At 41.0% G+C, this 102,874-nt stretch overlaps 2 protein-coding genes and 1 long non-coding RNA gene across 6 annotated transcripts; 1 reads left to right on the forward strand and 2 right to left on the reverse strand.

The window, feature by feature from the left end:
• Positions 1 to 7,008: 7,008 nt before the first annotated feature.
• Ppig (peptidylprolyl isomerase G) lies at positions 7,009 to 52,687 on the reverse strand. 2 transcript variants are annotated; one of them, XM_042694109.1, is made up of 14 exons: positions 52,555 to 52,687; positions 42,379 to 42,448; positions 41,533 to 41,609; positions 41,374 to 41,448; positions 40,910 to 41,017; positions 39,813 to 39,857; positions 35,316 to 35,403; positions 24,243 to 24,272; positions 24,005 to 24,144; positions 17,166 to 17,376; positions 14,371 to 14,538; positions 11,896 to 11,983; positions 8,510 to 8,646; positions 7,009 to 8,325 (listed from the first exon to the last, which is right to left on the reverse strand). In XM_042694109.1, the coding sequence occupies exons 3-14, from the start codon at positions 41,591 to 41,593 to the stop codon at positions 7,215 to 7,217; spliced, it is 2,262 nt and encodes a 753-aa protein (XP_042550043.1). In that variant the 5' UTR covers positions 41,594 to 41,609; positions 42,379 to 42,448; positions 52,555 to 52,687; the 3' UTR covers positions 7,009 to 7,214. The 2 variants fall into 2 exon arrangements, with proteins under 2 accessions (XP_042550043.1, XP_042550044.1); XM_042694110.1 differs by lacking the exon at positions 52,555 to 52,687 and adding an exon at positions 52,126 to 52,401.
• Positions 52,688 to 54,235: 1,548 nt separating this feature from the next.
• Positions 54,236 to 59,386, reverse strand: LOC122120038. The gene is made up of 3 exons (XR_006149657.1): positions 59,305 to 59,386; positions 54,721 to 54,807; positions 54,236 to 54,611 (listed from the first exon to the last, which is right to left on the reverse strand). It is a non-coding gene; the product is annotated as an uncharacterized LOC122120038 (long non-coding RNA).
• A 48-nt stretch (positions 59,387 to 59,434) lies between these two features.
• Fastkd1 (FAST kinase domains 1) lies at positions 59,435 to 95,860 on the forward strand. 3 transcript variants are annotated; one of them, XM_042694220.1, is made up of 15 exons: positions 59,435 to 60,017; positions 61,980 to 62,479; positions 66,656 to 66,724; positions 68,540 to 68,665; positions 69,894 to 70,292; positions 74,778 to 74,888; positions 76,097 to 76,228; positions 79,204 to 79,690; positions 81,137 to 81,251; positions 85,655 to 85,783; positions 88,985 to 89,116; positions 89,990 to 90,103; positions 92,672 to 92,810; positions 94,301 to 94,415; positions 95,670 to 95,860. In XM_042694220.1, exons 2-15 carry the CDS (start codon positions 62,145 to 62,147, stop codon positions 95,763 to 95,765), a joined length of 2,499 nt encoding a protein of 832 aa, XP_042550154.1. In that variant the 5' UTR covers positions 59,435 to 60,017; positions 61,980 to 62,144; the 3' UTR covers positions 95,766 to 95,860. The 3 variants fall into 3 exon arrangements, with proteins under 3 accessions (XP_042550154.1, XP_042550155.1, XP_042550157.1); XM_042694221.1 differs by having other exon boundaries at positions 59,435 to 60,013; XM_042694223.1 differs by having other exon boundaries at positions 59,435 to 59,554.
• Positions 95,861 to 102,874: the final 7,014 nt, after the last annotated feature.

Genomic DNA, 102,874 nt, shown 5'->3' on the forward strand with positions numbered 1-102,874 from the left:
GCAAATTACCATCTTTTAAAGTCATTTAAAATAATTCTACATGGCCGGGCACTGGTGGCTCACGCTGTAATCCTAGCTACTCAGGAGGTTGAGATTTGAAGATCACAGTTCAAAGCCAGGGAAGGCAGGAAAGTCCGTGAGACTGGTATCTCCAATTAACCACTAGAAAACAGGAAGTGGCACTGTGGCTCAAGTGGTAGAGCGCTCTCCTTGAGCTGAAGAGCTCAGGGATAGTGCCCAGGCCCAGAGTTGAAGACCCACAACACAACTGAAAAAGCAACAACAACAAAAAAAAACTCTACAGGTATGTAGAGTTTCTTTTTTTCTTCTGGTCCTTGGGCTTGAACTCAGAACCTGGGCCTGTCCCTGAGCTCTCTAGCTTATTTTGGTAGTTTAGTGGAGATGTCTCACAGACTTTCCTGCTCGGACTGGCTTGGAACCTCGATCCTCAGATCCCAAACTCCTAGGATTGCATGCACCTGGCTTGTATATAGTTTTGCAACCTGATACAACTTCAGTGTTTTTATAATTGTGTTCTCCTGCCCCATCTTAAAAAAGATAGTGGCAAAATGCACAGAATAAGTTAACATGCTAACTTCCAAGCTAATTTCTATGTGTACCATTCAGTAGTGTTAAATATGCTCACATTGCTGTGCCAACTATGGGCTTAATCATCTTTCACAACTCAAACTCTGCATCCACTTAACAAGCACTCTATTTTCCCCTCCTCATTAACTGTGGCAAACACCTTTTCTTGTCTCTATTTGACAACTCTGGATACCTTCTAGAGGTAGACTTTGAAATAGAAACTTGCAATGTACTGCAGGCTGGCCTTGGATTTGTGATGGCCTCCACCTCCCAAGTGCTGCTATGCCTGGCTTCAGTCTTTTCGTAACTATTTTGTTTTGCATAAAATCCTCCAGGTTCTTCCCATGTAGCAGGTGCCAGGTTCAAGGCTGAAGAGCCCCTTGTATGTATCTGCCAAATGTGTTTACAGTTCACTCATAAGGCTGCTTCTATCCAGTGGCTATGTGGAATTGATGAATCAGAATTCTAAAATTTGGGGGAACCACTATCTTTCTTCCTCTTTCCTTCTCTCTTCCTCCCTGAAGGTCTATGTAGACCAGGCCAGACGAACTAGTAATCACCACACACAAAAGATTATGCAAATGTTTTGAAATTATTAAAGAAAATTAGTGAAAAGAGCTAGAAGTACAGTACATAGACAAGCAGAAATTTACTCTTCTAATTTGATGACTCGGGCAAAAAAAAAGTGAAAACAATTAACACTTAAAAAGATCATATAAGGAAGTGGAGCTGTGGCTCAAAGCAATCTTGAGCAAGAAAACTCTGAGCCAGCACCCAAGCCCTGAGTTCAAGCCCTATAATTGACAAAAAGAAAAAAGAAAAAAAAAAAAAAAGAGAAAGGAATTAGGATTGTAGGTGACAAAACAAAAACATGTTACCACTAAACCAGACACTGGTGGCTCACATGTCTGTAATCCTACTCAGGAGGCTGAAATTTTAGGATCATAGTTTAAAGCCTGCATAGGCAGGAAAATGGGACTTTCACCTCCAAGTAATGACCAGATAACTGGAAGTGGAGCTGTGGTTCATGTGGTAGAGTTCTAGCCTTGAGCATAAAAGCTCCGGGACAGCACCTGAGTTCAAGTCCCATGACCGATACATAAAAGGTACCTATTAGATAAGGTTATTTACTAGAATCTAAAAAATACTGTGCTTGGTCTGGGAATATGGCTTAGTGGTAGAGTGCTTGCCTAGCATGCACAAAGCCCTGGGTTCAATCCTCAGTACCATATAAACAAACAATACACAACTTGCATAGTTGATAGGTAGCATTCTCCCTACCAAATAAAGGACATAAAAAGTGTAACTTTTGAGTTTCAATATTTGCTAACCCATAAACCACAGGAAAAAAATATATATATTTGTGCTGGTACAGGAGCCTGAACTCAGGACCTCATACCCTTGTTTATAAGCTGATGTTTTACCACTGAACCATGCCTCATTTCAGATTTTTGCTGGTTAATTTTTCTGCCTGGGGGGCTCCAAACCTAGTTCAGCCTCCTGAGAAGCCAAGATTAAGGATAAGCCACTAATGCCTGGCCCAAAATGTTTTATCTCTATCTCTCCAATAACAAAAAGACACATTTCCTCTAAATGTATAAATTAAAAACCAAATAAAACCTAGATCTGGGCCTGAGAAGGTGGCTCAGTGGCAGAGTGCCTGCCTTGCATTCTTGAGGCCCTGGGTTCGATTCCTCAGCACCACATAAGCAGAAAAAACTGGAAGTGGCGCTGTGGCTCAAGTGGAAGAGCACTAGCTTTGAACTGAAGAGCTGAGGGACAGTGCCCAGGCCCAGAGTTCAGGCCCCACAACTGACAAAAAACAAAACAAAAAACCTAGATGTTTTCCAAAACTCATTTTTACATGGCTTTACAACTCTTATTAGAGTTACAGTACAACTGAGAAGTACAAGACATACTGCAGTATTCCTAGTGCTGAGAAATTTGGAGACTAAAAAGCAAATGGTACTATTTTAATATATAGTAATGCATATGCTAGGGCAAAAAACACATAGCAAATTGAAGCACAATACTTAAAAATGTACTTTAATTTCCAAACCCAGAAATCACCAATAGTGAATAAAGTCTTAAGCTCAGTTTTGTTGGACTATTTGGTTTTCTTAACATACAAATATATTTTAGTTTTATTACTTTTAAGTAAAGGTTGAATACTATAATTAAAAGACAACCCCAATATATTTACTATAGTATACTTTATTTAATACAATGTTTAACTATAAAAATTAATACAGTTTTGGAGTTTAAATTTTGTAAAATGCAGTTTGCAGAAAACAGTTCAATAGTTGCTAATGACAAGAAGCAGCATTTTGAAACTAATTTACAATTGAAACAATTTTATTTCTAAGTTTCATTAAAAAAATATACATCACAGTGACTTTTTTAGCTAGGAAGTGTACTTAACTTCATTATGCTTTCCCTTCCACAGAGAGCAGCCTGTTTCACATCCCATGTAGAAATCCCCAGTTCATCTATCCATTTCTCACAATACTAGAAACACAAAGGGGAAAAAATATACAGCATGTACTTTTGCTAACAAGAGATTTGCTTTCAAAATAATTTAAAAAAGTACAAACACAAATCAACCCTACCACACCCTCCACATTGATAAACATCACCATTTTCAACAGCTTTCTCCAACCTTGTTGGTGGAAGTCTTTCCTTTTTGATACACAAACTAGAGTTGCATTTACCTAAATTTCTCCAAGCCAGCCTAAGGCCCACTGCACACACATAGGTGTACCAGGCAACACTGCATTTCTGGGGCTAGCTTTACTATTATTATTTTAAACAAGTATTTATAACAAAACACATCTTTCTACAATAAAAGTCAATTAACCTGCAATCAAAGGAGAGTTAAACTATAAATGTATGAACCCTAAGTGGAATAATTACAGTAAACATAGCCAAAGCAAGACACACACAAAACAACCCCACTGTGTCCATATCTCTTTAAAAGTCTTCCTATGAAGGTAAACCCATCCAGTTTGGACAGAAATTTACTATAAGATCAGTGTGATGAAAACTAGGACCACTGGGCAAAAAGTACAACAAACTAGTAAAACAAATGGTAACTTGCTCCAAATACTAACTAGACAATAAATTAGCATTATTAATACTATTACCCCAAATACCAGAAACCCTGTCTGTCTGTAGCATCAAGAAATCTTGTTTTAGTTTCACATCTTCAATGGTCACTCAGCAAAGCCAACATGTATCAGCTTTACACTTTTACAAACTTAAATCCTTTACATGAGAGCTTCAATTATGTAACTTAAGAACAACTATATAGTTCTATGAACCTACCAACTATAGTATTTTAAAGCAAAGCAGTAGCTTCTTACCATCCACTTCATTAATTTCTCTGTAGTGTGAATTTCTGTATCAGAGAGCTTACCCAGAAAAATAATCTTACTCAGAAAAACAATTCACACAAAGCCGGGTACTGGTGGCTCACACCTGTAATCCTAGCTACTCAGGAGGCTGAGATCTGAGGATCGTGGTTCAAAGCCAGCCCGGGCAGGAAAGACCGTGAGACTCCTATCTCCAATAAACCACCAGAAAACCGGAAGTGACGCTGTAGCTCAAGTGGTAGAGCGCTCGCCTTGAGCTGAAGAGCTAAGGGACAGCACTCAGGCCCAGAGTTCAAGCCCCACGACCGACAAAAAAAAAAAACAAAACAAAACAATTCACACAATCATGAAAATTCTACGTGCTTAAAAAAAAAAAAAAAAAAAAGCTCAGTTACCGCCAATTAAGCAATAAAAATGTTTAAAAAATATTTTTTAAAAAGCCAGACTTACAGCTGGGATTGTGGCTTAGTGTGCTTGCCTAGCATGCATAAAGCCCTGGGTTTGATTCCTCAGAACCACATAAACAGAAAAAGTCAGAAGTGGCATTGTGGCTTACTTGGTAGAGTGCTAGCCTTAAGCAAAAGAAGCTCAGTGTCAGTGACCAAGCCCTGAGTTCAAGCTCCAGGACTGGGGGGGGAGCCAGATTTTTCTTTTAAGTAAAAGTCAAAACTGGGGGCTGGCTGTTCATGCAGATAACTGAGAATCAAGGTCTGGAGTCAGCTTGGGCAAACAAATCTGAGAGACTTTAATCTCCAGCAAAAAGCCAGAACTGGAGGCCTTGCTCAAGTACCAGCTGTAAGTTAACAGGTTGAGCAAAGTACAAGGCTACAAGTTCAAAGCCTCTATACTGGTGCATGCAGGCACACACACACACACACACACACACACACACTTGCAAGTGAACCATCCACACACACACACACACACACACACACACACACACACACACACTTGCAAGTGAACCATAAACTCAGATATTACTCTAAGATCAATTTGATGGGAAAAATTAAATAACTGGCTTTAGAGACAACAATATATAAGAAAAACTAAAAATGGCACAATTACTAAAAATGTAAGGAAAGAAAAGGCCAGTGCCAGCCAGTAAAATGCAATAGTGGGTCTTGATATACAACTAACGGTGCTTAACTTTAACTGTTTTTTTTTAAAATATATATACTCTAAAAATACAATCTAATTGATTGTCTTTCTCATCTCCTATTTCACCACCTCTGTTCTATAAAAACAGCTCCCAAGGCATAAAGGAAAACAGGCCTATAAATAATGCTTACCACACAAAAGAAACAGGCCTATAAAGTTACCATAAAGTTGCTTTCTTCTTAACCCAAACAATTTAAATTTTCCCATTGTGATTACTTTTTGAAAACTTCTAAGATTTGGAAAGTCCTTGCCTATATAATGCTAACCATATAAACCTCTGAGATCAGCAACATCAAATTATTTAACTTAGCATGGTCTTTAAAAATATGTAACTTATTAAAATCCTTTCTTAAGTTTTGCTGAGGCTCAAAGAGTTCACCACATCTTAAAATGCAATTTATTGAACTTATGACAAAAATTTAGGATACATAACAGATGACACAGCTTGGACACTGAGACCTTAATATGGGTCTGTGGTCAGTCTCTTAAGTAATCACTCTGGTTTATAATAAAAAAATCAGAAAGAATCCATTGTGGATATCTGTTTTAATAAATTCCAAACAATCTTATAATCATTACACTATTCAGGAACAGATATAATGCCAAACTTATCATTACTGCATTAATCAACAATGGCAAGTATCATGTTAGGCATCACTTTATTCAGTACAAACAGCATTGGATAGCTACTAGATTTACCAAGAAAGCTACCTTGGTAATAGAGCTGACATTATATTGACAAATATTAAAGTACAAAACTGTAGAGGCTACAATTAACTGAAATTTCCAATTTCTTTTCAAATGAGGCAGGTTTTGTGTTTGATGATCAATGTTTTATTCAGAAGTTATTACAGAATAAAAGGCCGCACATCACAAAAATAGCAAAATACAACACACAAAATTCTGAGTGGACTTTGGATAGGTCTAGTATTTAATTCTGTAAGCTATCAAATTTTGTAACTTTCTATTCTACTTTAAATGGCAGTGTTATACATGCCAGGTTAAAATAATGTTAACAGTAAATGGTATAAACCACCCGAACAAAGAAATCAGTCATAAACATGCTACAGCTTATTATGTTACATATATAGAAAAGATGCATTTTCCTGCCTTTTGAAATGTACACTATGAGAGAAGTTAGCTCAAGTTTAAACAAAAATCATGCAGAGTCAACACTCAATGGTCTTTATGGTGGCCAAGAAAAATCTTAGATGTCAATATTAACAATTTCTAGAACTTTCTAGCTTAAGGATAAGTAGTATAATTTAATGAAAAAATGTTTTTTACATTTTAGAAAAGGGAATAATAAAATAATATCCTCAAAAAGCAAAAATTTCTACTCTTTAGACCAAAAGGAACATAGCACTGAGAATTAGTCTGAGCTTTCAATGTATGGTTCCTATTGAATGCTGTATAACAGCAACTCAAGCTCAATTAGTTCATAAACGGGGCGGGGATGGGGGCCGTGGGGAACGTACTCATCTATTATTATAGACAACTAGTTAACAAGAACTAGATTGAAAAAGTAATAGAAAATAAGCTATGTCTAGAACTATAAAGAAAAAGGCACAAAACACAAGATCAGTATCTACCTTAAAGAGTAAAATCAAGTGATGATTTAAGACTACAAATTGGGATCCTGCTTCTGTGTAATTAAAAGGAATTGCTGCAAGCCTCTATTATAAATGCAACCAGAAAATCTATATATAATGTCTTCTAGTGGCTTCTCAAGTTAATCATAAGAAACAAGCCTTTTTAACAATGAGCTATAACCACCACTTATGCTTGTTTCCAAAGGGCTGATTAAGCAAATCAAGATGTTATTGGCTGAGTGCTGTAACAGAAAAATGCATACATAAAAGTTTAACATAGCACACAGTATAACACCAAGTGTTTTTCTCATTTCAAGTTTATTAAAACTTCAGCAGTACAAATTATCCAGGTTGCAGATTATCAAAAGATCAACTCAATGAAGTCCACATTAAAAAAAAAAAAAAAAGACAAACAGAAAACAACTCAAACAATGAAAACAACATAAAAGATATTCATCAAGTCTCTAAAACTTAAAATTTGAGACATTAAATTTATACAACTCACTCATCCACTTTTGTCTTCATCTGTTCCAGGACTTGATTCATGATCAAATTTTTTATTTTTATCATGTACATGGTCATTTTCTTGACCCTTTGATTTTTGGTTTTCTTTTTCCATTGAGGATCTTGTCTTTTCATCCTCCTTATTTTTCAATGTGGAGGACTTTAATTCATTGTCCTGACTGCTTTGTTTTATTTTTGATAATGGACTTTGATCTCTATCAGCCTTTTTTTCCCTGTTATTATTTGAACTACTGTGATCACGATTTTTAGAGTACATTCTTTTCTCACTCTCAGAATTTTCTTTCCTGTGTGAACTCCTACTTTCTTGGTTTCTGTATTTTTCTTTGTTTCTGCTTTGACTTTCTTCTCTCTCTGAGCTCCTTGAATCTCTCCTCCTCCTTCTCCTATCTTTACTTCTTGATCTTCCTGATGATGTTCTTCTTTCTCGGCTTCGTGACCTTCCTCTTCTTCTGTACTCCTGTTCTCTGTATCTATGGTACTCCTTGCTTCTACTGCGATCTCTTTCATGGCTTCTAGATCGCACTCTTCTGTTCCTGTCTCTACTTCTGCTTCGTTCCCTTGTTCTACTATTATAACTGTGTTTGCTTTTAGTTGCATCTCGTTCTCTACTTCTGGACTGTGCATGTCTATCCTTCTCTTTGCTTTTACTATGATCATGCTCATTACTTTTTGATTCTAACTGTTTAGATTTCTCTTTACTTCTACTCCTTTCCTGATCTTTGCCCTTAGAATCAGACTGCTTTTCTTTTTCTTTAACATTCCCATTATCCCTTTCTTCACTCCTTGACCTCAACCTCTTTTCTTCATGTCTGTTATGTTTTGAATCTCTTTCCTTACTTTTTGATTTCTCTTTGCTCTTACTTCTACTTTTAGATTTGGCTCTTTTCTTCACTTTGTTTTTATATTTATCATCTTTTTCTAAATTTCTTCTAATGTCTCTCTCTTTGCTGTTAGATTTATGCTCTTTAACTTTCTTTTCTTTTTCTGTTTTTCTGTCTGGACTCTCAGATACATGCCTGTGATCAGTTATTTTTCTTTCTTTCACTCTAACTGGGCTCCTTTGATTTTCTTTTACTTCATTTAACTCACTCCTAAAAAAAAAAAAAAAGAAAAAAAAGAAAAAAATTGAAATGTTATAGGAAAAGAATGGGTAGCTATTAGCTAAAAGATACTGTGTTGTCCATAAGGTCTACAGAAATAATTTAAAAGCAAGATAATTGTATAATAGCTTAAAAAATACTTATCACTACATTTGAAATAGTAATTAACTCTTACTTATCGCCTTTGATCCATCTTTCACCACTTGACACTCTCATTCTTTGCGCTCTCTGCATCTCTTGCCTCCAATGTGGAGGAGTTTCACTACGTCGGAAACGATCCCTTGATCTTGATCTGGAAGGAGTTCGGTAACGCTTAAGAAATAAAAAAGGGACAAAATGAACATATAGAAACTTAAAGGCAATACAATAGCTAAAGCATAGATATTCCTAGGTTCAAATAAAATGCTGAATATTTCTGTACTCTCTAAAATTGCAGCTCAACATCAATCAATCAATCAATCAAATTCCTTAGCTTTCAGGTTAGAAATCAATAAGGCAGAACTACTATTGTAAATTCCTATTAAGAAACATTAATTGAAAAAAAAAAAGAACATTAACTGTTTGCAATTGTTAAGACAGAACAAGGAATATCCCTATTGCAAACATTGATTTTTTTTTAAGGGAGAGTTTCAGGGAGTGTAATACAGAGGATAAGCTTGATTGGAATGCAATATAAACATGTGTGGAGATGTAATGATGAACCCTCTCCCACTAAATAAAATAACCCGGGGGGAGGCTGGGAAGGGATGGAAAGGGGAAACAAAGGAGGAGGCTACAATGCTTGATAAGAATTGTACTCATTATCTTGCCTATCTAATTGTAACCCCTCTGTGCAGTATTTTCACAATAATAAATAAATAAAAGAAATAAAATAACCCAATTTAAAAAATAAATATTGCCGGGCCCTGGTGGCTCATGCCTGTAATCCTAGCTACTCAGGGGGCTGAGATCTGAGGATCACAGTTCAAAGCCAGTCTGGGCAGGAAAGTCTATGAGACTCTTATCTCCAATTAACCACCAGAAAACATAAGTGGTGCTGTGGTTCAAGTGGTAGAATGCTCGCCTTGAGTCTAAGAGCTGAGGAACAACACCAGGGCAAAGTTCAAGCCCCACAACAAAAACAAATAAATTAAAAAATTAACGACAGCAGCTTTAGTCATTCATATCTTCCCATAGAAGAATGCTATCCAAGATGACAAGCATACTTGATTTATTAATTCTTACAAGTTGCCAAGTTCTAACTTGAGTGCTATATACTTCATATTTCAAAGCAAAACATTAAGAGAGTAGCAGAGGAAATGCAGATGGTCATTTATTCAACTAATATGTATGTAGCCTATAGGATGGCCAACCATTCTTCCAAGTACTAAGGAAACATTAGTGAGCTAAGATATATCTTATTTTGTTCTCTTGGAACTTGTATTCCATGGAGCTATAAAAATATATGGATAGATGGGTCTGGGAAGTTGGCTCAGTGGTAGAGCGTTTGCCTTGCATGCCAGAGGCCCTGGGTTTGATTCCTCAGCACCACATAAGAAAAAAGCCGGAAGTGGCGCTGTGGCTCAAGTGGTAGAGTGCTAGCCTAGAGCTGAAGAGCTGAGGGACAGCGCCCAGGCCCAGAGTTCAGGCCCCACGACCGGACCCAAAAAAAAAAAATATATATATATGGATAGATATGTAGTCAAAGATATTGAACATTATATGACAAGCATAACAGAATCAGAAAAAAAGTAAGAAATAGATCTAATATGGGAGTGTAACAGAATCAAAAAATGTATAAAAAAAGAGCTCTAACATTGGGACTGGGACTAGATAAAACAGTAAAAGGTGAAAATTGGATGTTTATAATAAATTACCTGGGGAAACGAAAGGAACAGAAAGTGGGTAAGGATAGATGAGTCATATAAGCACAAAAAATACTATGTTGAAGGTTCTGAGACAGAAGATTAGAAGACAGGTCAAATATGGATAAAGATTAAAAATTTCAAGGGCAAAACAGGATTTGATAATACTAGTGAGAGCCTGAGCGCTGTCCCTCAGCTCTTCAGCTCAAGGTGAGCACTCTACCACTTACGCCACAGCACCACTTCTGGTTTTCTGGTAGTTTACTGGAGATAAGTTTCACAGACTTTCCTGCCCGGGCTGGCTTCGAACCGCGATCCTCAGATCTCAGCCTCCTGAATAGCTGGGATTACAGGCATGAGCCACCAGCACCCAGTTCAATCCTACTTTTTAACTATTTCTTTTTATGCTGTTTATTTTGGGATTGATAATGGGCTTGAACTTAGGGCCTCCTGGCTTTGCTTGGCTTTTTGAGTTAAGGCTGGCATCCTACCACTTGAGCCATACTTCCACTCTGGCCTTTTGGCAGGTTAACTGGGAGATAGGAATGTTGTGAACTTTTCTGCTTGGGCTGGCTTCAAATATCAATCCTCATATCTCAGCTTCCTGAGTAGCTAGGATTACAACTATCAGCCACCAGTGTCTGGGTCCCAATCCCATTATATGACATTTACTCATAATCTATTTATAGCTTATAGATTTCCAGTTTAGAAGCATAAGACAGAAATATTTACGATTAAAAACTATACATATATTCACCTTCAGTCACCCTGAATTAATTCATTAGGATGAATATGGTAAAAATACTTTATAAGCACCTATGAAAACAGAACTATGAAACATGTTGAAATTGTTTTAAGAAATGCGGAAAGATGAGATAAATGGACATCTTATGCACATACACCTTGGTACAACTAATATAGGCTAATTAAAAAACTGTTAAGGGATGGATATACAGCATAAAGTCCTGAATTCAAGCCCTGTACTACTGAAAAGGACGGGGATGTATTATTCAATATCCACATATCCCTTAAAACTTAGTAACTTGAATGGTAAAGTATTAACATAAAATAATATTTTAAAAACACTAGAAAGGGGCTGGGAAGGTGGCTCAGTGGTAGAGCGCTTGCCTTGCATGCATGAAGCCCTGGGTTCGATTCCTCAGCACACAAAAGCAAAAAGAAAAAAGCCGGAAGTGGCGCTGTGGCTCAAGTGGTAGAGTGCTAGCCTTGAGCTGAAGAGCTGAGGAACAGCGCCCAGGCCCAGAGTTCAGGCCCCACAACCGGACCCAAAAAAACAAACAAACAAACAAAAAAACACTAGAAAGGTTTTCTTACAACACTTGAGATAAAAGCCAGGGCATTGTGTATATTGAGACAAGCACTATACCATCTAGTTGTAAGCCCAGATCTCTAAAAATCAATCTTTCTTTTCTTTCTTAATTTCCTTGTTTCTTTTCTCTCTTTCAGGAGCATACATTAGTTATACAAGGTTGCTTCATTGTGAGATTTCCAAACATGTGTACAATGTATCCTGGTCAACCACACCCCTATATCACTCACCTTTAACCCTTTTCTCCCTTCTTAAAACTATTTCAACAGATTTCATTGTTCTATTTGCAAATACATGCAAATAGAAGGCCTCTAAAAATCTTTAAGGAAGATGAAGTACAATATTATTAACATTTCTAGCCAAAAAAAAAAAAAAAAAATCACCTACCCTTGGTCCTCTTCCTTTAATTTTCCTGCCAGACCTAGTAACTAAGAGTCGTCTCTGGTATGAAGGAGGCTGAGAATTAGGAAGATTACTAGAAGTAAACAAAGGGAAAGTTAAAACACATTACCTTTATAAAAATGAATCTGAATGATATTGCTTTATTGACTGAAGTTAATAAATTTAAATTCTACACATTATCTATGGTTCTTAGCTTAAAATGCTATCAAGTCCTAGTAAACATTTGGCAATATATAGAAACATTTTTTCAAATGTCAATGGCCAAGAGTAGTGGTAACCCAATCTCAGAAGGCAGAAAATGCTAGTCTATTCAGTATACACAACTAAACAGCCCCAAAATGCCAGTCTTTCTCTCTTCAGAAACACTGTTAAGCTGGGCACTGGTGGCTCATGCCTATAATCCTAGCTACTCAGAAGGCTGAAATCTGAGATTGCAGTTCAAAGCCAGCCCAGGCAGAAAAGTCCCCATGAAACTTTTAACTCCAATTAACCACTCAAAAACCAGAAGTGGAGCTCGGGCTCAAAGTGAAAGAATGCTAGCCTTGAACAAAAAAGAGCTCAGTCGCAGTGCCCAGGCCCTGAATCCAAGCCCCATGACCACCCCCTCCCCCACCAACCCCCCCCCAAAAACACAAAAAAGGAAACACTGTCACTGTTAAAACACATTACTTAAGATGAAGTTAATTTGGTAGTGCTAAAGACAATCAACACAGAAGGAACTTACAAAGAAAAAAATTTAAATTATCTCACACCAAAGTATTTTATTGATCAAGTCATTGTTAGGAGAAATATAGAGAAATGGAAATAATGTGAATTAAGCAGACACAAACTTGTCTGAACTAGCTGAATGTTAATACAATAGTTTATATCAAAAAGTGAAAACTGTCAGGTGCTGGTGGCTCACTCCTGTAACCCTAGCTACTCAGGAGGCTGAGATCTGAGGACTGCAGTTTGGAGCCAGCCCAGGAAAGAAAGACAGTGTGACTCTCATCTCCAATCCACCACCAAAAGCAAGCAGACCTGTGGCTCATATAGTAGAGCACTAGCCTTGAGAAAAAAAAAAAAATTAAGCAAGTGTACAAAAGTTCAAGATGTAGTATTAGCATGCCCATATATTAAGCCCAATAACAACATTCATGTACGTGATATTTGAGAAAGTCTCATCAAAGTCAACTTAATAATTCCATTTCTCTTTAATTGTTTTCCTTAGAAAGATCGGTTTCTGGAAGTGGCACTGTGGCTCAAGTGATAAAGTGCTAGCCTTGAGCTGAAGAGCTGAGGGACAGCACCCAGGCCCAGAGTTCAAGCCCCACAAATGACCAAAAAACCCACAAAAAACGAAAGATCCTTTTCTATCTAATCCAAACCTTCAAAATTATCCCATTTCAAATAACAAAAATAATTATTTTTGTGTTTTTGTTGTAGTGTAAATGCAAAAGACGGTCACTCAGAACACTTGTATGTGATACTAATGTATTTCTGGTCATAAGTAAGAGAATTTATTTTTCACTTTTGGACATAATCTTTATTCTGACTCATAAAGAACCTATAGAATTAGTGATATTTTATGTACAAAAATGTTCAAAGTACTTGAGCATAACTGTTTTCACTATCACAACACTGTAAATCAGAAAATAAGACATTTCCCATTACACAAATTTAAAATATAAGGTTCTTTCTTGCTTAAAAGTTTAATATACACAAATAATATAGAAAAAGCCCAAGCACTGGTAGCTCATGCCTATAATCTACTGTAAACTACTCAGAATTTGAGATATGAGCATTACATTGTGAGGCCAGCCTGAGCAGATGTAAAGACTCTATCTCCAATTTACTATCAACAAGCTAAAAGTAGAGGTGTGGCTCAAATAGCAGAGTGACAACCTTCAGTAGTGCTCAGGCCCTGAGTTCAAGCCTCAGGACTGGCAAAAATATAAATAAATTCTACAAGTGCAAAACATTATATATTATAAACATTGTAAATTAATAATAATTAGATAGTATGAAGCCAAATAAAACAAGATAGTCTTTTAGTATATTATGCCAATACTGGGATTTGAACTTAGGACCTTATATACTTCCTTAGCTTTTATACTGAAGGTTGTCACTCTACTATGGGATAATTTTGAAGCTTCTTTTGCTCAACTCTAGCACTCTACCACTTGAGCCACAGCGGCACTTCTGACTTTTTCCATTTAGGTGGTACTGAGGAATCGAACCCAGGGCTTTATGCATACTAGGCAAGCACTCTACCACTGAGACACCTTCCCAGCCCTAGAATTTATTTCAAAAAGTAACACTTCGTTAATACTTGCTTGTAATATATAAAGTTTACTTGTCTTTCTAGTTTGGGACAAGGCCACTAAATAAGTCAGTCTTTTCTAAAATAATGAAATGTTTAAAAAAGAAGAGTCATATGACAAGTGTACAGGACACTATAAAACATATTCATTCACATACCACTCTCTCTCTCTTTCTCTCTCTCTGTTTTTCCTTTCTTTGTCATCAGCTTTTGGAGGGCTTTTTCTCATTAGGAATCTATTTTCTGGTATAGGAGGGATTTCTTCTGGACGGACAGTAGACTGGGGTTGTGCTTCAGGATTTTCAGCCTCACTTTCACTAGAAGCGCTAACAGAAATGCATAAAATACGTTACATTTAATTATGATGCAGCTATCTGAAATATGCAGTTGTATTTTTCTTTATAACATAAACACACACACACACCAACTTATCCCTCACAAAAATGGGTTCACATTAGGAAAAAAAAAAGTCTCAATTTCTCACAAACCAAATAACTAAAAAACAAATGCCCCAAATCATCAGTCTAAAATATTTTTCTAGCTGGGCACCAGTGGCTCACATGTAATTCTGGCTACTTAAGAGTCTGAGATGTGAGGATAGCAGTTCAAAGCAAGCCCCAGGAGAAAAGTCCATGTAAGACTCTCAGCTCCAATTAACCACTCAAAAACGAAGTGAAAGCCAGGCACCAGTGGCTCACGCCTGTAATCCTGAACATCCCTGAGACTCCTATCTTCAATAAAACCACTAGAAAACAGGAAGTGGCACTGTGGCTCAAGTGGTAGAGCATTTGCCTTGCACTGAAGAGCACAGGGACAGCGCCCAGGCCCAGAGTTCAAGCCCCACGACCAACAAAACAAACAACAAGTATAGCTATGGCTCAAAATGGTAGAGATCGAGTCTTGAGGAAAAGAGCTCAGGGACAGTGCCCAGGCATTGAGTTCAAGCCTCACAAAAGACCAAAAACCAAAACAAAACTTTAAGCCAAGTGCCAGTGGGTCATACCTATAATAATCCTAGCTTCTCCAGGCTGAGATCCAAGGACCTAAGTTCAAAGCCAGTTTATGACTCTTATCTCCAAAAAAGTCAGAATGGAGCTGTGATTCAAGTGGTAGAGCACTACTCTTGAGCTTCAAGAAGCTCAGTAACAGTGCGTAGGCCCCAAATTCAAGCCCTAGAACCAGCATAAAAATATGGGTTGGGATGTAGCTCAGTGGCAAAGCGCTTGCCTAGCAAAAAAGAAAAGACAAAAAAAAATACAGTTTAAAAAAACCCAAAAACAAAAAAAAAAAAAAAAAGTCTTAGCCAGGTACTGGTGGCTCATACTGGCAATCCCTAGCTACTCAGGAGGCTGAGATCTGAGCACCGCAGTTCAAAGCCATCCTGGGCAGGAAAAGTCCATAAGACTCTTATCTCCATTAAACAACCAGAAAACAGGAAGTGGTGCCATGGCTTAAGTGGTAAAGCACAGCCTTGAGCTGAAGAGCTGAGGGACAGTGCCCAGGCCCAGAGTTCAAGCCCACTACCACCACCACCAACCAAAAAAACTCTTCTAAAATATAAATCTATGAATTCGTTTTTTTTTTTTTTGGGGGGTGGGGGGGGTCCGGTCATGGGACCTGAACTCTGGGCCTGGGCCCTGTCCCTCAGCTCTTCAGCTCAAGGCTAGCGCTCTACCACTTGAGACACAGCACCACTGCCGGCTTTTTTCTTTTTGCTTATGTGGTGCTGAGGAATCGAACCCAGGGCCTCAGGTATGCAAGGCAAGCACTCTACCACTGAGCCACCTTCCCAGCCCTAAATCTATGAATTCTTGTGGGTACTATACTGATAAATTTCAAACACAGGTAAAGAAAGTAGTTGCTTTTGAGGTAACAAGGCAAATAAAAGTTAAGTTTTATTATCTCAACAAAATGAAAAACTAAATACAGTCATTATCTGCTTTCTAATGTTACATGATTATATAAGAGCACAGGAAATAAAGGATAAAAAAAGGAAAAAAACTGATATAGAGAGGCTGGGAAGGTGGCTCAGTGGTAGAGTGTTTGCCTTGCATGCATGAAGCCCTGGATTCGATTCCTCAGCACCACATAAGCAGAAAAAAAAAAGCTGGAAGTGGCGCTGTGGCTCAAGTTGTAGAGTGCTAGCCTTGAGCTGAAGGACAGTGGCCAGGCCCAGAGTTCAGAACCCACGACCAGACCCCTCCCCCAAAAAAACAAAACAACAACAACAAAAACTGATATAGAAAATAAAAGACATATGACTGGTTTCCTGTAAATCTGCTTAAACCTTATGCTAATAAAAAATAAACATAAGTCAGGCACCAACGGCTCATGCCTATAATCCTAGCTACTCAGGATGCTGAGAACTGAGGATCATAGTTTTGAGGCCAGCCAGGGCTAGAAGTGGTGTTGTGGCTCAAGTGGTAGAGCCCTAGCTTTGAGCACAGAGAGCATGAGGAACAGAGCCCAGGCCCCAAGTTCAAGCCCCAGGACAGGAAAAAATAAATAAATAACCTTTTAAACATGGCGCAGTGGCATGCACCTGTAATTTCAGATACTTGGGAGGCTAGAAGATCTTGAGTTTGAGAAACTCAGTAAGATCCCTACCTCAGAAAACAAAACACCAAAAGTTAAAACCCTGGAAAACCAAAAACATTAATCACATTGAATGAAAACAAAATTAACTGAGGTACATAGAAGTAGTAAAAAGATAGACTAGGAATTGGGAGGAGGTTAACAGAGGGAAGGGAGAGGGGCAACAGGGTGAAGGAGGCTGAATATGGTTGCCATAGTTTACATGGAAATAGAACAATGAAACCTGTTGAAATTATTTTAAAAAGGGAGGAGATGAGGTAAGGAAGAGTGACAGAAGGGATGACGTTGATGGGAATACACTTTATTCATGTGTGAAACAAGTAATATATACTAATTTCTTTCTTAAAAAAATAAAGACCTTTTCTTGCTTTTCTTTCGCTTCTTCTTTTCCTTCTTATGTTTTCGGGAATTTTTCCTATGTTTCTTCTTTCTTTTTTTTGATTTCTCTTCAGACGCACTTTCAGAATCAGAAGAATCAGAAGAGGACTGAGAATCACTTGAGCTATCTGAATCACTAGATGAGGAGGAGGAAGATGATGATTTATGCCTTTTCTTTTCTTCTTTCTTAACTTTAAAAAAAATAAGATTTTGGTGAACAATCTTTAGGAATGTTATAAAGGAAATGTAATTATCTATAGATCCTTACTAAGTCCAGTATCACCCATTCCTCCAGCTATCTGAACTGAGAGGAATGAAGTAGAAAAGGAGTCAAGACTTACAATTAAAACCCAGTTTTTCAGATGGGTCAAAATTGTATACATTTAGCTAAAGAATTTTTGGTGTTAAGTCTAAAATGCTAAACCATGGGCTGGGAATATGGCTTAATGGTAGAGTGTTTACCTAGCATGCATGAAACCCTAGATTTGATTCCTTAGTACAATATAAGCAGAAGTGGCACTGTGGCTTAAGTGGTAGAGGGCTAGCCTAGAGCAAAAGAAGCTCAGGGATAGTGCCCAGGCACTGAGTTCAAGCCTCAGGACTGGCAATAAATAAATGAATAAATAAATAAATAACTGTTAAACCAAGTTAATTGTTAGTGTGGGGCTTGAAGTCGAGACCTGGGCACTGTCCCTTGCTTTTTTGCTTAAGACTAGCACTCTACCACGTGAGCTAGAGCTCCACTTCCAGTTTTCTGGTGGTTCAATGGAGTTTCACAGACTTTCCTGACTGGGTTGATTTTAATTTCTGAACCACAATCCTAGATCCCAGCTTCCAAAGTAGCTAGGATTACAGGTGTGAGCCAGTGCCCAACAAGTTAATTATTTTAGAATTTACTTTATTGTTATTATAGAAGGGTTACTTTTACATGAGTCAGATAAGTAGATTTCCTTTCGTAAAGTATCATATGTTCTGGCATTCTCTCCCTCCCATCTCCACCCATGAGCTATACAGTTCACTTTCATCTATGTCCAGTGCATTCCACTGCTGCACTTTTTCATACTTTTCCCTCAGATTCTGTGCCTTCCCTTCACCCCCTTCCCCAGATATGCAGTGAATATACCATAATCACCAGAAAAAGAAAAATTTTTTAAAAAAAGTCTTTCAACAAGTTAAAGAAAAAATTAAACAACGAAGTTTTAATGAAGCACAGAGTAAATTTAAGACTCCCAGATTCTAATTCTGTAATTTTCTATTTTATTTCTTGTTATCAAGATTTGAGGTAGAACTAGTATAGGAAATAACAATTTTTTTTGGGGGGGGGGATTGGTCGTGGGGCTTGAACTCTGGGCTTGGGCACTGTCCTTGTGCTCTTTAGCTCAAGGCAAGCACTCCACTGCTTGAGCCATAGCGCCACTTCCGGTTTTCTAGTGGTTTATTAGAGATAAGAGTCTCATGGACTTTCCTGTCCGGGCTGGCTTTGAACATGATCCTCAGGCGCCCGGCTTTGTATAACAATTTTTTTCATGAACATTTTTGAAAGGTAATAAACATGATTTCATTAGAACAAATATATATCTAAGAAATATAGCTTTCTGGGAATAATGGTTCATGTTTGAACACCTGAAATTCAGGAAAACAGATCAGAAGAACTGTGGATACAAGCTGGCTCTGGGTTAAAAAAAAAAAAAAAATTAGACCCACCAGGTACTGGTGGCTCACGCTTGTAATCCCAGCTACTCAGAAGGCTGAGATCTGAGGTTCGTGGTTCAAAGCCAGCCCAGGCATGAAAGTCTGTGAGATTCTTATCTCCAATTAACCACCAAAAGGCCAGAAGTAGAGCTATGGTTCAAATGGAAGAATGCCAGCCTTGAGTGAAAAGTTAAAAGGATGGGACCCAGGCCCTAAATCCAAGCCCCAGTACCAACAGAGGCATGCATGCATGTACATGTGACACATACATACAATTGAGACCAGATCTTAGCTGCAAAATAACAAAAGCAAAAAAGGGCTAGATCAAGCCCAATGTTCAAACCTTATTTGGCCAAAAAGGAAAAAAAGAGAAAGCTTAACTTGATATTCAGACTTTTAATGGAAGAAATTTTGCTGATGGTGAGTAACTATATTTTGGGGTCTTCTAGTAAAAGCCACTTTATTTTCAGCTAAGAAATTTTTGGGGGGGCTGGGAAGGCGGCTCAGTGGTAGAGCGCTTGCCTTGCATGCTGAGGCCCTGGGTTCGATTCCTCAGCACCACATAAGCAAAAAGAAAAAAGCCGGAAGTGGTGCTATGGCTCAAATGGCAGAACGCTAGCCTTGAGCTGAAGAGCTGAGGGACAGCGCCCAGGCCCAGAGTCCAGGCCCCATGACCGGACCCCCCCCAAAAAAAAGAAAGAAAGAAAAAAAGAAATTTTTTTTTGGGGGTGGCAAGGAGGTTGAACTCAGGGCCTGGGCACTGTCCTTGAGGTTTTTTTGCTGAGAGTTAGCACTCTACCACTTGGGCCACAGCTCCATTTCCACCATTTTTCTTTTATGATTAACTAAGTGGGAATGGACTTTCCTGCCAGGTCTGGTTTTGAACTACTATCGTCAGATCTCAGTCTCCTTTGTAGCTAGGATTACAAGCTTGAGACATGAGCACCTGGCTAGAAGTAATTTTAAGAGTCCAAAAATGCAAATGTTTAAAAAAAATCAGGCAACTAACACAAGTGAAGCTCAGCAGGAAGGAGTTGGAGGAAAACTAATGAAGTGGGTAGAGTTTGACCTCTTTATAGTCATACTAATTCAAACTAAGGTGGATATGAAGAGATTTTATCCAAGCCAAAGATGGGACAACATAGTAGTTACAATAAGCTGGAATATAAAAAATATAGTTGATTCCATCACTATATGACAATAGGATTATCAGTAAATGAAATATAAACTACTTGTATTGCCTTTCCTATGTGAACTATATTACTCACTACTCAAGTAGATAAAGTTCCTTTTTATTCTAGCAAAAAGTGAAAAAGAAATTACAGTTCAATTATCCTTTTGCAACTCCTAATTGAGACACTGAACATCAATGGCTACTGCAAAGCACAAAGGAGACATCCTGTCTTACGATTCCTATTCCCATCAGAAAAAATGTTCTATAACTCTGCATCTTTCACCTGATTTTTGTAGCTGTAACCCCTCTGTACATCACCTTTTTAAAAAGAAAATAGAAAAAAAATATTTAAAAAACACTGCATCTGTCAATATTTTTTTTGGTTGGTCATGGGGCTTGAACTGTGGGCCTGGGCGCTGTCCCTATGCTCTTCAGCTCAAGGCGAGTGCTCTACCACTTGAGCCACAGCACCACGTCCAGTTTTCTAGTGGTTTATTGGAGATAAGAGTCTCACAGACTTTCCTGCCTGGGCTGGCTTTAAACTGTAATCCTCAGATCTCAACCTCCTGAGTCACTAGGACTACAGGCCCTGAGCCACCGGCACCCAGCCGCATCTGTTGATTTTTATGTCTGCTTACTAAGTCATATGAAATAGAAGTACAGAAACAAAACAGTAAGAGCCAATATGTAAAATATTTTGTGAAATTATGACAAATGATACCTAGATTTGTCAACAAACAAATTTCAAGGAGACATTGAGAGAAATCTATTAAAAAACAAACAAAGTCTTGCTGTGTTGCCCTGATTGACCTCAAACTCCTCGGCTCAAGTGATCTTCCTGCCACACTCTCTTAAGTAGTCAGGACTACAGTTGTATGATTACAATACCTTGATGAAACAAACAAACAAACAAACAAAAAAACCAACTTACAAGATCAATCTTAATGTTTGAACTTTATTTTTACCCAGATTAAAACAACCACTAACAATCCAATTAGAAAATCTAAACACTCAGTGCTCAGTGGTAGAGCGCTTACCTTGAGCTGAATTGCTGAGGGACAGCGCCCAGGCCCAGAGTTCAGGCCCCACGACTGGACTCCCTCCCCCCCCCCCAAAAAACCTAAACACTGTCAGTATTTTTGTTGTTGTTGTTTGTAGGACTTGAACTCAGGGTTTGGGTATTGTTCCTGAGCTTTTTTGTGCTCAAGGCTAGTGCTCTACCACTTGAGCTACAGTGCCACTTCTATTTTTTGAATGGGTAGTTATAGATAAGAGTCTCATGGTGACTTTTCTGCCCAGGCTGGCTTTGAACTTCAGTTATCAGATCTTGAATAGCTCCTGAATAGCTACGATTACATGTGTGAGCCTGGCACCTGGTTAGGATTTTTTATATCTAAAAATATGTAAGATTATAGGTACTGGTTATCACAGAAAAAAAATGAAATACTCGCTGATAAAATGCTGTCTGGAATTTGGTTTAAAATAAAAGAAAAAGAACTCATACATGCCCAGGAGTTTGAGTCTAGTCCTGACAATATATAGAGAACCCACTAAAACAACAACAAACAAACAAACAAACCAAAAAAAGGGAAGCTGAGCTTCAATGGCTCACACTTGTAATCCTAGTTACTCAGGAAGCTGAGATGTGAGGATCATGGCACAAAGCCAGCCCAGGCAGGAAATGCTGCGAGACCCTAATAAACTACTCAGAAAAAGCTGGAAGTAGTCCTCTGGCTCAAGTGGCCTTGAACACAAAGAGGCTCACAGCGCCCATGCCCTGGGGGTGGGGGGGTGGGGGGCGGAGAGGACAAGGAGAAAAGAAAATGAAAAAAAGGAAAAGGAAAGGGAGTAACTAGAAAGGAACAAAACAAGATTGGCTGTGAATATATCATTGAAATTGGGTAATGAACATATTTTCACTTGTATAAACATTAATATTTCCCATAATGAAAATCAACAGGGATGAAGAAAATATATCCCTGGATTGTTTCTGGGCTACCTGCTTATAGGATCTGAAGAGGAGCTAGTTATGACTTTTCCATCAGTCTATCAGTCTAAGGAACATCCAATGATTTGACATTTGGCCAGTTATCTGTGAACACATAACTTACAGAAGCATACTAAATCCATCACAAATGAGAATTTGGATACATTTCCTGGGCACTTGCCCTATGACTTGTGTTGTATCTTCCTGTTAAGATTGCTTATCAATATTGATGAAATGCTGCTGCACTAAAGAGAAGAACAAGGGCTGGGAAGTTAGCTCAGTGGTAGAGCGCTCGCCTTGCATGCTTAAGGCCCTGGGTTCAATTCCTCAGCACCACATAAGCAAAAAAAAAAAAAGCTAGAAGTGGCGCTGTGGCTCAAGTGGTAGAGTGCTAACCTTGAACTGAAGAGCTGAGGGACAGCACCCAGGCCAAGAGTTCAGGCCCCACGACCGGACCCCAAAAAAAAAAAAAAAAAAAAAAAGAGAGAAGAACAAGGTTTAAAAACTGAAAGATTGCAGATGTAATGGTTTCATTGAACTAAGGTAGTTTTTCCTTATCCACTCATGTTCCTCTGGACCCTAAAGATACGAAGTGTCAAGTGCGTGGGACTTATATGTAACAGCTATGCTGTTTCCTGTTCCATAGCATCTCATAAAGTTAAGTCAACTCAGTGCTGGAGAAATCCTATTTTGTCTCATGAATCAAACTGTTAATAGGAATCCAAAACCCTTGCTATTAATATGGCAGAGTGGGTATACAAATATAAATTAAAAAAAATCTACTTATATATACTTTGTAAATCAAAATCTAAATAAGGGCTATTAAGAGTGAGATATTAAACTTTTAAATATGCCTAAAAGGAAAGAAAGAAATTCACAGTGAATATGAATACATTAAGGTAGGCTGAGATCTAAAATCTGCAGTTCAATGTCAGTCCAGGAAGGAAAGTCTGTGAGACTCATATCCAATTAGCCACCTGAAAAGTGGAAGTGGTGTTGTGGCTCAAAGTGGTAGAGTGCTAGCCTTGAGCAAAAAAGATCAGGGACTGTGCCCAAGCTCTGGGTTCAAGCTCCACGACTGACAAAAAAAAGACAAAAATATCTGAGACCATATCACATGTAAGTGAAATGCATTCCATAGACAAAAATTAAACCTGTTAAAATTGTTCAACTAAACTTAGTAACGTTTTGTTCCACAGGTCCCAAAGCTTTATTTGCCCTCTCAAACTTGTATTCATTTTGTTTATATTTACTTTAGAAGGAAAAGATTATGTAAGCAGCCCCATCTCAAAAACAGCTTAAAAATAACTTCCTATTAAAAACAAAACCGTAAGCCGGGTGCTGGTGGATCATGCCTGTAATCCTAGCTACTCAGGAGGCTGAGATCTGAGGATCGCCGTTCAAAGCCAGCCCGGGCAGGAGAGACCGTGAGACTCCTAGCTCCAATAAACCACCAGAAAACCGGAAGTGGCGCTGTAGCTCAAGTGGTAGAGCGCTCACCTTGAGCTGAAGAGCTGAGGGACAGCGCCCAGGCCCAGAGTTCAAGCCCCACGGCCGACAAAAAAAAAAAAAAAAAAAGAAAACAAATGCACAAAATGTATTTAAAAATACAAACACCTCATACTTACATAAGCTTTATTATGAATTTCATGCCAAATATTTAGAGCATCTCTGCTTATTTCACATGAATAAGAATTCTCACAAATATGCTGGGTGCTGATGACTCAAACATGTAATCCTAGCTACTCAGGAGGCTAGGATCTGAGGATCATGAAGTCAGCCCAGGCAGAAAAGTCCGTGAGACTTTATCTCCAATGAACGATTCAGAAAAAAATAGATGTGCTGTGGCTCAAGTGGTAGAGTGTTAACCTTGAGCACAACTAGGCTCAGGGATAGCACCCAGGCCCTGAGTTCAAGTCCCAGGACTGGCCAAAAAAAAAACAGAAAAGAAAAAGAATTTCCTTACCTTTAGATTTGGGAATTAACTCTCCACAACTGAGTATTCGAACTTCAGCAAATGGTTTGCTAGCTGCATCTGTTTTCTGGTTTTCTATCTCTCTCACAACTTCTTGACCAGAGATCACTTGCCCAAAAACAACATGATGCCTACAGGCAAGTGAGAACCATTAAATAAAAGCTTCTTTTAACAATATTAAATTATTTTTAAAAATGAAAGTAGGTTGTAAAATATTAAAATACTTTACCCATCTAAATGAGGAGTTGGTTTCGTTGTTCTTTTGGAAGTCATCAGATAGGAGAATAAAAACAAAGTCAGAGAAAAACAAAGTTAGCATCTCTAAAAAGGAAAAGAAAATAACTGCATTGGAAACAAAGTTGGAAACTCAGAAATTATATGCTATCTTAACAGAATCATATGGTCTTAATCTTATTTCTATATGTTGACATTATTTTTATCCATTTGTATTTCTTACATGTGACTTCATTTTTTTTTTTTGGGTCCGGTCACGGGGCCTGAACTCTGGGCCTGGGCACTGTCCCTCAGCTCTTCAACTCAAGGCTAGCGCTCTACCACTTGAGCCACAGTGCCACTTCTGGCTTTTTTCTTTTTGCTTATGTGGTGCTGAAGAATTGAACCCAGGGCCTCATACATGCAAGGCAAGCGTTCTACCACTGAGCCACCTTCCCAGCTCACATGTGAATTCTTATATTCATGGCTATTCAATGTTCTACAATATTGACACATCAAAATTTATCCAATTATTTTACAATCTAATCAGTTTATCTGGTCTTAACATACTAGACAGTTAAAGCTAGCAGGGGCTAACAGGTGGGACAGGTGGGAATAGCCATATTCCTGATGGTCCTCAGACATACTTTATTGAACCTGAACAGAAACAGTCCACTTAGCTTTTGTTTTGTTTTTTGGGTCCGGTTGTGGGGCCTGAACTCTGGGCCTGGGCGCTGCTCCTCAGCTCTTCAGCTCAAGGCTAGCGCTCTACCACTTGAGCCACAGCACCACTGCCGACTTTTTTCTTTTTGCTTATTTGGTGCTGAGGAATCGAACCCAGGGCCTCAGGCATGCAAGGCAAGCGCTCTACCACTGAGCCACCTTCCCAGCCCTCCACTTCGTTTTATACAATATTATTTATGTTAGTTGTCTTGGCAAGGCTTCTGAGCTCATTCTTCTTCATACCCAGAAAATTTCATGTTCAAGAAAGAAACGAATTAAAATGTTGGTCAAAACCCAAAGTAAGGGCTTAGGTAGTATATGCTCCTATAGCCAAGCTCAGTACTGGGGAGCTTGAAATGAGAGGACTGCTTGAGCCAAGTTCAAAGAAGCCTTAGCAATATAAGTAGAATGCCTCATAACAAAAAGCAAATCCCCTTCCCCTCCAGATCAAACTTAAAGCCATGTAGTTAAAGGTTGGCATATTGGTGTTCTTCTACCATGTCTGCTACATTAGGAAGTGTAAATAGGAAGACTGAGGTCCAGCATGGCCCAGGTAAAAGACTATCTCAAGAGTACCAGAGCAGCCAGGCACCGGTGGCTCACGCCTGTAATCCTACTCAGGAGGCTGAGCTCCAAGGATCCCTGTTCAAGCTAGCCTGAGTGGGAAAATCTGTGAGACTCTTATCTCCAATTAACCACCAGAAAACTAGAAGTGTCCTTGTGGTTCAAGTGGTAGAGCTCTTGCCCTAAGCTGCAGAGCTGAGGGACAGTGCCCAGGTCCAGAGTTCAAGCCCCACGACCTCAAGCCCCACAAGTGACCAAATAAATAAATAGGGGCTGGGAAGGTGGCTCACTAGTAGAGTGCTTGTCTTGCATGCATGAGGCCCTGGGTTCGATTCCTCAGTACCACATAAGCAGAAAAAGCCGGAAGTGGGGCTGAGGCTCAAGTGGTAGAGCGCTAGCTTTGAGCTGAAGAGTTGAGGGACAGTGCCCAGGCCCAGAGTTCAGGCCCCATGACCGACTAAATTATAAAAAAAAAACCAAAAAACTCCAGTATATTGTGTCATCACTGTAAATTATGCTCATGTGAACTATAAAATCACCTAGAACTATAAAAACCCAGGCGTATACTATGTATTTACATATTACATTCATACATGTATACACACACATATTCACACACATTTTGTATTAGATATAATCTATCCTCAATTCAGATTCTATATTTTGTCACTAAAATTCATTTGTAATCCCAAAACTTTTTTTTTTTTTTCCTTGGTCAGTTGTGGGGCCTGAATTGTGGGCCTGCACACTGTCCCTCAGCTCTTCAACCCAAGGCTAGCGCACTACCACTTGAGCCACAGTGCCACTTCTGGCTTTTTCTGCTTATGTGGTCTGAGGAATCAAACCCAGGGCCTCAGCCATGCAAGGCAAGCACTCTACCAGTGAGCCACCTTCGCAGCCCTTGTAATCCCCAAAATTTTATGTGGTGTTTTCAGTCTTTCACAGATATATGCAGTAGTTAATAATAGTGTTGGCAAGGATATGGGAAAATCAGAACTCCTCTATCTTGCTTGTGGAAATATAACATGGTGTAACTACTATACAGTATAGTCAAAGGTTCCTCAGAAAAACAAAATACAGGATTAATATACAGCCCAACAATTCTGCTCCTAAATATATTTAATCAAAGAATTGAACATCAGGGCTGGGAAGGTGGCTCAGTGGTAGAGTGCTTGCCTTGCATGCATGAGGCCCTGGGTTCGATTCCTTAGCACCACATAAGCAGAAAAAAAAAGCCGGAAGTGGTGCTGTGGCTCAAGTGGTAGAGTACTAGCCTTGAGCTGAAGGGCTGAGGGACAGCGCTCAGGCTCAGAGTTCAGGCCCCACGACCAGACCAAAAAAAAAAAAAGAGTTGAACATCAGAGATTCAGGCACTACATTCACCGCAGTACCACTGAAGTATCAATATTAACAGATGGATAAACAAATATGATAAACAGTGCACTATCATTTAGCCATAAAAAGGAATGTTGTTCTGATCAAGGCAACAGTAGGAAAGAACTGAGAAACATGCTAAGTGAGACAAGCTGGACACAAAAGACAAATATGGAATTACATTGGTAATCCCAGAGGTGCTGGAGGTAGAGGCAGGCAGATCACAAGGTTGAGGCAAGGCTGGGCAAAAAGGATTGACACCATCTCAAAAACAAAAGTGTTGAGGTATATTTCAAGTAGTAAGCACTTGTTTAGCATAGGTGAGACCTTAGGTTCAACCCCCAGTACAGCAGAAAAAAAAGTGTGTGAGGGGGAGAAAATATCCCTATACTTGGGAGGCTGAGGCAAGGAGGACTGTGAGTTTATGGGCAGATTAGGATACAGTAAGGCCCTGTCTTTAAAAAAAAAAGAAAAAAAAAGACAAACAGGTAAAGAATAGGAAAGTTACCTGGAAAATGGAAAAAGGGATTAAAGAAAAAGCAACAGTTGGAAGATTTTGAGAGCATATTAAACTCAACATAGGAGTCTTTTTTGCTTAGCAAAGGAAGAATTATGTTAAAAGAGAAAAATCAATGATAACACTGCCAAAAATATAAAAATAGCACACATAGCTAGGCACCAGTGATCACACCAATAAACTTAGTTACTCAGAATGCTGAGATCTAAGGATCATGGTCTGAAGTCAACCTTATGTAGGAACATTTGTCAAACTCTGACTTCTAATTAAGTACCAGAGGTGGAGTGTAACTCAAGTGGTAGAGCACTATCCTTTAGCTAAAAAGTGAAGGAACAGCTCCCAGACCCTGATTTCAAGCCCTAGTACAAACACTAAAAACCTAACAACAAAAAAAGCAAACACACTGCCGGGCGCTGGTGGCTCACGCCTGTAATCCTAGCTACTCAGGAGGCTGAGATCTGAGGATCGCCGTTCAAAGCCAGCCCGGGCAGGAGAGAAGACCATGAGACTCCTATCTCCAATAAACCACCAGAAAACCGGAAGTGGCGCTGTAGCTCAAGTGGTAGAGCGCTCGCCTTGAGCTGAAGAGCTGAGGGACAGCGCCCAGGCCCAGAGTTCAAGCCCCACGACCGACAAAAAAAAAAAAAGCAAACACATACTATTAATGTTCAAATGTCAATGTAGTAATATACATATATCACATATAAATGCATCAATGTCAAAAATTATTCCAGTAACATATATTTAAAAAAATTTTTGAACAACTCAGGGCCTGGGCATTGTCCCTGAGCCTCTTTGTGCTCAGGGCTAGCGCTCTACGACTTGAGCCACAGTGCCACTTCTGATTTTTCAGTGGTTTATTGGAGATAAACGGGGACTTTTCTGCTTGGGCTGGCTTTTAACTGCTATCCACAGATCTCAGCCTCCTGAGTAGCTAAGATTACAGGTGTGTGCTACAGGGGCCGGGCTAAAAAAATTGTTTTTAAAACATCTAACAGGACAGGCTGGGAAGATGGCTCAGTGATAGAGTGCTTGCCTTGCATGCATGAGGCCCTGGATTCAATTCCTCAACACCACATAAGCAGAAAAAGCCAGAAGTGGCCCTGTGGCTCAAGTGTAGAGCGCTAGCATTGAGCTTAAGAGCCGAGGGACAGTCCAAACCCAGAGTTCAGGCCCCATGACCAACAACAACAACAAAAAATCTAACAGGGCAACAGTAAGGCTCAAATAACAGTGTTTGCCAAACAAATACAAGACCCTTAGTGCAAACCACAGTACTGCTTTAAAACAAAAAACAAAAATCCAAAAACAAGCTGGTGCTTGTGGCTCATTTAACACGGTCTAAGTGCTGTACAGTACAGTATATACTACTCAGGAGGCTGAGATCAGAGGATCGTAGTCTTTTAACCACCAGAGAAATGGAAGTGGAGCTGTGGCACAAAGTGGGAATGTAATAGTCTTGAGCAGTAAAGTTCAGGAGCAGTGCTCAGGCCAGGTTCAAGCCCCATGACAGATCAAAAAACAAAAACGGAAAAAAAAAGCAAGCATCATGCAAAGGACCCCAAAATAACACCAATAACTCAATCAATGGATTCATGCAGTGATAATGCTGTTCTAGTGATTTATAAAGAGATTCATGAGCTGGGTGCCAGTGGCTCATGCCTCTAATCCTAGCTACTCAGGAGGCTAAGATCTGAGGATCGTGGTTCAAAGCCAGCCCAGGCAAGGAAGTCCGTGAAATTCTTATCTCCAATAAACTACTGGAAAACTAGAAGTGGCACAGTAGCTCAAGTGGTAGAGTGGTAGCCTTGAGCTGAAGAGTTCAGGGACAGCGCTCAGGCCCAGAGTTCAAGCCCCATGACCGACAAAAAATAAAAAAATAAAAGAGATTCATGATATATCTAGAAGTTAATCACTGAGGACATGCTGTACTCCAGCAGTATTTTTACTGCCTGTAAAGTTCTGGGGAGCCGGGCGCTGGTGGCTCACACCTGTAATCCTAGCTACTCAGGAGGCTGAGATCTGAGGCTCGAGGTTCAAAGCCAGCCTGGGCAGGAGAGACCATGAGACTCCTATCTCCAATAAACCACCAGAAAACCGGAAGTGGCGCTGTAACTCAAGTGGTAGAGCGCTTGCCTTGAGCTGAAGAGCTGAGGGACAGCGCCCAGGCCCAGAGTTCAAGCCCCACGGCCGACCAAAAAAATAAATAAATAAAAAATAAAAACAAAAATAAAAAAGAAGTTCTGGGGAGTTGGGAGGCAGTGGCTCACAAACTATAATCCCAGCTATTCTGGAGGTTATGATCTGAAGATCACAAATTGAAGTCAGCCCAAATAGAAAACATATGAGATTCTATCTCTGATTAATCAGCCAGGGGGGAGGTGTGGCTCAAGTGGGTAGAGTCCTAACTATAAGCAAAATAGCCAAGATTCAGAGTTTGTCTTGGTACTGGCACACATGTGTATGTGCGTGTGCACACACACATGTATGCACGCACACACACACGCATACACACACGCAAGCAGCAGCTCTGGGAACACTTTATTTCTGCTTGCCAATTTTTAAATTTTAGTCATTTTATTTTTTGAAAGACTAGGCTTGAACTCAGGGACACTGTACAGAACCATGACCTATGCCTCTAGCCCAGTTTTCACTGGTTATTTGTATGATAGGGTCCTGCTTGCCACTTGGGCAAATTGAACCTTCATGTGCCCACTTTAGATTTCTAGTTGTTGCTAGATATACAGGCATATACCACCACACCTAGCTTCTGAAAAAGTCTGGAATATTGCAGACTTTTCTGCTCTGGTGGCCCAGGCTCCATTACAGCTTATTATAACTGGAACATTCAACTAGCTATGGATTAAGAAGGAAATCTCTTGAATTTTTCTGCCACAGCCAGCTTCAAACTTTGGCTTTCCCATTCTCAGAATTACAGGTTTGAGTCACTGGTACCTGGATGCTTTCTAATTTTCAACAACAAAGGAAATAAAAATTTCATTTAAAATATGCACTAAATAAAAATGACAGGAAAGAAAGGCTCTATTGCAGGGTGCCAGCATAAGCTGGATAAGAAATAACAAAGTGAAGCCGGGTGTTGGTGGCTCACGCTTATAATCCTAGCTACTCAGGAGGCTGAGATCTGAGGATCACAGTTCAAAGCCAGCCCAGGCAAGAAAGTCTATGAGACTCTTATCTCCAATACACTACCAGAAAATTGGAAGTGGCGTTGTGGCTCAAGTGGTAGAACGCTAGCCTTGAGCTGAAGAGCTGAGAAACAGAGACCAGGCCCAGAGTTCAAGCCCCACGACTAACCAAAAAAAAAAAAAAAAAGTAAAGTGAGAAAAATGATAAACAGGTTGAAGAAGGGACATAGTGGGTAAGGGAGAATAATAGAGGAGGTTAATCTAACCAGAATACATGTTGGTTAATCTGGTGTAATCTAACCAGAATACACCAGTGGCTCATGACTGTAATCCTAGCTACTCACCAGGCTAAGATCTGAGGACTGAGGCTCAAAGCAAGCCCAATCAGGAAAGTCTGTGAAAATCTTATCTATAATTAACTACCCCCCAAAACCTGGAAATGGAGCCATAGGGTTCAAATGGTAGAGTGCGAACCTTGAGCACAAAAACACAGGGATAGCAGCTAGGCCAAGTTTAAGTCCCAGGACTAGCACCAAAAAAAAAAAACACACACACACACACACACACAAAAAACATCACAATGAAAATCCCATATATTACTAATATAAGCTAATAAGCCCTAAAAAAAAAGACAAAGCTGGCACCGGTGGCTCACGCCTGTAATCCTAGCTACTCAGGAGGCTGAGATCTGAGGATCACAGTTCAAAGCCAGCCCAGGCAGGAAAGTCTGTGAGACTCTTATCTCCAATTAACCACCAGAAAACTGAAGTGGTGAGGTGGCTCAAGTGGGAGAATGTTAGCTTTAAGCTGAAGAGCTGAGGGACAGTGCTCAGGCCGAGTTCAAGCCCCATGACCAACAACAACACAAAAAAGACAAAACAGCAACCGTGTATGACAATTGATATAAGCAAAAAGGAATATTACAAAGCTCTAAAAGTAAAAATCATATATACTGATATGGAGTAATTTTAAGTATATACTGTTAAGGGAAAAGAGCAAAACAGCAGTATATGTAATATAACACCTACTATATAAGAAAAAAAATAAGGAAGAAAACACGTACCTGCCTATGTTCTCAAAAAGGATAGGGATATAAACCAGAAACTAGTGAAGTTGGCTCCTAACATGTATAAGTAGGAATGAGGTGAAAAACATCAGGGAGGAGCTGGGAAGGTGGCTCAGTGGTAGAGCGCTTGTCTTGCATGCATGAGGCCCTGGGTTTGATTCCTCAGCACCACATACGCAGAAAGAAAAAAGCCGGAAGTGGTGCTGTGGCTCAAGTGGTAGAGCGCTAGCCTTGAGCTGAAGAGCTGAGGGACAGTGCCCAGTCCCAGAGTTCAGGCCCCACGACTGGACTCCCCCCCCCCCCAAAAAAAACAAACCATCAGGGAGTCGGAACAAGGGAGTGGGACTGAGCAGGAATGACATTTCAGAGCATTCTTGATTCAGGGCAAGGAAGGTGCTAAGCTCTAATCGCCAGCACCAGAAAGTTTTAACTTTTGAATTCATGATAGTATTTTACAGACGTAAGCTGGAGATATAGCTCTGTTGCAAAAGCACATCCCTACCACGTGCAAATACCCCCAACATCAAAGGAAAAAAATCTGAAAAACAATTAACACAAAAAGAACATACAAAACAAGGAAAACTTTTTTTTGTTTGTTTTTTTTTGCCAGTCATGGGGCCTGAGCTCTGGGCCTGGGTGCTGTCCCTCAGCTCTTCAGCTCAAGGCTAGCACTCTACCACTTGAGCCACAGCGCCACTTCTGGCTTTTTCTGCTTACATGGTGCTGAGGACCGAACCCAGGGCCTCATGCATGCAAGGTAAGCACTCTACACTGAGCCACTTTCCCAGCCCCAAGGAAAACTTTTTTAAGACACAAACAAAGCAGGTGCAGTGGCTGAAGCCTGTAATCATAGCTACTTAGGAGATGGAGATGAGAGATTGACAATGCTAGTAAAAAAGAACTTTGAGATTTGCAAGAAACCTTTTTAACCAATATCGGGGTGTGGCAAGATATACCCATTATCCCAGATACAGGGAAGTTTTAAGTAGGAAGGTCACAGCCTAGAGCTGCCTGGACATAAAATGAAGGCTAACCTTCGAAAAAATTAAAAAGAGGCTGGACATGTAGGTCACCTGGTAAAGCACCAGCCTAGTGGCACAAAGCCCTAAGTTAAATTCCCAGTACCACCAAAAAAGAAGAGAAAAACACATTAAAAATCAGAAAAAAGCCAGGCATTGGTGGCTTACAGCTGTAAACTAGCTACTCAGGAGACTGTGGTCTGAGGATCCTGGAAGCCAACCTAATTAGACCCCCCAAAAGCCAGAGTGGAACTGTGACTCAAGTGACAGAATGCTAGCCTTGAGCACAAAAAGTTCAGGGATAGTAACTAGATCCTGAGTTAAAACCCCAGGGCTAACACAGGGGGGGAAAAAAAAAAATCACACGAAAACACTAATCTTAGAAATAAAATAGGGGCTGGGAAGGTGGCTCAGTGGTAGAGCGCTTGCCTTGCATGCCTGAAGCCCTGGGTTCGATTCCTCAGCACCACATAAGCAAAAAGAAAAAAGCCGGAAGTGGTGCTGTGGTTCAAGTGGTAGAGCACTAGCCTTGAGCTGAAGAGCTGAGGGACAGTGCCCAGGCCCAGAGTTCAGGCCCCACTACCAGACCCCCTCCCCCCCCAAAAAAAAAAATCACACAAAAACACTAATCTTAGAAATGAAATAGGGGCTGGGAAGGTGGCTCAGTGGTAGAGTGCTTGCCTTGCATGCATGCTAGCCTTGAGCTGAAGAGCTGAGGGACAGCACCCAGGCACAGAGTTCAGGCCCCACAACCAGACCCCCCCCCAAAAAAGAAATAAAATATTAGCTTGGGCGTGGCTCAAATGGGAGGGTGCCTGCCCAGTAAGCACAAGGTCAAAGTATTAAAACAAAAAAAGTAATCTATTATACATTTAAATATAGTGTTAAAATGTTCTACCTAAAATAAAAATGATATAAAAATGATAAATAAATGTGAACTCTACTTGAATATAAGCATTAACACTTTACAGCTGATCTAGTAACAAAGGCTTTAAACAACTAATAAAGAGTGTAACATAGATTCATTGTATAAAGGAATGATTCACATCTCAGAAAGATTCAGAAATTTACAAACTGCTGTATTTTGGGAATTTTTTATTGAAGATATTCAGACCATTAGCTAGACACTGGTGGCTCACACCTGTAATCCTAGCTACTCAGGAGGCTGAGAAGCAAGAATCGAGGTTCAATACCAGCTTGAGGAAGACAAATCTAAGACTCCTTTTTTTTTTTCTGGTCGTGGGGCCTGAACACTGGGCCTGGGCACTATCCCTCAGCCCTTCAGCTCAAAGCTAGCATTCTATCACTTGAGTCACAGCGGCACTTCCAGCTTTTTCTGCTTATGTGGTGCTGAGGAATCGAACCCAGGGCCTCGTGCATGCAAGGCAAGCATGCTACCACTGAGCCACCTTCCCAGCCCCAAATCTGAAACTCTTATCTCAAATTAACCACCAAAAAGCCAGAAGTGAGCTATGGATGAAGTAATAAAGCATCAGCTTTGAACAAAAAAGCTCAGACCCATAACTGTAGCAATTTAAGAGGCTGAAATCTGAGAGCTATGATTTAAAGCCAGCCCCAGCAGGAAGCCCATAAAACTCTTAGCTTCAATTAACCACCAAAAGCTGAAGTGCAACAGTACACACCCAAGCCCTGAGTTTAAGTCCCAACACACACACACACACACACACACACACACGCACACCCAAGCCCTGAGTTTAAGTCCCAACACACAGACACACACACAGACACACACACCCAAGCCCTGAGTTTAAGTCCCAACACACACACACATACACATACACACACACACACACAATCAGACCATGGCTGATAATTACAGAAAGTTAAATTAAAAATAAGGTGTGTATGTGACTATTTTTTTTTTTTTGGGGTCCGGTCGTGGGGCCTGAACTCTGTCCCTCCCTCAGCTCTTCAGCTCAAGGCTAGCGCTCTACCACTTGAGCCACAGCGCCACTTCCGGCTTTTTTCTTTTTGCTTATGTGGTGCTGAGGAATTGAACCCAGGGCCTCAGGCATGCAAGGCAAGCGCTCTACCACTGAGCCAACTTCCCAGCCCTATGTGACTATTTTTTATTATAATCTAATAATATATATACATATATGTGTGTGTGTGTGTGTGTGTGTGTGTGTGTGTGTGTGTGTGTATTTTTTGTGGGTCGTGGGGCTTGAACTCTGGGCCTGGGCACTGTCCCTGAGCTCTTCAGCTCAATGCTAGCACTCTACCACTTGAGCCACAGTGCCATTTCTGGCTTTTTCTTTTTCTTTTTTTTTTTTTTTGGGTCCGGTCGTGGGGCCTGAACTCTGGGCCTGGGCGCTGTCCCTAAGCTCTTCAGCTCAAGGCTAGCGCTCTACCACTTGAGCCACAGCGCCACTTCCAGCTTTTTTCTTTTTGCTTATTTGGTGCTAAGGAATCAAACCCAAGACTCATGCATGCAAGGCAAGCACTCTACCACTGAGCCACCTTCCCAGCCCTCTAATAATAATTTTTAAGCTAAAACTGTCAGAATTTGGCCAAGACAAATGCCTTTAATTTGTTCTTAGGTCCTCCTGACAAATCTCTGTAAAACTTCAATAATTCAATTCTTTGCTCCTCCTCATTAAACAATCTCCTTTGTGGAAAAGAATAGGGTATTTAAAACCCTCAGATCACAAATACTTACATGAAGAACTGTGAACCATTTGTATCCTTCCCTCTGTTAGCCATTGACAAGAGAAATTCTTTGTTGTGTTTAACAGCAAAACTCTCATCTATATAGAGAAGCAAAGTTTTCAGTTACATTATTTGAATAAAAAAGATCATGCATTTTATTTAGGTAACACAGGCCTTGAAATCCTAACTTCTCTCAGTTTTCCAAGTGTTAGGATTATAGATATGTAGCACTGTATCAACTGGAAGTATTATTCTTTAGTGTCAAGCACAACTTAAATAAGAAGGTTAGGTCAGAAGGAAGAGAATCAAATTAGTCAACTTCCTCAAGCATATTTATTTATTTACTTATATTTGTGCTGGTATTGGGGTTTGAACTCAGGCCTCATGCTCTTGCTTAACTTTTTCTGCTCAAAGCTGGTGCTCTACCTCTTGGGGGTTTTTTGTTTTTGTTTTTTGTCAGTTGTGAGGCTTGAACTCTGGGCCTGCTATCCCTGAACTCTTCAGCTTGAGTGTTCTACCACTTGAGTCACAGCGCCACTTCTGGTTTTCTGGTGGTTTATTGGAGGTAAGAATCTCATGGATTTTCCTACCTGGTCTGGCTTTGAACTGGGATCCTCAGATCTCAACCTCCTGAGTAGCTAGGATTACAAGCTTAAGTCACCAGCGCCCAATGGTGCTCCACCTCTTGGACCATACCTCCACTTCTAATTTTGCTAATTAATTGGCGATAAGTTCCAAGGATTTCCAGCTTGGAACCAGAATTCTCAGATCTCAGCCTCCTGAATAGCTAGGATTACAAGTATGATCTGATCCACTTGCTCCTGGGTTCTACCTTCATTTTAGATTAAATATTTTTACCTTATTCTTTTGAGTGCTGAAGTTTGAACCTATTGCTTTACATATACTATACCAATGAGCTATATTCACATTCCAAAACATTTAACAATTTCTATTTCTTCCTTCACTACAATGTATACAATGTATAAGGTATTGGGTTCAATTCCCAGCACTGTATAAAAACAAGAGGAAATGGAAACAAGGAGGAGGTTTTTCTTTATTGTTTTTGTTTTCTTTTTGGTCGTTTATTTATCTGTCTTTGGGAGGGCAAAGGGGGGATCACAGAGGTGGAGGGACAAAGAGTAAACAAATGCAGCAGTGGTACTCAAAATTAGACAATATGTTTAGAATGAACTGTACAATTTGAAGGTAGATATGGGAGGAAAAACTAGGAGAACACAAAGGAAGGGGTAACATTGTTCAAAAAGAAATATACTCTTTACCTGACTTACGTAACTGTTACCCTGCTGTAATCACCTTTCTAGTAACAATTAAACAACAACAATGAATAAAACCAAAAGGGCAAAACAGGGGCCTGGTGCCTCACATCTGTAATCCTAGCTACTGAGGATTGAGGTTTATAGGCTGGGCAGGAAAATCCACCAGACTTTTATTTCCGTTTAACCACCAGAAAACTGGAAGTGGAGCTGTGACTCCAAAGTGTGCTAGCCTTGAGCAAAAAACGTTAAGCAAGAATATGAGGTCTTGCCAGGCACTGGTGGCTCAGGCCTACAATCCTAGCTACTCAGAAAGCTGAGATCTGAGGATCCTGTTTCAATGCCAGCTTGGGCAGAAAAGTCAGTAAGACTCTTACATCCTAATTAGTGAAAATAAGCTGGGAGTAGAGGTATGGCTCAAGTGGAAGAGCATCATGCACCCTTGGACTGAAAAAGCCAAGTGACAGAACAAGGACCTGAATTCAAGTCCCAATACTGTATGCATGCACTCGTGTGCATACACAAAGCCACACCCTTCCAAAATGTGTTGTTTTGGGGCTGGGAAGGTGGCTCAGTGGTAGAGAGCTTGCCTTGCATGCCTGAGGCCCTGGGTTCGATTCATCAGCACCACATAAGCAAAAAGAAAAAAGCCAGAAGTGGCGCTGTGGCTCAAGTGGTAGAGCACTAGCCTTGAGCTGAAGAGCTGAGGGACAGCACTCAGGCCCAGAGTTCAGGCCCCACGACTGGACCCCCCCCCCCCCAAAAAAAAAAAGTGTTGTTTTTTTTACTAAGAAATACTGTTAAATTTCTTTCCTTCTCTCTTCTCTTTTCTTCTTTCTCTTTCCCTCTCCCTTTCTCTCTCTACTGGTCCTGGGGCTTGAACTCAGAGGGCCTGGGCACTGTCTCTGAGCTTCTTTTGCTCAAGGCTAGCACTCTACCACTTGAGCCATGGGGTCATTTCTGGCCTTTTCTGTTTATGTGGTGCTGAGGAATCAAACCCAGGGCTTCATGCACTCTAGGCAAACACTCTATCACTAAGCTACATTCCAGCCCTAAATTTCTTTAATAAAGAATAAGATTGAGCACTTCTGAGAGTTTAGAACAGAGCAGGAACTTTTCAAATACTAATCAATACAATGTATAATTTCCTAAAACCCAATTTTTTATTGTAAGTTTTTTTATTGTGAAAATACGGTAGAGGGGTTATAATTACATGAGCAAGTTAATGAGTTCATTTCTTATCAAGCATTGTTGCCTCCTCCTTTGTTTATCCCTTAACATCCCTGCCCTCCCATCTCCACTACACTCTTCCCACTCCTAGTCAAAGTTGTAAAGTTCAGTTTTCGACATAGTATCTTGTACATTTCATTGTTTCAATGGGTCCACCTGTACTCCTATGTAAACAATTTGTTGTTGTTTTTTGTTGGTCATGGGGCCTAAATTCAGGGCCTGGGCGCTGTCCCTCAGCTTTTCAGCTCAAGGCTAGCACTCTACCACTTGGGCCACAGCACCACTTCCGGCTTTTTTTCTGCTTAGGTGATGCTGAGGGCCTCAGGAATGCAAGGCAGAGCCACTTTTCCAACTATGTAAACAATTTGGTTTTTCCTTTCCCCTCCCCAAATTATACCAACATCAAATAGAGTGAAAACAGGGTATGTTATACTGTGGGGGAGGGACATACAAACCAACAGAAAAATCACCTTATAAATATGTTAGAAACAATAGCAAGAAAGAAAAACCACTTGAGTCTTTATCTTGGGTTTCATTTCACTTAACATCAACTTATCTGACCTTTTCTGCTTGTCTCAGACATATACTAGTTATTGCAAATAAGGGAAACCATGGGACCTATGTTTCTTTGGGCCTGGCTTACTTCACTTAATATAATTTTTTCCAAGTCTTTCCATTTCCTAACAAATGGGGCAATGTCATTCTTTCTGATGGGGCACAGAATTCCATTGTGTGTATATGTATATATATCTATATGTCTATATAGATATATATACTCACATTTTCTCGATCTATTCATCTACTAAAGGACATCTAGGTTGGTTCCATATCTTAGCTATGATAAATAATGCTGCAATCAACATAGTTGTGCTGGTAGCTTTAGTATGGTCTTGTTTGTGATCATTTAGGTAAATGCCCAAAAGTGGGATTGCTGGGTCACAGGGGAGCTCTATGTGAAGCCTATGTGGGGGGAGGACGGGTGTCTTGAACTCTAGGTTTGGGCGCTGTCCCTCAGCTCTTCAGCTCAAGGCGAGCGCTCTACCACTTAAGCCACAGCACCACTTCCGGTTTTCTAGTGGTTTATTGGAGATAAGAGTCTCATGGACTTCCCTGCCCTGGCTGGCTTTGAACCAGGATCCTCAGATCTCAGCCTCCTCAGTAGCCAGGATTGTAGGCATGCGCCACCAGTGCCCGGCTTCTATGTGGAATCTTTTGAGGGACCTCCATACTGCTTTCCAAAGTGGCTGAACAAGTTTACACTCCCACCAACAATGCAGTAGGGTTCCCTTCTGTCCACATCCCCTCCAACATCTGTTGTTATTAGAGTTCTTGATTATAGCCATTCTAAATGGGGCAAGGTAAACCCAATTTTATATTAATAAAAAAAAAAATCTAACACAAGCCAGGTACCAGTGGCTCACTCCTGTAATCCTTGCTACTCAGGAGACTGAGATCTGAGGATCGCAGTTCAAAGCTGGCCTCGGCAGGAAAGTTTGTGAGACTCTTATATCCAGAAAACTGGAAGTGGTGCTATGGATCAAAGGAGTAGAGTGCTAACCTTAAGCAAAAAAGCTCAAGGACAGTGCCCAGGCAAAAGGTTCAAGCCCCACTAACACCACCACCAACAAAAACGTAATATAGGCTGGGCCCAATAGCTCACACCTGTGTAATTCTTGCTACTCTAGAGACTGAGATCTGAGAGTCAAGGGTTCAATGCCAGCCCAGACAAGAAAGTCTAGACTCTTATCTCCAACTAATCACCAAAAAGCTAGGAAGTAGAACTGTGGCTCAAGTGGTAGAGTGCTAGCCTTCAACAAAATCTCAGGGACAACACAATGACCAGAGTTCAAGCCCCAGGACTGGCATACACACAAAGTTTAATAAAAAACTTAAGAAAATTAACATTCAGAAGGCAGTGGATATTAGAATACAATTTAATCCATAGTATTTCTAATTTAATAAAGATATAAATAAAATCAACAGCATAATATAAACATTTTTACCTTCAAAAAATCCTCCATAAATAGATTCTCCTCCTCGTCCATTTCCTAAGAATGAAAAACATACACTCTTAGAACTCAAGATCGTTTTCTAAAGGTGCTAGCAAATCAGTACTTTTTACACAGCAGGTGCTTGAATGATTGCGAATCAATAATAAATGCTCATAGCAAAATATAAGATATTAACAGTATCAATAATGACAAAATCTCAAATTACTTTCTTTCCTCTGTGATACTGTAAGACTGTAACAAGCCTATTAGGATCTGTGGGAAAAAGGGCTTCAGATGTCTATGCAAGTCTTTTTAAACAGTTATTAGTGACATTTTTCACAATATCTTTAAAAATGCAGTTTCAGTATTTTTTTTTTTTGCTGGTTGTGGGGCCTGAACTCTGGGCCTGGGCACTGTCCCTAAGCTCTTCAGCTCAAGGCTAGCGCCTCTACCACTTGAGCAACAGCACCACTTACAGCCTTTTCCGCTTATGTGGTACTGAGGAATTGAACCCAGGACCTCACGCATGCAAGGCAAGCAATCTACTACTGAGCTACCTTCCCAGCCCCAGTATTTTTTATAATAGGAAATTATAGGTAAAGACTAGACTGTGTAATTTAGTAGTAGTGTCCTTGCCTAATAAACACAAAGTCCTGGGTTCACTCATTCATACCAGATCCAGGTGACAGGGGTATGAAATTATTTTCTATGTGCTTTCTACTTTTGTACATTTCTGAGTTTTCCTAAGTGTTTGACAAAAGACTAAATGGAATTGGGGAAAAAAACCAAACTAAGATTTCTAAGAACTTTTCCAAATTTAAGATGTTTGTGTTAAGTACTGGTGGCATGCTGCAATCCTAGCTATTAAATCTGAGGATGCAAAGCCAGCCTGGGCAGCAAAGTCTGGGAGACTCCTATCTCCAATTACCACTAGAAAAACCTAAGTGGTGTTATGGCTCAATGTGGTAGAGCACTAGCCTTTTGAGCAAAAAAGCTCAAGGACAGTGACCAAACCCTGAGGTCAAGCCCCCACCAAAAACAAAACAAAACAAAACGTTTGCTATTTAAGAAAGAACATAAACATATGGTTTGCTTTTATAAAGTCTTACCTTCACTGAAGTCACCACCCTGAACCATGAAATCCTTGACAACTCTGTGAAAGAGGCAACTCTTATAATGTAATGGCTTCTGAGTTGATTTCCCTGTCCCCTTTTCACCTGTAGAAAAAAGCATGAGTTGGCTATTTAGAAGATAAAAATTCAAAAAAGTAATATTAATTACAAAAGCTTTGTTTTGTAAAATGTGTTGTTTCTTGAATTTCAGACTTCTTTAAAAAAGTATTTTTTTACTGCCTTAAGATTAAATCCATATTTCATTGAAGAGTATAAAAATCAATCTCAAATAAAATCTCCAATATACATACACTTTTTTTGTGTTGTTTTCTGGAGAAAGGTCTTGCTATGTAGCCCAAGCTAACCTCAAACTCTTAATCTATCTGGCTCAGACCAAGTGTTAAGAACCATAGATAAATACCACCACAGAATTATTATGGCAATTGAAAATGTGAACAAACCTGTACAAAGGCAACGGAAGTTCTCACATGTTTTGGGGCACACATCAGAAAATAATTCAAATACAACTCTTCCAGCTGAAAAAGAAGACAACTGTTTTACTTTCTGTAAGCTTTAAGTACTAATTTATAAATATTAATCTGGAATATTAATAGTCTTACCAGGTTGATTGTTAATGGCAATGTCAAAAAAACATCGAGGACGCTGAACCTTTATTCCCATGGTTCCAGTATTCAATCTGTGAGTAAAACAGTTTTAGGCAAGCGGTCTCAAAGAGCAATCTCAGACAGCATAAGCTTTTGTATCTAAAAAGACAATTCTGTGAATTCTGTGGAGTAAATACAACCAATGGAGCCAGCAGCTACTTTGATATTTATTTCTATGACGTAAATCACGTAGAATGCTAAAGCTTTTTGAGAGATAAATTTGCCTTTTTTCTTTTTGAGGAAAATGGAAGACTTGAAAGATAAGGCTGGGGCTGGGAAGGTGGCTCAGTGGTAGAGCGCTTGCCTTGCATGCACCACATAAGCAAAAAGAAAAAAGCCAGAAGTGGTGCTGTGGCTCAAGTAGAAGAGTGCTAGCCTTGAGCTGAAGAGCTGAGGGATAGCGCCCAGGCTCAGAGTTCAAGCCCCATGACTGGACACCTCCACCCCCCCCAAAAAAAGAAAGATAAGGCTTAATCATTATAATAGAATAAATTCCTATTGTAGCTGGGAATGTGGCTTACGGGTAGAATGCTTGTTTAACATGTATAAAGCCCTAGGTTTGATTTCTAAATACCACATAAACACAAAAAGCCAGAGGTGGCACTGTGGCTCAAGTGGTAGAGTGCTAGCCTTGAGCAAAACAAGCTCAGGGACAGTGCCCAGGCCCTGAGTTCAAGCCCCACAACCGGCAAAAATAAATAAATAAATAAATTTTTATTTTATCAACTGAATGTAGAGTACCAGTGCAAGCAGAAAGCCATATTGAGTCTGTATGACTAGCTAACTGAACAGGAACATTACCTTTAAATCGAAGAAAAAAACAAAACAAAGCAAAACACCACCAAGGACAACTGATCCAATCTTCTTGTTCCTAGAAAACAAACCAAAGAGATTTGATTAAAGTATAAAACTTAAACAGAAAACCATAAAATTTCTAAACAACACTAAAAACTACTCATTTATACAGACTGAAATATTTCATAATAGTAACATGGTAGAAGTCAAAGGAAAACATTAAGTTTTATATATGAGGCTACTTTGGGGGCTACTTTTTTTTCTGGTTTGTCATAGGGTTTGAATTCAGGGCCTGGGTACCATCTCTGAACTTTCTTCACTCAAGGTTGGCACTCTAACACTTGAGCCACACTTCAACTTCTAGCTTTTTGGTGGTTAACTCTCCAGTTATAAGAGTCTCATGGACCTTCTTGCCTGTGCTGGCTTCAAATTACAATCCTCAGATTTTATTTTTGTAGGAAGTAGGGCTTGAACTCTGGGCTTGGACGCTGTCCCTGTGCTCTTCAGCTCAAAGTGAGCGCTCTAAGCTTAAGCCACAGCAACACTTCCGGTTTTCTAGCAGTTTATTGGAGATAACACCACTTCCGGTTTTCTAGCAGTTTATTGGAGATAAGAGTCTCAAGAACTTTCCTGCCCGGGCTGGCTTTGAACCTCGATCCTCAGATCTCAGCCTCCTGAATAGCTATAAGTACAGGCCTGAGCCACCGGCGCCCGGCTTAATCCTCAGATCTTAGCTGCCTAAGTAGCTAGGATTGCAAACATGAGCCACTAGTTCCTGGACTCTTTTTTTTTTTTTCATGCTTTGCCTGAGCCAGTTTTGGACCTAAATCCTCCCATCTCTGCCACTTAGGTAATTTGAATTACATTCATGGGGTACCATGCCATACCTATTTTTGTAGCATCTCACTAATTTTTACCTAAGCTAACCTCAATTCCCTGTCTCTGATTTCCAAGTAGCTGATGTTTCAGGTATGATCCAATTTATCCAGCTAGGAGGCTACTTTCTGCTCATGAGCAACAGTTTTTGCTAATTTATCAAATCAATGACCAAGATAGTATGTAGCCATTTTATCTATACATTCAGATACCTATTATTTGACATTTTCCTGGCAAGGCATTTATTTTAAGGACTCAAAGGGATGAATTCTAATAATTGGTGAAGGATGACAGGGTAAGTGAACAGCAAACAATAGAATGTATTTAAATAGCATCCAAACTGACAGATCACACACACACACACACACACACATCCAAACTGACAGATCACACACACACACACACACACACACACACACACACACACACACGAAGATACATATACACATATTTTTGTCGTTTGGTTTGCTTAGGTTTTTTAACAGTCTCACCATGTGGTTCTGGCTGGCCTTGAACTCATGATTCTCCACTCTCAGCCTGGGATTATACTGGTGTGTACTCGCACACCAGTCCTGGGGATTAACTCAGGGCCTACGCACTTAGGCACTTTCCCTGAGCTTTCTTCACTCAAGGTTGGTAGTGTATCACTTGAGCCACACTTGGACTTCTACCTTTTTGGTGGTTGATTGGAGGTAAGAATCTTGTGGACATTCCTGCTTGTGTTGGCTTCAAACTGCAACCCTTGGATCTCACCTCCTAAGTAGCTAGGACTACAGGTGTAAGCCACCACTGCCTGGCTCTCATCTGCAATTTGTGTGTGTGTTTGGGGGGGGGGGAGGGGGGTGTTACGTGTACGCATGTGCACGCGCTCCCACCAGTCCTCCAGCTTGAATTCTGGGCCTGGGTGTTGTCCTTGAGCTCCTTTTCCTCTGGTTACCACATGAGCAACACTTCTGGCCTTTACTGTGATTTAATTACAGATTAAGTCTCACAGGGGGCTGGGAAGGTGGCTCAGTGGTAGACCGCTTGCCTTGCATGTATGAGGCCCTGGGTTCGATTCCTCAGCACCACATAAGCAGAAAAAGCCAGAAGTGTGCTGTGGTTCAAGTGGTAGTGTGCTAGCCTTGAGCTGAAGATCTGAGGGACAGCGCCCAGGCCCAGAATTCAGGCCCCACAACTGGACCCCCCCCAAAAAATTATTATATTCAATGTACAATATCAAAATTGAACTATATAACTTGAGGGTAGACTTAGGATGGGGAAATACATGGAAGGGGTGACATTGATCAAGATGCATTGTACTCAATCTTATAGAATTAAAATCCCTTTGTACAACTTAATAAAAATATCTTTTAGGGCTGGGAGGTGGCTCAGTGGTAGAGTGCTTGCCTTGCATGCATGAGGCCCTGGATTTGATTCCTCAGCACCACATAAACAGAAAAAGCCAGAAGTGGCACTGTGGCTCAGGCAGTAGAGCGCTAGCCTTGAGCTGAAGAGCTGAGGGACAGTGCTCAGGCCCAGAGTTCAGGTCCACGACTGGCAAAAAAAAAAAAAAAAAAATCTTTTAGGTGTATTAGTTTTCTTAGAGGCATCTGATGGGAATGAGTACTTAGGAAAGAGGAAGAGTAAGATTTTTTTAAAATTAAATTTCTTTTTAATTTTGAATCATATAAATATGGGGCTGGGAAGGTGGCTCAGTGGTAGAGCGCTTGCCTTGCATGCCTGAGGCCCTGGGTTCGATTCCTTAGCACCACATAAGCAAAAAGAAAAAAGCCGGAAGTGGGGTGGCTCAAGTGGTAGAGCGCTAGCCTTGAGCTGAAAAGCTGAGGGACAGCACCCAGGCCCAGAGTTCAGGCCCCATGACCGGACCCAAAAAATAAATAAATGAATCATATAAATATATTGGATTTAAAAATGACAACACTGAAAAAGAAAATTTATCAGAATATGGATTAGAGAATATTCATTGTGTTAAAAGGAGATTTACTAAACATAATGATTATAAAATACCAATTTCATACATACTAGTTTGTTGAGGAAAATTTTAACCATGCTCAAAGCTAGCATCTGCCACAGCTCCACTTCTGGCTTTTTAGTGGTTTAAGGTAATTCTCAGACATTCCTGCCCAAGATTGGCTTCAAATTGTGATCCTCAGATCTTAGCCTCCTGAGTAGCAAGGATTACAGCCAGATATGGATGCTAGGCATAATGACTTTTAAAAAGAATGATTATGGGGCTGGGAATGTAGCAAAGTGGTAGAGTGTTTGTCTAGCATGCAGGAAGCCTTGGGTTCGATTCCTCAGTACCACATAAACAAAAAAGCTGAAAGTGGCGCTGTGGATTAAGTGGCAGAGTGCTAGCCCTGAGCAAAAGGAGCTCAGGGACAGTGTCCGGCCCCTGAGTTCAAGCCCTAGGACTGGCCAACAACAACAACAAAAAGAATGATTTCTAGTCTGGAGGTACATACCTACAATCCTAGCACCGAGGACCCACTAAGGAAGCTGAGATCTGGAGGACCACAGTTTGGAGCCAGCCCAAGCAGAAAAGTCTGAGATTCCATTTGCAATTAGCCAGCAAAATACTGGACGGGAGGTATGGTTCACTTTACTCTCAGGGTTAATGCTCAATAATGTTCCTTCTTTGAATCTTATTCTCATTAGCATAAACTTATTGGTAAAGTTTAACAATTCAATACTTTTTTGGCCATGAGGCTTGAACTCAGAGGCTGGACACTGTCCCTGAGCTTTTTCACTCAAGGCTAGCACTTTACCACTTTGAGCCATAGTGCCACTTCTGGTTTTCTGGTGGTTAGTTGGAGATGAGTCTCACAGACTTTTCTGCCCAGGCTGTCTTAGAACTGTGATCCTCAGATCTCAGCCTCCTGAGTAGCTAGGATTACAGGTGTCAGCCTCTAGGGCATGGCTCAAAACTTTTTTTTTTTATCTTCAACATTCAAGCACCCACCTGGACTAGGACTATATTACAAAACCCAAAAGTATCTTCTATTAAAATCCAGGGCCTTTCCCCTTTTATGTACTGATTCTTGCATGGAGTATTGCTAATATGTGGTTATGGTGAGGAAGTTCAGTCTTAGTCTATTATTGATCTATATTAAGGAAGTTCATCCTTAGTCTACCCCAATGCAGAGGCCACATCATAGATCTTCCTATTGTGATGCACTACGTGTTTGCTTCTTTTCATTTTATTATCTTTGTAGTACAATGTTGCTTTAAATGTACAAAGGAGTTGCCTTTAATGAAGTTTATTAATACAATGTATCTTGATCAGTCATCCCTTACAACATTTTCATCCATCCTCCCCTACCCACTCTTTCTCTCACTGTTCTTAATTTTGTAGGATATACATTGGATTATTGACTACACTCTCCCCTTCTTCATTTTATTGTATTTTTTGTCATTCATGGGACCTGAACACTGGGCCTGGGCACTGTCCCTCAGCTCTACTACTTGAGCCTTGGGGTCACTTCGGGCTTTTCTGTTTATGTGGTGCTAAGGAATGGAACCCGGGCCTCATGCATGCAACCCAAGCACTCTACCACTGAGGTACTTTCCCAGCCCCCCTCTTCTCTTTATTTGTCTACTTCTTTCTCCTTTACCACCATCTCATTACACTCCTATCGGGTACCATTTGGGTGTTTTATTTTGCTGAATTTTTACTTTGATTTTCTAAGGAATCACACTATTTATGTTCTTCCTCAAGTCTACCTTATTTCAGTTAACACATTTGCCTTTTTCGTTCTTTTTCTTTTTTGCCAGTCCTGGGGGTTGAACTCAGGGCCTGAGCACTGTCCCTTAGCTTCTTTGCTCAAGGCCAGTGCTCTGCCACTTCAGCCACAGGACCACTTCTGGCTTTTTTTTTTTCTGCTTATGTGGTACTGAGGAATCGAACCCAGGGCCTCATGCATGCAAGGCAAGTGCTCCACCACTGAGCCACCTTCCCAGCCCAGTTTCCTTCTTTTTTTATACAAGAAACCAAGGCAAGCTATGCACTGGTGGCTTACTCCTGTAATCTTAGCTACTCAGGAGGCTGAGATTTGAGGATCACAGTCCAAAACCAGCCTGGGAAGCAAAGTCTATGAGACTCTTTTGTTATTTTTTTCTTTTTTTTTTTGGTTGATTTTGGGGCCTGAACTCTGGGCCTAGGAGCTGTCTCTGGGCTCTTCAGCTCAAGGTTTGCATTCTACTACTAGCCACAGAGGCACTTCCGGTTTCCTAGTGGGTTATTGGAGATAAGAAATGAGAGTGCTAGGGCTGGGAAGGTGGCTCGGTGGTAGAGCGCTTGCCTTGCATGCATGAGGCCCTGGGTTCGATTCCTCAGCACCACATAAGCAAAAAGAAAAAAGCCAGAAGTGGCGCTGTGGCTCAAGTGGTAGAGCGCTAGCCTTGAGCTTAAGAGCTGAGGGACAGTGCTCAGGCTCAGAGTTTAGGACCCACGACTGGATCCCCCCCCCCCCCCCCAAAAAAAGAAATGAGAGTGCTAGCCTTGAGCTGAAGAGCTAAGGGACGGTGACCAGGCCCAGAGTTCAAGCCCCACGACTGACCAAAAAAAAGAAAGGCAGGATTTTCTCATACAAATTTCTCATACAGATTATTTTTTTGTACAGATTGTTACCTTTAAATATAATCATGTAAGTTAAATTTATTAAGACTATATCAGATCTTGGGGCTGGGAAGGTGGTTCAGTGGTAGAGCACTTGTCTTGCATGCATGAGGCCCTGGGTTCGATTCCTCAGCACCACATAAGCTAAAAGAAAAAAGCCACAAGTGGCACTATGGCTCAAGTGGTAGAGTGCTAGCCTTGAGTTGAAGAGCTGAGGGACAGCGCCCAGGCCCAGAGTTCAGGCCCACAACTGGACCCCCCCCTCCAAAAAAAAAACTAAAAAAACTGTATCAGATCTTTAGGAGTCAAAGAAAGTACTTTGAAATTCCTATCTGGCTTCCAATTCTGAGAGATCAAATGAGAAATGAAACAGACTGCTTTGAAATCATTTCAAGGCCACATGCACTGGTTCACATAATCCCTTCGGAGGTTAGGAGGAGTAAAGTATGTGTCTAACCTACACAAAAAGTTTGAGTCTCCTTGTTAGCCAAAGTTGGGCCTGGTGGGCCTATCATCCATTATGTAGGAGGCTGAGATCAAGAGGATCATGGTCCCAGGCCAATCCAGGCAGAAAAGTTCACAACAGATGGTGGGTATTGTGGTGCAACTTGTCATTTCAGCAACTTGTCATTTCAGCTGTATCAATGAAGCATTAAATAAGAGGACTGTAGTACAGACTGAAGCCTAGCATCTCAAAATAACCAGTGCAAAAAAGGGCTGGGAGAGTGGCTCAAGCAGCAGAGAGCATGCCTACCAAGTATGAGGCCCTGAGTTCAAGTATCAGTTCTGCCCCCCTCCAAATTTTTTATAGTGTTTGGGGTGAAGCTCAAGTGGTATTACACTTATACTTTAGGGTAGTACTTGAGTTTGAACTCAGGGGCCTCATACTTGCTAGTTAAGTACTTTACCACTGAAGCCACACTCTAGCTCTTTCAGCTTCAAGTTACTTTTAAAATAGGACCTTATGTTTTTGCCTGGCTGGCCTAGATTTTGATCCTCGTACACCTCCCAAATTGCTGAAGTTACATGGACACACTACCATGCCTAGCTTAACTGGATGAGATAGTCTCACAAACTTTTTGCCTGGGCTTGGCTTAAACTGTGATCCTCCCAATCTCCACCTCCCAAGTAGCTGAAATTACAATTAGAGGTGTGAGCCACTGTGCCCATCCATAATTTTGGCTTTTGGGGGACAAAATCAACTCTGTAGCTTAGATTGACATGGAACTCGTCTTTCTGCCTCAGGTTATGTGTGAGTGCTATCAAGACTAGCTCTAAGAGATTTACAAATGTCATAATGTTGAATTAAGTAAAAAGCTAATATTCTGAAGTACCAGAAAAGACAAGTATGGTCTTCCATCCAGTGCCTTTTCTTTAGTGTTTTGTATAGACAAAAACAGTGAGTTGGCAACATGTTTGTTTTATAATGCAGATAGTTCTAAAATTCTTAAATCATTAAAAAAACTTAAGACAATCTAGGCATTGGAGATAAGGTGCTACCTAACATGCATACACTTTGGGTTTATTCCCTGAATTGCAAAACAAAAAAAAAGGGGAGGGGGGAAAATGTAAGTGACTATATTACCAAATTCAATGTTAAATCAGGATACATTCATTACATATATCACCACAGGGACAAAAAAATTTTAACTATGTTAGTACTAAACTACATATACTATCTACTACTTGGGAAATCAATCAATCTCTGCTAGTACTATCAGTGTTTACCTGTAATGATTTAAATTTGTATAAACAAGTGGGCTTTTGGAGTTCAAAATACAGATAACAGATAATATAGCTCAATCTTCTAATTTTATAGATCAAGAAGTGGAGGACTAGAGCTGGGCATCGATGGCTACTTGGAAGGCTGAGATCTGAGGATAATGCCTCCATGCCAGCCAGCAGGAAAGTCCATGAGACTCTTATTGTTATTTTAAACCATCACTCTAAGCACAGGGCTAGGAATGTGATTTAGTGGAAGAGTGCTTGCCTAGCATACATGAAGCCCTAGGTTCTAATCCTCAGTACCACATAAGCAGGAAAAGCCAGAAGTGGTGCTGTAGCTCACATGGTAGAGTGTTAGCTGAGCAAAAGAAGCTCAACAGTGCCCAGGCCGAGTTCAAGCCCCAGGACTGGGGGAAAAAAAAAAAAGCTATGCACACGTTTCCTTCATGGTAAAAGCACCAATTTCCAGTTATAGCCATTTTCCTTTAATATTGATAGTATTACCTACAAGTTTCATGATAAAGTCCTAATGAAATAAAAATACAGTGAGTTCCTATTAAGAAAAAGTGTGTAGGCTGGGAAGTTGGCTCAGTGGGAGAGTGCTTGCCTTGCATGCATGAGGCCCTGGGTTCGATTCCTCAGCACCACATAAGCAGAAAAAACCGGAAGTGGCGCTGTGGCTCAAGTGGTAAAGCGCTAGCCTTGAGCTGAAGAGCTGAGGGACAGCGACCAGGCCCAGAGTTCAGCCCCCACGACCGGATCCAAAAAAAAGAAAAAGTGTGTTTACACACACACACACATACATATATGCTTTAAGCCAGGGGAAAGCCACTGACAGTTAAACAAAATTAGAGAACTGAAGCTGGGTGCTAATTTAAAGTAATAAAGCACAAAAAAACACACCAAAATAGCAAAAAGACTTGCAACAAATTCTTTAAACCACCTATGGCAAGATACTTCAACACATTAGTGCATTAAATATGGACAATGATATAATAATGTTCAAATATTCTGTTTTTAAAGTAATAAGAGGAAAAAAATCAACAGGTATTTCCTAAAATGAACAACTATTGTAAGAATTTAAGATAGTGTTATAATAACAGAACTACTTCATCCACTATGAATGGTTATCAAATTTCATTTGCCTGAATAATAGGTGTTGCTTGAAATAAAAATCTAACTAAAAACACACAGCAAAATATGTGGAGGTCAACTGTTTTGCAAATTCATAGTAACATGTACCAAATAAGACAGCCTTTAAGAAGTCAAAATACATGTTCTTCGTTTAGAGGAGAACTACTGAATTGCAACTGAAAACAGAATTTATACAAAATTTTAACAAACCAGAATATTTTCAAGGCTAGAGCTATTTCAGAAGGAAATCAAAACAATTTCACTTCGAAGATTAAAAAAAAAAAAAGAAGAAGAAGAAGGCTCCAAACATGATTGGGCCAGGAAATCCAAATTTTCTAATCTAGTAAATTCATGTCCTTGTATAGTCTTGCCAGCATGGGAAGGCAACTTTGAAAATTGCCTGAAGAGAAGATAAAAAGTCTAAGAGGGCTGGGGATGTAGCTCAGTGCTGGAGCACTGGCTAGCTAGTGCAAAGCACCGGGCTTTGATCTCCAGTAAAACACAATGGGGGGGGGGGGGGTCCTTACTAAAAAGCCCTAGGTAGCAAAAAAATTCAAAAGTTGGTCAATAATTCTGAGTCAAAGGAATGGCTTACCAATGTACAACGAACTCTTAAGTGTGAATTGCTAAAAAAAAAAAAAAAAAAATCCCAAATAGTTACATTAAATGGGGAGAGGGAAGATAAAATTTTAGGTATATGGAAACATGAAAGAGAGAAGCAACCATTCTAAGTATCTACCTACATACAGAGTTTTTTATGATGCGATTTTAAAACTATTATTGGCCATAATGCCATACACTCAGATATATTTTTAGCTTTTCTGGTTTTGGTTTCAGAAAGGCAATTTCCGACCCCCAAATTTCCAAAACAACTAAATGTTTTTTGGATGCAATGTGACCACGATTGAAAAAAAAAAAAAGCCTTCCCCTGCATTATGAGATTAAGCTCGATGCACAAAATGGTGCTTTTGTAACATTTCTAAAACGGCTATTCTTTTATTCTTGCCAGCAGATGTTATCTTCGCTCCTACAAAGACTAAAGAAGAGCTAATCAAATTAGCAGATTTACTCCTTCTTAGCAAACAAGCGGCTCGAAACCGTCGTCTTCCTCCTAAAAGGCCTGCGCCGCTTTCAGCTCCTCCCAATAGTGGGAAAACTTGGAAAAAAGCTCAGATAAGACCCCGAACTTGACTTATAGGGCATTTCTCGGTAAAGTAGCCAATGCCACTAAAGCACGTACAGCAGCAGCTGCCCTACGAGAGGAAAAGGTCGGAGTAGGAGGAAAGCTTGTATTCATGATTAATCCCTGACCATTTTGGCTGTTCGCCCGTCACCCTCTAATCCTAACCTGACAGGACAGCCGGCTGCACCTCCTCCCCACCAGTCATCCCACCTACCCCGCGGTATCGTTCAGTTTGAGGATTTCGAAGCATCAAAAATCAACCTCAATCTTCCGAGTCGAGGCCGCCGTCGCTGCCGCCATATTACAGCTTGTGCGGCAGAATGCGTCAGGGAGGGAGGTGTGCGCCCGTGTGGGGAGGGCGGGGGCTGGCGGGGGAAGAGCCGTTTCCTAGGCCCCGGAGGCTTGGCAGCAATTCGGCTCCGGTGGCGGGAGCTTCCCAGCCAACGCCTCGGTCTCCGGGCCGCCCCTCAGGGCCTGGGCCTCCCCTCGGGGCCCGAGCTGCCCAAACCTCTCGAGAGAAGACAGTTACCTCAGCCCGGGCAGCCGCGCCGGCTCCGCCCCTCTTCCCGGGGCCTTCCCGCTCTCGAACCCCGGGACCTCAGCAACGACGCCACTAAAACAACGCAAGCCCGACGCCACTTACCGGCACTGCTACTTTCCTCTTCCCTAGGCTCCGTCCTTTAAAGCGCTTCAAATATACCGCCGTCAGAAAAGGCGCTAAAACCTACTAACCGCCTCCCTCCCCCACCGCCCAGTCCCGGCGTGGAGGGAATGCGTCGCACCGGAAATACGTCACCGACAGGGTGACGGGTCTCCCGGCATTCTCCGGCTTATCAGGCTAGCGTGCTCACCTTGGATTTATGGGATTTCGTTGCCTTTTTGCGTGTGTGTGCACGCTTGCGTGCCCGTGTATGTGTGTGCGCACGCGCGTGTTTATGGCAGCCCTGGAGACTTGAACTCAGGGCCTGGACGCTGTCCCAGAGCTTTTGTGCTCAAGGCTATAGCCTTACCACTTGAGTCACAGCTCCACTTCCGGCTTTTCTGGTGGTTAATTGAAGAGTCTCATGGGCTTTCCCGTGTGAGCTGGTTTTGAACCAGGATCCTCAGATCTCAGCCTCCTGAGTGTTGTAAGGTAAATCATCCCAGAAGCCACATTTTAAAATATAGAGTATTGGAGTCTTTATTATACAGTTAACAGGCTGCAGGCTGCCAGTTATTACAAAAGCCTGAGGCACACAAATACACAAAACACAGCTAGGAAACATGCTAAAGAGGAAAGAAATAAAAACAATACCAACAAGCCAATTCAGCTCGTGATGCCATCACTGGAGAGGACACAGGACACAGAGACACATGTAGCATGGTCCCTGTGGCTAGGCTGGTCTGGGCCTAAATAGGTGGGCTCAGGGGACAGATCCTCAGGAAATTCCTAGTCCCAGGCACTAGACTGACAAACTCAGTAACCTATCAGCCAAGTGTCTGCTCCTGCCTCCAGGGGTCCCGGCAGGCCCATTACCTGGGAGGCAGGTGATGAGGGGGAGGGAGGAGAGGAGGTTGTTAGCAAAACTAGTCCCTTCCCATAGTTTTGTCCACTCCCTTTCTCCACAGCTTAGCATGCCCTCTTCCTAGGCAACACCGGGCCTACTTAGTAAAGGCAGTAAATAATCAACTTCCAGCCCCCTTTACCTTGGGATGGCACTTCTGTGGTGCAGCTACCACCATAAAGGCAACAAGAGCCCCTTACAGTGACCTTCAGGAGTGGACAGCTGCAGGATCCTTATCTACTACTTGGATGGCAGCCATAAATCCTAGTCCACCATGATGAAGCCCCTGGCTCACACATCTACACCAAGGTCTCAGCCTCCTAGTCCCTTCTATCCCCTCCTAAACTTCCTAGGTTATATAGGTCACCCCAGACAATAGCCTGGGCTGCTTCTCATTCCTTCCTTGTGAGCAAGAGGCTTGCGGGGAGGGCCCTCTCTCAGCAATAAACCTTTCGTTGTTCTATGTTCTATGTACCTGGATGTCTGTGTGGTTCTCTGGCAAAGTCTATTAATCTTAATTTTGCTAACCGGGTTCCTTCCCTCAGCATTAAGACAAGATGCCAGACCCTACCATCCACCATGTGGCCAATACACTGGCCAGACCTGACCTCCTTTCTTCATGAGTAGCTAGGATTACATGCATGAGTGACCAGTACGTGGCTCAATTCCTTTTTTTTTTTTTTTTTTTTGTTCTCTAATGGTCTTTTAAAAAAAATTTTTGGTCCAGGTGCCGGTGTCCCAAATTCCATTCAGGGATTTGGCTGTTTTCCACTGGTCCAGTTAGTCCTGGTGGATCCAGAGAGTTTCAAGGCACTGAGGAATTATGGAAGAAACCTGTGTCTTATTCTGTTTAGTATTACTAATAGATAATAATGGATAATAATCTCTACCAGATAAGTTTTAAAGAAAGCTTATTTTGGCTCATGGTTCTGGGTATCCAAAGTCAAGAGTCTCATCTGTAGATGACCTGTAGATGACCATTTAGCTGACAGTGTCCCAAAGTGGTGCAGGATATCACATGATGAAAGTCAGGAAGCTTTTGTATAATCTTCCAGACATTCTCTTTGTATAATCACCACTATTTAAGACTGGAGATGTAGCTTGTGGTAGAATGCTTGCCCAACACACAAAAGGCCCTCGGTTCTGTTCTCAGTATCTCCAAATGAAAGAAAACAAAAGAAAGAAACGTCACCAAAATGCAATAATCATAAAATCATCTTTGGATCATGACTTTATATAATCCTAATTGTTTGCCAAGGTCTCACCTTTAAACATCTAAAATGGAGTAGGTGTCCACCTTCTTAAGGTTTACAGTGAGCAGCAGAAGAAACAGACCATATTCAAATGAAAATCTGTGTGGAGAAAAGTCTTTCTTGACCAGAGATATTTGTATTGGTATGTGATATAACTGAGAAATAACCGTTGATGTTTGGCTTTATTCATTATACACAGCACACAGTACTATTCATCTGTAGCTCATGGGCCTGACAGGCTAGATTTGGCCTAGCCTTATGTCTTTGAAATAAGGAGAATGGGTTTTCTTTCTTGGTTTGCTTCCTTCTTTCTTTCTTTCTTGCCTTTTTTTTTTTTGCCAGTTGTGGGGCCTGAACTCTGGGCCTGGGTGCTGTCCCTCAGCTCTTCAGCTCAAGACTAGCACTCTACCACTTGAGCTACAACGCCACTTCCGGCTTTTTCTGCTTATGTGGTGCTGAGGAATGGAACCCAGGGCCTCATGCATGCAAGGCAAGCGCTCTACCTCTGAGCCCCCTTCCCAGCCCCCTTCTTTATTTCTTTCCTATTTTCTGTTTCCTTCCTTCATTGGTGCTTGAACTCAGGGCCTCTGGTTCTCACTTCTATTTTTGCTCATGACTACTACTATATCACTGAGCCATGCCTCCACTTTTTGCTGGTAAATTAGAGATAAAATCTGGAAGTTTTGGCTGCCTGGGATGGTTTCCTCAGATCTCAGCTCATGAAAAGCAAGGATTACATACTGAGCAATGAATGGATTCTGATACCAAAAGAAGGAGTATGGGTGGACTAGGCTAGGTTAACTATGGAGTTAACTTTTATCTTTACTTTTTATTTATTTTAAATTTATTTTTAAATACTTTTTTATTGTGAAAATACTGTACAGAGGGGTTACAATCACATGAGCAAGGTAATGAGTACATTTCTTATCAAGGATTGTTGCCTCCTCCTTTGTTTTTCCCCTACCATCCCTACCCTCCTACCTCCACAACTACATTCCTCCCCTCTCCCACTCCCCACCTCTGCGCACCTAAATTGTAAAGTTCGTTTTTCAGCATAGTGTCTTGTACATCTCATTGTTGCAATGAGTCAACCTGTATCCCTATTTGAACAATTTGTTTAAATTTATTTTTATTTATTTATTTTTTGTTGGTCATGGGGCTTGAACTCTGGGCCTGGGAGCTGTCTCTCAGCTCTTTAGCTCAAGGCTAGTGCTCTACTGCTTGAGCCACAGCGCCACTTCCAGTTTCCTGGTGGCTTATTGGAGATGAGTCTCACAGACTCTCCTCCCCAGCTGGCTTTGAACTGCTATGCTCAGATCTCAGTCTCCTGAGTAGCTAGGATTACAGGTTACTTTTTATTTTTTCTTCAAGTAAAGAGTATATTTCAGGGGCTGGGAAGGTGGCTCAGTGGTAAAGCGCTGGCCTTGCATGCCTGAGGCCCTGGGTTCGATTCCTCAGTACCACATAAGCAAAAAGAAAAAAGCCAGAAGTGGCACTGTGGCTCAAGTGGTAGAGTACTAGCCTTGAGCTGAAGAGCTGAGGGACAGCGCCCAGGCCCAGAGCTCAGACCCCACAACCGGACCCAAAAACAAAACAAAACAAAAAGTATATTTCATTTTAGACAATATCATCCCTTGCCCCACTTTCTCCCTGTTTTTCCCAAGTGTTTTAGTTCCATTTTCAACATCCTGTCTAGTGAGTACCATTGCTGCATTTGTTCACCTTTTGTCCCTTCCCTCTCTTTTGGAAATTGCCTATTAACGACAGTATGTTTAACTTTTTTAAAAAGCATGTTTGTTTTCACATATATTTCATAGAAACAGGAGCTATTGTAAAAACATGGTTTTTTAGATGCCCTACTGCTATGCTTCCCAGGCTGGTCTTGAACTCATAGATTCAAAACAATGTTCTTGCTCTAGCTTCCCAAGTAGCTCAGACTATTTGCATGTACCACCATACCTGGTTTATTGTAAAAGTTTAAACAGTCTATAAAAGTTTGAAGTTTAATAACTCTCCCTAACCCCATCCAAAGCCATTCTCCTAAGGTATTTGTTCCTATCTGTGCTACCACTAAAAATGGTTAGCTAGCCAGAAATGATGGTACATACTCTTAGGAGGCTTAGGCTGTAGGATCATTTGAGCCAGAAATTAAAGACGACCTTGGGCAGTATAGTAAGATCTTGCCTCAAAACACAATGGCCAGGGAGTGTTATTCAGTGATAGTGTTGCCTACCATGTATGATGCTCTGGGTTCATTGTTAAGAGCATAGGTAACTAACTATGGAAAGCACACATCTGTAATCATAGTACTTGGAAAGTTGAAACAGGAAAAACTTGAGTTCAGGGCCACACTGGACTACATAGCAAAACCCTATTTCAAAATCAACAGTGTGTGTGTGTGTGTGTGTGTGTGTGTGTGTGTGTGTGTGTGTGTGTGTGTAATAAAATTCACCATCTTAAATTTTTTTCTTAGTTGTGGGGCTTGAAGTCAGGGCCTGGGTGATGTCCTTTAGCTTCTTTGTGCTCAAGGCTAGTGGTCTACTACTTTTGTCTACTACCACTATGTCACTTCTGGCTTTTGAGTGGTTTATTGAGGATAAGACTCTCTATGAGGACTTTTCTGATGGGGCTGGCTTCAAACTGTTTTCCTTAGATCTCAATCTCCTGAGTAGCTAGGATTACAGGCGTGAGCCCCTGGCACCCCAGCCATCCTAACTTTTAAGGTTATAATTCAATAGGAAAAAGTACATTCTATTTTTTGGTCATGAGTCTTGAACTCTGGGCCTGGGTGTTATCCCTGTGTTCTTCAGCTCAAGACTGAGCCACTTCCAGTTTTCTGAGTGGTTTATTGGAGATAGTCTCACAGACTTTTCCTGCCCAGGCTGGCTTTGAATCATGATCATCAGATCTTAGCCTTCTGAGTAGCTAGGATTACAGGCATGAGCCACCAGCACTCGGTGAAAAAGTACATTCTTATTGTTGTGCATCCTATGTCCAGAACTCCTAATCTCACAAAGCTGAAACTTATTCAATGCCTCATTTTTCCCCTCCCCTAGCTGCTGACAAATATCAATATACTTTCTGTCCTTATAAATTTGAGGGTTTCAGATAAATGGCATTAGGTTTTGGGGACTAGCATATATCTCTCTTTTGTGCTGGGGTGCTAAGCAAGCTGAATTGAACACTGCTGAACTCACTGAACTCTACTCCTAGTCCCCTTTTTTGTCTTGTGAATGAGAGGTGTTGACACAGATTGTACTGTTATATCTTTTTTTTGGGGGGGGGGTGTCCTGTTGGGGGGCCTGAACTGGGCCTGGGCGCTGTCCCTCAGCGCTTCAGCTCAAGGCTAGAGCTCTACCACTTGAGCCACAGCACCACTTCCGGCTTTTTTCTTTTTGCTTATGTGGTGCTGAGGAATCGACCTAGGGCCTCATGCATGCAAGACAAGCGCTCTACCACTGAGCCACCTTCCCAGCCCCTGTACTGTTACATCTTATACCGTTACCTTGCTATACTTTTCTCAGATTTTCATTTAAATCTCTGAGTATTTTGATCAACAATGTATTATCAGTCAGTCTATCTAGTTCCAAACAACATATATAACTACTACTGAGTGTGGTCTGGGATTCGTTGTTGCCTTCGTTTTTGGAGAACAGCTGAAGGCAGCAGGCTGTAAGGAGTCTGCAAATGGTTACTGACTATCTTTCTGGAGTTACAAAAGTGTTTCAAAATTAGTTGAGCCCTAGTGGCTCAAGTCCTTTATCCTAGTTATTCAGAAAGCTGAAGTCTGATATTGGGTGTTTGAAGTAAGGCTGTGCATACTTGTACTTTCTGCTAATTAGGAGACTAAGGCTGTAGGATCATTTGAACCAAAAGTTTAGACACGCTTGGGCAGTATAGTAAGACTTTGCTTCAAAACAATGGCTGAGGCGTGTTATTCAGTGATAGTGTTTGCCTACCATGTATGATGCCCTGGGATTTTGTTGTTGTTGTTGTTCGTGGGGCTTGAACTCTGGGCTTGGGCACTGTCCCTCAGCTCTTCAACTTAAGGCTAGTGCTCTACCACTTGAGTCACAGCATCACTTCCGGTTTTCTTAGTGGTTGTTGGGGATAAGAGTCTCATGGACTTTCCTGCTGGGGCTAGTTTTGAACCCTGGTCCTCAGATCTCAGCCTCCTGAATAGCTAGGATTACAGGTGTGAGCCACCGGCACCCAGCTGTCCTGGGATTCTTATTTCCAATTGACTACCAAAAAAAGCCAGAAGTGGACCTGTGACTTCAGCACAAAAGCTCAAGGACTGAGAGCCCAGACCTTGAGTTCAAGCCCCAGAACCCCTCCTCCCCCCAATTCTGTGTATGCCTTTTCTATGTTTACTTTTTGTTTGTTCCTTTTTACTTTTATTTTGGAGCATTGTCCCTCTATGCAGTCCAGGCATGCTTTGAACTTGCAATCCCTTGCCTTGTAGCAGTGGACCCTAACGAGCTTACTGTTTTCATTTATAATTTCAGTTTAAAATACAATCTTTCTTCTATGTATTATAAATATAATAACTGCTTAAAGGACAGGGAAGATCCTCAGCAGTAGAAAGACACTGACCTGAAGGCCCTGAATGTTCTCCAGTAGGTTGGATGTGGGCTTTGCTCTTCTCATTGAGGAAAAAAACTACCAATCCCAGAATTCCTGTAAAGGCGTGCGTGACGTTCACGCTTCGCGCGAAGCCTTCTGGGAACTGTAGTGTGGGTCTCCCGGGCGCACGTTTCCTCAGGGCGCTCCTCTGCCGGAGGAGACCGGCTCTTTGGAAGATGGTGTCTCTCGTGGAAAGTATAAGCACCCTGGGATAGAAGGGGTAAGCGAAGAATCGAGCGGCTGGGGCCAGGGATATCGCTGACTTCGGAGCCGTCGCAACCTTCCACACTCCGGGATTCCGCCGCCGGGGAAGAGCGCGCCGGCGAGTCCCGGCCGGGCAGCGGCTGCGGTGCTTCCTCGCCGGAGTTCGGCGGCGAAAGGGAGCGCTTTCTCGGTGGCCCTGTGTTCGCTGAAGCTCAGAGGACCGCCGTGGGGCTGAGCCCGATGCTGCCGGGATCGCGGAGACCGTCCTCCCTCCCGCGCTCCCGCGCTGGCCGCCGCCTCAGCGCGCCTGTCACTCGCAACCTTTGAACTCCGCACCCTGCGGGTTCACCGGGAGTCCACCCGCCGCTTGCTAACAGCCAAGCCTCTTCCGTTAGTTAAATGGCTTCGCCAAGGTCACTCAGCGGGGGCCGAGGCCTCTCTTTACTCAAATCGTCGTGTGGTCTACACGTTGAGTGTGCGTGAGTAGCACTTTTCCCTTGTGCAAGGCTGGTTGTGGAAGTGTGCGGCTCAGGGCAGCTTTGGGTCAGCGGGTCACGCACATTGCCACAAACAAGGCAGAGCAGTCGCGTGGTGTACAGTTTTGCATAACTTTAAATAAGGGTGTGAGGCCAATTGCTAGTGATAGCATGTTTGTTTATAAGGGGGGGTGTAGTCTCAGCTTCTCCAGTATACGAGAGAGAGAGAGAGAGAGAGAGAGAGAGAGAGAGAGCGCGAGCGAGAGAGAGAGAGAGAGAGAGAGAGAGAGAGAGAGAGAGAGAGAGAGAGGACAGAGGGGGGGGAGAGAGAGGGGGAGAGAGAGAGAGTCGGAACTTGACCTGAGGGCTTCTGGTTCTCCTCCTCATCTCGGTCTCCTTTTTGTCTCTGCTTTTTTCCTCAAGTCTGGTGCTCTTGAATCATTTGAGCTCAGCCTCTAGGGTAGTTAGGATAACAGGTGTAAGTCTCCAGTCCTCCCATATATTTTTTTTCCCCCAAAAACCTTGTTAAACCTCTTTTTCCTTGTGTGAAAATGGAAATGATACTATCTTCCTAGTAAGTTAGTTAAGAATTTAATGAGATGATGTTTTTAAAAAGTTCTTTGTAAACCAGGGAACAGTGGCTCATGCCTGTAATCCTAGCTACTCAGAACTTGGAGATCCGAGGATAGTGCTTCAAAACCAGCCCAGGCAAGAAAGTACATGAGACGCATCTTCAGTTAATCACGGAAAAGCTCAAGGACAGCACTGAGACTCTGAATTCAAGTCCTAGAAACACACACACAGTTTTTTGTCGTCTAATATGTACAAGGTTTTTCTTTTTCTTTGTGGGTCATGAGGCTTGAACTCCGGCCTGGGCGCTGTCCCTCAGCTCTTCAGCTCAAGGCAAGCACTCTATCACTTGAGCCACAGGGCCACTTCAGGTTTTCTGGTGGTTTATTGGAGATAAGAGTCTCACGGACTTTTCTGCCCCAGCTGGCTACGAACATCGATCCTCAGATCTCAGCCTCCTGAGTAGCTAGGATTACAGGCTTGAGCCACTGGCCCCTGGCTAAGGTTTTCCTTTTTAAATTTCATTCCTAACCTAAATGTTTCTTTTTTCTTTTTTAATTGTGAAAATACTGTATAGAGGAGTTACAATTACATGGGCAAGATAATGAGTACATTTCTAATCAAGCATTGTTGCTTCCTCCTTTGTTTCCCCTTCCCATCCCTTCCCATCTCCCTTCCCCTCCCCCCGTCTCCCCTAAATGTTTCTTGATTGGTGTTGTAAACAACTAATTTATTAAGACCTATGAAAAGTTATTAAGTAATTTAATGGCACAATTACATTCTTTTAGGGCACAAGAAGAAAGGGGCGAGAAATTACCCTGAAAGCTGAGATGCCAGAGACTATTCTTCTTTTTTTTTTTTTTTTTGGGTCCGGTCGTGGGCCTGAACTCTGGGTCTGGGCACTGTCCCTCAGCTCTTCAGCTCAAGGCTAGCGCTCTACCACTTGAGCCACAGCGCCACTTCCGGGTTTTTTCCTTTTTGCTTATGTGGTGCTGGGGAATCGAACCCAGGGCCTCATGCATGCAAGGCAAGCGCTCTACCACTGAGCCACCTTCCCAGCCCCAGAGACTATCCTTCTAAAAATTAAAAAAAAAAAAACAAGAAAATAGAACAAAACAACCCTTTCTGATTTTAGCCTTTTTTTTTTTTTTTCTTCTGCTCTCATGGTCAAATTTGAAAATTTAGGTAATATCAGACAGATGTTTTTAAAATAGGGTGCTGGTAGAAGCTCTTTTTTTCTGGATACTTCAGTTTGGATCAGAAATTGCTACTGGTTCAGATTAAGATCAGTCTCTAGTTAATGCAAAAAACACCTTGTTACTTTAAACCTGAGTTTTTAAAATAATATGATATTAATAAGATGAAAATAAACATGTCAAACCAATTGTTTTACAGAAGCCGTGTGGTAGAAGACTTAGTGTTATCCTAATGGAAAGCAGACCTGTTACCTTGTCACCAGCAGATTGCACTTGGCTACTAATTGCAGATAGCTTTCAATATCTAAGAAATTTTGCAATATAAAGTTAAAAAACCTTTTTTTCCTAGACTCTGGTTATAAATATGTTTCGTGTAAGAGCTATTTCAACATTCCCCTGGAGAATGTTTCAGTTTCGACCCTTCAGTTGTGAATCATTAATTGTTAAGATGAATAACTGCACAGATGAAGAGCAAGTCTTTGATCTTATTGAAAGAAACAAAGCCATACTTACAGAAGAGCAAGTGGAATGTGCATTTAGTACACTTTGGAGATTTCAAAAGCAGAAGATCAACTTGTTAAGAAATGTTGAGAGTGTCAGAGACCATCCAAAATTTCTTACTCTTCATAATTTAGCTACAAGTAAAATCAAATTAATGGATGACAGTACCTTGGTGAATGTGTTGTACATCATACAACAGTAAGTTACTTTTAGATTGTTACTGAAATGAATATATTTCAATTTTCTAAAAATCTTTAAAATGAAAAATTGTTTCCTCCCTAAAAGATAGTTTTACACATAATATGGTATCTTAAAGATGTTTGGAGAACGGGCTGGGAAGGTGGCTCAGTGGTAGAGCGCTTGCCTTGCATGCCTGAGGCCCTGGGTTCGATTCCCCAGCACCACATAAGCAAAAAGAAAAAAGCTGGAAGTGGCGCTGTGGCTCAAGTGGTAGAGCGCTAGCCTTGAGCTGAAGAGCTGAGGGACAGTGCCCAGGCCCAGAGTTCAGGCCCCACGACCAGACCCAAAAAAAAAAAAAAAGATGTTTGGAGGATTTATTAAATACTTGTTAGTAGTATTAGAATTATAAAAATTAGAATGTGGCCAGGCACCAGTGGCTCACGTCTGTAATCTTAGCTACTCAGGAGGCTGATATCTGAGGATCGTGGTTCAAAGCCAGCTTGGGCAGGAAAGTCTGTGACACTCTTACCTCCAAGTAACCACCAGACAACTGGAAGTGGTGCTGTGGCTCAAGTGGTAGAGAGCTAGCCTTGAGCTGAAGAGCTGAGGAACAGCACCCAGGCCCAGAATTCAAGCCCCATGACCAACAACAACAACAGAAGTAGAACGTAATCAATCTGATAGTAGAAATTGTTAACTTGTTTATATGAAACTAGATTGTTGTGGAATTTTATAACAATGTAGTTAGCTAAAGATAACAAGGCTTTGTGCCAGTACTGGGGATTGAACTCAGGGCTTTTGCTCAAGGCTAGCACTCTACCACTTGAGCCACAACGCCACTTCCAGCTTTTTCTGTTTATGTGATACTTCATGCATGTTAGGCTATACTCTACCACAAAGCCACCTTCCCAGCCCCTTGCTTAGTTTTTCTCATTCCAGGCTGGAGCTCTACCACTTGAGCTACACCTTCACTTCTAGCTTTTTCTTTTAAAAATTTTTTTTAAATTGAGATTAGATGATGACATAAATTTCACATATTTCATAGTATTGTGGAGTAGTGATAGTTATAGTCACAAACACATTTTAATCTTCACAAGGCAAATTGTCATTTTCATGGTCTATAAAGTTTATGAATTCTGTGAGCTTTGACAATACAACTATTTCTTCCATATCAGGTGATATTTACATTTCTTTCCTTTTGCTTAGTGTAAGCTGTTTCCTCATTCCCTCTCATTCCCTCCCTCCCATTGCTGCCTTTGAGTTGCTTAATTCATTTTTCTCAAGTCCAGTGCAGCTGATAGGCCCCTATGTTGTATGTTTTCCTGTTTCCCTCTGATTCTGTGTCCTCCTCCTTGCTTCCCTCAGGTATGTGCATATATATATATATATATATATATATATATATATATCTCACATATTTGGTCAAAAACATGGAGTCATTTAGCAATGATATGACAAAATGAGTGGAAGCCCTTTGTTTCTTGAGTCCTGTTTACTTTGTCATATTTCCTTGCATTTTGGCTTTAGCATCCACATCTCAGGGAGACCATGTGCTGTTTGTCCCTTTGCTCTTGGCTTACCTCACTCAAAATGATTTGCTGTAGTTCCATCCACTTCCCTGAAAATGCCATTATATATAAGTATCACAATGTTTGCATCCACTCATCTGTAGTGGGGCATCTTGGTTGTTTCCATATCTTGGCTATTGTGATCAGTGCTGCATTGAACATGGAGGTGTGTACTTGTTTCCTGGTTCTTGTTGCTCAGGGTAGATGCCTAGGAGTGGTATGGCTGGGTCATAGGGGAGGTCTATATTTAGCTTTCTGTGGTACCTCCAGACTGCTTTCCAAAAGGGCTGTATTAGTGTACATTCCCACCAGCAATGGAGTAGGGTTCCTCTTTCTCCACATTCCCTCTAGCAGTTGTCGCTGGCTGAATTTAGAACGTGGGCCATTCTGACTGGTGTACCAGCTTTTTCTTTTTTTTTTTTTTGGTCCGGTCGTGGGGCCTGAACTCTGGGTCTGGGCACTGTCCCTCAGCTCTTCAGCTCAAGGCTAGCGCTCTACCACTTGAGCCACAGTGCCACTTCCGGCTTTTTCTTTTTTTGCTTATGTGGTGCTGAGGAATCGAACCCAGGGCCTCGAGCATGCAAGGCAAGCGCTCTACCACTCAGCCACCTTCCCAGCCCCCAGCTTTTTCTTAATTGGAGATAAGGGTCTCTTGGGTTTATGTTTCGTCTTTCTTTTTTATTTTTTATTGGTCATGGAGCTTGAACTTAAGGCCTGTGTGCTGTACCTGAGCTCTTTCACTCAAGGTTAGCATTTTTAACACTTCGAGCCACAGCACTACTTCTGGTTTTTGGTGGTTAATTGGAGATAAGAGTCTCACAGGCTTACTTCACTTAATATAATTTTTTTTCCCCAAGTCTTTCCATTTCCTAACGAATGGGGCAATGTCATTCTTTCTGATGGAGGCATAGAATTCCATTGTGTATATATACCACATTTTCTTGATCCATTCGCAAAGAAATATAGGTCCCATGGTTTCCCTTATTTGCAATAACTAGTATATATCTGAGACAAGCAGAAAAGTTCAGATAAGATGATGTTAAGCAAAATGAGCCCCAAGATAAGGATACAAGTGTTTTTTTCTTTCTTGCTATTGTTTCGAACAACGTATTTATAAGGTATCGCGTGATTTTTTGTCACTTTGTATGTCCCTCCCCCCACGATATAACCCCTGTTTTCACTGTATTTGACTTTGGTATAATTTGGGGAGCGGAAGGAAAAAAACAAATTGTTTAAATAGGGATACAGGTTGACCCATTGCAGACATTGATTTTTGGGGGGGGAGGAGGGGTCCGGTCGTGGAGCCTGAACTGGGGGGCCTGGGAGCTGTCCCTCAGCTCTTCAGCTCAAGGCTAGCGCTCTACCACTTGAGCCACAGCGCCACTTCCGGCTTTTTTCTTTTTGCTTATGTGGTGCTGAGGAATCGAACCCAGGGCCTCATGCATGCAAGGCAAGCGTTCTACCACTGAGCCACCTTCCAATGAGATGTACAAGACATTATGTCGAAAAACGAACTTTACAATTTAGGCAGGGGTGTGGGTGTCGGGGTGGGGGGAATGTAGTCGTGGAGATGGGAGGGGAGGGATGGTAGGGGAAAAACAAAGGAGGAGGCAACAATACTTGATAAGAAATGTACTCATTACCTTGTTCATGTGATTGTAACCCCTCTGTACAGTATTTTCACAATAAAAAACATTAAAAAAAAGAAGAGTCTCACAGGGACTTTCTTGCCTGGGCTGACTTCAAACCTAAGTACTCAGATCTCAACTTTGTGAGTAGCAGGGATTACAGGTTTTAGCCTCCAATGCCTAGCTTGAATTTGTATTTCTAGGTTGGCTTTGAACCCAAATCCTTAAGTCTCCTGAGTTACTAGCTCCTAACTTAGACTTCAAATTAATGGCTAATAACAAATCAGAAGCTAGTAAAGTGCATCTTTTTTATTATTATTAAGTTTTTTAAATTGTGAAAATATCGTATAAAGTGCATCTTAATATGCTTTTTTTTTGGTGCTGGTCCTGTGCTTAAACTCAAACTCAGGGCTTGGGTATTGTCCCTGAGCTCAAGGCTAGCACTCTACCAGTTGATCCACAGCTCTACTTCTGGCTTTTTGATGGTTAATTGGAGATAAGAGTCTCATGGTCTTTTCTGTCCGACTGGCTTTGAACTGTGATCCTCATATCACAGCCTCCTAAGTAGCCAGGATTACAGGCCTGAGCCACTGGCACCCAGCTCAGCATATTGTTGAGACAGGGTCTTACTATGTAGCCCAGGCTGGCCTTGAACTCTAGATTCTCCAGCCTCAACCTCCTGAGTGATGGGATGCCTGATATATATAGCTTGCATGTATTTTTAAATATTTGTTAGTATTATTTTAATTGGCTTATAAATTGTATAAAATAATGAGTTTCATGAATATTTTCATATATATATAATATACTTTGCTAAGTGTAGTTTTAATTATTATTTAAAAAAATTTTTAAGTTATTTTCAAGTAGTTGTACAAAGAAGTTCCCATTCTACAAAACAGTATGAGTACAAAGTATCTGACATTGTAACCCATCTCTCTAGTTTTAATTGTTTTAAAATATTTATATATGGAAAATTATTTTCTCATGTTTTTCTTGAGACTTGCAGTTGAGGCCCATGATCCGATAGTTGAAGCACTAGTAACAGAAGCATGGGAGAGACTGGAAAAGTAAGTACTATATACATTCATTATCTAACATCACAATTATCTTTTTTAGAGTTACCATAATGAACTCTTACAGTGAGATTTCACCGAAAAGGCAATAAAAATGTTACTTCTAGGGGCTGGGAAGGTGGCTCAGTTGTGGAGGCCCTGGGTGTGATTCCTCAGCATCACATAAACAGAAAAAGCCGAAAGTGGCACTGTGGCTTAAGTGGGTAGAGTGCTATCCTTAAGCTGAAGAGTTGAGGAATAGCGCCCAGGCCCAGAGTTCAGACTCCACAATGGACAAAAAAAAATAGTTCTAATCTAAGATAGTTTTTTTCTCTCTCTCTCTTTCTCTTTCTCTCTCTCTCTTTCTCTCTCTCTCTCTCTCTCCCTTCCTCCTCTCTCTCTCTTTTTTCCCTCTTGTTTTTGGTGTCAATACAGTGGCTTGCACTCTGGGTCTGGGCACTATAACTTTTTTTACTCAAGGCTAGTGCTTTACCACATGAACTACCACTGGCTTTTTTTTGTTGATCATGGTCTTGAACTCAGGGCCTGACACTGAGTTTTTGGGTTTTTTTTTTGGTCAGTTGTGGGGCTTGAACTCTGGGCCTGGGCGCTGTCCCTGCACTCTTCAGCTCAAGGCTAGCGCTCTCCCACTTGAGCCACAGTGCCACTTACGGTTTTCTAGTGGTTTATTAGAGATAAGAGTCTCATGGACTTTCCTGCCTGGGCTGGCTTTGAACTGAGATCCTCAGATCTCAGCCTTCTGAGTAGCTAGGCTTATATGCGTGAGCCACCAGTGCCTGGCTTGTCTGTGAGTTCTTGCTTAAGGCTACTAGTGGTCTACCACTTCGAGTCATGGCATCCCTTTTGGTTTTCTGGTAGTTTATTGGGGATAGGAGTCTCATGGACTTTCCTGCCCAGACTGGCTTCATGCTGTCATTCTTAGATTTCAGTCTCCTGAGTAGCTAGTATTATATGTATAAGCCACTAGTGCCCAGCTTACTGTTTTTATTATTATTATTATTACTTAGTTGTACAAAGGAGTTACAATTCCATATATGAGGTTATGAGTACAATACTTCTTGGTCATTGTCATCCTTTACCTTTTATTTTCTACTGCATCATGTTTTAATTAAGAGTAAATGTTATATTTATAAGATTATGTCTTTGTTGCTTTGTATGTCCCTCCCCCATGGTATAACTCTTGCTTTCACTGTATTTGATGTTGGTATATGTGGAGGGGAAGGGAAAAAACAAATAGTTAAAACAGGGATACAGGAGGACCCATTGCAACAATGAGATGTACAAGTTGTTTGTCGAAAAATGAACTTTACAACTTTGGTGGGGGGGGGGGTGAGGGAGGGGCTGGAGGATTCGAAGGGATGGGTAGGGGAAACAAGGGAGGAGGCTACAATGCTTGATAAGAAATGTACTCATTATCTTGCCCATGTAATTGTAACCCCTCTGTACAGTATTTTCACAATAAAAAAATACGTTTTTAAAAAAAAGAGTAAATGTTAATGACCTATTTTTTATTTATTTTTGTCAGTTGTGGGGTTTTTTTTTGGGGGGGGGGTCCAGTCGTGGGGCCTGAACTCTGGGCCTCGACACTGTCCCTAAGCTCTTCAGCTCAAGGTGAGCGCTGTATCACTTGAGCTACAGCGCTACTTCCAGTTTTCTGGTGGTTAATTGGAGATAAGAGTCTCACAGACTTTCCTTCTGGGTCTGGCTTTGAACTGTGATCCTCAGATCTCAGTCTCCTGAGTAGCTAGGATTATAGCATGAGCCACTGGCACCTGGCTAATGATCTAATTTTTTTATTTCCTTTAATAGGTTTGATATGAATGTGCTGTCAATGTTTTCCACATGCCTAGCAGATCAGCATTTGTACTGTAGTCCATTAATGGGAGAAATAGCTGCTATTGTAAATAGGAACTTAGAAACCATAAAGGATTTAAGGTAAATTGATTTAGACATTTTCTGTTGGAGTATAAAAGGTACTGAGCTTTGGATGTAGATACAGATTTGCCAATCTTAGTTTTGTCTAATTAAGTCTCAAAAGTCCATCTATGACTAATTTTCCTCTTGAAAGTTTGTCTATAAAGCAGTGATGGTAATACTTTGCATTTTATATTTTATAAAATGCAACACAGTATTATTGAGATATGTGACTAGTCTGAGATTTTTAATGCTTCTTAAATGTTTATTGAGTGAAGAAATAGTGTCACTCCATGTTTTTTAAACTCTTACTGTTATATATCGATTTTAGTCTACCATGAAATACTAAGAATTATGCAATCATTTGCTAGTAGCAAACATTTTGCTAAGACTTTGCTTACACACAGAAAAGATACAAGAAAGTCAACTTCTAGGGCTGGGAAGGTGGCTTAGTGGTAGAGTGCTTGCCTTGCATGCCTGAGGCCCTGGGTTCGATTCCTCAGCACCACATAAGCAAAAAGAAAAAAGCTGGAAGTGGCGCTGTGGCTCAAGTGGTAGAGCGCTAGCCTTGAGCTGAAGAGCTGAGGGACAGTGCCCAGGCCCAGAGTTCAGGCCCCACGACCGGACCCCCCCCCCAAAAAAAAAAGAAAAAAGAAAAGAAAGTCAGCTTCTAAAAAGATACAAAATGAGACTTTTAATATAATATTCATAGACTGATGGTCCAATTTAATTTCTGAGTGAATTTCACCAGAATTCTTAGCATCAAGTAGTTTTATTTATAGATTGAAATATTTTATATATTTAATGAAAAATATTGTTTCTTTCTTTTCTTTTCTTTTTTGTACTGATCCATAGGGCTTGAACTCAGGGCCTGGGTGTTTTCCTGGAGCTTTTTTGCTCAAGGCTGGTGTGTTACCACTTGAACCACAACTCCATTTTTGGCTATTTTAATTGGAGATCAACAGTTTTGCCAGCTTGGGCTTACTTCAAATTGTGATCCTCAGATCTCAGCTTACTGAGTACCTAGGATTACAGATAGGAGCCACCAGCATCTGGTTTATTTCACTGTTTTTCTCTAAAGCATGTGATCACTGAGAAATCTGAATTCAAGTCCCACTAATATTTAAAAGAAAAAAATTATGATAGAAAACAATATGTTTACTACTACTTTTTCAGGTCTAGATATTTAGTTCTAGAATTGATCAGTTTTGTTCAATAATGTAAAATCTTTGTCATTTTTCTTCTTCAGGTCCTTGTCTGTCTTGATGGTCAGCATATCTGCTTTAATATCACGGTGTTTTCAAGAACAATTAGTGAAAAAAGCAGAGCTACTTTTTGACACTGTAGATGCTTCCAATGTCAATGTTTCAAGAAGAATAGTTCAGTTTCTTCGAAATGTTAAATATAGTTATTATCCACTATTAGAGAAATGTAATAAAGTGTTTTTAAGCAATATAAACTACCTTAATTTGGATTCTATCAGTAAAATACTTGGTTTCTATCAAGTTCTGCAGTTCCATAGTTTTGAATTTACTATAATGGCTAAAAAGAAGCTATCAGAGATGATTCCTCTGTCTGATCACCCTGATAACTTTGTAAAATTGTTTGTTACATTGGGACCAATAGCAGGACCTGAAGAAAAGAAACGGTAAGTTCAGTTTCAAATGCTTTACTTTTCCTGGTGGGAATATATTCAGCTTTCATGCTTAGGCCTCTTTATCTCTAGAAGGAACAAAAATCAAATAATCCTCACTGCTTAGCTCTTTCTTTTTATTTTATTATTTTATTTAATTTAAAAAGTATAGTTCTGAGGATCGACACTAGGGTCTTTCATATGCCATGCCTGTGCTATACCAACAGAGCTGTCTCTGAATCTTTTCATTAAATTTTAATTTATTTATTATTTTTACTTCTGTTCTATGTCAAGTCCTACTACATAGCTCAGGCTGACTTGGAACTTGCTAAGGACCCTAGGCTGCCTTCAAACCAGCTATCTTTCTGCCTAAACTTCCCAAATAGCTAATATTACAGATGTATACTAGCATTTCAGAAAAGTTTTTTTTTTTTTTGCCAGTCTTGGGCTTGAACTCAGGGCCTGGGCAGTGTCCCTGAGCTTCTTTTGCTCAAGGCTAGCATGCTGTTACTTCAGCCACAGTGCCACTTCTGACCTTTTCTGTTTAAGTAGTACTGAGAAACTGAACCCAGGGTTTCATGCCTGGCAGGCAAACACTGTACCACTAAGCCACATTTCCAGCCCCAAATTAATTTTTTTTTGATAATTCTTATTTGCACCTTCAACTCTTAATGTACTATTATATTTTAAAAGGTGGTCAATAAATCTCTGGTGCTCAACCAATTTATTCTCCTTTCCTAGGCCATGTGACTGGAGTTAACACAGGCGTAATATTCCCTACCTAGTAAATGTCAAAAGTAGAGCTATTGGTCAAGTGATAAAGTGCTAGCCTTGAGCAAAGAAGCTCAGGAATGGCACCCAGGCCCTGAGTTCAAGTCCCAGACTGGCACCAAAAAAATGCAGTTTTGTTGGATATGGTAGATATAGAAATACTGTTCTTGTTATATGAAGATGAACAAATGTAACATTAATATATAAATATTACTGACACGTGAAATTCACACTTCCTAAGTTGATTGATTGGATATGACACACGGCATAAGATTGCTCCAGTCAGCCTACAACTGTATAGGAAATTTAGAATTATAGTAGTCTTTCTTGTTTTGTCTTGCCTTTTCCTTTTTCCTTTTTTCTTTTTTTTCTCTTTTTGAGATGATTTTACTATGTAGACCAGACTAGACTAGTTTGGAACATAGTAACCTCCTGCTACAGCCTCCTTAGAGTGGCATCACAGGGGTGTGCCATGCATGGCTACAATAGTCCTTAAGGATAAGTATGATTAGTAAATTCATTTAAGTAGGGGTTCTAAGAGCTGAAGAATCTACATGATTACTTATAAATTTTTTTTAGGAATCCATTGAATTATTTGAAAAATTTAGGGGTATATATTGAGTTTGTATAGAAACTGGATGATTATTCCATTTTATAAGAGGTTTGAATTGGTTCAGAATATATGCATATATAGAAATATAATGACCCTCCTTTATACAATTGATATACACTATTTAAAAAAAAATGGCCTGAGCTGGGAAGTTGGCTTAGTGGTAAAGTGCTTGCCTAGCATGCATGAAGCTCTGGGTTTGATTCCTCAGTACCACATAAACAAAAAAGCTGGAAGTACCGCTGTGGTTCAAGTGGTTGAGTGCTAGTCTTGAGCAAAGCAGCTCAGGGACAGTGCCTAGGCCCTTAGTTCAAGCCCCAGGACTGGCAAAAAAAAAAAAAAAAATTGGCTAGCCAGGTGCTAGTGGCTTATACCTGTAATTCTAACTACTCAGGAGGCTGAGATCTGAGGATTGTGGCTCAAAGCCAGCTCAGACAGGAAAGTCTGTGAGATTTTATCTACATTTAACCACCAGGAAACTGGAAATGGTGCTGTGGCTCAAAGTGGTAGAGTGCTAGTCTTGAGCAAAAGAGGTCAGGGACAACACCCAGGTCTCAAGTTCAAGCCTCACAAATGACAAAAGAGAAAATAAAAAAGCAGGGTTGGGTGTTGATGACTTGTGCCTATAATCCTAGTGACTCAGGAGGTTCCTGTTTTCAAGGAATATATTTCAATTAGGAGAAAAGTTAAGTTTACTAATTACATATACTTATTGGAATTAGAAATAACATATATAAATATCATTATAGTACAGCATAGCTTCTATTAGGTACTAAAATCAGTGTATATGCAGTAAGTGTTGTGAGTACAGATGTGAAAGACAAATGTAATCCGAGGTGGTTGAGAAATGCTTTGGGAAAAAGCTGGGTTTTACACTTTTGTTGTTGTTGGTGGTGGTGGTCATGGGGCCTGAACTCTGGGCCTGGGCGCTGTCCCTCAGCTCTTCACCTCAAGACTAGCACTCTACCACTTGAGCCACAGTGCCTCTTCCAGCTTTTTCTTCTTGTGTGGTGCTGGGGAATCGAACCCAGGGCCTCATGTATGCAAGGCAAGCACTCTACCACTGAGCCACCTTCTCAGCCCTCTGTCTCTGTTTTTACTTTTAAAATATTAATTAGCATATATTAGTTATATGAAGGGTTTTCATTGTAACATTTCCTTACATTGTGTACGTATCCTGACCAACCTCACATCACTCTTTTTTATCCCACTTCCCTTTCTTAAAAAATTTCAACAGATTCCATTGTTCTATTTTCATACATGCAGATAAACTCCTTCAACTATATACGTTCCTATTCTGTTTGTTAGCCCACCTCTTTTCTGCTGGTATCTCCTCTGACCCTTATTGGAGTCTCTTTTACTTTCCTGTCTTTTTTTTTTTTTTTCAATTGTGTATTAACTGCACCAAGGGGCTTTACCATGGTGTTTCTGACATACATGTATCATGCTTTGCTCATTATAACCCTTTCTATTGCTTTCTCTTCCCATAGTGTCCTATTGATCAATAGCTTTCGTTGAAGTACTTTACGTTGTCTTCATACAGAATTCTGGGTGGGTTTTTTTTTTTTGTGGGTGGTGGGGCTTGAACTCTGGGCCTGGGCACTGTCCCTGAGCTCTTCAGCTTAAGGCTAGTGCTCTACCACTTGAGCCACAGCGCCACTTCTGGCTTTTTTTCTGCCTGTGTGCTGCTGAGGAATTGAACCCAGGGCCTCATGCATGCAAGGCAAGCACTCAACTACCTTGAGCCACCTTCCTAGCCCCTGGTGTGTGTGTGTGTGTGTGTGTGTGTGTGTGTGTGTGTGTGTGTGTGTGTGTGTGTGTGTGTGTGTGTGTGTGGCCTGTGTGTGTGTGTGTGTGTGTGTGTGTGTGTGGCCTGTGTGTGTGTGTGTGTGTGTCTGTGTGTGTGTGTGTGTCTGTGTGTGTGTGTGTGTGTGTGTAGCCTGAGCCACCTTCCTAGCCCCTGGTGTGTGTGTGGGGGGGGGGGGGGCGTGTGTGTGTGTGTGTGTGTGTGTGTGTGTGTGTGTGTGTGTGTGTGTGTGTGTGTGTAGCCTGGGCATTTTCCCTAAGCTTTTGTGCTCAATGCTATCGCTTTACCACTTTGAACAACAACTCTACTTCTACAATTTTTGTTGGTTGATTAGAGGTAAGAGACTCACTGAGTTTATTGCCTGGGCTAGCTTTTGAACCATGGTCTCAGATCTCAGCCTCCTGAGTAGCTTGGATTACAGGCATAAATCACCAATTCCCAACTCATAATTCTGTTTTTTGTTTTTGCTTTTATCGTTATTGTAAAGGTGATACAGAGGGGCTATAGCTACATAAGTTAAGCAATTAGTATATTACTTTTTGAGCAGTCTCTTTTCTCTCGCTTTCTAGCAAAGTTCTGTTTTTTTTTTGTTGTTTTTTTTTTGGGGGGTCTGGTCATAGGGCCTGAACTCTAGGTCTGGCCGCTGTCCCTCAGCTCTTCAGCTCAAGGCTAGCACTCTACCACTTGAGCCACAGCGCCACTTCTAGCTTTTTTTCTTTTTGCTTATGTGGTGCTGAGGAATCAAACCCAGGGCCTCAGGCATGCAAGGCAAGCGCTCTACCACTGAGCCACCTTCCCAGCCCCCAAAGTTCTGTTTTTTAATTAACCAGTATAATATTAGATTATACTGGGACCTTAATTACTTGGAAGGTAACTACTTTTCTTTATTTAATGTTTTATGTTAACCCCGAATAAGTGTGGAGTTAGAATGAGAAAATTAGAATTACAAAGGAATTTAATTTTATCTATATTATTTCTTTCCTGTTTCTTTCTTTTTTTGGGGGGGGGGGGAATCCGGTTGTGGGGCCTGAACTCTGGGCCTGGGCACTCTCCCTCAGCTCTTCAGCTCAAGGCTAGTGCTCTACCACTTGAACCATAGCGCCACTTCCGGCTTTTTTCTTTTTGCTTATGTGGTACTGGGGAATCGAACCCAGGGCCTCAGGCATGCAAGGCAAGCACTTTACCACTGAGCCATCTTCCCAGCCCCTTCTGTTTATTTCTTTTCCTGTATAATTACCCAAGAATTGTTTTATTGATAAAGCAATTTTTCAGTTTTTCAAGCTAATTCTAATTTTAATTATAATTCTTCTAGACTTCAGTCAACTCTGTTATTGATGTCAGAGGAACTGACCAGCCAGCAAGCCTTGGCAGTGGTGGGAGCAATGGAAGCTATGGAAAGCAGAAACTCACAGTTGATTAAAAAGTAGAGTTTCCTGAAGTTCATATTGTTTAGTTGTTACTTATGAGTAACTGTCTTCTATAATTGTTTCTTTGAAGAAATAAGGAATTGTCCCTTAAGGCATTAATTTATGTTAAGATTTGTTATTTCACACTAGAGTTATCAAAACCATTTATAGCAGCTTTCATTTTATTTACTACTATTATTCTCAAGCAGGGCACCATAATAAAGTTTCTACAGAACAGGTAACAACTATATGAACTTGAATTGTTCCATCACAATGTTACCTTGAAGCCATAATGCCATATATTGGCTTGTGTTATCACTGGAGATTTAAGGAGAAAATCTATAGAATTAAAAAATATACACATATATATTGCAAAATTATATATGTGTATATTTTATTATAATGTGGTCCTTTATTTTAATATTCCTTCTGTTCCATTTCCTTTAACTGATTTCTTATTTATTTATTTTATTTTTGTTGGTCATGGGTCTTGAACTCTGGGCCTGGGCGCTGTCCCTCAGCTCTTCAGTTCAAGGCTAGCGCTCTACCACTTGAGCCATGGCACTACTTCGGTTTTTTGGTGGTTTATTGGAGATAAGAGTCTCATGGACTTTCCTACCCGGGCTGGCTTTGAACTATGATCCTCAGATCTCAACCTCCTGAGTAGCTAGGATTACAGGCATGAGCCCTGCTCTTATTTATTTTTTTAAAGTTTTTGCCAGGGTTAATTTTAGTACTTTAACGTTAAAGTAAGGAGAGATAGAAAAAGAAACATTTCTTGTTCCCCTCAACTTACTGCCTTTTAGTATTTCCCATTACTTTTCTTTGAGGATGGGACTGTGCTGGGAATAGCTCTGCTTTGTGGATTTAGGGAAGAAAATGAATGACTTTTGCTAATTGTTTATAATGTTTGATAAGAGATTTTTGTTAGGAAAGGGATCTAAAATCTGGTCTGTTCTGGTATGTGTTTTACTTTGAAACTAAAAGTTCTAACTCTTACTATTTATAATTGAACATTTTATTAGTACTTTATTGATGCTCTTATTTCATTAATTTTAGTTGTTAACATTTCTATCATGTTGAGATAATTCTGGAAGAGCAGAAAATCTTGTCTCATTCATTGCTGTTTCTCCAGCTTAGAGCAGCTGTCATGAATGCTTTCTGTGAATGTTTGATAAATAAGTAAATGAACTGGTTATAATAAATGTTCTGTTGTTCTCTTTAGAATTGCTTCTGTTCTGCATAAATATTTGGATAACTATAAGCCGCTAGAGTTATTGAGGATAACTCAAGCATTGATATTTCTACAGTTTCAAAGTAAGGAGCTTTTTGTGAAACTAAGAGACTTACTGCATAGGTAAGATTAATAGAAGTATTTATGGGCTGATGGTACACCTTAAATGGAATATTTGTCTAGCAAACTAGAGGTCCTGGGTTCAATTCCTAGTACTGAATTAAGAAAAGAAAAAAAAGAAATATTTCATTAGAACTGAATTTTCTAATTTAGCCACAGTTTCTTTTTGCTGGTAATGGGAGTTAAACTCTGACCTCTGACATTTACTTGGTTTTCTGCTGATGGCTAGCACTTTACCACATGAGCTATACCTCCAGTCCAGCAGTTTGTGTTTTGGTTTTCTACCAGTACTGGACCTTTGCTTGGGTGACTTGCTGATACACTACCACTTGAGCCACAATGTCAGCTGTTTGGTTTAATGTACAGAGTTGCTAAAAACTTTTAGAGGCAAAATTTAGTAGCTGTGCCTCAGTGGTAGAGTGCTTGTCTATTATGTGTGTGTTTCTGTGTTCAATGTGTAGAATCTGTGTAATACACACACACATATATACACATGTTTACACACATACACACATATATAAAGTGATGATGTTAGTAAAAAAAGGTATTTTCACATAGAATTTCCCTTTGTTATTTAAAATTATATTCTTTCCTATGGATATAGCATTTGCATTACAGTTAGAAAATTATCCAGTTTTCTGTTGAGTTTTTATTAGTCTAAAATTATGATTTTCCATTAAATATTTTTATTTTAAGTTAGAATGGGGACTAAGGATGTAGTTCAGTAATCTAGTGCTTTACTAGTATGGATGAGACCTGGGTTCAGTCTCTAGTGCAGGAAAAAAAGAAGATTCTGTAACTGAAATGAGATTCAAATCAGATTGACTTTTAATAGTAGTAGGTTCAGATTAATCTTTTTCCCCTCCATTTTCCATTACTAATTTAATTTCATATTATGATTTCTGAAAGAGCAGGCATGAGAGACTCTCAACTACAGTCAAAAGGATTTGTGTCATGATAAATTGATACACTCTTAGGATTAAGAAGGATTTGAACTAAAGAAAAAGAACTCATGTTTTATCAGATGAAAGTTTAGCAGAAATGGCTTGGTTATTATTAAGATGATTTTATGCATACTTACTGCTTCTTCACCTTTTCTGTGATTAGAAATAATGAAATCTAAGTAGTAGGAGTCCTGATGTATCTTTATAATTTAAAATTTTGTCACAAGCCAGGCACCGGTGGCTCACGCCTGTAATCCTAGCTACTCAGGAGGCTGAGATCTGAGGATCATGGTTCAAATCCAGCCCTGATGGTAAAGTCTGTGAGACTCTTATCTCCAATAAACTATTAGAAAACTGGAAGTGGCACTGTAGCTCAAGTGGTAGAGCACTCGCCTTGAGCTGAAGAGTGCAAGGGCAGCACCCAAGCCCAGAGTTCAAGCTCCACAACTGACAAAAAAAACCAAAACCACAAAAGCTTTCTTTTTCTTTTGTGGTACTGAGGATTGAACCAAGGGCCTGATGCATGCTAGGCAAGCACTCTACCACTCTATTGTGCTCCCAGCTCCATTGAAAGTATTTTTGGGTCATTGACTAACATTGAAAACTTTATTTTTTACTTTTTTTGGGTCCGGTCGTGGAGCCTGAACTCTGGGCCTGGGCGCTGTCCCTCAGCTCTTCAGCTCAAGGCTAGTGTTCTACCATTTGAGCCACAGCGCCACTTCTGGCTTTTTTTCTTTTTTGCTTATGTGGTGCTGAGGAATCGAACTCAGGGCCTCATGCATGCAAGGTAAGCGCTCTACCTCTGAGCCACCTTCCCAGCCCAACATTGAAAACTTTAAATGAAGTTATACAAAAATTGTAGATGCTTCATGCTTTATAATTACCTTTCCTTGGCTAGGGGCATGGCTTGTGCCTGCCCACCAGGCTTGAGACATAAGTTCAAACCCCAGTACCACTCAAAACAAACAGTTACTTCAGTGTGTGCAATTTCAAGTTGGTATTAGAAGGAATGTGCCAGGTGCTAGTGACTTATACTGCTAGTCCTAGCTACTCAGGAGCTTATATCTGAGGATTATGGTTCAGATTGAGCCCAGGCAGGAAAGTCCCAAGGCTCTTAACTCCATTTTACCACCAAAAAGTTGGAAGTTAAGCTGTAGCTCAAGTAATAGAGTGCTAGGTAGCCTTGAGCATAAAAGCTCAGGGACAGCGCTCAGTCCCTGAATTTAAGCCCCAGGACCAGCCCACACACACAAAAAGAATGTAATCTAACTAAATCACAAAAATGTTTTATTAGTACCTACTGAAAGCAGCTCTGAGAATCGAGAGTTTATATACTAGAATATGTCTGTTGTCTTTAACTTAATGAAGATAACCCAAATAAAATATACTTACCTCTTTCTCATTCCCAGGATTAACTACTATTTCTTGTTCTAACTATGAGTTTGTTTTGGCTTGGTACTTTGTGTAAATGGAACATGTAGTATGTGATTACTTGTGTCTGAATTAAGTAAATTTTTCTTTTTTTGGTTCAGTCGTGGGGCCTGAACTCTGGGCCTGGGTGCTGTCCCTCAGCTCTTCAGCTCAAGGCTAGCACTCTACCACTTAAGCCACAGCACCACTTCCGGCTTTTTTCTTTTTGCTTACGTGGTGCTGAGGAATCGAACCAAGGGCCTCATGCATGCAAGGCAAGCACTCTGCCACTGAGCCACCTTCCCAGCCCCTGAATTAAGTAAATTTTAGATCATTTCTTAGGTTACTAGATATGGATTTATATAAGATGATATAATTATTTGTGGTTCACACCTGTAATCCTAGCTACTCAGACTCAGAGGCTGAGATCTGAGGATCACAATTCAAAGCGCTAAGATTACAGGTGTGAGCCACCAGCACCCAGCTAATAATAATAATTTTATCCGTGATTTACTATTTGATATAATTGAGAACTGAGATTTAATAAATTTAAATTTGTAGCTTCATATATATTTTGTTTCTTGTTGCTGATGTATTTATCTTGTTCTTTTTCTCTCTTTATAGTTCTTTGAAAGTCAGTGTGATACCAAGTGAGGTTTCCATTCTGGTCTGTGCCATTTCCATGCTTCCTTCTCCTCACATAAGTGAAGAGGGGACATCCCGAATTGAAGCTGTTTTACCACAGTGTCACCTCAGTGAACTGGATGATTTTGCCTCTTCTATTTTAAGATGGATTCAGTATGATCACAGGTGTTCGGCTAGAATTACTGGGAAACAGCTGAAACTACTTCAAAAATTAGATCTTCATGGTCTTCAGAGATTACAACAAAGAAGCAATTTTAATATGTTTTGGAAGGAACTTAAATATATAAAAGGAGACTGGCTTTGTGAATCACTTCTTGAGGAAACAATTGATACTTTACAGCATTTGATGGATGAAATTAATTACACAAACATTTCTGGAGTTGCCGCTTTTATTTCTAGAACTAACTACCTCAGTAGTCTACTTCTGGACAGAATAGCCTCAGTGGTGGTTCAGCAGATTGAAAAGGTGAAATTAAATGTTTTTTTTTTTTTTGGGGGTCCGGTCGTGGGGCCTGAACTCTGGGCCTGGGTGCTGTCCCTCAGCTCTTCAGCTCAAGGCTAGCGCTCTACCACTTGAGCCACAGCGCCACTTCCGGCTTTTTTCTTATGTGGTGCTGAGGAATCAAACCCAGGGCCTCGAGCATGCAAGGCAAGTGCTCTACCACTGAGCCACCTTCGCAGCCGTGAAATTAAATGTTATATATTAGTTTTATATATTTTTAACTTCTACAAACATAATTTTAAAAATCCTAAGTACTTTCAGAAGTTAGAGTTGGAAGTTTAAAAATAAACTCTGGTGTAGATGCAGTGACTCAAGTCTGTACTAGTTATTTCAGAGGTGGAAAGTGGGAAATCATGGTTCAAGAACAGCCTAGGCACAATGATGATAGGTGCTGTCCTCCTAGCTACATAGAAAGCATAAGTAGGATTGCCTTCCAAACCATGCTAGTAAAAATACAAGACATTAAAAAGTAACTAAAAGAAAAAAGGGCTGGGGGCATAATCAAGTGGTGGAACACCTGCTTAGCAAGTACAAAGCCCTATGTTCCAACACCATTTCTACCTTTTCTCCCAAAAAAGATGCAAGAAAAAAAATCTGTCTTATTTGTTAGCTTAGTGCCTGATAGTTATATTGAATGAGTGAGTGAACAATGAAAAATTAACAAATGGATGAAAAATAAATACAAATGAGTTGAGATACCTTTAAGTGATAAGTGATACTGCTTCCTATTCATTTTAATGACTAATGAGTTCTGGAATAAGATTTTGTATCTAATAATTTGTAGACTATCTGGTTTATTTTTCTGTATTATACTTTTAAGTCATTACTCATAAGTCATCACATAAATGAATTATGGTAGGACCAAAAAATTAACAGGCAGGGCTGGGTAGAGTGCTTCCCTAGCAAGAATGAAGCCCTGGGTTCAATTCCTCAGTACCATATAAACAGAAAAAGCCCAAGGTGGCACTGTGTCTCAAGTCATAGAGTGCTAGCCTTGAGCACAGAAGAGGCTCAGAAACAGACTTCAGGCCCTGTGTTCAAGCCCCAGACCAGCAAAAATAAAAAAAAAATTAAAGACAGTGATATTTTTTTTTTTGGGTCCGGTCGTGGGGTCTGAACTCTGGGCCTGGGCGCTGTCCCTCAACTCTTCAGCTCAAGGCTAGTGCTCTACCACTTGAGCCACAGTGCCACTTCCGGCTTTTTTCTTTTTGCTTATGTAGTGCTGAGGAATTGAACCCAGGGCCTCAGGCATGCAAGGCAAGCGCTCTACCACTGAGCCACCTTCCCAGCCCGACAGTGATATTTTTTCATATAACTTTAGACATGTTAGAAATCGACTTTAGCTAAAAGATAATTAGGTTAAATTTTTGTTTCATTTTACTAAATAAATTTTTTGTTCTATTTATACAGATCCATCCTTTTTCAATCCTTCATATTCTTCTTCCATTCAGCATCTTGAACTATGATCCACCTCAAAGAGATGAATTTTTTGGAGCATGCATTCGGTGCATTAATTCTTACTTAGGTAGGTATATTCAGGGCAATTGCTCTGGCACAGAGGAGGTATTTTTGTGTCTCCAAAAATGTTCTTAACTATTTTTTTGCTACTAAAAAATAGAATAATAACAATAATAATATATATTTTTTTAGCAGCTGGGAGGAAGAGGCAGGAAGATTATGAGTTTGAGCCAGTATGGACAATGAAAGGAGTTCACAGACAACTCAGGTTATATAGGGAGACTCTGTCTCAAAACAAGAGCTGGGCACCCGTGGCTCATGCCTGTAATCCTAACTACTCAAGAGGCTGAGATCTGAGGCTAATGGTTCAAAGCCAGCCCAGGAAAGAAAGTCTGTGAGGCTAGTTTTCTTTTTCCTTTTCTTTTTTTTTTTTTGGTCTGTCATAGGGCTTGAATTCTGGGCCTGAGCGCTGTCCCTCAGCTCTTCAGCTCAAGGCGAGCGTTTTACCTCTTAAGGCATAGAGCCACTTCCAGTTTTTCTGGTGGTTAATTGGAGATAAGAGTTTCACGGCCATTCCTGCCCGGGCTGGCTTTGTGATCCTCAGATCTCAGCCTCCTGAGTAGCTAGGATTACAGGCATGAGCCACTGGTGCCCAGCTAAAGTCTGTGTGACTCTTATCTCCAATTAACCACCAGAAAACTGGAAGTGGCACTATGGCTCAAGTGGTAGATAGAGTGCTTGCCTTGAGCTGAAGAACTGAGGGACAGCGCCCAAGCCCAGAGTTCAAGCCCCATGACCGACAAAAACAAAACAAAACAAAATCCAACAAGAAAATAAATCGTCCTTTTTATGTTGGCCTTAGCAGAAATAGATAACAGAGGAAGAAAATTACTTTTCATCTTAGAATGAAAAGTAGTGAATTGAGTTTGACCTTCAAGGAGTAGAACTTTGTGGACTTCTCAGACTCAAACTGCTTACTTGTCTACATCATAGTGTCGAAGTTTTTAAGTGAAACATCTGGCCTAGAGGTTCTTCTTGTCAACATTACCATGATTTACTATGTATTTTTTGTCCAGTCAGGCATTCTTCCAGGCACAGGACCTTAGGAGACAGGAACCAGGTAGACTACCACTGGGTTTTGTGATATGTAGACCACTGGCCTTGAACTCACCATCTGCCTGCCTGCCTTCACTTCCTGAGTATTGGGATTACAGGCATTTGCTACTATGCCTGGCTGCTAGACTGCCATTGTTGAATTTACTTTCTATAGGAGGGATATTGGCAGAAACAATAAAGTACTCTGTAAGGTTAAGCAGTTCAAAGTACTTTCTAGTATATTACTTCAGAGTAAATGTATAGGATGGAGCATAGAGAAATGGGATGGGCTCAGTTCAGTGACTGTTTAGGAATTCAGGTACTGACTCATTGAGATGTCATTTACCATGGAGTAAGTGAAGTGAGGGAGTGAGCCATGTTGTTAGATGAGGAAGAGTGTACTATGATAAAGAGTGGCAATACCAAATGCCCTGAGGTGAGAGCATTGAGAAACAGCAGATTCTATGTCAGGCATGGAGGGAAGAAGGTTGAGCTTAGGAAGACTTGTTGGAGAGACAGCCAGCAACTCATTTCCCGGGAGCTTTTTGCTGTGTATGGGAAGCAAGTCATCTCCAAGCAGCAGATGTTTACTGACCACTTCATATATTACATTAGGTGCTAGTCTTCATACTAGGGTATATTTGTATAGACATATAGACTAGCCCTGGATACGCCTGTGGGAGACCTGTATCTTACTTGTAGTTGTATCAGTATCAGGTTAATGAACTTTGTTATGCTTTTGTGGATTTCTTAGCCAGATAGCATGTAACATTGTTTAATACTACTTACTGTACCTGCAGACAAGGAAAACAGGCTAGGATATCATCATGCATTTGCCTGCGTGGCATCCACTTACATTTTAGTAATATACCTATTTTTAGAAAGAGGAGACCTGAAGCAGACCTACTGTACTATCCTGGTTGTTCAATCAGTTGTTAATAACTAGAAGGAATGAAAGTCCATCTTTCTTTCCCTAAAGTTGTACTTAGAAGCTTACAAATTAGAATTTTTTTAACTGAAGAGTATGAGAAGTAGGTTTAATTTATTTTATGACAATGATAGAAAGCTTGAAAAATTCTTGTTAGGAGGATTGAACTCAAGTGCAAATTCTGTACCACTTGAGCCATGCTCCTCAGCCATGAAAAATTATTAGAGATTTTTAAAGTAAAATTTACAGTAACTAATAAAATAATAATTGCCTTTTTTTTGTTAGTGGTAGGGTTTGAACTCAGGGCCTAGGAGCTGTCTCTGAGCTCTTTTGTTCAAGGCTTATGTTCTACCACTTTGACATACCACTTTGATCCACAGTGCCATTTAGGATTTCCTGGTGATTAATTAGATATGAGTCTCACAGTGGCTGGGAAGGCGGCTCAGTAGTAGAGTGCTTGCCTTGCATGCATGAGGCCCTGGGTTCGATTCCTAAGCACCACATAAGCAGAAAAAGCTGGAAGTGGCACTATGGCTCAAGTGGTAGAGTGCTAGCCTTGAGCTGAAGAGCTGAGGGACAGTGCCCAGGCCCAGAGTTCAGGCACCACGACTGACACACACAAAAGAGTCCCACAGACTTTTCTGCCCAGTCTAGTTTGAACCATAATCCTCAGATCTCAGTCTTCTCAATAGCTAGGATTACAAGCATGAGCCACTGGTGCCCAGCTTAAAGGCTAGTTTTGACAGAATAGTTTTGCTAATGGAAATGATTACTATTAACTGCATGTATATTGTGATTGTTATTAAAAACAACAACAACCCAAAAGGAAAGTCTAGTATGGTGGCTCACACCTAGATAATCTCAACTACCTGGGAGGCAGAGATTAGGAGATTGGAGTTGAAGACCAGCGTGGGCTAAAATTTCATGGGACTCCATCTCAACCGATAGTTAGACATGGCAATGTAAGCTTGTCATCCCAGCTGAGCAGGAGGTCTAAATAGGAGGATTGCATCCTGGCTGGCTTAGCAAAACCGTGCAGCACTATTTGAAAAATAATTTAAACAAAAAGAGCTGGCTAAAAGTTCAAGTGTAGAGTCTAGAAAGCTATGTTCCAATTCTAATGCCCCTGCAAAAGGGAAGATTTAATAGTGTCTTTTCTTTTGTAAGACTATTCATGCCAATAGGCCATTTTGTTGCTCCTTCTTCTACATCACAAATGTGTCTTGGATGAGGCAAATCAGGAAAATCACTTCAGGCATGAGATGTCTGTAATGCTGCTAGGTGACAGGTAATGCAAGGAAAGTACTGAGACCTGAACTTCAAACATGGAGTCCTGAGATTTCCATAGATCAACACTAGAGCTGGGTTTCCTGAGTGACACCTGTACTCTGTGACTGAGGCAAGTCATTTAACTTCCCGATGAGCATTTATAAAGCAAGTATAATGCCTGTTCCTACTGTGCAGAGAAATAAGGTTGAAGCAAGGCAGTAATCGCTCAAACCTATAATCCTAGCTACTAAAGAGGCCGAGATCTGAGATCTTAGTTCTAAGCCAGGACTAGAAAAGAAGTCTGTGAGATTCTGATCTTCAGTTACCAAGCAAAGTAGTGTGTGGTGGAGGTATGGTTCAGTGAGTGGTAGAGTGCCAGCTCTGAGCAAAAAAGCCAAGCAAGAGAATGAGGCCATGGGTTCAAGACCTGGTACTGGCACACACCAAAAGATAGAAATGAGCATGTATGTTTATCTGTATTGCTTGTAATGCTACCTCCCACTCTGGGCACTACTCATTAGACGTAGATGTTACCATCACTTCTACTCTTAAACCTTTTAATAGAAAAATTGGGAGAGAGTGAAGGAAGGGGTGACATTGTCTAAAAAGAAATGTACTCTTTACCTGACTTATATAACTAATTCTTTTTTTTAAAACTGTATTTTTTTTTTTTGTCTTTTCTTTTTTGGTACTGGGGATCGAACCCAGGACGTTGCACTTGCTAGGCAAGCGCTTTGCCACTGAGCTACATCCCAGCCCTAACTATTTCTTTTGTATGTCACTTTTACAATAACAATAAAAGATTAAAAAACAACAAAACACTTTTAATACCATAGCACTATCGGTAGCATTACAATAAAAGATTAAAAAACAAAAAAACACTTTTAATAGCATAGCACTGTGGATAGCATTTGTTTAACATTGGAATGACAGTTTCAGCTTACACAAATTGATCCACTCAGATAATCAGCACTCAAATCAAGAAACACAGTGCTTGTACCTTTTCTCCTGTCTCCTTTCTCCTTCTTTTCACTTAGCCACTATTCTCATTTGAAACATTGTTAATGCTTGGTTTTTATCATTCTTTAAAAAAAAACAAAAACTGACTTCATTGAATGATATAATGATGTTTATGAGATCTTTGTACATTATAATTTTTTTATAATTTTGTTTTTTAGGCATATTGGATCCTCTTGTGTTAGTATTTCTTGGTTTCTCCTTGGCTACTCTTGAATATTTTCCAGAAGACCTGCTGAAGACAATTTTTAATATCAAATTCTTAGCCAAATTAGATTCTCAACTTGAAAGTAGGTATCTACATTTTACTTCTTTTTTTTTTTTTTGAGGGGAGGGGTCCGGTCGTGGGGCCTGAACTCTGGGCCTGAGCGCTGTCCCTCAGCTCTTCAGCTCAAGGCTAGCGCTCTACCACTTGCCACAGCGCCACTTTCGGCTTTTTTCTTTTTGCTTCTGTGGTGCTGAGGAATCGAACCCAGGGCCTCATGCATCCAAGGCAAGCGTTCTACCACTGAGCCACCTTCCCAGCCCCTACATTTTACTTTTTAAAGTTTATTACTTGCATTTTATATCCAATTTTCAGTTCTCCCTATCTTATTAACTTAAAACCTAGTAACTTTTTTTTTTTTTTTTTTTGCCAGTCCTGGGGTTTGAAATCAGGGCCTGGTGTTGTCCTGAGCTGCTTTTGCACAAGGTTAGTGTTCTACTATGTGAGCCACCTCTCCACTTCCCTTTTATTTATTTATTTATTTTAAATGATTGGAGATAAGAGGCTTATAGACTTTCCTGCCTGGGCTGGCTTTGAATTGTGATCCTCAGATCTCAGCCTCTTGGGTAGCTAAGATTACAGGTACGAGTCACTGGCGCCCGGTGTAACTTTTTATTTTTCTGGTTTTAATAGTGTATCATGATTGGCTGGAGGAATATAATTTAGTGGTAGACTACTTGTCTCTCATATATGTATATATACCAACACTTTGTTTTTTGCTTTTTGCTGATATTAGAACTCAAGAGATATTGGAATTCTCACCCTCCTTTTGTGCTTAGCTTGCTTGTTCATGGTCCACTCTACTACATGAACCATATCTCCAGCCTAGCTTTTTGTTGGTTATTTGGAGTTGGAGTTTTGTGAATTTCTGTCCTGTCTGGATTTGAAACTGGGTCCTTGAGGCCTTAACCTCCTGAATAGCCACTAGTGCCTCGCCCAGAATTGCTTTTCATAATTTTTGTAGAAAACTTGGAAAATACATAAAAGTATAAAAAAGAAAACTAAGCTGGATATGATAGTTCATTCTCCTAATACTAGCACTTTGTTTTTTGTTTTGTTTTGTGTTTTTTTTTTGGGTCCGGTCATGGGGCCTGAACTCTGGGCCTGGCGCTGTCCCTCAGCTCTTCAGCTCAAGGCTAGTGCTCTACCACTTGAGCCACAGCGCCACTTCTGGCTTTTTTTCTTTTTGCTTATGTGGTGCGGAGGAATCGAACCCAGGGCCTCTGGCATGCAAGGCATGTGCTCTACCACTGAACCACCTTCCCAGACCAATACTAGCACTAGCACTTTGGAGGTAGATGTAGGAGGATCATATGTTAAAGGCCAGTTTGTCTTCTTAGTCAGTTTCAGGATAATCTGGGGGACCTTGTTTAAAAAACTATAATTTTACACCAAGTAAAACTACTACTTTTAATGTTTTTCTTTTTTTGGGTCCAGTCGTGGGGCCTGAACTCTGGGCCTAGGCGTTGTCCCTCAGCTCTTCAGCTCAAGGCTAGTGCTCTACCACTTAAGCCACAGTGCCACTTCCAGCTTTTTCCTTTTGCTTATATGGTGCTAAGGAATCGAACCCAGGGCCTCAGGCATGCACTCTACCACCTTCCCAGCCCCATACTTTTAATGTTTTTCTGTCTTCTTTTCCTCCTTCTTCCTCTTCTTCATCTTCCTCCTCCCCTTCCTCTCCCTCTTCCTCCTCTTTCTCTCCTCCTCCTCCTCCCCCTCCTTCTCCTTCATTTGTGCTAGGAATCGATCCTGGGGCTTCTTGTGTCTTAAGCACGTGCTGTTCCATTGAGCTCTACTCCAGGCCTTGGAATATTTTCTTGTTTCTCTTGCTCTTATGTGTATATTTATATATCAATGTATTTTTTTTTTTTGCTAGTCCTGGGGCTCGAACTCAGGGCCTGGATGCTGTCCCTGAGCTCCTTTTGCTCAAGACTAGTGCTCTACCACTTGAGCCACAGCTCCACTTCCAGCTTTTTTTTGTGATTAATTGGAGATAAGTGTCTCATGGACTTTGCTTGGGCTGGCTTTGAACCTTGTTCCTTTGGTCTAGTCTCCTGAGTAGCTAGGATTACAGGCGTGAGTCATCAGTGCCTGGCTGGGGTTGTTTATATTTTTACTTTTGTATACTGCCTTTATTATCTAATTATATTTTAAAATAATTTTCCATAAAAATAATTTTCCATGTCATTAAATATTTTTGATGCCATGATTTAAAATTAGATACATAGTAAAACTTTTTTTGTTATCTTCCTAGGTTGTTTCCAGTTCTTCCTTCTGAATAATTATTATACATGAATCATTTTTTAAAATAAATTCCTAAACATGGAATATTAGAGCAGTGAAAGTTCTTGGTAGCATTTTGTTTTTTTCTGTCATTACAGAGTTTGTACTCAAGATTTGTTTTTTTTTGGGGGGGGTCCGGTTGTGGGGCCTGAACTCTGGGCCTGGGCGCTGTCCTTCAAGGCTAGCGCTCTACCACTTGAGCCACAGTGTCACTTCCAGCTTTTTTCTTTTTGCTTATGTTGTGCTGAGGAATCGAACCCAGGGTCCTCATGCATGTAAGGCAAGCACTCCACCACTGAGCCACCTTCCCAGCCCCGTGTACTGTACTCAAGACTTCATACTTGCTAGGCAGGTGCTTTGCTACTTGAGCCATGTCCTCAGGGTTTTTTTGTTGGTCATGGGGCTGGAACTCTGGGCTTGTCCCTGAGCTCTTCAGCTCAAAATGAGTGCTCTATCACTTGAGCTACTGTGCCACTTCAGGTGTTCTGGTGGTTAATAGGAGATGAGTCTCATGGTCTTTCCTGCCCTGGCTGGCTTTGAACTGTGATCCTCAGATGTTAGCCCCCTGAATAGCTAGGATTACAGGCATGAGCCACCAGCGCTTGGCTAATGCCCTCAGTTTTATTGGTAGCATTTTTGAAAAATGTAGTAGTTTTACAATTCATAATTGATAAAAATAGTATAGCTGAGTGCTGGTGGCTGGTTCAAGCCCCACGCTGGTTCAGGCCCCATGACCAACAAAAAAATCATAGTAAAAGTTTATTTTAATTATGCTACTGAATGTATTAGTTTCAAAATATGAAGCATTTATGTACGTGTAAAGTGATTTTTATAATACAAGTATGAAAATATCAGCCCAAAGTGAGGATCAGTGATGCAAACAATGTTGTCTTTGCTAGTTCTAAGTTACCAAAACCCATTACTTTATTATTTTTAATTTCAGTTTTACCCTCATCTCTACGGGAAAGGGTCCAGTTTCGTCTAATGGAGTTAAATAGAGCAGTCTGCCTGGAATGCCCTGAGTTTGAAATTCCATGGTTTCATGATCGGTTTTGTCAACAACTGTTTAATAAAGGTTTGAGTTTTCTTTTAACAAGAACTAGAAATTAATTCTAAAGTAAATTATTAGGTAATAATACATTGCTCTTTATCATTAAACCTGAGTATGACACAGTGTTTCCCAGAGATCCATGTCCTGATAATTTTTTAAAATTAATTAATTAATTATTTTTGTCAGTTGTGGGCATGAATGGCCTGGGTACTCTCCCTCAGCTCTTCAGCTCAAGGCTAGTGCTCTACCACTTGAGCCACAGTACTACTTCTGGCTTTTTCTGCTTATGTGGTGCTGACGAATCAAACCCAGGGCCTCATGCATGCATGGCAAGCGCTCTACCACTGTGCCACATTCCTAGCCCCATGGTGAAATTTTTAGATAGGGTTTGTGTTATAGGAATTCCTTCTTTCCTTCCTTCCTTCCTTCCCTCCTTTCCTTCCCTCCCTCCCTTCCCTCCCTCCCTCCCTCCCTCCCTTCCTTCTTTCCTTCCTTCCTTCCTTCCTTCCTTCCTTCCTTCCTTCCTTCCTTCCTTTCCTTCCTTCCTTCCTTCCTTCCTTCCTTCCTCCCTCCCTCCCTCCCTCCCTCCCTCCTTCTTCCTTCCTTCCTTCCTTCCTTCCTTTCTTCCTTCCTTTCCTTCCTTCTTCCTTCCTTCTTTCTGAGACCTAGTCTTGCTATGGACCAGATTGTCCCTCCTTTCTGGGTACCCCCTTGCTGGGATTCGTCCCACACCTGGAAATCCTGTTTTTTGAAAGCAGGCACTTGTCTTCTGTTAAATTTAGTGTCTTATATATGGTATTACACCGAGGCATTAGTCAGAATTAGCAGTCTTCCTTTTTCAATTTGTAGTACTAGAATGGTCATCATCTAGTAGACATTATTTCTGCTTTCTTTAAGATACAGGCAATATGAATTTAGCACAACAAGAGATTTACAGAATGTTAGCAGACATACTAGGAGGAGTCAATTGTGTGAAAGCTTCCACTCTTTCTCCTTACTACTACACAGTCGGTAAGTTGTTGGTAGATAATTGGTTGCTTTCAGTGGACCAGACTAACTTGAATAGAATCATCTAATGAACTGGAATTTTAAAAAGTTTAAAATTTATTTCAAAAATTGAGATAAAAATTTCCAAAGAAGCCGGGCGCTGGTGGCTCACGCCTGTAATCCTAGCTACTCAGGAGGCTGAGATCTGAGGATCGCAGTTCAAAGCCAGCCCGGGCAGGAGAGACCATGAGACTCCTATCTCCAATAAACCACCAGAAAACCGGAAAGTGGCACTGTAGCTCAAGTGGTAGAGCGCTCGCCTTGAGCTGAAGAGCTGAGGGACAGCGCCCAGGCCCAGAGTTCAAGCCCCACGACCGACAAAAAAAAAAAAAAATTTCCAAAGAGACAAAACTAGAGCAATACACTCTTTTGTTATCTTTTATTATGCTAGAGCAAATATCTATTCATTGTATGAAGAAAATACAGGGGAGGCCTGGTGCTAGTGGCTCACACCTGTAATCCTACCTACTCAAGAGACTAAGGTCTGAGGATTGTGGTTCAAAACCAGCCTGGGCAGGAAAGTCCATGAGACTCTTTTTTTTTTTTTTTTTTGGGTCCGGTTGTGGGGCCTGAACTCTGGGCCTGGGCGCTGTCCCTCAGCTCTTCAGCTCAAGGCTAGCGCTCTACCACTTGAGCCACAGCATCACTTCTGGTTTTTTTCTTATGTGGTGCTGAGGAATCGAACCCAGGGCCTCAGGCATGCAAGGCAAGCGCTCTACCACTGAGCCACCTTCCCAGCCCTCCATGAGACTCTTATCTCCAATTAACCACCAGAAAAACTGGAAGTGGCTCTGTGGCTTAAGTGGTAGAGCCCTTGCCTCGAGCTGAAGAGCTCAGGGACAGTGCCCAGGCCCAGAGTTCAAGCCCCATGACAAAAAAAAGAAAATATTACAGGAGAGTAAAAAGAAGACAAAAGCACAGAAAATAACCTGTCCTAAAGAAATACATGTAATTAGTACTTAAAGTAGGATTATTAAATCCCAGGCCTATCAGAATTGCAATTTGTATGTGTTAATTCTCATTATCATGAGTATTATTCTTATGTGAAAGTATATATAAATCTTTAAGATTTAATTGTATACAGGAATATAGTATGACTACAACAATATACAGTTCTTAATCATGGTTAAACACTGTCTCTGAGCCTCTTTGTACTCAAGGCTAGTGCTGTACCACGTTAGCCACAGTGCCACCTCTGGCTTTTTCACAGTAGTTTATTGGAGATAAGAGTCTTATACTTTTCCTGCCCAGGTTGGCTTTGAACTGTGATCCTTAGATCTCAGTCTCCTGAGTAGGTAGGATTACAGGCATGGGCCATTGGTGCCTGGCAGATTTTGTGAATATTTTGGTACACCAACAAACGTATTTATTGAATCTAATTTTTAATGTTTGAGGGACTGTGCTATGACTTACCTATATACAAAGACACCAAATTGAACCCATTAAATTGTGTGAAAAAATGGGAGGTGGGAGGGAATATAAACAAAGGAATGAACTTGTTCAAAGTACACTGTACACATGTATGGAATTATTACAATAAGACACCCTTGCATTCTAATTTGTGTTTGTTAAAAATTAAGTTTTAAAACTCCACAAAATAGGAGAACTGCTATTGCAACTAGTTATATTAGTTTATGTGCAATATATACATATGTAAATCTTTGCTTTTAATAGTTTTAGCTTCCTACAGCTGCTATCTAGAGATGTAAAGATATTAAAGTCAGACTTTTTTTTGGAGACAGTCTCACAGTGTATACCAAGCTAACCCAAACTGGAGGCCGCAGCTTCCCAAGTGCTGCGATTACAGGTGTGCTACCACACCTGGCTTAAAATAATTTTTCTTTTTTTGGGTGCCAGTCTTGGGACTTGAACTTAGAGCCTGGGTGCTGTCCCTGAGTGTTTGTGCTCAAGGCTAGTTCTTTACCACTTTGAGCCACAGCTTTATTTCCAGCCTTTTGGTAGTTAATTAGAGATCAGAGTCTCATGGACTTTCTTGCTGGACTGGCTTTGAACCATGATCCTTAGATCTCAGCCTCCTCAATAGTTAGAATTACAGGCATGAGCCACCACGCTTGGCTGAAATAAATATTTTCATGTGATTTGGAATAGTATAATTTGTTTCATATATTCATTCAGTTTATGAATGCTCATTGGTAGATTTTACTGATTGATTTTCAAGGACAGGTATTGACGGACCAGATCTTATCAGTTGGATAACTAAGGAGTTTTGTCTTTTTTATGTGTATCTATGTGTATATGTATATATACATATATTTGTCTTAAATTTTTTCCTATAAGAATGTATTGTCTAGGTACTGGTGACTCACGCCTGTAATCCTAGCTACTCAGGAGACTGAGATCATGGTTCAAAGCCAGCCTGGGCAGGAAAGTCCCGTTAACCACCAAAAAATTGGAAGTGGAGCTGTGGCTCAAAGCAAGCAAAAGAGCTTGGGAACAGCATCCAGGTCCAGAGTTCAAGCACCATGACCAAAACAGAATATCAATTTACATGATTAATTCCTATACTTTTAGATTTTGAATGTATCTTGGATAAGAGAAAAAGACCTCTTCCTTGTGGAAACCGTAATATAACAGTGGGGAAGCAACCTGGCATGTATTGGGAACCAAGTACCCAAATAGTTGGATCAGCTCTTCCACCAGGAGCTGAAAGGTAATTGATTTCTTAGTTTCATATTTTATTTATTAAAATTGGCATTTGGTTATGATCTTTGTTATCAAGGAGTGGGTATGGTTGCACCTTTTTCTTTTTTTCTTTTTTTTTTTTTGGTCTGGTCATGGAGCCTAAACTCTGGGCCTGGGCGCTGTCCCTCAGCTCTTCAGCTCAAGGCTAGCACTCTACCACTTGAGCCACAGCGCCACTTCCGGCTTTTTCTTTTTGCTTATGTGGTGCTGAGGAATTGAACCCAAGGCCTCATGCATGTAAGGCAAGCGCTCTACCACTGAGCCACCTTCCCAGCCCCTTTATCTTTCTCTTATATAGCTCATGTAGTCCGCTTATGTATCTTAACCTTCCTTCTGCCTCTTGCCTCATTATCCTACCTTCACCTGTTCCAAACCCAGCAGTCTATCTGAAAGTGCTCACCTGCTTGTCCTCAAATGGAAAGAAATCCTGTTGTCTTCCTTTGTGCTCCCAAACCTCTACCTTCTGAGAGCACTTAGCCACTCCTATGCTGCCTTAGTTTTGTACCTCATATGTTTCCAGTTAGAGTTAATGCTGTGTTGCTTTATCTCTATGTGTAAGTCTCTTATGTGGAGAACACATGTATAAGTATATTTTTGGCCAAGGAAACATGAAAGTAAGGAGATAGTTTACTTTAATGTGTTTTAAATGAATCGGTATGATTGCTATTTTTTAAGTAGAAAATAATTTTGTATACTCATATTTGTTTGCCTTTTTTTCTTTTTTTAGCTTATAAAGATGCATTCTTAACCAGGTACATGGCTCAAGTGTATATTCCTAGTTACTTGGGAGGCAGAGATGGGGATAGTGGATTGAGGCCAGCCTGAGACTCCATCTCAATCAATGTCTGGGCATGGTGACATATACCAGTTACCCACCCAGTTATAGGAGAAGCACAATGGCTGGGTGTAGTGGTGCATACCTTTCATCCCTAGCAACCCAGGGAAGCATAGATAGGAGGATCATAATCCAGGTCATGGGCAAGAAGCAAGCCCCTACCTTGAAAATAATACAAAGAAGGACTGGAGGTGTGGCTAAAGTGGTAGAGTACCTTGCTTGGCAGGAAAGAGTCTCTAAGTTAAATCGCCATACCTTCCCCCAACAACAACAACAACGACAACAACAAAAAGGAGCCAGGGACCAGTGGCTCACGCCTGTAATCCTAGCTTCTCAAGAGGCTGAGATCTGAGGATCACTATTCAGAGCCAGCCCAGGCAGGAAAGTCTGTGGGAGTCTTCTCTCCAATAAACCACCAGAAAACCAGAAGTGATGTAGTGGCTCAAGTGGTAGAGCATTAGCTTTGAGCTGAAGAGCTGAGGGACATTGCCCAGGCCCAGAGTCCAAGCCCCATGACAGACAAGGAAAAAAAGGTGCATTCTTATTCCTAAAGGCTAGTAATTACATATTTTCTCATTTTGCTTTTAGAAGTAAATGCTTTTTTTTTTTTTTGTCTTATTTAGGATTGCTTTTGAATTTTTGGATTCAAGAGCTTTTTGTAGAAATCTCCCTCACTTGAAAGGAAAGTCTGCTATGAAAAAACGACATCTGGAAATTTTGGGCTATCACGTCATTCAGGTATGAAACATGTAACTCAGTCTTTAGAAAATCCAACAGTCAGGTGGAGTCGTACAGGCCTGTGATCATAGCACTGGAGAGGCTGAAATAAGAGGAATACAAAGTGGCGCTGTGGCTCAAGTGGTAGAACGCTCGCCTTGAACTGAAGAGTTCAGGGACAGTGCCCAGGCCCAGAGTTCAAGTCCCACAACCAACAACATTGTAAGACTGTCTGAAACAAGAATATAAAAAAGAAAGCAGACAAGGACAGTCATGGTGTCTCACCCCTTCCTGTAATCCTGGATTCTGGAAAGATAGGAGTCAGGTAGGTCACAGTTCGAGACCAACCTGGCCCAAACGTTAAAGACCCTCCTATCTCAGTAAGTGGTAGTATCCCAGTAGTATCCCTTTCTTGGAAAGCAGGAGGATTGCAGTCTGAGGACATCCGTGGGCAAAAACCGAAGACTTTACTCAAAAAAATAAAACAGAAAGGGCTGGAGGCATGGCTCAGGTAGTAGAGCAGTTGCCTAGCAATCATGAAGCCAAATTTAAAACCCCAATAAGACAGAAACAGTCCAACCAAAAAAAGAAGCTCAGACTTTGACTATTCACTTTGCTTCAACTTTAAGGCTTCAGAATTGCCATTTTTATGTTAAAAAGAGTTAACGTACCTCTGAAACAAATACCTTTTTGTTCTTTTTCTTTTATTGTCTTTAGAAAAATCTGTTGATTTATATATTTATGTTATGAACAAGATGGACAGGGTTGTAAGAGGAAAAGGCTAACATGTGAATGTGGAAGGATATGTGGGAAATGTCCATTCCAGGCAGTTCCAGGCAGACAGACTTGCTTTGGTTTCCCTAATGGCTCAAAGGCTGTGCTTCTATAAAGTCATTTCTTAGGGTTCCCGCAGCTTTTCTTTTTTTCTTTTGTCAGTCATGGGGCTTGAACTCTGGGCCTGGGCACTGTCCCTCAGCTCTTCAGCTCGAGGCTAGCGCTCTACTGCTTGAGCCACAGTACCACTTCCCACTTTCTGGTGGTTAATTGGAGATAAGAGTCTCATGGACTTTCCTGCCCTGGCTGGCTTTGAAAAGCAATCCTCAGATCTCAGCCTCCTGAGTAGCTAGGATTACAGGCATGAGCCACCAAATACAGCTTCCCACAGCTTTTCTTAGAAATATTAGGTCTTCCTTTTGTTTGTATGCGTTGTTTTTCCTTGGTTGTTTTTGTAGCTGCTTTAAGACTTTGATTCAAAGTACATTACTTGTTTTACAGATCCCTCATTTTGAATGGAACTCTATGGCAATGTCCAAAAAGGATGCCCGGATAAGATACCTGAGAGAACATATATTTGGAACAGACAAATCATGATTGTAGTTTTTATTTAAAATGAGTTGTGTATGTCACGTTTGTATTTGTTTTAATTAGGTGACTAAATTAAAAAGTCATAAGTGCATATATCCTGAGATGGGAACATGCCTGGTATGTTTGAGAATAACAAGGATCCATTGTGGCTGGAGCAGAACAAGTGGGTGATGAGACAGCAGTTAATAGCAGTTAATAGTACACTGCCTACTCTGAAGGTGGCAAGGGTTTAAGCAAGGAATGATAACTCATATTTGAAGTCCACCACTCTGGCTGTCCTATTGAGACAACTTCAGTGAAGCATGTGAAATCAAGAAATGAATGATAGCCACTTAAAGCACATTTCAATAATCCTGTATAGTGTCTTGAATAGTAGTAGCAGTGGAGGTGATGAAGAGTCAGATTTTTAAATGAATTTTGAAAGTATAGAATTTGCTCACTGGTAGAGATGAGGTATGAGAGAAATAAAAGTCATGAATAATTCTAAATTTTTGTCTTAGCAACTTAAAGAAATTACTGTCATTAAATGACAGTATGGGAAGAGCAATATGAGAGATGGCCTGGGGTCTAGGAGAATTGTTAGCTCTTGTGATTTTTAAACAACCAAGTAGAAATAAAATGATTCAATATTTGACTTTGGAGGTTGGGAAAGGCCCAGGCTCCCGACATAAACCTGAAAGTTGTCATTGGTATTTAATGCTGCAAGACTGGAAGAAACCACTTAGGATATGAATAAAGAATAGGGTGAGTATAGGAGAGATCACTGCACTGGGCTGTTGGGCACTCTAACATTAAAAGGTCAGGAAAGAAGTTTGGTACTAGTGGCTCATGCCTCTAATCCTAGTTACTTGAGCCATGGGATGTCAGCTCAGGCCGAAGAGTTCATGAGACCCCCTTCTCCATCCATAGCTGGGTGTAGTGATGTGCGCCTATCATCTCAAGCTACATGAAAGCTATGATTGGGAAGGTTGCAGTGAATCCTTTTCAGTGGAAGAAGTTGGGAATGATGGTGCACACTTAGCCTCCTAGCTATTATAGGAAGACTAAAGTAGGCAGATAGTGGACCAGGCATGGGCAAGACATAATACCCTACCTCAAAATAACCAGGGCAAAAAAGGGCTGCAGGTATGGCTCAGTGCTAGATAACCTGCTAAGCAAATGTGAGACCATAGAGCTGACCAAAAAAAAAAAAAAAATCAAGAAAGAGGAACCAGGAGACTTAGCAGGGATGTCCAAGGGAGTAGGAACAAAAAGTCAGAGAAGGCTACTTTCTAGAAGTCAAAAAGAAAGCATTTCAAGAAGTGAGCAATTATATCAAGTAGTGCTGATAGGTAAGTTGAGATCTGGGAAATGCCTCACTAAATAGGACTGAGGATGTGGCTTGTAGAGTTCTACTCCTAGCTCCAGCAGAAGAAAATGAGTGAAAAGCAACAAGAAAATTAGCAGTAACTTGAAAAGAAGTGCTAGTTATGAAAGCCTGTTTTCAGGAGAGGAGTATGCATGAATTTTTCTTTTAAATGGAAGCAAAGAAATAGAGTGATAGCTTGAATGGACCAATCTTGACTTAGTCTAATCCTTCAATGTTGAAGGAATGATTTTCTCTGTCATACAACATATTCATAATAAACTAGTTATTAAGAATTAACGGAGGGGCTAGGAAGGTGGCTCAGTGGTAGAGTGCTTGCCTTGCATGCCTGAGGCCCTGGTTTCGATTCCTCAGCACCACATAAGCAAAAAGAAAAAAGCCAGAAGTGGCGCTGTGGCTCAAGTGGTAGAGCGCTAGCCTTGAGCTGAAGAGCTGAGGGACAGCGCCCAGACCCAGAGTTCAAGCCCCATGACCAGACCCCCCCCCCCAAAAAAAAAAGAATCAACCGTGTTGGTCTGGGTGCCAGTGGCTCACGCCTATAATCCTAGCTACTCAGGAGGCTGAGATCTGAGGATCACAGTTCAAAGCCAGCCCGGGCAGGAAATTCTGTGAGACTCTTTTTTTTTTTGGGTCCGGTCGTAGGGTCTGAACTCTGGGCCTGGGCACTGTCGCTCAGCTCTTCAGCTCAAGGCTAGTGCTCTACCACTTGAGCCACAGCGCCACTTTCAGCTTTTTTCTTTTTTGCTTATGTGGTGCATCGAACCCAGGGCCTCAGGCATGCAAGGCAAGCGCTCTACCACTGAGCCACCTTCCCAGCCCACTCTGTGAGACTCTTATCTCCAATAAGCCACTAGCAAACCGGAAGTGGCGCTGTGGCTCAAGCGGTAGTGCATTAGCCTTGAGCTGAAGAGTGCAGGGACAGCACCCAGGCCCAGAGTTCAAGCCCCACAACCGACCAAAAAAAAAAAAAAAAGAACTGTGTTGGTGTAATTCCATCTTTTTTTTTGGGGGGGGGGGTGTCTGGTTGTGGGGCCTGAACTTTGGGCCTGGGTGCTGTCTCTCAGCTCTTCAGCTCAAGCTCTTCCACTTGAGCCACAGCGCCATTTCCGGCTTTTTTCTTTTTGCTTATGTGGTGCTGAGGAATCGAACCCAGGGCCTATTGCATGCAAGGCAAGCGCTCTACCACTGAGCCACCTTCCCAGCCCCCCAAGTCCATCTTTTAACTGATAATATTTGTGCTCTTGGGGAAGCTATGGTGTAGGATGGATAGGTGGAGGAGGGACATCTGAAACTTAGCTGTCTTTTGACCCCAGTATCCTCTAAATTGTAAATGCACTTTGTTCCACAGTTGGTAACCATAGTGCCTTCTATTATAAGCATAGTTTAAAAGCTATATGTGTTTTTGCCTGATGCTGGCCGCTCACACCTGTAATCCTAGCTACTCTGGAGGCTAAGATTTGAGGATCATGGTTCACAGTCAGCCTAGGCAAGAAAATCTGAGACTCATCTCCAATTAACTAACTCCCCCCCCCCCCCAAAAAAAAGCCTTGAGCAAAAAAGCTCAGTGCCACGCCGACTCCAGTGGAGTCTGCTTAGCATGGGAAACCATCTATCAGACCAAGATAGGGGCTTCAGAGACCTATCTCTGAGTTTTGGGACTTCACCGAAGTCTACCTCAGAGAATGGGGCTTTACAGAAACCTATCTCCAAGTTTTGGGACTTCACTGAAGTCTACCTCGGAGAATAGGGCTTCTAAGAGGCCTACTCCTGGAAAAAGGCTGGCAAGCCCCTGGGAAAGATGTGTTTCTGCCTTTCTTTTCCTCACTGTATAAGAGTGCCTATTAATCTTTTACTGTTTCTGCTGCTCATTGTGATTACTCATTGTCAACGTTCCCTTATTCAAAGCTCTTTCTTAAGAGTGTTGACGACTCCAATATCTGATGAATGTCTCAAAAATATGACTAACTCACCAGAGTTAAGTGCTACCCTGCAACCCCTCTTATGAAGGCTAGTAGACAAGTTATAAGCAAATATAAAAGTATTGGGGGTTTCACAAAGTCACTCCAGCAGAAGGAATTGTAAGAAATTTACAAGAAGCTGTAGGCGCGGCTAGAACAGAAGGAATGTATGGCAATTGCTGAGATAACTACTTAGGAGAAAGAACTTCCTGGTACTCTCATTTACTGAGACTTGCTAGATCTAGGCCTCCGTGACCTTACTATAAAGAAGGAACAGGAAAAATCTTATGGGATAATTAAGGCCTCTATAGAAATAAGGTAATGGTTAGTTGGTGACAAACGTCGAAACCCATTATATTTCTTAGAGATAAGCCGGAAACAAGTGCCTTTCAGGCGACCAGCTGGTGACCACCTAAGAATGAAGCCCTGCAGCAAGATTGTGTAAACTTTTGCCCTTTCAGGCGACCAGCTGGTGACCATCCAAGAACGAAGCCTTGCAGCAAGATTGTGTAACCTTTTGCCCCTTTCTTATGAAGACTTCTGTTATAAAAGTTTGTTATCCTCTGCATTAAATCGCACTCAGCACTCAGCATCCACTCCTAATGTGTGTGAGTTGTCTGTTTGCCATCTCCCCATCCTATTCCAGGTTCCTCCCGTAGGTATCCTCCGTCGTCCCGACAGAACCCGGTCCGCGGCAGCTCAGGCCCTGAGTTCAAGCCCCATGACTGGCACAAAAAAAAAGCTTTTGACACATGGAGAAGATTAAGGGTTTATCCAGTGTTTTCAGAGGCAGAGAATGTGGTAGTCTTTGGATTACAAATGAACTCCATGCTCTATTTTTGATACAACTGATTTTTTTTTTTTTTTTTTGGGGTCCGGTTGTGGGGCCTGAACTCTGGGCCTGGGCACTGTCCCTCAGCTCTTCAGCTCAAGGCTAGCACTCTACCACTTGAGCCACAGCGCCACTTCCGGCTTTTTTTTCTTTTTGCTATGTGGTGCTGAGGAATTGAACCCAGGGCCTCATGCATTGCAAGGCAAGCGCTCTACCACTGAGCCACCTTCCCAGCCCACAACTGATTTTCTTATATATCTTCTTTTTTTTTTTTGTCAGTCATGGGGCTTGAACTGAGGGCCTGGCACTGTCCCTGAGCTCTTCCACTCAGGGCAAGCACTCTACCACTGGAGCCACAGCTCCACTTCCGGTTTTCTGGTTGTTTATTGGAGATGAGAGTCTCATGGTCTTTCCTGCGTGGGCTGGCTTTGAACTGCAATCCTCAGATCTCAGACTCCTGAGTGGCTAGGATTAAAGGCATGAGCCACAGGCACCTGGCATATCTTTTTTTTTTTTGAGACTATCAATTCCCAGTAGAATTTATGTCCCTATATAGGATCTTAAAATCCAACTATAAAAAAGGAATGTGTTCATTTGTCCTGAAATAACAATACTACAGATTGTGTGGTATGAGCAAGGGATATTTACTTTTACAGTTCTGGGGGTTGGAAAGGCCCAGATCAAGGTGCTTGTAGATTCTGTGTCTAGCTCTTGTCTGTGTCAACCCTCTTGAATCCTTACACAGAAGCAGCTGCAGTTGCCTGAGTCCCTTGTAACTGCACAGCTCCTTCAGGACCTCTGAAGTACATGTTTAAAATATCCAATGGCTTTGCCATGAGTCTTGATAATGATTTTTACACTAGTGAACCTTATAAACCTTTTGAAAAAAATAGAATCTCTAAGCTGGGCGCCAGTGGCTCACACCTGTAATCCTAGCTACACAGGAGGCTGAGATGTGAGGATCATGGTTCAAAGTCAGCCCGGGCAGGAAAGTCCATGAGACTCTTAACTCCAATAAACCACCAGAAAATCGGAAGTGACACTGTAGCACAAGTGGTAGAGTGCTTGCCTTGAGCTGAAGAGCTCAAGGACAGCGTTTAGGCCCAGAGTTCCAGCCCCATGACTGCCAAAAAATAGAATAGCTAGACAGATCAAGCTTGGTGATCAATGTGGGGCAAATATCTTAGCCACATGCTCCTCTTATACTAACATGTATATATGCACACACACCCAATCCAATGATTTTTAGTGTATTTGTATAGTCGGAACATTTTTTGTTTTTTGGGTCCAGTCATGGGCCTGAGCGCTGTCCCTCAGCTCTTCAGCTCAAGGCTAGCACTCTACCACTTGAGCCATAGCACCACTTCGGCTTTTTTTTCTGGTTATGTGGTGCTAAGGAATCGAACTCAGGGCCTCATGCATGCAAAGCAAGCGCTCTACCACTGAGCCATCTTCCCAGCCCTAGTCGGAACATTTTTTATCACTTCCTCCTACCATACCCAAACACACACTGTAAAAAGAATTGTCTACCTAGGTCAGCATTCTCTCCCTAAAGCAACCTCCTGACTTCTTTGGTAAGTTTTTTTGTGTGTGTGTGTGCCTTTCCTGGGGCTTGAACTCAGTGCCTGGGCATGGTCCCTGAGGTATTTTGCTCAAGGCTAGAATTCTATTTGAGTCACAGCTCCTTTTGTGGCTTTTGTGGGGTAGTTTATTGGAAATGAGTCTCACAGCCTTTCCTGCCCTGGGCTGCCTTTGAACCTAGATCCTCAGATCTAAGCCTCTCAAGAGGATTACAGGTAGCTAGGATAACCGGTGTGAACCACCTGTAATAAATTTCTGTATTGTTCACCCTTTCAAGTCCTCCCTCCCTCCACCTCCGACTGGGGACAGGTATGTAGTCCAGGCTGGCCCAAACTCACAATCCTTCTGCCTCAGCTTCCTGAGTGCTGGGATTACATTTTGTGTGCCACCATTAACTGTCTATAAGTATCACTTGTTATTGTTTTCTCCTTCTAACAATTGAACTTGCATACAGTTACCTATCTTTGGGATTTGTTGTGTATTCATGGTACAGTTCATGTTTCCTTCCCTCCCTCCTTCCTTTTCTTCTCCTACCTTCCCTTCCTCTCTGCATTCCTCCCTATCTTCTTCCTTTGTTCTTCTATCCCTCTTTTCCTTCTCTTTTTTTTGTTTTGATAAGGACCAGGACTTAAGCTTTATTTCTGACCACTTTCATTCATTGATGGGCCCTCTCTCTCTATCAGTTGAGTAATAACTTTCAACTGCTTATCCTTTTTTATTAGCTCAGGCTGGCCCTGAACTTGTGAACCTCCTATCTTAGCCTCCCAAGTACTGGGATTATAAGTATGAGCCACTATGCCAGGACAGATCAGTATTTTTAGTATAGAAAAGCAATCAGATAGTTTCTAAATTTATAAAAAGCAGATTTTTCTTGAATATGTATTTCCATATTCATTTTCCAGCTTCAATACATTCTAATCATCTGGAATATTTGGAAAAGAATCCTAATATTTGGGCTCCCTCACAGACCAATTAAGTTGGAATTTCTAGGGACAGGGATTAGGCTTTGATTCCTTACTTATGATAGAGAAAATAAAGCTATATGAACACTTATCTATTTTTTTTTTTTTTTTGGTCAGTAGTGGGTATTCTCCCTGAGCTTTTTCACTCAAGGCTAGTGCTCTACCACTTTGGGCCATACTACTTCTGGTTTTCTGGTGGCTTAACTGGAGATAAGTGTCTCACAGACTTTCCCGGCTTTGAGGGGTCATCCTCAGATCTCAATCTCCTGATTAAATTACAGGTGTGAGCCACAAGCACACACTACTGGATAAATAATTATGGATTATTTCTGTCTGTGTAATCATGTCTGTCAGAAAATACTGTGTAACGTTAGAAGTCAAAATATGAGCAAGAATCCCTCCCCCATGGTGTAACA

This window comes from Dipodomys spectabilis, unplaced genomic scaffold, assembly GCF_019054845.1.
Source record: "Dipodomys spectabilis isolate Male_0828 unplaced genomic scaffold, ASM1905484v1 ptg000174l, whole genome shotgun sequence".
Classification (NCBI taxonomy): domain Eukaryota; kingdom Metazoa; phylum Chordata; class Mammalia; order Rodentia; family Heteromyidae; genus Dipodomys; species Dipodomys spectabilis.

Excerpts from the sequence above, each read along its gene's own strand:
- Fastkd1 (XM_042694220.1), top strand. The coding sequence starts at position 62,145 with ATGTTTCGTGTAAGAGCTATTTCAACATTCCCCTGGAGAATGTTTCAG. Across the intron at positions 62,480-66,655 it reads GTGTTGTACATCATACAACA|ACTTGCAGTTGAGGCCCATG; the intron begins GTAAGTTACTTT and ends GTTTTTCTTGAG. Across the intron at positions 94,416-95,669 it reads TGGGCTATCACGTCATTCAG|ATCCCTCATTTTGAATGGAA; the intron begins GTATGAAACATG and ends CTTGTTTTACAG.
- Ppig (XM_042694109.1), bottom strand. The coding sequence starts at position 41,593 with ATGGGAATAAAGGTTCAGCGTCCTCGATGTTTTTTTGACATTGCCATT. Across the intron at positions 17,377-24,004 it reads GTTAATTCCCAAATCTAAAG|TTAAGAAAGAAGAAAAGAAA; the intron begins GTAAGGAAATTC and ends TTTTTTTTAAAG. Across the intron at positions 11,984-14,370 it reads AGAGAAAGAGAGAGAGAGTG|TAATCTTCCTAATTCTCAGC; the intron begins GTATGTGAATGA and ends GTTTACTTCTAG.